A 144,179-nucleotide genomic window follows, 5' to 3' on the forward strand; every position below is an offset into this window, starting at 1 on the left:
AAAACAGACAGCAAAAATCTGCACATAATGGAGCTGGAGTTCTAATTTGGAGTTTTAATCACTGTCTGTCATGACCATTTAAAAGTTGGCTATAAATACAGCGAAAGCCTGTTAAGTCCTTAAAGTAATAATTATCACGTTTCATTTAAGTATGTTTCGACAAAAAAAGTCTCGTCTATTTAGATTGCAGAGTTTTGACAATGACAATATAATTGATCAATTTTCTGCCAGAAGCAGGGAACGGAATTCCTAATTATTTTATTTCATATATATATATATATATATATATATATACATATATATATATATATATATATACATATATACATATATATATATATATATATATATATATATATATATATATATATATATATATATATATATATATATATATATATATATATATATATATACACACATACATACACACACACACACAAGCTCTATGGCAAAAGGCAAATAGATTGGAAATCTTATGCAAAGGTAAAAGCACAGGATTATTATATGTCCTTGAATTACCTGTACTCAACTACTTTCATAGACAATCTGGTAATACATGAAAATATGCAATTACCAGGAATTGAAATCAGAACTCGATTCTAATATTCCAGTGGATGCTTTGCAGGTATGGGATCCATTATCCAGGAACCCATTATCCAGAGTTCCAAATGACAGAACGGCTGCCTCCCATAAATTCCATTTTTTCCATATAATCCAACTTTTTAAAAATGATTTCCTTTTCTCTATATTAATTGTACAGTACCATGTTCCAAACTAAGATATAATTAATCCGTATTGGAAGCATAATCAGCCTATTGGGTTTACTTAGAGGCAGATTTATCAAAGACCGAGGTGAATTTTCGAATGAAAAAAAAAAATTACTTATTTGAAAAAAATTAGAATATCGAAATTTATCATGTATTGTCTCTTTAAAAATTCGTCTTCGACCATTCACCATCTAAAACCTGCCGAATTGCTGTTTTAGCCTATGGGGGACCTCCTAGAACCTGTTTGGTGGAAAAAAAAATTAAGTTTATTAGAGCACAAGTCACATGGTTAAGGGCACCTGGGAAACGGATATGTCTAGCCCCAATGCAGATTTGAAAATGATATAAAATGTGCTTGTTCTTTTGAAAAACAGTGCACTATGTTTTCCAGTAACAGAACCCCTTTAAATATTTTTCTGTTATAGAAAAATTAAGGGATGACCTGTGCCCCATTAGTTTAAGGTTATTATGGGATGTCCTGTCCCCTAGTTGATAAAGGGGGAAGGACTACCATTGTGCTAGGCTCTTGGCACAGGGAGGGAAGGGAGCACTGGGGGTCCAGAGGCAAAGAAGGCCTTATTTCTGGATTTAGTCAGGGTACCAGAACTCTATAAGTGAGGACTGGAGATTTTTAGTTAGGCTCAGTTGTAAACAAGAGGTGTAATGTAAGACGAGTAAGAGCAGTTCCAAGACCCAGTTTAGAAGTATTGGACCACAGTGGAACAGGACCCAGTTTCACGCCCTCTTCCCTGGATGGTATTCACTGGGGGCACCCCAGCATCTGGAATGGTTCAACCAAGAACCTCTTTTGATGTTCTACATCCTTTGAGTTGTCAGTTCTGCTCTTGAAATATTACACTATCAGCTGCATAAAGACTTCCAAATTTAACACCCATCATTGTTCTGATGCTGCTATTCAATAAATCACCTGTTCACATTACTCGTGTCCCACTGACTTTGTTCTACCTGAGAGCTCAACTACAACTCCCTTCCTCTGCCACTTAGATATGCCCAGTCTAAGTAGCAGAGCCTCATGTAGCATCATACTCTGCTGGAAGTTGCCCATCACCACTGTGCTTAATGGTATGTACAGTAACGAAAATCAGTTACAGCCCAGCAGTCAAAGTACTTTTACATAACCCATTATCCAGAAAGTTCCAATTTATGTGAAGGCCATCTCCCATAGACTCCAATAAACCAAATTTTTAAACATTATTTCCTTTATCCCCCAGAAATAATAAAACAGTACAGGTATGGGATCTGTTATCTGGAAATCTTCTATCCAGAAAGCTCAGAATTACGGAAAGGTTAAACTACGATATAATTCCTCCTTATTGGAGGCAAAAATAGCCTATTGAGTTTATTTAATATTTACATGATTTTCTAGTAAATGTATGGTAGGAAGATCCAAATTATCGAAAGATCCGTTATCTAGAAGACCAAAATCTGAATTTATCTCATTATTTTTGGAAAGCCACTCTGTCAAAATCCACAGACCTTTCCCCCACATTTATCATTAAATTCTAGTGTGAGAAAAGTCTTGATAAGATCGTAAAAAAAAAGTCTGCATCTGAGCCTTTTTCAGATATGACGCCCAAATACTGCGACTTTTTCAGATTTGACGCTCGAATACTGAGATTGTTTAAGATATGAATAGCCTGAATACTGCGACTTTTTCAGATATTACGCCTGAATACTGCGACTTTTTCAGATTTGACACCTTTATACTGCGACTTTTTCAGATTTGATGCCCGAATACCGCAGCTTTTTCAGAAACCGAGCACAGATCAGGATATCTTTGAGACATCGTTCATTGACTTCTACATGACCTCGGCAGGTCTGAGATGGAGTACTTTTTTATTTGGATTTTTAACACCATCGGGGTTTAATAAATCTGAAAAACCTTTTCTACGAAAAAATGGTGGTTTCCCAACCAGAAAATAAAAAAATCGGACTTTGATAAATAACTAGGGATGCACCAAACCCTGGATTCGGCCTTTTTCAGCAGGATTCGGCCGAATCCTTATTCCAGGCTGAACCTGAATTTGCATATGCTAATTAGGGGCGGGAGGGAAATCACGTGACTTTTTGTCACAAAACAAGGGAGTAAAGAATGTTTTCCCCTTCCCACCCCTAATTTGCATATGCAAATTAGGATTCCACAGAATTTTTCGCAAATTATTTGGGGGTCTGGCTGAATCCAAAATAGTGGATTTGGTGCATCCCTATAAATTACATATGGCGATCCAAATTACTAAAAGATCCAGGCAACTCCAGAGCAGGTCCGGACTGAGTATTAAAATAGGCCCTGGCATTTCAGGTACAAAGGGGCCCAATCAACCCACACATAAGCCCAAACAGCCCCCACCAGCCCACTAAATACTGACTTTCTATGGCACCTTATAGCAGCCCCTGTGGCATTTGCCAGAACCCACAGATTGCCAGTCCGGACCTGCTCCAGAGCATTCTAGATAACAGGTCCCATACCTGTACATAGTGAATAAAGTACCCCCTCTTGTAAAATATAAGGATATTATAAGTTACTGAGGAGTTTCATGACCATATAAATGTACGAGGCCGAAGGTCATGGAACTCTGAGGTAACTTTTAATATCCTCATATTTTACAACTGGGGGTACTTTATTTATTATAATACACAAGTTTCAGTGAGTCATGTGAAAGAAATGACATCAGAACTCACCGTTTACAACTGATGACATCAGAACTCACCGTTTCTAAGGATATAATGTACAAGATATTCACGGCTTTTGTGTATTATGTAACATTATATATATATATATATATATATTAGCTTTATTTTTATGAGCCGTATCCAGCTGTGTGTATAGGCTGTAAAGCTGGGCATGTGCTATAGAATTACAATCCAATATGGTAGTAGGGCTCAGAAGCTGCCATGCAGCAAGCAATCACTTACACAGAAAGCCATAGGGTATAATCATGTTATATGAAACACATGACCCATTTCCTATAGCCTGAGCCCCTACTGCTGCCACTTACAGACTGAAAGCAGCACCGGGATATATATAACATGTTTATAGCGCTCCCCAATCCTACCTGTAACCTGCAGCCTCAATGTGACCAGGTCTGACACAGGAGGCCGATATAAAACAGGGCCAATGAGAGCGCTAACCAATGAGAAAGCTCATCGTTGGACCAATCATACGCCGGAAAGCGTTGCGAGCTTCTCCAGAATTGGTTAATGACCCGGTTTGAAAGGCGAATCCCGTGCTGAATTGGGAGCTCCGCGCGGCTGTGACTGACTCCGTGTGCCACTTGTACAGCGCGGGAGAGATGGGCAGCGCACTGATATCTCAATAGGGGGGATTCGTCTCTTTTCCAACAATCTGCTCCCCCCTCCTCTGTGATTTTAACCTCTCCCTGAATAATGAAAGGGCTGCTGTGAGCGCGTTTATCCGGAGTGCAGAGGGGTGATCGAGCAGCAGTTTTTTGAGGGGCTGCCACCCATCTGCTGAGCCATTTCTTCTCTCCTTGAGCCCTGCCTGATCTTGTAAGCCGGGGACCCTTTGTAATAGCACAGCTCTCTGACTCCATGGCTCAGGCGGAGGTACAGTATGTGCTACAGTATGTGCTACAGTATGTGCTTACACTCCTTACAGTGGGCTGCTGACACTTTGCAGAGGCTTTAGAGGGGCTGCTGGGAAATGAAGTTCAGTAGCAGCTACAAGAAATGCAGGTAGGACTCTAGTTATTAATATAATTCGTGTACCTGTGTGTATTATCTGTCACTGTGTGTCTGGGTATAAATGAACAAATGTACCACACACACAGGTCTTGGCAATGAAAGTGTTTTTATTGAGAATTCATGTTTCTGTCAGATGCTGCCGGATAAAGTGAACTACTGAAAACTGGACAGTGATCTAAATGTAGAGCAAGTCAGAGTTTTCTTAATATAGGATCTTAATTATAGATATCACGTGTCAGTAGATACACACACACTATATTTATATATTTGTTTTTTGTGTGTGTATATATATATATATATATATATATATATATATATATATATATATATATATATATATATATATATATATATATATATATATATATATATATATATATATATATATATTCGGGATGCACCAAATCCACTATTTTGGATTTGGCCAAACCCCTGAATCTTTCGAGAAAGATTCGGCCGAATACCGAACCCAATCCAAATTAGGAGTGGGAAGGGGAAAACATTTTTTACTAGGGTTGCACCGAATCTACTATTTTGGATTTGGCTGAACCCCCGAATCTTTTGTGAAAGATTCGGCCGAATACCCAGCCACATCCTAATTTGTATATGCAAATTAGGGGCGGGAAGGAGAAAACATGCTTTTTCTATGGATGCACTGAAAACACTATTTTGGATGTGGCCAAACCCCTGGATCTTTCGCAAATGATTTGGCCGAATACCAAACTGAAACATTTTTTACTAGGGATGCTCCGAATCCACTATTTTGGATTTGGCCGAACCCCTGATTCTTTTTCGAAAGATTCGGCCGAATACCGAACCGAATCCAAATTAGGGGTGGGAAGGAGAAAACATGCTTTTTCTATGGATGCACTGAAAACACTATTTTGGATTTGGCCGAACCCCTGAATCTTTCGCAAATGATTTGGCCGAATACCAAACAAACCAAATCCTAATTTGCATATGCAAATTAGGGGTGTGAAGGGGAAACCATTTTTTACTAGGGATGCACCTAATCCACTATTTTGGATTTGGCTGAACCCCGAATCTTTCGCCTGTTGAGAGATAAGGCAACTTTCCAAAGTACAATTACAGATTCCAAACCCAATCCAAATTAGGGGTGGGCAGGGGAAAACATTTTTTCTAGGGATACACCGAATCCACTATTTTGGATCTGGCCGAACCCCCGAATCTTTTGTGAATGATTGGCCATAATTTTTGGATTTGGCCGAATACCGAACCGAAACTTAATTTGCATATGCAAATTAGGGGTATGAAGAAGAACACACTTTTAACTTCCTTGTTTTGTGACCAGAAGTCACAGGATTTCCCTCCCCGTCCCTAATTTGCATATGCAAATTAGAATATGTGTGCGGCCGAATCAGAATCCTGCTGAAAAAGGCCGAATCCTGAACCGAATCCTGGATTAGTATAGAATAATCTATAATAATCTATTTCTATAATTAGTATATAAATTGTTCTTTGATTTGTGAACATGCTATAAAAGATTGGGGAACTTCATCGCTTTTCTTAATGGAGCATGAGACCAGGATGAAATTCCCCCGTGTGGGTTTAGCTGCTCAGGGCACTCTAGCGTGAGAAAGGTTTGGGCACTGGCAGACGTCTGTCTCTCCCATGACCTGCTTCTTACACTCCTCACACTCCTCGACTCTGCTCTATTTCATTTTTTTCACCCTGATCGTTTAATAAAATCCCATATCTGCTATAAATAGATGTATAATTGGGATGCAAAACCTCTGGCTCCCGTGATCAGTTTGGCTTCCAGTAAGTATTGGTTTGTATCACATGCCAATTAAGCTTGATTTTGTGAACAGGTAAATGTTGGGATTTCAATGAAAAAAAAAACCCAAATTTATATTTATATTATATTGTAGGTCAGGTTTTTTAGACAGTTTTGCGTTACTTTTTTTTGTAACATTAGTGTGACCAAGTAAAGAGTGTCTGGGATCCTTATGTTTTTGCACAAAGGATGCTTAATTTGTTAGTGGTAGCATTGTATCTCCGGTACTTCTACTGCTTAATTAGTGTACAAGAAATACAAGAAAGGCAGCATACTTGCTTACTCTCACACTTCATGGGCAAGAGATGGGAGTTTGAGTAAGGGATGAGGAGAGGTTTCCCTGGCACAGAGTAGTGAAGAAGTGAGAATTACCTGGAGAACCATTGGAAATGCTACTTTAGACTTTACACTTTACTTTTGTGTTTCCAGTTCATGTCTTAGTGAAAGAAATAACTGCTTGTTATGTGTACCCAGTGAGACGGTCACTTCACTAAACAGTCACTTTGTACCATGGTGATTGGTGGTCTATCTTTGTAAGTATTACCTATCAAAGGTTATGTGATTTTTCTTATTTTACCTGCTTTAACCCTACAATTTAAATCTGAATGAATGCGGCATCAAAACGAACTTGACATCCAAACATTCGTTGCTCAAAGAATAAAATCTGAACGTCTATGGTCATCTTAAGGCTCAGAAATCCTTTCTACTTGTTTCCCTTTAACTACCTGCAGCTGGAGCTAGCTTAAAGGTGAAGTAAACCCAACAACATTTTGCCTGTTGAAAGATAATGCATCTTTCCAAAGTACAATTACAGATTTGTTCAAATATTTTTAGTGCCTTTCTGCACTGGCAGTTCTATCCCTGAACTCTGCTTCTTCATGGGTCTGTTAATCAGATGGCTGCTGCTACATAGTCCCCAAAGTCAGAACCAGCAGAGCAGGCTATAGAAAGGGATGGACAGATTCTTCTTTCAAGAACAGTTACAGAACTGTTTAAAAAAAACTTGTAATTAATGTATATAGGGATTACGCTATTTCATTTGGCAAAATTATGTTTTAGGGTTTGCATTTCATTTAAGTTTAGATTTCCACTAAGCAGAGTCCCTTATTCGAATTGTTAAACTACAATTCTCAGAATTCTCTGTAAGCTAAGAGCGAGAGAGAGAGGGGCAAGGCATTTGGTTTTAAAGGAGAAGGAAAGCTATTGAAGCAGTTTATTGCCAAACGATTAGCCACAATAGTGCAAACTATGACACTATAATTATTCTGCAGAATGCTTTACCATACCTGAGTAAACAGCTCTAGAAACTCTGTTTGTTTAGGATAGTAGCTGCCATATTAGCTTGGTGTGACATCACTCCCTGCCTGAGTCTCTCCCTGATCACTTATAGCTCTGTGCTCAGATTACAGCAGGGAGGGAGAGAGGAGCAAACTGAGCATGCTCAAGCCCTAGCCAAGGAGGTTTATGCTGAAAACAGGAAGTCTGATACAGAAGCCCATGTGTACACAAAAAGGCTGTTTAAGGAATAGTGGGAGTCAGCACCAGCCGGAGAGCTGCAAAAGGCACATCCCTGCTTATCAGATTAAGGCAGTTTGGTTGGTGATAACACTTTAGCAAGTGCAAGTCCCCTGTTTGACCAATTTTGTGTAATGAAGTAATAAAAACATTTATCTCCAGCCTCCCGCTTTGCTTTAATGTGTATCATGAAAGCGACAAATTTCCTGCCCAGTGGGGCTCTGTTTGCTACAATGCAGTATAGAGAGGCAGGTCAGTAGAATGGGACACATTCTGTACAGAGAATGAACACATTACAACTCATTTGCTGCTCAGAGACGCTTTCTGAATTTGTTTACCTTTAAAACAACAAATGAAAACATTCACTTAGGGCTGTGACACGCAAGGGCCATTCACTTTAAGGGCTATTCCACACGGGGAGATAGCCTTGCGTTTGCGGTCGCGGCGACAAAGCGCCGCGCCAGTCGCCGCGACCGGCGCAGGCGACAGTTTTGTATGGGCGCCTATGTAAAAACGCCTGTGCTAACCACACGAGGCGATGCGCTTTTCAACAGTCGCCTGAAAATGCCTCGCCAGGCTTTTTCAGGCGACTGTTGAAAAGCGCATCGCCTCGTGTGGTTAGCACAGGCGTTTTTACATAGGCGCCCATACAAGACTGGCGCGGCGCTTTGTCGCCGCAAACGCAGGGCTATCTCCCCGTGTGGACTAGCCCTTAATGTATGCCTGTGACTGTGTCGGCATTTGCGAGTTTTGGGAGTTGTAGTTCGACCTGCAGGTTGCACTTATTTGCTTTATCTTGTATTTGGGAAAGATGTAATAAGGATGTGGGCACTTAAGGAATCCAGCTGCTGATTAAGTGCCCTTCAGCGCGACACGCATAAGGTTCTTAAAAGCCTTTTCACTTTATTTACTTGGCTTTTGTGAATTTCTTGATCGCTTACCTCCTTGTTGCTACTTCTATGGCATTACACCCCCTGTGGGTCTGGGGCTGGTGCACCTGGACCCATCTTAGTGACTTTGAGCACTTTGAATACTTTCCTATGCACTTTCTGTGGATATACTTAAAGGGGTTGTTCACCTTTCAGATAACTTTTAATATCATGTAGAGTGTAATATTCTGAGACAATTTTTTATTATTTAAGGTTTTTGAGTTATTTCACTTTTTATTCAGCAGCTCTTTGATTTGCATTTTAAGCAATCTGGTTGCTAGGGTGCAAATTCCCCTAGCAACCATGCATTGATTTGAATAATAGACTGGAATATGAATAGGAGAAGGGCTGAATAGAAAGTTGTGGAATACGAAGTAACAATAACAATACATTTGTAGCCTTAGAGAGCATTTGCTTTTTAGAAGGGAGTCAGCGACGCCCATTTGAAAGCTGCAAAGAGTCAGAAGAAAAAGTCAAATTACTATAAAACTATAAAAAATAATTAATGAAAACAAATTTAAAAGTTGCTTAGAATTGGCCATTCAATAACATACTAAAAGTTACCATAAAGGTGACCCACCCCTTTAAGTAATTGCCCCCCCCTTCAATATGGCGGCAGACCTTCTGTCTATCTACCTTGGGCCACTTATTATTTGATTTTGGCCCTGTTTAGGTATACAGGAACAAATATGAAGATTATAGTGAGGCATTTTGCTAGCTCTGCTATTGGTCTATGGCACATGTGGCCAATAGCAAGTGCCAGCATGAGCAGCTGTAAGACTGTCAAGTACAGAGAAGCTGTTAAATCTGTGGAGCTACAGATTGAGCCCAGCCTGTTCCCTGCCAAGCTGCTAGAGACTCAGAAGGAGAAACTAGTGAGATTTATCCTGCTGCAGAGCTGCCTATAATCTCCAGTGTGATTGCCTCTGAGAGCACCCCAGTGAGTGAGCCACCCAAGGGAGAATACTGGCTTGGATACAAGCGTGGGGCCCCAAAGTGAAGACAAGTCTTGTGTATTTACCTGCTACGTGAGAGCGGCTGCTAAATTCCAAAGGGAGAGGTACTTTTGGGAAATGGTAGCTCTACCTAGGGAATAAGAGCTCTGGGGAAGAGACATTTCATTTGAACTGTGTGGTTATTAACCCCTTCCGGAGGATTGGGACTTTGATATTAAAAAGGACTGTGTTGGAGCAACAGTTAAGTATCTAATAGTGATTTAGGTAGTGTCCCACGTGTCCCCAGTGTAGGAGTGCATGGTGTATTAGTTTGCCCAAGTTTTACTGCAGTTTATATAAAGTTTATACTTGTTTCATTTGCAAACTGTGTGCGTTTTATTATTCCTAGTGGAATCCCTCTGAGGTGTGTTCCCTAGGTGAAAGCACTGCGCTGTAATTCCCAGTTCACTGTACTTTTCATATGCAAAAGGGATTCAGGGCCCCTGGATTGCCAAGGCTAAATTGCTATTTAAAGAGATAGTAACCAAATTAGGGTTATATTTGTATCAATATATCTTGGTACACCGTCCTGTTCTACTGAGATGCACGTTATGTTGTCAATTTATAAATGCATAACCACTAATAGTTACCTAGTAATACCTGCGGATGTGATATAACATTATACTGGTTCAGGCAGAATAACCAATATCCCATAAATCCTTATTTTCCCTATTCCTGACCTATTCCTTGCCCTTGGTCAATTCGCCTCCATGTCACTAACCCTGGTTTTTATTGTTGATGACTTGACAAAAAATTATTTAAATGGTCAATAAAAGTTAAGTTTTATCTTATTTCTATATGAGACGTTGGATGTAACTGATGGGAGGGTGCAGTAATATGGGTCAGTTCTTTTTCTCCTATTTTCACAAATAATTGCTTACTTGACCCTGCACACCATTCACTGTTCTCAGTTACGGATGGGAGGTGCTCCCCAACACTCTAATCATTTTGCTGAAAAATGGTAACCTGGTAATGATTGGTTTCTATGGGTTACTGCCCATGTGCATATTTGCCCAGTGCTCTTAAATGAGCCCAGATTGTGTTATAATTCTTTAGCGGAAGAAGGTGTGGTCTAGTAGCCTAGGGGGGAGTGGTATAAACAGACATAATCAGGCTATAATGGAACTTTCCAGGGCAGTGAAATGTTTGTATGTTTTCACTTAGCCTGTACAAAGAGATCCCATAAAACCATGCCTTAATATTCCTTCCCCTGTACTAAGCATAATTCTGCATGGGTAATGAAGAATATAGTGGCCCTTTAATAATAAAAGATTATTGTGATTTATATATTTCCAGGTTTAGTGTGTGTATGTATGTATGTATGTATGTATATATATATATATATATATATATATATATATATATATATATATATATATATATATATATATATATATATATATATATATATATATATATATAGAGTGAGTAACTTTGTTAGCAAAGCATAAAAGAATACATTCTAAATATTATCACTGAAGAATTGGCATTGATTTATATTTGATGAAATATCTGTAGGCAACAAATGTACTATGGCTGGGATATTAAAAAATAACTTTGATTTAGAACATTTGTATCTTACAAAAGATCCCTGGGTTGTATTAATGTGAGGCTCACAAGATGGAGACATTATTAATGCTTCTATCACTTTTGGTAAGGCGCTGACTTTATATTGAGCTGATTTATTTGGTTTGGGAAGATATTGCAATGGGAACGTTATATTTGTTATAGGTGTTTGTTTAAAGGGATTATATAGAATTATGCTGGATATGTGTCCTGCCCAGGTTATTTAATACAACAAGAGTGAGATATTTATTTTCATTTATAATCACTGCAAACGAATCTCGCTTTTTATGGAGGATTATTGTTCTCTGTAAACCTAGCTGTGCCATATGTGCTACCTGTGCTCTCAGGTGTCATAAACACAGGGGAGTAAAGTGTAATGGATTAATTAATCCCCATTCTTAATTGTGCAGTATAGGGTCTAGATGTTACTGTGCACATTACAATAAAGACCAGCTACTGGCATTAAACTCTATGAACCTAATCTGCTGACATTTCCTCAAGTGTTTGATTCCTTGCTTGTGATAGAGTCCAGCACTGCAGGGTGGGTTACCTGCAGAAAAGTGGTAATTGTTGGATGTAGGTCTCAATTAAAGCTCATTTCACTCCTTCCCCCCCTATTTTTGTTCTGATTTTGCTCCCCACCCTCTATTTAGCTGTCGCTTCAGGTTTGCAGCAATAGCACCCCTGGTTTCATGATGGACAGCAGGTAGCTAGTTGGGTTATGGACAAGGCAGTTGCAGGTTGGATTGGGAAGTCAATCCAGGCAAGTAAAAAAGGAAAATCCAGGTGGTGGTTATTGATCTCGGTGTCACAAACTGGGCCTGTGCAGGACTATATTTGTTACACCATATATACAGTAATGCACCACATCTCTAGTTACATAGTTAGATCGGTTTGAAAAAATATCAAAGTCCATCAAGTTCAACCCCTCCAAATGAAACCCAGCATCCATACACGCACTGACCCCTCCATACACTGACATAAATTATATATACCCATATCTATACTAACTATAGAGTTTAGTATCACAGTAGCCTTGGATATTATTCTTGTCCAAGAAATCATCCAAGCCATTCCTAAAGGCATTAACTGAATCAGCCATCACAACATCACTGTCCTCACACCTAAGTTGCTTCAAATTAAATTTCTTTTCTTCTAGTCTGAAGGGGTGGTCTCTGGTACGGTGATCCACTTTATTCGGAATATGTATGTGTATTACACGTATAATCCGAACATGATCTAGAGGGCTTCCATTTTCTCATATCTATCTCATATCTCAAGTGTTTGCTGCTATAAAATAGGCAGCACTGTCCAATTTGCTGTTCAACTTACTCACATTCACAAACTAAATTTGAGATTTCAAAAACCCATGGGGCCTAAGGGAGGAACTCCATGGGCGATTTTGGTGCGATCCGACACGCTGTGCAAAAACGCAGGCGTCAAGTTGAACGCAACAGAAATAAGGTAAGAGATGAAAATGTCGGATGAAGTCGCAGTGATCATCCGACGCGACACATCGTCTGCATCCGACAGTCGTGTTGTGTCGGATGAACGATGCAACATCATCCCACGTTCCTGTTGCTTACCTTATTTCCGTCACATCTGACTTGACGCCGATGCCTAAGAGCCACCAAAAACACTTGAAAGGCTGAATGTGTCCCCTGCAAGCAAACCCCCTGTCCCCCATTGCGCTATTCAGGTACACATCTCTCAGATGGATAATGAAAACAACTTGTCCACCTGTGGAATATTCTGTGCATGGGTCGTTGAAGCAATCTCAATCCTGGGACCAGCTGGTTGTTTTGTAAGCTTTCTGAGAACGTTTATTAAAGTACAAAACAATTTTGAGTCTATTTGATGGTGGCAGCAGTGAAGTTGTCAGAAACTGGCCCAGGTCCAATGTTCGCTGATTGAGAAACACCTCGCTATTTTCATTTTGTCTGTTATATTCATGCTGAATGCCACTGTGATTAGCTCTGGAGCTGGAGACTTTCTTCTCACTTTCTCAGTTGCCAGTTTTTGCTTCCCTTGGCCCCTCTTAAAAATGCATTTTAGCTACAAGAGTGTTTGTGATGTATTTCCAAAGCAACACAGACACACATACCTACATGAGGAAAAGAATCTATTATCCAACATACCCTTTGAATAAATCAATCTATCCATCTCTATCTATGGTTTCATTTATATGTGTAGGTGGGTCCTGCTGTCTTGCAGACTTGGACTGAGCTCATCAAAGACCTCATACATATAAATAGAAAATGTACCCAAGATATGATGTTTCCAGTTTATAGTGTCTATTGAGAATCCGTAAACGTTGGCCTTGGCCAGAAAATACCTGCCACTTCTGCATTAGAACAGCATCCCCATGAGTTAGGGCCAACTTTTTAGTCATTACTTTTGGGATCATCCTTGAGGTAGCCAAGTTCTGGTATGACAATTTGACAACCTTGATGTAACCATGGCATAAACTTCACAATCAAACCATGGCCGCACTGTGACAACTGTGACAAATCAAAAAGCAGACTGCACATAGTAGGGTTTAAAATATTGTGTCCAGTGGATTTGACCAATTAATGATTTGAAGTTCTTGGTTGTCTCATTTTTCAGTTGCAAAGCAAATTAATTTGTACAAAAGTGTGGCCTTGCTGATCAATATCTTAACGGGGCTCATTCAGATACTGATGAAGCTGGTGGGCAGATTCCATCAACTGTCAACCATATCCATTTATCGATGAGGACCTTGTGTCAGACAGCTGATGTTCCAAGGTCCAACCATTTGGATGGTCCAGCTTTATTGGCAGCTTTCTACAAACGCTTACAAGGCAATTTCAATCAGAATGTGAAATGGGGAGCCACTAATGTGTTCAGGGTCGGATTGGGGTGGTGGGACACCAGAAATAAACCTGGTGGGCCTCGCTGACCCAGACCTGAGTCCCCACCCTTCTCTGACGATGGGTTCATTGGGGAGGGGCTGGCGACGGGGTCCCTAGGCGAGGTGTGGACCTCAGACTGACCCTGGGTGTGTTTGATGCTTTTTAAAAATGTATTTATAAATAAATTAAACAAATGCCTTGATTTTTGGAAGATAGACATATATAACTTAGAGGTTTGGTCTAGAATATGCAAACATATAAAGTTGTCTTTAATCAATAACGCCAAAGTCTGTCTTGAGTAAAGCTGCCTACACATGGGCCTTGGCTCCTCTAGACCAAGTCTAAGCACCGGTATCCTATCCACTTGCTTGACTGATATCTGGTCGAAAATCAGCCAGATCTGAGCACCAATGTGGCCCTCTCCCAGCAGATTCGCATGGATCCCCTTTATGATTCTGACGCTGGTCTGGAGCCAAATGATCGGATCAGCCAGTTTTGTTCCATCACCTGGGCGGCTTAATTGGATAGAGATCCGTTCATTTTGAGTTGCCAAAAAAGCCGATATATCGGTGTATGGCCGTTTAGCAGAGTGTCCATCTTTATTACGTATAAGCATCAGCTGTCGTGTAAACCACTGCAGACATGAATATTATCCAGCAGCAAGGTTGGCTAACACTGATGTGTTTAAAAGCTTGACTGCTGCTCTCATTTTATTGTGTTAAATCGCTAGCAGAGAACATTTGACAGAGGTCGAAATCAGAACACAGGATGTTCCAACTGGTTGATTAAATTGCCATCGTATATTTTCTGTGATATATCCAATATAGCATCATATAGCATCATTAAAACCGCTATGCAAAGTTATGATTTTAATTCAGTACTGAGCTTTTATAAGAGGCATTAATGTTAATGTGGAGTGTTTTTCTTTTGGTGCTGCAGTATTTTGCGTTTTTTTTTTAAAAGTATATCCCATCTAAGGCATAGTACAGGTATGGGATCTGTTATCCGGAAACCCATTATCCAGAAAGCTCCACCCTCATAGACTCCATTTTATCCAAATAATCCAAATTTTTAAAAATCATTTCCTTTTTCTCTGTAATAATAAAACAGTAGCTTGTACTTGATAAAAACTAAGATATATATATATATATATACCCTCCTCAGGTGGCAGCAGGTTACCAAGGGATGCAAAAAGCTGCTCCTGGTAACTGCAGGGGCCAAAATTGTGATTTTTAAATTGGAATTTCGACACTTCTAATGCTCTGCACTGGCAGTGAGCCCCCGTCTCCACTCCAACACTGTAAAGTTAATCGTGGAGGAAGTGCGTCATCGCTGCGGTTGCCTCAGGCAGGGTCCAGAATACCCCTGATGACATGATATTACTTTTGCACAAACAAATCTTAAAGGGGAACTCCACAAAAACATAAATTAAGCTTTTTGAAAAGTAAACATAATTTCAAGCTACTTTGCAATATACATCAATTAAAAAATATGCAGACATTTCATGTTTTTTAATGGTTTCTGACAGTTCCCTATGTCTAGCCCCCTGCTCTGCTACTGATCTGTCTGACTACTTTGCTGAGCTGGCTGACTACTGTTACTTTGTATCAACAGCCAGCAGTGTGCATTCCCTGCACACGTTATTTCAATAAGGAACGGAACACCCCAGTGCAATGCATTGTGGGTTATGTAGTTCCTGCATGCTGTCTGTAAGCTGTGGAGAAGTTGTTACAATTTGTGACATCAGTGTTTAGTCCCTCCTTCCCTGCCAGGATTTCAAATGATGCAGAAATGTTACTGTTCCTTTAATTGTAAATAGGCGGTAACTAGCATGAGAATGTAGATATATCTTATGAACTGCGGAGCTCTATTTGGACCATTTCGGCAGTTTCCCCTAGGCGACCTGATCGGCCATTTTGCCCTATTATATATACGCACCCTTGTGATGTGCAGACCCTAACCCGCCCTCCGTGAACCTGTGCCTGCCTGTGACTTCCAGGTTCCTTTTATAGGCCCGCGCAGACCTTCCCTGCCGATGACATCACAAAAAGGGGCGGGGCGTAAGGCGCGTGTCTATAAAAAAAGGAAGCTGGCAGTGCAAGGTGGAGGGCCGGGAGAGCAGGAAGAAGAGCTTAACCGGAGGTGTGAGGTCGGCCCGAACCCGCCCGACCCGTGGGTATCAGGCCAGCCCGCACATCACTAGCACACGCACATGAAAATTCGCCAGCGATGGCTTCGCAGGCAGTGCAACACTTTGCCAGGAGTTGTTATATTGCCCTACACATGAGCCCAGTGTATATTTCATGTGCCATATGTTAAAAAATGTAGGGGGGAAGCCGGTTACCCCAAAAAAATTTTACGCTCTTTTGCAGCCTATCACCCTGAAAAAATGAAAAGACGCCAGCGTTTTTTTGGGGAATTAGAACATTTTTCAACTAAATTTTGAGGAACTCCTATCTACTCTATTGCTCTTCACCTGGTCTGAGGTGACTAAGGCAAGTCTGACGCAAGAGTTAATGTTCAGTAAAATCCGCATCTTAGTGAATTTGCACAGAGCACAACTTCGCCTTTCGATTGAGTGCGAATGAGCGCCAGCGTCAGTCTCCTCCGCTAGTGAAGTTACGCCTGTGCCCGTTAGTAAATTGGCAAAGTACCGAAATGACGTCACGCTGGCGTATTTTCGCCAACGTTTTATCACTTCACCCTTTAATAAATTTGCCCCATGGATTGGAATACATTTCCATTTAGCCAGGAATATTTTTTGCCTTTGGTCCCCCTTTAAATCCCCAGTTGCATTTCTGCTAAGATTACTTTTTTTTTTTTTTTTTTTAAATAGAACTACTGGCTTGTACTTGTACTATTGTCTCATAGGACATGGAACCTTTTGAACAGTTCCTAAACCCAATCAGAAAAAAAAATCATAGCATAACCTTTGCATGGGCGGTGAGAGTATTAGAAGACATTTTTACTTCCTGAGACACCACATTAACAAAAGCCTGCGTGCCTTGCGTTGTCTCCTGTGCGCTTCTAGGGCACTTACAAGTTCAGAATTTGACATGTTCACTCGAGAATGAAGCAGGGAAAAGCCTTATTATTTTCATACTCTGCTGCGCTCTCACGCTATCTCTAACATCCCGGCTCTACAGTGAAACCTAGTAGTAACATACACAGCAAAAAAAAGGGCCGGTCTCCGTTTTATATAATATGTCTGGCATGAAATAGATTTTCTTTTGTGTGTATGTGAGAGCTTACAAATCATAGCCTAAGGGTATACATGTTTCTTGTGTTGCCCTTGTCGCATAATGTATCACAAGTCAAATTCTTGTGTGTGTGTGTTTTTTTTATATACACAGTGGATTGTTTAATATAGATTTTTTTTTTTTAAAGAGAAATCATGCAACATGCTCTACACATTTCCCCTTTATTGTAGATGGAAGCTAAAAGCAATACACTAAGGAATATTCGTGCTTCTCGGCTATAATGAAGCAGATTCCTTTAATCGAGTCAAAACCCATGGGGATACATGAACGTCTAACAAAGCAATTTTTTTGGGAGGGGTGTTGTGGGATGGTTTCCTGTTAGAGCTGCTATACATAAATGCTGTATACCCATTTCATGTGATGGTTGGGACGTAGGACAAGGGTTGTCACCTCACCCCTTTAAAACCGAACAGATATGGAATCCATGGCCTGCATAAGCAATTCATTTAGATGCATGGCTGCACATAAAACAGTTCAGTTTGCATCATTCATCTAAATGAATTGCTAATTAGCCATGCAGGCTGTGGATTCCATATGTGTTCGTGTTTAAAGGGATAAAGGTGGCCATAGAAGAATAGATCCGCTCGTTTGGCGACATCGCCAAACGAGCCAATCTTTCCCCGATATGCCACTAACGGGCATGCCTATATCGGGGGTAATTTAGGGCTGCAAGACCAAGACTGTGCACATGCTCAGTGTGGTCTGGGCTGCTTAGGGATCATCATAAATTATCAAAACAGAACAAGACAAATAATATCTTCCAGAAGCCGAGACTGATTAATAATCAGAATATACAGACTGCACTGGGTCATGTGTTGTCATGTAATCTAATGTGGATTTTATAGTTTTTGTATTGTTTAATACAAACTTTCTCCAACTCTGTAGAACCAGTGGCTGCAGCAAAATAATCCTCCAAATAGAATCCCAGTTTATCTGTTTAAATCTGGCTCCATGATCTTTGTCTCTGCATCTGGAGTTGGAAACAGATTAGGGAATGTAAAGGCAAAAATAAAATCCAATACAAATCTCTACACATTCTCCGACTGCTCTACAGGGAAACAAACAAAGCTGCTTAAGTTCTGCATGGCTGGGAAGTAAGACGGGGGCTCCCCCTGCTGTTCATAAGTATGATTGTTTCCCTGCAGAGCAGTTAGAAATCATCTTATAATTCCTCACCACAGCAGTAAATGAAGGGCGCATTTTACTGCATACAGTCAGGTTTCTTATAAAAACGGTTCATATTTTTTAATTTAAGTATATTGGAGATAAGTTATTTTTCATTAAAGAAAGTAAAAATGGGATTTTATTTTTTTGCCTTTACATGCCCTTTAAAGTTATTATTTACTTGCTCTTGTTAAGATAGAAAGCTGCGTGTAATGTAGAAAATGGGCATAATATATATAATAAAAAGCCACCCATGCAAAGGATAGGTCTAGGCAGAGTGGCGTAACTAACCTGGCAGATCAGTAATTCAGGGGCAGACTCTGAACTGTTACAATTTTGCAACATTTAGTTGATACATTTCTCAGGAGCTTCTCTGGAGTATTAGCAACTATTGTATCAATTCCAACAGCTGCCTTCAATGAAACTCAGGGATTCTGCTCAATAGGGACAAACGCAAGAAATGTATCAACTAAATGTATCAATTTAGAACAGTTTACAGGGTCGGCGACCCCCTCTCCCAGAGCTGCTTTAGAAGATGAAGAATGACACTTATATTAGAAAAACGGTGACACATAGGAAATACAAAGTAATTGGAAAAAGTTGTTATTTCTGTGATCTATCTGAAAACTAGTTGTTTGAAGGTGAACAACCCCTTTAACGGGTTTCCGGATAACAGATCCGATACCTGTCCTTCAATTATTCCTGGGGCCCTGATAAGAATTATAGACTATAGTGTATTGTCTGAAAAGCATCCGTTCTGCATGCGAGCATAAAGGAACTTCAGCATGTATACAGTATCTTTTATCATCCCAATTTGCAAATCACGGCTGAATGGCTGAATACAAGAAAGGAACATTGCCACCATTTAAAGTGATCTGCAATATTATCCTTGCCATTGAAGCACATAATCCATCAATCTTCAGTTTAATTGCATTAATATGCCACAGTGATGTTTCTGAGGGACCGGGATTGGGCTTTTACTGCTCCGTTACATTTTGCATTTGCTCCTGATTGGAGAAAAGCACAGACATATAATTGCTTCTATTGTATTCTATAATGAAACCTTAAATAAGTGACGAGTTGTTTAAGAATAAAAGAAGCTCAAGGTAGCCAGCCACTATCTTATTCATCAGGATATTTTTGACTTAACGATATAATTACTCCTATGTGTAAACAGTTGGAGGCACATTTATCAAGGGTCGAATTTCGAATTCATGTGAGTTTTTTTTTTTTTTAAATTCCCATAAATTTGAAATTCGACTCGATATTTATGAATAAAATCAAATTTTCTCAGCTTGGACGAATTGAATTGACCCGAAAACTCAATTTAAATTTCATTTGAATTAGAAAAACTGAATTCAAATTTAAAAAACTCTCTTCGTTTTTTTTTCTCCGAAAAAACTCAGGAAGGCTGCAAACCATCACCAAACTGATCCCTGGACCTCTCCCGTTGACTTATACAGTAATTCGGCAGGTTTTAGGTAGCGAATAGTTGAATTTGAGTTCTTAAAGGGCCAAAGTATGATAAATCTCGAATTAAAACGCGATTCAATAATTTCAATTTGAGAGTTTTGACCAAAAAAAAAGCTATTTGCAAATTGAAATTCGAATTTTTACTTCCACCCTTAATAAATCTGCCCCTTGGTGTTCATTTAAAACATTTGGCGGGAGTGAGAATTTAGGGCTTAAAGAGGTTGTTCCACTTAGAATTAACTTAAAGTATGATGTAGATTGTAGAGAGTGAAATTTTGAGAAAATTTGCAGTTGATCTTTTTGTTCAGCATCTCTCCAGTTTGGATTTTAATTTGCTGCCTGGTTGCTAGGGTCCAGATTACTCTAGCGACAAGGCATAAATAAGATGTTGGAATATAAATAGAAATCGGCCTGGATATAGATATAAAGATAAGGAATAGAAAGAAATATTAACAGGCAGTGACCACTGTTTGAAAGCAAGAGTCAGAAGAAGACATCAAATGATTTGTAAACAATAAAAACTAAAAACAAAGACTAATTGACCATTGTTAAATCTTGGCTGTTATATAACATTCTTATAGATAACTTAAAGGTGAACCACCCCTTTAATATACTTGGTCAGGTGGAAGGACAGTTTGGGGAGGGGCAGAATGGACAGCTAATTGCAGTTTTTTGGCAAGTTATTGATGGTAAATTTGTAATACAGCGGATCAAGTACAATGTACTGTTTTATTATTACAGAGAAAAAGGAAATCATTTTTAAAAACGTAGATTATTTGGATAAATTTGAGTCTATGACGGGCATTATGTAATTCTGAGCTTTCTGGATTACGGGTTTCTGGATATCGGATCCCATACCTGTATTGGCATACTGAATTTGTCCTCCGTCTTTAATACTACTAGATAATAATTGTCTACTTAAAGGAACAGTGACACCAAAAAATGAACACGTTTTAAAGTAATTAACATATACTGTGTGTTTGTTTAGCAAAACTGCTATAATTTATATAAACAAGCGGCTATTATAAAACATTAGACAAAAAAAATTTTTTTTACTGCCCTATTACAACACATGGCCATGTCCTCTTAGGCCTCAAAGCTATACACCACCAGGCCCTTCTAGTATGTAGCAATCATGCTGAACATTGTGACGCTTACATTATTTATAGTTCATTTCAAAACACATTTAATGGTAAAGGCTTTATTTAGCTTGACCCACTTTCACTTTTAGTTGTCCTGAAACAACTGCTAATTTTATATTGCTTTGTTATCCTGCATTCGTCAAAGTGATCATATATAATACAAATAGGGGGTTATTTACTAAACTCTGAATGCAAACATCACAAAAAAGTCGTGATTTTTTTTAAATAAAATCGGCCCCTGAGGATGGAAAAGTCCAAATCAGAAAATCCGGTATCTCAGACCTGTCGAGGTTGCATATTAGTCAATGGGAGAAGTCTCAATGATTTTTTGATGTGCGCTGGGTTTCGTGCAATAATACCTCTTTAGTTTTCGGGAAAAAATTTGAGTTTTCGGATGAAAAATCTGAGTTTTCGGATGAAAAATCTGAAAAAATCGTGAAAATCAGATGAAAAATTTAAAAAAAAAACGTGAAAATATGATTTTTTTTGCCCGCAAAGCAAATTTTCGGGAAAATGTAATAATAAATAAGCGTAAAAAATCCTAGTGGATTTGATCGGAGTTTGTAACAGAAAATAGAAGACAGTTGCCTGATGATAGACAATTTCTAGTAGACATTTCTGCAATGTTCCATTGAATGGGAAGGGTCGAGTAACGTTCTTTTCAGCTAACAAACCATGTGTACCCCCACAATAAAACAACACCTTTTGCCATCATCTGCTTCTAGGCTTTGGCCTGAATTCAAAGATTTATGGATTTCCTGCTTAATTAAACCTGCTCCAGGCCTTGGTTTTTTTTTTTTTTGTTTTTTTTTTATAGAAGATACCATATGAGTCATTAATCATCCCCTTATAATAAAAATGGTATCCTTTCTGCTTCCAGTTGGGTATGTAATTTGCATATACTATTTACATACAGTATTAATAGTAGCTACACTGGAAATATTACACATACAAATCACCATCTGCTTGTAGCACAAATATGTCACTTTGCTATTAGTGGCCACAATTCTTTCTTTTACCTGTTGTCAACATAATTCCTTCCCAAAGGCATTGCTAGTGTATTTTGTACACAAACAAAATAATTTTTATGTATATTTTAAGAGAGTTCTATGAATAGTATTTTCAAAATAGTGTAATTTCTTGGGCTATACTGCCAATTAGTAGTTAAGGGTGTCCAGCTAGTGGAGTGAGCATGGGTAACATGGGCTACACCCAGGGCAGAGCCTTCGCCAAATGGAAGCTTCCCCTTTAAGATGTTGTAAAACTACAACCCACAGGCTAATAAGTGCAAAAGTAGATAAATTGGAGGTTCTTGGATAGTAAAAACAGGTGAAAAAATTTATTATGCCAGAGGCAAATGACATCAGGTTAACTCACAAATACTTTTAGGATACAGCAGATGGAACCACAGTGGACAGAGTGGCCCACACAGTCAGATCAGAGCATAAAGTATCAGCAGACAGGGGTAATAACTTCTCCTTTAACCGACGTTGCCAGTGAGGGGATCGGGATCAATCAGGTAGGGTACAGGCAGTTCTTTGCTAACCTAGATGCCTATCAACTGAGTTCCCTGCTCTAAAGGAAAACAGGCCTTGTGGGAAGCTACTCCCTTCTACAAATCCTTGTTGGAGCGACAACTGCTCTTACTGCTAAACCTCTCTGTCTCACTCTCCTAGAAAGTCTATTACAGGAGCTTACTATGCTAGCTGTTCCTCGTTCACGGGTTGCCTGGTCCCGACTTAGATCTCCAAAGGTACAGGTCCCTTTGGGGTAAATGGCTTTACTGGGCCTATGGTGATCCCAGGCTCAATGGGCATCACCTAGAAGCAACAGGATCAGGAGCCAAAGAGGAAAAGGCCACTCCCTACACAGCACTCTATAGCAGTGTGGCAGGGGAGTGTCATTACACTCTTTGTCCAATAGATGTAGTTGTCACATAAGAAATGTTACAAATACATATGGGTCGAAGTGAAAATTCGAATTTTCTATTTTTTTTTTGTCAAAACTCTCAAATTCGAATTGTGAATTATCCAAACTTGATTCTAGTTTTATATTGAATTAGAATTTCGAGATTTACCATACTCTGGCCCTTCGCCACCAAAAACTTGCCGAATTACTGTATACGTCAATGGGAGAGGTCCAGGGATCAAAATGGTGATGTTTGCAGCCTTCCTGACATTCAAGTTTTTTTCAGTGAAACACTCGATTCGAGTTTTTTTAAATTCAAATCGAGTTTTTAAAATTCAAATCGAATTCGATTCGAGTTTTCGGGTCGCTTCAATACGTCTGAGTTTAAAAATTCGATTTTATTAATAAATTTTGATTGGGCGAATTTCGAATTTAAAAAAACTCTGAATTCTCTCTGAAACAATGAATTCGAAATTCATCCCTTGATAAATGTGCCTCCAAAGGTGGACGTGCACCATAAAATAAGTCCCCGAGCATTAATTGTTTCCGTGATTGGCAGCTTTACATGACTGTGGGTCCCCAAGCATAAAATTGTCCAGTGACCCGCTTCATAAATGAAATAGAGCAAGGAAAGGCTATATTTACTGTATATGTACTTTACTGTTTAAACAGCATAACAAGAATAATAGACCTTCCCCGGTGATATGGATTGCGAAAACCAAATTAGTATAAGATCATTGCTGTAATAAAATGAGGTTATGCATTTTCAGCTTTCTCCATTTTCTATTTCAGGTGATAATAAACTAGTAGCTTGGGCATCCTGATATCAGAACAAATAAAAATGATTACATAGAATTCAGATGCAAATGTACCTTGCCGTAATAACACCGCAGAAAACTCCTGTCAGTGCCCAGCTTGAGAACTCTTTCTAATCGTTGCACTACACAAATCACTATTAAGTTGGTTAAAATGGGATGTTAAAGAAAATTCTATTTCTGGCAGAATTCAAATATTTAGCATACAATGCATGTTCATGGAAATAGTTCAATGAAAATAAAAAGTAAGCTTGGACATTTATTCTTGCATCTTCATATCCCTAAATTCAATACAACTGACTTAGCTTTAGAGCTATATAGAGCTTATGTAGATAATTCCAATTAATATTTTATGTATATATATATATATATATATATATATATATATATATATATATATATATATATATACACAGTGTATAATCTGGGGTTTTGTATCTTTCCATAATTTGGATCTTCATACCTTAAAGGGGTTATTCATCAAAGTCTGAACGTATTTCAATACTTTCTGCTAAAAACTCCGATCAAATCTGTTTTTTTACACTTATTTATTACGACATTTTCCAGAGAATTTGCTTTGCGTAAAAAAAACAGATTTTCATGTTTTTTTTGGATTTTTCATCTGATTTTCATGATTTTTTCGGTTTTTTCGATGAATTGCACGAAACCCAGCGCACATTAAAAAATCATTCGGATTTCTCCCATTGACTTATATGCAACCTTGTCAGGTCTGAGATGCCGGATTTTCTCATTTGGAATTTTCCATCTTCTGGGTTTAATAATTCAGAAAAATTCAGTCGATTTTATAAAAAAAAGTCGATGAATTGCACGAAACCAGTGCACATTAAAAAATGATTTGAATTTCTCCCATTGACTTATATGCAACCTCGACAGGTCTGAGATGCCCGATTTTAATAATTCAGAAAAATTCATGATTTTTTTTAAAAGTCCGATTCACAATTTTTAAGAGGTTTAAAAAAAAAAGTAAATGTACAATGTACTAAAATTGTCATCCTCTCATCAGTTAGAGGATCACAAATTTTTCATGATTTTTGCATTCGGAGATTAGTAAATAACCCCCTTAGTCTACTAGAAAGTCATGTAGACGTTAAAGAATGAATTAATTAGTTTGGTTTATAAGGAACTGTTTTTATTACAGTCAAAAAAAAAATTGGTTTATTTGATCCTTCTGGAGCTTTCTGGATAATGGGTTCCCGGAAAACGGATCCCGTGAATGTATTGGACCTGTTATCCAGAATACTTGGGCCCTCAGGTAAACACAAATATTTATTTCCACAAATATGTATTCATTATATCTGCATTTGGTACATACAAGATACTTTTTTATTACAGTGAAAAGGAAATCATTTTTAAAAATGGGATTTAAGACGTGAGCGCCAGGTGAGCCATCCTAGAGCGATAGCCATAAGTGAAGAGCTCTGTGCTGATTGGCCGAAGGCAGCCCTATACAGGGATCTTTTACATCCAACACCCTAACTTGTGCTTCAAATTAACTCACTAGATACAGAACTTGGGGGGACAGAGAGGATGAATGCGTCTTACTTCTTTCTGTAAATGAGCCCTCGTGTGCCTAAATTCTTAAATCCTGAGACCTGCCATACCTTTCACCTACATTTTGCATAGGTGTTAAGGCATATTCATTTTTAAATTGTATATATAAAATGCAATCTAAATAGAAATACATTTTTCATATATATTTTTTTTAAAAAGAAAATCATAGACAGAACTTTTTGAAACAGTGACAATAATCGGCACAGAGACAGTAAACCTGAAAACGCCAATAAAATAAGTGTACATGTAGTTGTATATTGAAGGTGAAAGAATAGTGCTGCTCAGTATGTGTCTGAATATAGCTGGGTATGATCCTAATATAGTTCCCTGCAGCTTTGCCTGAGCTTGACATGTCTTGGCTGACGGCAGGCTTTGAATACACTTAAGGCATAGCTAGTCTGCACCATAACTGCCTGAATTTACACTATAGCTCTTTTAGCAGCAACAATTTACCAAAAAGCATATTTTTTAAAAAGGTAGTTAGGGTACCCCCCCGGTATATGGTCTACTGTTCAGTTTGGTCCAAATGTACTCATAAAAACCAAGATGTTATTTCTATGTTTGGATAAAGTACAAGCTTACAGTTTTATTATTACAGAGAAACAGAAAATATTTTTTTAAGCATTTGAATTATTTGATTAAAGGGACAGTAACTCTAAAAAGTGTTATAAAAGAAATACAATATAATGTAATGTAGTGCCGTGCACTGGCAAAACTGGTGCGTTTTGTTCAGAAAAACAACTATATATATATATATATATATATATATATATATATATATATATATATATATATATATCTATATATATCTATATATACAAGCTGCTGTGTAGCCATGGAGGCAGCCATTCAAGCACAGGATACAGAGGAGATAACAGATACATTCTGAAGAATCCCATTGTATGCTACAAAGTTTATTTATCTGCTGTGTATCCTGTGCATTTTCTCCTTCTTCAGCTTTGAATGGCTGCCCCCATGGCTACACAGCAGCTTGTTTATGTAAACTATAGTTGTGTTTCTAAAGCAAACTCACCAATTTTATCAGTGCAGCACAACTGTATATTATAATTTCATTAGTTTTGGACACTTTCATTTTTAGGTGTTACTGTTCCTTTAAATGAAGCCTATGGGAAATTGCCATCCCGTAATCCTGAGCTTTCTGGATAACGTATTCCTTACTTATCATTGTGATCCCTTACTTGTCATTGTGATAACTCATTATATGCACTATTTTATTGTGTACAATTTATGTTGTCCTACTTGGCCTTTAGACTGGCTCCCCCTCCTACAATTTGTTAGGAATGGCCCACAATTTTGGACTCCATGCCTTAAAGGAGAACTAAACCCTAAAAATGAATATGGGTAAAAATGCCATGTTTTATATAGTGAACTTATTGCACCAGCCTAAAGTTTCAGCTTGTCAATAGCAGCAATGATCCAGGACTTCAAACTTGTCACAGGGGGTCACCATCTTGGAAAGTGTCTGTGACACTCACATGCTCAGTGGGCTCTGAGCAGCTGTTGAGAAGCTAAGCTTAGGGCTCGTCACTAATTATCCAGCAGAAAATGAGGTTGTTCTGTAATATAAACTGATGCTACAGGGCTGATTATTAAATTCTGATGCTAATAGCACTGGTTTCTGTGCTGCCATGTAGTTATTATCTGTATTAATTATTATTCGGCTTTATATTGTGACATTTCTATTCTGTGTGTACTGTATATTGTGAGTGAGCTACTGGGGCATCTTTGGAGACAGAGATCTTTGCTGCGAAAGGGCTGTGGTTGCCTTGGGCTGGTACAGAAGCACAAAACATATTGTACAACATTTCTAGCCTACTTCTTTAGTTAAGCTTTAGTTCTCCTTTAAAAGGTCTAGCTGATTATTGTTGAACACCCCACAATAAGGAGAGGAACTCGAATAATAATTGCAATGGTTAATTGGTCTGTGTGCTAAATTGTTCATGGCAATGAATCATCTGCCAGTGACATAATTATGAATTGATGGCTCAAGGCTATATGACCTTGCAAATATTTGCCATATCAGTGCACTGACAATTATTAATGTCTCCAACAACGTGCATAGAATCTCTTAAGCCAATTGTCACACTATTGAACATGTTCTGCCAGATACGCGATAGTGTGATATCCTCCAAAAATATCCTCTAAAAATGGACAGCAAAGTATTTAGAAAAATACTTAGAAACCCAATTAAATCTGACGATTTTCAGTGACACTGGAATCTGATGCTGACATACCTCCCAACTGTCCCGTTTTTAGAGGAACAGTCCCTCTTTTGACACCTCAACCCGCAGTCCCTCGTTTTTACTGGAAAGACCGTTTTTCTCTGCACTGAACAGCCAGAAAAAGAAACAATGTCTCTAACTTAATTGACTTTTGTCAGAGAGCCTAGAACAGCCACAGCAGCAGATAAGAAACTTTTGTATCTATTTCGAGATAAACAAATAAGTAATTGTAACAATATAAGATAACAGGTCTCTTGGGTCAGTTAGTTAGACTCACAGCTTAAAGGGCAATTCACTTTCATTAGCAAAACTATAAAACTGAAAAAAAAAAAACAGAAAAATGTTCAAACTTTCATAACCTGCCAAATTTTGTAAAATGAACATGGTAATTAGGGGGTGTGGCCACAAAATGGGCGTGGTCAAAAAATGTGTCCCTCTTTTTACTCCCAAAATGTTGGGCGGTATGTGCTGAATATCTGCTAATCTACATACATTTCCTATGTTTTCTTTCCTTCTGTTTTATTCCCCTCTGCTGCTAAAAGATTTCACTTGCTGAGGGTTTGTTCCATTTCTCGTCTTCTCGTCTGTCTCATATTTCCAGACAGTACTGCCACAAGCTTTCTGTATGTACCTAATTCTTTAGGATGTAAGGTTGGCCTCTTTTAATGTAATATTTCATATTGATATAATTTACTTTTTTTCTTATTTGAGTGGCAAACTGATTTCCTTTATTTAGCTGAGCAGGTAATGTAACTTTCTTCTGTCCCCCTTCTTCTCATCACACTGTTCTTCATTAGCACCTCTACCAACACTGAAACACAATTACTTTAATGCATCAGTCCATCGTTTCAGTAAAGAATGCAAAGTCATTCTTTTGGAGAACAAAACTTTCTGTTTGTGCTTGTATAATTTATATACATGATTAAGACTGTATGGGACCACAGGAATTATTGTTAATAGAATACTATACAGATATAGGAGCTGGTATACAAAATGCTTGGGACCTCTGGATATTTTGAATAAGGGATTTTTCCACATTTAGGATCTCACTTCCTTAAGTCTGCTTAAAAACGTGCACTTTCTCATATTGGAAATTCAAAATGTCTCCATATGTTACAAAATGTACTTGATCTTAACACATTCATTGTGATATATGAGTTTGTTCATCAATGACATTTGTTCATCAATAGATTGATGGATTGTTGGTGACAATTACTGTGATTATAAGTCCCATATTATTAGAGCTGCTGTCCCGGCACCATTTTTCCGATCTGAGTGCTGTAATTTTATGAATTACTGTTAAACTGTGGTTGTCTTAAAAGTCAATATTCGTTCCATTTGCAGCTGCTTGTGCATTTTTTTTTCCTTGGTTACTTAAGAAACCACTGAAAAACAGCACTTGACAAATTAAATTTCAAATGTCTCTGCTAAACTTGTCTATTTTGCTTCCATAGTCTGTCAGTCACCAAATAATGACAGCATATGGGATATACTTACATCATTATTTCCTAATGATCCCTGACAAAAATAAATATGTATGCAACTTAACTGCTTTTCTCTCTTTTCCCTAAAAACACAGGCTGTATAGTGAGAAGAACATGAAACCTCTGTCATAATATATAAATCTTGCAACTTCTCGCTAGAGACTTATTCATTCTGTACTGATTTCTGATACCAGCCCTCCACTTAACAGGGGGGGGATTAAAATCACAAATTTGACAATTTTAAAAAACATTAGTGCCTTTTGTGTAACATTGACAGGTGTTATAACATTGACATCACGTAATACATATCACATTATTTTATTTTAACTTTCTAAGCTGCATGGTGATTGGTGCTTTCTGACTTTAGGGCTGTGAGTAATGGTGGATTACATTATAGAATTTGGATATTAGAAGACTTACTGTATGTTCTAGCTTTGGGCATGTCTGAGTCCTAACCATAGTAATAGGATCTTATTCTGCTAGAACATAAAGTAGGTTGAACAGAATTCTCTGTGTGGCCTTGCTGACTATGCAATAGTATAACCTGGATCTGGCCATGTTAAGTCTTGGGCTGGACAGCCTGATCTTTGGACAGGACTCTCCGAGATTGATGTGTCAAGTGGGCACTCATCAAGTCATAGCCCTACCCCCATGATGTCACTGCCCCACCCCAGGAGTCAGGCCCGGACTGGCAATCTGTGGGTTCTGGCAAATGTCAGAGGGGCTGCCATAAGATGCCATAGAAAGTCGCTATTTAGTGGGCTGGTGAGGAGCCTCTCTGTACTTGAAATGCCAGGGCCTGTTTTGACTCCCAGTCCAGACCTGCCAGGAGTTAGTGGCCGGAAAAAGGTGGCAACATATGCCCATGTTGTGCATGGGTTTGGATGAATCCAATCGGTTCTTATATTGTTTTTAACTGAAAACAAATCATTGACAAGCATTTATTTGTCAGATCTGTTCAGTAACCTCCCAAAGTTTCCAACAAGGTCCTTTAAATAAGTGCACAGGCCTTTAAATTAGTGCATGTTGATGTCCATAATTAGGGATGATTCTCCAGAAATTTCATTATAATTCATTCTACCTTTACTTAGACCTGCCTTTTCTACCAAGTGAGCCTCATAATCAATGTCTTAAAGCAGTTTGTTTTACACGGAAGAAGAAGAGCAAGGCTTTCACAGCTGGTCCTCAGGACATAATATGGAACTAGGTATGAAAAGAAAAAAAAAAGTTTATTCAGTGGATATTGTAAATGTGTCCTTAGGTTGAACAGCTCTAAAGGGTCTTTATTCTGCACTTCTTGATGGGCAAATACACTTATGGCTTTTATGCCATGCTTCCACTTTGCACTTTGACAAATGGCGATGTGCATAATGGAAGAATAAAATGCGTGATGGTGGTTTTTTTTTTTTGGAGGGGGCATATATTCAAATTAAACTTTTTTTAACCTAGCTACAGACTCCCCTACACTCCCTTACATAGGAAGAGATTTCACCCAAGGAAGGGTTCTCATCAGATCAGTACAGCAAACAACTCACTTGTCTCCAAAGGTATGGCACCATAGGCTAAAAAAAAAAATCCCAACAGCTGCACCAATCCCGTCTGACACACTGCTGGGGCTTCATAAATAACACTGCACTGTGGTTGGCAGTGGCATCTTTCGCCACAGACTCTTTTCTTAAAACCATCACCGATAATGTGCAGTTGAAGTTGCTCTGGACCTGGCTTGAACTAGTGTGAATGATGGCAGTCAATCCCACAAACAGACCGCCGAGGTCTGACATGTTTCGTATCTATGCACTTCCTCAGAGGTCTCTGAGGAAGTACGTAGACACGAAACGCGTCAGACCTCGGACACTTTTACATATATCTAATGTTCAAATAAAGCTTATACCTTTTTAACTGCAACTCTCGACTTCGGCGGTCCGGAGTGCGCAAAAAGATTGACAGCTGTGGCTGTCGTGATTCTCTTGGCGACGGACTCGGGGTGGCTGCACCCGGGTCAAAACATCGATTTGGTAAGAGATTTATCCTCTGTGAGTCATTATTGAAGTGGAGGCTGATTTATCTTTTAAGCGCAGGGTTCGGGGTTTGATGCACCCAAGCCAATAGAAGTAATTGGTGAGCTGTTAACTAGCCTATCGCTACCAAAGGGTGTTATTAGACTTTTCATACAGAAAAATATTCCCCGCTTAAAAGCACTTATAGCGCTGATGTTATTGTATAATGTAATTCGCTAGTGTGAATGATAGCTTCACAAGAAAATTAAGCTGAATTGTACTGCATTTTGGAAACCGGTAGGATAAATGGGGGGCGCACAGATGCGATTCGGGAGGTGTAAAGTACAAAGGCCAATCTAGAGCTACTATATTTATAATTTTCCTTTAAGATTTCTCTACATTTCAGAAATTAATTGGGGTAGTTCACATTTACACAAATTGTCAAATAAAAATGTTCATATGATTTCAAATGTATCTTATATTTTATGTTCTCATCTGTCATGTTGCCTAATAAAAGCTCATCAAGCCTGCTGGATTTATTTATTCTTGTGGGCAAGTTGAGAAAGGGGAGGGAATGCTCCACTAAATAACTCCAATAATGAAGATATTGTGTCCAATAGGAATAATCCTTTTATCACTACATAATTCACCTTCTTGTTATCTAGATCAGGACAGTTCATTGTGTTGTTAATGTTATTCGTATCTAGGATTACAGGGTCCAGCTCATAGAATAATAGTCGTGTACTTCTTTTGGTCATGATCCCACCTCATTGTCAAAAGGAGGTGGTGTGGTTCTCAATTAAATATGTATTTTACAGACTTGAATATATTAATATAGTTTCAAGGAGCATTTGTTTCCTAAATATTCTATCAAAATTGCCTCTTTTTATTAAAGGCCTTTGCGTAAGGTTAATAATGCATGGATATATACTTGGAAATTTCTTTTTTTACATGCATTTCAGTAGCAAATATACAGAGTATGGTTTATGATATTTACATAATGCTCTGCATTTTCTGTATCTATTGTGGAGGTAATTTGATTTGAGCTTAATGGAAATTCCGGTAGATTGAGAAAATGAATGTAACTTAATTTTTTTACTGCTTAAAATAATATACCTTGACCTTCGGTGAAATCCTGTGAGCCATATGGATAAATGTGCTGGATGTGTTGGATTTGGCAGAGACTGTGGCTCACTACATAAATAAATCAGTTTCCCACCTGTATTCTGCTATATCCACCACCTGCTACAGAAAGCCGAGAATCGTACTGTGCATTTTTGTATGGAAATATTGCGATATTAACAAAAAATTAGGTGTATGCACACTGCAGTTTCACTAATCTAAGAGTTATATGAATGCATGTAAGCTCTGGTGAATGGAATGAAATCCCTTCTTGTAGATGGTTATTGGTTTGGTCTTTATCTGATTAGAAAGTCCACTAGAATGTTGGGTTCTGGTTGGACACTTTACAACTTCTCATCTCTTCCATACCCTGTAATGCATTTAGCTCGGTTACTGCAGTTACAAATTTTGAAGGAGCCCATGTTCTATAAAGCTGTCATTTAGGGCAGAGACACACGCTCATATTCGAGGAGATTAGTCACCCGGCGACAAATCTCCTTTTCTACGGGGCGACTAATCTTCCCGAGCTGCCTTCTTGCCGTCTAGAATGTAAATCGCCGGCAGGGTGGCACTCTGAGCACTTGTTTTCCGAAGTCGCCCTAAGTTGCCTCAGGAGGAAATTTCAAGTGGCTTCAGAAAACGAATTGCTCCAAGTGCCATACTGCCGGCAATTTACATTCTAGCCGGCAGGGCAGGCAGTTCGGGGAGATTAGTCGCCCTGAAGAAGAGGAGATTTGTTGCTGGGCGACTAATCTCCCTGAATTTGAGCGTGTGTCTCTGCCCTTACAGTGAGCTTTGGTACTAATCTCCCCGAGCTGCCTTCCCGCCGTCTAGAATGTAAATTGCTGTCATTTAGGGCAGAGACACGCTCAGATTCGGGGAGATTAGTCGCCCGGCCTCAAATCTCCTTTTCTACGGGGTGACTAATCAAACTGAGCTACCTTCTTGCCCTCTAGAATGTAAATTGCCAGCAGGATGGCACTCGGAGCCCTTGTTTTCCAAAGTCGCCCTAAGTTGCCTCACAAGGAAACTTTCGGCGGCTTTGGAAAACAAATTGCTCCAAGTGCCATACCGCCGGCAATTTACATTCTAGCCGGCAGGGGATGCAGGTCGGGGAGATTAGTCGCCCTGAAGAAGAGGAGATTTATCGCTGGGCGACTAATCTCCCCAAATCTGAGCGTATGTCTCTGCCCTTACAGTGATCTTTGGTACTAATCTCCCCGAGCTGCCTTCCCGCCGTCTAGAATGTAAATTGCTGTCATTTAGGCAGAGACACGCTCAGATTCGGGGAGATTAGTTGCCCAGTGCCAAATCTCCTTTTCTACGGGGCGAGCTGCTTCTTGCCGTCTAGAATGTAAATCACGAGCAGGATGGTACTCAGAGCACTTGTTTTCCGAATTCGCCCTAAGTTGCCTCACAGAGAAAACTTCGGGCGGCTTCGGAAAACGTATTGCTCCAAGTGCCATACTGCCGGCAATTTACATTTTAGCCGGCAGGGAAGGCAGTTCGGGGAGATTAGTCGCCCTGAAGAAGAGGAGATTTATCGCTGGACAACTAATCTACCCGAATCTGAGCGTGTGTCTCTGCCCTTACAGTAAGCTTTGTACAAGTGCTAGAGCACAAAGGGGTGCAAAATCCTGCCACTAAGTGTGCATTCAAAGAAACACCTGCACCCAAGGTCTTGCTTCTCTTTGTAACTGACCCTGGACTGAAAATTGGGGGCAGGTGAGCACATTTTTTAAATTTTTATTATTAATTTATGAAACTAGAGCTCACAAAAGAAACAATATGCACCACTCTCAATTCACTTATTAGTAATCTTTATTCTTAATTTAAGTTTTAGCTGTTAAAAATCCTATAGAAGTGAATGGAGAGCATAGAAATTTCCATGTGAAATTTATATATTTTCAATGTCTGTTCTCCCGGCTTGGCTGATAAATCGGGGAGTTGAGGCTTGTGATGGCCAGAAGGCCATGACTTTGACGTCCCTCTGCTTTTATATCATTTTTTAATTTGATTGCAATCCTTTTATCTCTGCTCTCAGGTAATGTATGTGACGCTGAGTAAATGTTACAGCAGCATCTTTCAAAAGACGGACCGTATCTAATGGCGTTTGATCGAGTATTAAGCGTGCCTTTATTTATGTGGCTTTATTCCATGGCGGTAAAAGAGCAAGGAGAAATAAAATACATTTAATCTGATATGAAACACCTTGTGGTTCAGAGTAAACAAAGTCAGTAACTCTTTTGCTATAGGTGACTTACTAAACTCTGTTGGAAAGAGGTGCTATAACACAATAATATGTAAATATATGCGTATTTCAAGAATTTGTATAGTATACCTTAATTAATGACTTCAAGTTTATAGAAATCTTCCCAAAACTGGACTTTTTTTTGGGTTTTTTTGCGACTCCTTAGCTTTCCTAATTATGCATCTCCTTAAAGGAACAGTAACACTAAAGAATGAAAGTGTTATGAAGGAATGACAATTATTGATGCACCGAATCCATTATTTTGGATTCAAAGTGGAAAAAGGAGAAACGGCACAGGATACACAGCAGATAACAGATAATCTCTGTAGTATACAATCTTCTGAATTTATATGTTTTCTACGGTGTATCCTGTGCTTGAATGGCTGCCTCCATGTTTACACAGAAGCTTGTTTATATAAACTATAGTTGTGTTTCTGAACAAACACACCAGTTGTAGCAGCGCAGGGCAACATCACATTTTACTGTCATTCCTTTAAAACACTTTCATTGTTTGGTGTTACTGTTCCTTCACATGCAAAAAGTGATTTATTGAGTCTAAAAGGATACTATAAGAGTAGGTTCTTTTATTGTATACTTTTGGCTAAATAAATTGCTTTGTATAGTTAACAAACCTTGCAGTGTGCTACTAGAATTTGTATCTAATCCAAAAACAGCCAAAGAGGAATCATTCTGACTGAAATACATGGGTAAAAGTAGAACTGTTATCACAGTATTAGGTTTGAGTCCTGCATCGGGTCGGGTACCCGCGGAATACCTGCAAAGTGGTCGTGTTTCGGACAAAAAGTCCCCGATTACTTGGACGTGCGAGCAGTCTACGGGCAACCCAGCTGGGTACCCAGCAAAGGTGCGGGCTTGATCCCTTCCACTTACCCTTGATCTTCCAGGTTTTTTTGGGAAGATTCAGCACAGGAGTGACATCACTTCCGGTCAAATGTGATGTCACTTCCGGTTTCGCATGTCCCCCAGGTCGGAAGATCAGTTGGCCTATTGCGGGTCATGTCGGTTAGCGGGAACATGTTGGTACGGGTTTGTTATGGGTTTCCAAAAATCGACCCCGCGCGGGACTCATATTGGGTAAACAACATACTGCAGTTCACTCTGGGCCCCATTGCAGTATTAAAATTATAAGCTTGTATTCACTTTTTGGATCCTATTTTAACACTGAAATAGAAAAGCTATAATTCTTGGTGTTGCTTGTCTTTAAAGAAATAGATAAATATATATATATATATTAAAAAAAAAATGGAACCATTTATTTTCTATTGAATTACAAGACAGTGACATTGCATTTTTGCTTTTATCATGGGCTTACCTAGCAATATCCTTTGATTTTATGGCCCAGCTCATGCCACAAGATGGCATTAATCACATTGCTGAGCAGTAAGTGCCATTTTGCCTTCTCATTGATCTATTATATGAATAATGTATAAATACCAAGAAATTAAACTAAAACTATTGCACAGTACCCATCATTGCATTATGTATTATTATTTAATATCCGATTAGCAAATGTGAGAAATGTGCCTTTTTGTTTCATGTTTCCTTTTCACATTTGCACATGGCGATATAAAAAAAAATAACTGTCCTAATGTTTTGCATTCCAAGGGGCCCAGGCCATGCAGGGGGCCACAGTGTGTTGTGGAATGCTTAGGGCCACAGTATATCATGAACTGATGGGGGCTACTGCGTCTGTCTTCTGGTGCACTTTGTACATTTTATTCAGCCATTCCAAACATGGAGAAGGGTGTATTTTTGTAAAATGGTCATGGCATTTGGGAGTGACTAAAATGTTTACGCAGCAGATTATCGTAGTCTTTTTTTCTATTTTTGAAGTGTTGGTTCCCATGCATCTACCAGCCAACCCGTGTTTCATTTGCCATTTAAGGGGAGCCCTATTTTTGTCCACGGTGGGGGGCAACTCTAGTTATGCCTCTGTAATGTTGATCACCGTTCAGGAAACTAGGCCCCAATTACTTAGGAGTGCATGCTTCTTGTCAACCATTGGCGCTTAGGAGATTGGACATGGCAGCCACCAACCCTGCTATACCACTCTGCATTGCCAGTCCAGATATGGGGCACGGGGCTAGCTGATGGGGGGGGAACATTAGATGAAGTTGAGGAGGTGGAACGGTGTCCTTTGCGAGAGGAGAGGTGCTTAAAAAAATTATAAAGGGGTGTTTTATTCTGCTTAAAAAATGCATGCATAGGGGCCCTTACAAATGGCCGTTTTTACCTGCGCTCCCCGTCGTTGCACTTTCTTCCGTTCAGCCGCAGGGGAACGCAGGAATACTGTACTCACACAGATGCATGTAAGCGCCAAACGCAGGTTGGGACGCATCATGTTGCATTTCACTTGCGTTCGGCACATACATGCTTCTGTGTGAGTACAGCCCCCTTAAAAATAGTGCAGGTACAAACGCCCATGTGTAAGGGCCCTTAAAGCCATTGATCCAAACGCATGCCTCCCAACTGTCCTGTTTTGAGCGGGACAGACCCGCTTTTGACAGCTCAACCCGCTGTCACGGATTTGTACTGATAAGTCCCGGGTTTCTCTTTGATCTGCTGCACTGAACAGTCAGAAACAGATACAAAGTTTCTAACTAAATTGCGTCTTGGCAGTCAGCCCAGAATAGATACTAGACATACTTTTGTGACAGTTTGATAAGATAAGAAGTCAGACTCACAGCTTAAAGGGCAATTCACCTTCATTTGCAAAACTGAAATAACGTATAAAAAAACGTTGTTTGTTTTTACACACATTTTACAACATGGTTTTTGGCAATTAGTAAATTTATTAATGTCCACTTTAACTCGTGGCTTCTCATGGCTTCTCTGTTGTATGATAAATGTATTCTACAGGTTTTATATAAATATTACAGCGGTGAATATTGCATTCCAACCTCCTGTTAATGAGCCTCAAAGTGCCCAGTGTTATTGCATCCTCTTTTGTATAATTTCCTTACTCACACGCGCATACAAAGGATTCTGCAATCAATTTAGCAATAATAAATGATAGCAAACCTTTTCACTGCAGATGGAAAGTGATTAACACATTATTTATTATTGTATATAAATAACTTGCTTATGGGGTGGGGGCTTATATGTTTTGAACCAAAGAATCTTGTTTTAGAATTTCAGGCCTTAACACGTTGTTCTCTGGTCCCACACAACGTAAACCAGAGAGAAGCTCATAAGATTTAACATCAGGAAAGTGCTAACATTAGAGTCCATTTATCACGATAATGGTTCTTAATAACACTTTCATAAGGGACTGAGATGTTATGACATGTAATAATAAACCTCTCAGCAGTGAAAAATCCCTGTGGGTCCCACACACTTTTATTACCATGCTGAGCAATAAAGATGTTTATCCTTATCAGCATCATTAACTTGGAAAGTCTCAGAGATTGTCTTTGCATATCCTATTTGGTGCCTTTCTCTGGTGTGGGTCATCTTCAATCCATATTAAAGGAGAACTAATCCCATTGTAGAATGCACCTACTTTAGTTAAGTTGTATAGACATATTTAAATCTGCAGAAAAGTCAAAAATAGTACGAGGGCTCCTTTTTTAACACAGTAGATGCTATTCTGCACAGGTGCAACCAAACGTTAGTTGTAATCAGATTTTAAATGAAAGCAACGATGTGATTGGTTGCTGTAATTAATTGTGCTGTTACAATTTAGAACTTGTCTGTTATCTGGAAACCAGTTATCCAGAAAGCTCCGAATTACAAGAAGGCCGTCTTCCACAGGCTCCATTTTAATCAAATAAATCACATTTTTAAAAAGCTTTTCCGTTTTCTCTGTCATAATAAAACAGTAGCTTGTATTCCATCCTAACTGGAATATAAATAATCCTTATTGGAGGCAAAACCAGCCTATTGTGTGTAATTAATGTTTAAATGATTTTTAGTAGGCTTAATGTATGGAGATCCAAATAACAAAAAGACCCCTTATCCGGAAAACCGCAGGTACCGAGCATTCTGGATAACCGGTCCCATACTCGTAAAGTAATTTAACAGAGCTATATTTCCTTTATTGGTATAGGATTTATTATCTGGAGTATAGATATTACATATAAGAGAACTTTTCATAATTTGTCTCCATTGTTTGTCTGCTAAAAAAATTAAATATTAAAACCAATAGGTTGCCACCAATATAGATTAATGCAGCTTAGTTACCATCAAGTTCCAAGTACTTTTTATTTTTTGGTTACAGAGAAAAAATAAATCATTTTAACTTACTTGGAAAAATGTACTTAACATGGACTCTATGGGGCACATTTACTATTGGTCGAATATCGAGGGTTCGACTCTCGAAGTTAAATCCTTTGACTTCGAATATCGAAGTCGAAGGATTTAGCGAAATTCCTTCGATCGAATGATTCGAAGGATTTTAATCCATCGATCGAACGATTTTCCTTCGATCGCAAATTGCCTAGAAAGCCTATGGGGACCTTCCCCATAGGCTAGCATTGGTGCTCGGTAGGTTTTAGGTGGCAAAGTAGTTGGTCGAAGTTTTTTTTAAAGAGACAGTACTTTGACTATCGAATAGTCGGAACGATTTTAGTTCGAAACGTTCGTTTCGAAGTCGAAGGTCGAAGTAGCCAAAAAAATACTTTTTTATTCTAATCCTTCACTCGAGCTAAGTAAATGTGCCCCTATGGGACTATAGGTAAATGGGTTTCCAGATAAGGGTTTCCAGATAAGGGTTTACATACCAATATCTTGACACTTTGGGGGTTATTTATCAAAGTCCAAATTTATCTCAATATTTTCTGCTACAAACTCCGATCAAATCCGTTCAGGGTTTTTTACACTTATTTATTATTTCATTTGACCGAAAATTTCCTTTGCGTTGCAAAAAAATCAAATTTTAACCTTTTTTCGGATTTTTCACCTGATTTTCTAGTTTTTTTGGCATTTTTGCAGGAAACCTCGGGTTATGCACTAAACCGAGCGCACCTCAAAAAATCATTGGGACTTATATGCAACCTCGACAAGTCTGAGATGCCGAATTTTCAGATTCTGACTTTTCCATCCTCAAGGTTAAATAAATTCCAAATAATTTGTGATTTTTTAAAATAACCCCCATAGAGTAGATTGTTTGACATTAAAGCTCCTTTAGGCTTCATCTGGGATAGAGATCCATATTCTTTATTAAGTTGCAGCCACACCTTTCATACCATGTCCTGCATGGATAATTAGCAATTAATTGAAATTCATGCAGCAGATTGTACGTATTTCTGTGCCAGTGTGCAGATTTTAATTAAAATAATTGCTGTTTAGCTATTCAAGCCATGGGTTCACGTGTCATGTTTTAAAGAGGTGCAGAAATTGAGGGGCAGTTGAAAGACACTTGATGATCTGAATTTGGATTATACAATATTGGTTTTGGCAGTAAGGTGGGAATATATTAAAGGGGTAGTTAAATTTTTACAAAACTTAGAATTTTTTAGGTTATATTACAAATCATAATTTTTCTATTCTGTTTTCTATTTTTCTATTTAGGTTTTTAAAATACATTGTTATTTTGAACCCTCTGATATAAGCTCTATTAAGATATGTCACTAACATTTTTAACTGTTTAAACTCAGTACATTCATTTGTTACGAAAAATTGAATATACTGTTGGTTTCGAAGTCATTAATATAAGCTGTAAAAGTTATTCATGGACCGCTTAGGATGGAACGATTCATTTTAAAGAATTTTTTTTTACAGTCTGAAAATGCTGATTACATTTGGCTTGCGTGTGAGTCAAATGAGGTCTGGATATTTGGGTGAAAATTAGAACAGATAATGTACAGGAACAAGACTGGTACAAGTTACTTCTTTGCAAAGGTTTGGAAAAACACGGTGCTCCAGGATAAATTGTGAATGGCTCACCAAATAGTAAATGTTGTCCGGGTGCTCCAGCAGCAGACCCCCAGCTTTAGGGAGCGGTATGGCAAAGAATATGTAGAAGAGACAGGGCCGACCGGCACTCAGACGGATCCACAGGACCAGAGAAAATTGGTTGAAAAAAATATTTTTAGTTTAAAAAATGTATATTTGCATCTCCATCCTCCCTACGCGTTTCGCACCCAATCAGGGCACTTAGTCATGGGCTCTCACTTCTTAACAGTGGTGGAGAATGCAGGCATCTCTAGACTATCTTGTAGCTAACAATTTATTTTTCATTCATTGCAGAGTCTACATTGAAAGGGTTCTGGAAAAATTATAGCACAAGGCTTTCCTCTGATATTATCTTAACAGGACTTTCATTTCTTCCTGATATATGTTTTTCTTCATCTGTGTTTTGTCAGCATGACACTACTAGTTGCAAGAACAAAAGCGTGTGTACATGCTGTGTGGAGATCAGACTAATATACATGTAAGTTGAATATAGCTGAATGTCACTTCTGATTCTTCATAAGAGCTATGTGTGTATTTTAAAAAACATAATCTTATCACATGAATAAGGTGAGAGAATGCAAGCATCCCGCTACCCCTTGTAACTGACAATTTATTTTTCACTGCAAATCCTACATTGAAAGGGTTCTGGTAAAATGATGGCACTTGGCTTCCCCCTAGTATTATCTTAACAGGGCTTTCATTTCTTCCTGATATATGTTTTACTTCACTGCATGTATGACCCTTATACTAGCTGCAAGAACAAAAACGTATGCACATGTTATGGTGAGATAAGGTTATACAAGTTATTGTGTTTCTACATCTGAACTTGTCCGCTTGTCTGATTCTGCATAAATGATCCACACGTGTTATAAATAAACCTTATCTTCTCAGATGATTAAGACTATTTGGTGAGTTTCCTTGACAGTTGGTGGAGAATGCGGGCAAACATCTGAATAACTTTTGCAGCTATTTTTTTTTTCCTTTTTTACCATAGATCCTACATTGAAAGGGTACTGGAACAATTATAGAATGCTGCTTCTTCTTGATATTTTCTTGACAGAGCTTTAATTTCTTCCTAATATATGTTCTTCATCTGTGTTTTCTCGGCATGATGTACTTTTGTGACGTCATCGGTGGGCGGGTCGGCGCGGGTCTATAAAAGGCACCCGGAAGTCAGATGCGGGCTGATGGAAGACGGGTTACGGTAGGGTTCAGGTCGGGAAAACTAGACCCGCACATCACTTATGTTTAATTTTTTTTTTTACCAACAATGCACTATTGTACCCATAATTGTGGGTGCATGCCAAGTTGCAACTTGCACAATTGCACTTCCATTTTTATGCATGTTGAACTAGAATTTTTAGTATGGGGGTTCCATCACTTGCAGAGCATGCATTCCAAATGGCGCTTGCATCCAGTTCACACGGCACAAGTCTGGTGCATCTATTGATAACATCAATTGTGGGAATTGTGGCAGAGTATTCTTTTTTTTTTTTTATAACTTGTTTTTATTTGAGGTGATAAAGCAAAATCACAAGATATATTCTGACATGTTTTCACGGAGCAGAGATTGTAGTGATTATGATATCAAACATAAACATTTCAATAACAATTTAAACATTCAGCTCAGTTACGATGAAAAGCAGGGGGGGGATGTAGATCCTTTGAGGGGTGAGTTAGATAAGAGGTCAGCAATCTGTTAGTTTGATGACTTCTGGGAGGTGCAGTGTCGGATTGGTGGCAGAGTATTCTTAAAAATTCCTATAGTGAGCCATCTTAGCTGTCTAACCATCATACATCTGTATGAGCTTTTGATTTAAACGAGAAACAAACCCGTAACCTCAAAAACCCTACCTTTTGTAGTCCCCCCCACCCTCCTCCCCCCAGCCTAGGTGGTACCCGGGGCAAATGCCCCTAATTTTTTCTTACCCCTCGGTGCAGATTCTGTCCCCCGCAGATCACGTCAGCCATCTTCTTTTCTTCGTTAAATTTCGGAAGCAGACCTTCGTTTTCGGCGCATGCGCAGTTGGGAGTAATTTTCCCAAACAACTGCACATGCACCGAAAGTCATGAAAATTTCAAGGTTACCAGGCGAGTAAAGGGTCTTATTTTGACATAAGGTGCTACATAGTATATCGTCTTTTTCATTTATTCTTATTAGCATTTTGGGAAGCTTAGAGTGACTTACAGTAAGTACTGATTGTCATCAGTGTGGATGTTCACCTGCAACTGCTATCCATCTTACAGCAGAAGCAGGAAAAGAATAGCGTAGTTTATAATTGCAATATGGCACCTTCAGAACTCATTAACAAAATTGAATTGTTCTTTTAAAATCCATAGTGGGTTGCAAAAATTATTGCATTCATACAAATGAGTTGTGGAATATGTCGTATGGATGTTTTGTGACGCGTTGGCTATACAGAATCTACTGGGAAGCATTTTTTGGGCCGTTCTCTGGCTTTGTAAACTATTATCAATCTGTTGTGGTTTTGGAAAGGTTTAAATGGACTTCAGTTTGGGACTTCAGGTTTTTGTTTTGAAATTTCTTTTATTATTTGAAGTTGGTTTCTCGTTTTGCTCAGAAATATACATGCAGATGTATATCTTTCAACAAATAGAATTTTTAATTAATCAGACTTTTTGAAGCCGCCCTTGTAAATATTAACATACATTTGAAAATGTGAGATCCAGAAAAGATTTATTTCACTAATTGCGCACCTGAATCTTTGGCCTTGAGCTCCCTTCCCCGCCGGTTCCTCAGAACTTAAACAAACATTTTTAAATGCCTGGAACACATAATGCAGCAGATTTATGTATTCAAAATTCGAAAATACTTTTACATTTTTTTCTGTGCCAAATCTGCTACCTAATGAAAAGATCAAGGAAACTTGAGCTGCCAGTGGTGGAAACAGCCAGACAGTTTGTGTTTATGTAAAATTAGAATGAGCATCAAGAATTCTTGCATATCTTTGAAGTTAAGCGTGAGGGTCACTGAAAAGATAGTTATTTGTGAAACCAGGTTATGTATTAGAGGAAATTCTACATCGTAAATTGAAAAGGAACTCTGTTTCATGACATTTTATGATGAATATTTTAATGAATATTGTGTGAGAGATGGTAAAGGCCACCAGGTCAGCAGAGGTATCAACCACTCAGGGGTAATTCACAACCAAGCATGCCCTTAAAATCATTATGCCCTTTTGCACCCAATCCATGCCATCACCTCTGCCCAATGCTGGTTTATACATCTGGAAGACTCTCAAAACTATGGTACGGTTGACCGATCTCTGGCAAAATGTGCATGTATGAGTGTTCTTCTTCATATATATCAGATGAACTTCCTAACACACATGGGGTGTTGAGGGTAGGCTATCTTTTCCATCTTATAAAAATATTTTGCTGGTTTTGATTCCTAAAATCTGCTGTTGAAGCTAAAATGTTCTTGAGAATATCCTCTGTGCCCTGTTGGTTCATTTTCACATCTGTTATGATATTCTCTCTAATTAAGCCAGGAACAAGCTGCTTAGGCTAAATATTTCAATAAACCTTTCATAAAAAAAGAAGGAAAAATGAATATCAATCGTGCCACCACAGGTCCTCCAATTAAAAAGAGACAGCTCAATACTTTGACTTTTTGATTCTAAGACTTGTGAAGTTATGCATTCTCTCTGTTCAGTTAGAGCCTCTGTGCTATATTAAGCGAACATTGCGCACAATGAAAATCAAGTACTTTATGTAAAACATTATGGTACAACTATACCTTATAGTTACATACAGAATAAGTACTTCTATGCATAACAGTATTTTGGACATAATGTAGCTTGATGTAAAAGACAGTATAATAATGCATGCTTTAAGAAAAGTTTTTTTTTTTTAATGTCAAACAGGTCTGTAACACTTTAAAATAGGAAATTCCACTTTAGGCTTTCTCATACTAAACACTATGGGGCACATTAACTTAGTTCGAGTGAAGGAACAGAAGAAAAAAACCTTCGAATTTCAAATGTTTTTTTTGGCTACTTCGAACATCGAATTGGCTACTTCGACCTTCGACTACGACTTCGAATTGAACGATTCGAACTAAAAATCGTTCCACTATGCGACCATTCGATAGTCAAAGTACTGTCTCTTTAAAAAAAACTTTGGCCCCCTACTTCGGCAAGTAAAACCTACCGAGGTGCAATGTTAGCACCCCATAGGCTTTCTAACAATTTTCGAAGAAAAATAGTTTGATTGATAGATTAAAACCGGATTAAAACCGAACGAATTGCAGTAAATCCTTCTACTTCGATATTCGAAGTCGAAGGATTTTACTTCGACAGTCGAATATCGAGGGTTAATTAACCCTCGATATTCGACCCTAGGTAAATGTGCCCCTATGTCTATGTCGGCTCTAACCCTTCTAGGTTTCAACGGAAAAACTTTAATCTCAGTCACTGTGGATGAATTAAATTGGATGAGTTTGTAGAGTGTGCAACATCAAATTAAAAGGTACCACAAATAACCAATGTGGATAAACTCACCAAGCAGAAACGGTGGTCCAGGTGCACTATCCCCAGACCTTCAGCTCAGGGAGTGGAAAACTCTTATCTATGCAAGCAAAGACAGACTTCCTGGCATTCTAGGAGATCCACATGGGCACAAATATAAAAATACATTTTACTGAAACAAAATTAAAATATCTCCAATGGTTTTACGTGTTTCGTGCCCCGTAGGCACTTGGTTATGGACCCGTGACTTAAACCATGACTAAGTGCATAAAACACGTCGGTCCATTGGAGAGGTTTATATTTTAATTTTTGTTTCAATAAATTTTGTAGAGACAAAACATGAGAGATTATATTTTTACTATAGCACAATGAAGTAAGGATCACAGTCTTCTATAGAGCAGAGAGGCCTTTAGACTTTTTTTTGTGTCCGAACTCCTCATTGGGGTCCATCATTTTGTTACCCCCTTCCTTGGCAAAAAACAAAGTCACAGTTATGAAAATATGGTGATCCTGGTCTTCTGTTGTTTAAGGGGTATTGATTACAGTTAGTATTCATCTTTGAATTTTAACCTAGCTAGTCTTTTGGTTAAAAGGGATACTGTCATGTGAAAAGTTAATAGTGCTGCTCCAGCAGAATTCTGCACTGAAATCCATTTCTCAAAAGAGCAAACAGATTTTTTTATATTCAATTTTAAAATCTGACATGGGGCTAGACATATTGTCAATTTCCCAGATTCCCCAAGTCATGTGACTTGTGCTCTGATGAACTTCAATCACTCTTTACTGCTGTACTGCAAGTTGGAGTGATATCACCCCCTCCCTTTTCCCCCCAGCAGCCAAACAAAAGAACAATGGGAAGGTAACCAGCTCCCTAACACAAGATAACAGCTGCCTGGTAGATCTAAGAACAGCACTCAATAGTAAAAACCCATGTCTCACTGACACACATTCAGTTACATTGAGAAGGAAAAACAGCAGCCTGCCAGAACGCATTTCTCTCTTAAAGTGCAGGCACAAGTCACATGACCAGGGGCAGCTGGGAAATTGACAAAATGTCTAGCCCCATGTCAGATTTCAAAATTGAATATAAAAAAAATCTGTTTGCTCTTTTGAGAAATGGATTTCAGTGCAGAATTCTTCTGGAGTAGCACTATTAACTGATGCGTTTTGAAAAAAAAACATGTTTTCCGATGACAGGATCCCTTTAAGATTCATAGGTCTATAGTAATTGGGAAACAAACCTGGTTAGGATGAGAAGGGCTAAAAGGAGTCAAAAAGCCCTTCATTAGCAATTTACATGCAAAATGAAGCCTTATGAAATCAGAAGGTATTTACTTGTCTCATGCCAAACACACAACATTGCCTAGATAGCAAAATAAGAGTTTTGATTTTCCCATAAGATATTATGGGCAGAAACATGCAAATCACTCCTTTATGTCCCTTTGGCCAACTATGCATCCAGAACTGCTGGTTTATAGCACAGATACAGCCTAATGATTCAGAGCCAAATATCCAAACTTGCATATAGTCTGTTTCAATCTTGTTAGATCTCATCAGTGCAAGATATTGGAACATGGTTTCTGAGGGGTAGGACTTGGAGAGTAGTGAAATGGGAAACCGAATCAGGTTAGGGTGATAAGGGCTAAAAGGAGTCAAAAAGCCCTTCACTAGCAATTTACATACAAAGTGAAGCCTTCTCAAATCAGAAGGTATTTACCTGTCTCATGCCATACACACAGCACTGCCTGGATAACAAAATAAGAGTTTTGATTCTCCCATAAGGCATCATGGGCGGAGACATGCAAATCACTCATTTAGGCTGTATTTGTGCTATAAACCAGTGGTTCTGAATGCATAGTTGGCCAAAGGGACATTAAGGAGTGATTTGCATGTCTCCGCCCATGATACTTTATGGGAGAATCAAAACTCTTATTTTGCTATCTAGGCAGTACTGTGTGTATGGCATGAGATAAGTAAATACCTTCTGATTTCAGAAGGCTTCACTTTACTTTGTAGGTCTATAGTAGACGTTTGATTTTACTCAACTATGTCTATTTACTGAGCACAAAGGTTGAAAACAATCTTCAACACGTTCTGACTTGAGCATTATGATTCCCCTCCCCAAAAGTAATAGATTTAAGCTTAGAGTATGGCTTAAAAAATGTTTTAATAATATTAAACTTCTCTGTAAACTTTACCACAATGAGGCCACTCATCTTACACGTTCTTGCTTAATCTTGCTTCACTTCCCATATCCCCGGCTGCTTGGCTGTGGGGGGTAATCTTCTCTCCACTACTCCTTTCCTCTTCTTTCTTTTTCCTGCCACCAGCCGGAGCTTTACCAAGGCAATCAATGGCATTGCACTGCTCTCTCCAGCACCCTTTTCGTGTTTGGTTTGAGCACCCTGGATGGGGTCCTAGTCCCTTTGGCTGGAATCGCAGGCCATGACACGTCCTGGGGGAAGCTTCGGCACAACCCAGGGTAGACGGGACTCCCCCTAGCTTCGGCGAAGGGGAGTCCAAACGACCCAGATCCCCTTCGGGGATGGTGGGCTCTCCCTAGCTCCGAAGGGGGACCCACCTGCTCAAGCTGTCCGCGGCCTGTGCCTGGGACACTTGGGCAACGGAGCCCATGCCTTCGGGTAGGACTCGGAAGGATGATTCAATATCATCTTGTATAAACAAAGTTGGTGATGGTAAAAAGAGAAACTGCAATCTAATTAAGAACACCTTAAAGAGACAAACTGAGTGCCTACTGAATAGCTAGCTTCTTGCAGAGTATAATCAACCACCTGCTGGTTTATCAGATGGTGTCAATACAGAATTCCACTGGTGCTGAATTTCTCTTGTTTACACTATCAAAAACCAATATTAAGATTTATACAGCCCCGTCCCTCATAGACCTGAAGGTGAGGCCTGTTTAAGATGATTCTGAGCCATCATTCAGGTTAGAAATGTGGTGGATTGGTGCAGTCTGGACATTAATTAACTGACTGGATCATGCAAGTATCACCCAATGTATTGCTTTCTTAGAGGATGTATCCTTAACCTTAATAAACACCCTCTATAAACATCTTTAAGTAGATCAGAAAAATTTAATAAAAGATGAGAAAATCACAATTGAGTGCTGAAAATTGTCGGCTTTCACATTGACAAACACAAACGATTGTATGTTACGTTACTGAGCACAGGGTTTGATTTGAATAGAAGAGAGATTGAATAGAAAGATAAATGAAAAGGCAAAATAAAAAAAGCAGCCCTAACTGAATAAACCTGCTGATCAATGACTCCGGCATCCACCTTCTAAATATAAGAGAAACAAAAGCAAGCAATTGAAATGCAACAAAGCTTAAGGAAAACAAAAATTAAAAACCAATGATATAATATCTAGACTCTAGATGAACTTTCCCTTGAAGGCTGCCATTTAAACGTGAAATAAATGATGCACTCCCTATATCACAAACAAGCCAGTATACAAAATGTTTTTTCTAATACAGCTGTAATGCAAGTAAATAGCAGCATAGCCAAAAACAGATCCTTGTGATAAATCCCTAATTAGAAATATTTTGGGCTTAGTCAGAGCAGATCGGTGCTCACATCTGCGGAGATGTCAATGCCAGAATTTCTTTTTGTCATCCTATGATCATTAATCCTCTCAGAAAGATGATTTAGATATCATTAAAGTACTGAAGTCACGAGGAGCTTTGTAATGACAAGGTCACTGGAGAATGATTTGAAAAGGTTTGGCAGACTCCTGCAAATAAATATATTTTCCAAAAGGATGATATTGATAGGGTGCAGCTATCCTGTTTCATATGTACAGGGCTGGATATGATAACACCACTTGCAGAGATGATCAGTCCTCATTTGGTAACTGGGCTAAGGGCAAAGCGCAATAAATTGACTGAAATACCCAGAACTTTGGTATAATAGCAGCATAAAACCTAAACCACTTGTAATTGGGTAAGTTTGTGTCTCTTTAATCACAGATGTCATGCAGGAAGAATGTTGGTATTGTTTAAACGGACCGTACACGGACCAATAATGGCTGCGGATCAACTTATAAAATAGGATTGCTGCCAGTGCAGTTTTTCAAGGGGCTGCCCTTGTTAACAACTTGTCTATGATATGAAAATCGGACAGAAATTCACCTGATTGCACCCCAGTGAAATCTTTAACTTTTTGTCGCCGGGTGACTAATCTCCCCAAATCTGACAGTGTGTCTCTGCCCTTAAAGGGATCCTGTCATCGGAAAACATGTTTTTTTTCAAAATGCATCAGTTAATAGTGCTACTCCAGCAGAATTCTGCACTGAAATCCATTTCTCAAAAGAGCAAACAGATTTTTTTATATTCAGTTTTGAAATCTGACACGGGACTAGACATTTTGTCAATTTCCCAGCTGCTCCTGGTCATGTGACTTGTGCCTGCACTTTAGGACAGAACTGCTTTCTGGCAGGCTGCTGTTTTTCCTTCTCAATGTAACTGAATGTGTCTCAGTGGGACATGGGTTTTTACTATTGAGCGTTGTTCTTAGATCTACCAGGCAGCTGTTATCTTGTGTTAGGGAGCTGTTATCTGGTTACCTTCCCATTGTTCTTTTGTTTGGCTGCTGGAGGGGAAAAGGGAGGGGGGTGATATCACTCAAACTTGCAGTACAGCAGTAAAGAGTGATTGATGTTTATAAGAGCACAAGTCACATGACTTGGGGCAGCTGGGAAATTGACAATATGTCTAGTCCCATGTCAGATTTCAAAATTGAATATAAAAAAAATCTGTTTGCTCTTTTGAGAAATGGATTTCAGTGCAGAATTCTCATGGAGCAGCACTATTAACTGATTCAAATGTTTTTCCCATGACAGTATCCCTTTAATGTCATTGCAACCACCTCTAACGTCATTGGCCCGCCTCATTTTCCTGGTTTTTACCAATAGCAACTGTGGCACCCCTATTATCAAGCCATTCTTGGGATGACCTGCCTGATCGTAGTGCATGTGATAGGGATATTAGAATATGAATTATACAAGGCCTGGCATTCATGTATACAAATAAGATAAAGTGATAAAGAATATGTTGACCATTGGCTCAGTGAAGGCAACCTCAGGCCCCATGTTCTTTATTCTTAAAACTGGAGCTGGACGCATTAAATAAATATTTTCTAGCACCAATCACCTAAACAGTACGGAATACCAGGAAGCCAAATCTGCAGTCCTTTTCATATGTTAAATAACAGCAAGATGCCTGCTGTAACCACAGAAATGTACAAATCCTCATAGATATGTAAGTCGTTTTTTGGTGCTCTTGGTGAGCCAAAACAGTAAGATTTATGCAAGGTTTATGTCCCCTTTAAATAAACTCTGCAGTCATGCATTCACTGGAACAGAGAGGGTTGGTGTTTTAGTTAGAAGTGGCTGTAGCCTTCCATCATCCTCTGTGGAACCTCTGTGTAATTAAAATACACATTATACGGTATTGTTTTCTCTGAACACAGCTACATGAAAAGAAATCAGCTTGTAACTGGAAATTAGAATGTTCTCATTACTGAACGATGAGTTCCAGTGTAAGAAAATGAACATAGAAGTTCCAAGAAGAAAAAATAAGCATAAAGAGAAGCAGAATGGTCTATAAAAAAGGGATCAAGTTGGGCTTTGGTCATGGTCTTCTTAAAGGATCCAAATTCAAAGTCTTAATGGGAAAGTGCAAAAAACCTACATAAGGGGGCAAGAGAATCACGCTGTGACAGCCATATAAATTCATTATCAATCAGATGCACAAATAGTCCAAATCGCCCCAAATCATGAGAGAAACACAGACGAGGCTCAGTGTGCCTGGGCACAAGATTCCTAATTCAAAAGTGCATATCATACCACTTTCATCACTCAGGGACTTGTCAAGAGTTTTTACATTGCCAAAGAGGCACAAGTGGAAAAAAAAAATCTATAGTGCAAATTATCTATTATTATTAGATCAAGAGAACAGATGGCTGGAAAGGAAAGAACACATAACAAGCCAAGAGTGAGATTCCAGAACTCCAGGAGTAAAGCTTCCAGCTGCAGTAATAATCCACCTTGAAAGTAGGGACCGGTATACTAGCAGTACTAGTAATGGATCTCTGATCCAGAAAGCTCTGCATTATGGGTATGTTATTTCCAACATAGTTGATTTAAAGCTATTTTGAAACGAAAGCAATTCCACCTAACACGGGGATATTTGGGAGCTAAATGCAGGGTGTTGTCATGGCTATTGAATAGGGATGCAGCAAATCCAGGCTTCAGTTCGAGATTCTGCCTTTTTCAGCAGGATTTAGATTCAGACAAATTTAAGTGCCTGGTCTAACTGAATCTGAATCCTTAAAATCACACAACACACAAGGAATTGACATTTTTGACATTTTTTTTTTAACTCTTTATTTAACATAAAGTTTACAGTCACGACGTAACAAAATCTGCACAATGTTATCACAAACCTCAGATCAGCACATATTACGCATTGTACAAAAAAATGAAAGAAGGGGAAGAGCATGGCATCTACAATAGAAAAGAGAAGTCATACGCTTCCCAGGTTTACCTATACCCAATGAAGGGAAAGCCCTTCCGATTTATTGCTTACAATATCAGCGTTCCATAAATGTAAACAGAAAGAAAAAAGGGAACAAAAAGAGCAGACAGAAGAAGGGGAAGGGTAGGGAGGGAAAAAGAAAGGGAAAAAAAAAAAAAAAAAAAAAAAGGAAACAACACTAAAGCATCAAAACTGTCCGAGCTCGGGGGAAATCAAGGAAATATGAGGATCCCAGTCTGGGAGTAAGTTAGCATGGTGTCGGGGGGTGTAAAGCGACCCAAGGAGACCAAACTTTCTCGTAACTCGGTAAACGAGAAGTGTGTAAGGCAGCCATGTATTCCATTCTTCGGATGTCCTGGATAGCTGTGTTTAGCTCAGTCACTGAGGGGGGCTGTGGCTTCTTCCAGTTGCGAGCTATGACCCGTCTAGAAGCCGTCAAAATCAAAGTGGCTAGCCTTTGGTTATGCTTCTTAAGCCCTGGGAGTGGAGACCCGAGCAGAAAAGGGAGTGGGTGTCGCTGTACAGCAGTCCCAAACAGTGAGGCCAACATGTCCCACACCTCCTGCCAATAATGTGCCAGGAGAGGACACGTCCAAAAAACATGGTAGAGAGTCCCCACATCACCACATTGCCTCCAGCACTCTGAGGACACCGACGGGTACAATGAGTGGAGCTTGGCCGGCGTCAAATACCATTGCATTAAAATCTTATAATTTGTTTCTTTGTGGGTCACACATATCGAAGCCCTTTTGAGGTTCTCCCAAATCCGAGACCATTGCGGGAGGGGTATCTCTTCCCCTAGCGCCTGTTCCCAGGCCAACATATATCTATGTTTCATGAAAGAGGGCTCAGTGTAGGTGTTAAGTACGCCATAGATGTCAGATATAAGCCCCCTTCTGGATCCCCTAGTTGCCATAATCGTTTCCATAGGGCTGAGTACTGAAGGGGCCTGAGAGCCCACCACTGCCAGGGCAAAATGCTTGATTTGAATGAACTGATAGAACAACGAGTTATTGAGCTCGTACTTGGCTTGAAGCTCCTGAAATGAATACAGTTTACGAGTAAGTGGATGATAAAGATCTTTAAGCTGCAGTAGGCCGGCTTGTCTCCAGGGCTGTGCGAAAGAGTCCTTGAGGCCAGGAGGAAAGTAAGGGTTGCCCCAGAGGGGGCTTAGCCTGTATGGTTCTGGGGATATACTGAACTGTACCTTAGCATAGTTCCACAGTGACACAGTCAATTTCACTGAGTTCAGTACACAGTCCTTGAGTTTCAGCAATTTTTTCGGATCCCATAAAAAGGAGGAGATGGCAAAAGGAGAAACAGTATCATTTTCCAAAGACACCCATTTCCCACAGTGTGTCCTGGCCGACCATGCCACTGCCTGTCTCAGGTGTGCAGCCAGATAGTACCTAGTAATATCTGGAGCCCCCAGGCCCCCCCACTCCCTCGGGGATGTAAGTACCCTCTTAGAGATTCTGTGGGATTTAGCCGCCCATATGAATTTAACTAGTTTAGCCTGAATCTGTCTCAAAATTGTAAATGGGACTCGGACAGGTAGGGTCTCGAAATGATAAAGCAGTCTGGGAAGGGTCACCATTTTTACTGTGGCAATCCTGCCCAGCCAGGATAGCGAGTGGGGGAATTGACATTTTTTAACCACTTGTGGTTCTCTTTACTCCTTTCTAGCCCTAAATTGCATATGCAGATCAGGCTGGCACATGCAAATTTGGGTCCAAATTCAGTTCGGGATTCTTTCACAAAGAATTTCGGGATTTGGCTGAATCCCAAAATAGAGAATTCAGTGCATCCCTACTTGAATGTGACCAAAACGGGTCATTATCCAGTGCTTATAGCCTCCTCCTATTGTTTATTGTTGGATTATTAAGCCATATCTCTGTGTTCTTGCTTCCTTGTTTGTGCCTCAGCCTTGTTTCCATGCCTGCCCTTTCCTGGTTTTGACTTCTGGCCTACGACATGGACTTACTCTTGTTTACCTCCAGCCCCAAACTCTGGCCTGTTTTTCGTGGACTTGTTGACTCCTGCCCCTGCCTGATTCCGGATGTGTCTTACAGCTTTGTTGCCTGCCCTGAACTTTAGCCCAATTGCAGATCTGTATCAGCTTGCTGCCTGCCTTTTAGCCTGATTATGGATCTGTGTTTCATTTTGCTGCTTGCCCCAAACTCTCTGGCATGTTTTTCTGGACTTGTTGGTTCCTGCTCCCTGCCCAATTACAGATGTGTATCACAGCTTGATGCCTGCCCTGAAATTTAGCCCAATTATGTATGTCTCACCTTGCTGCCTGTCCTGACCATATGGATGTGCATTTCAGTCTACCATGTAATCACCTGTTCGTCTTTATTTTATCATCTCATTAAATCATGTATTGATCACCGTTACTTTAATCCATGGCTTCTTACACCTATGGCCATGCTTGACGCGCCTTGATATCATTGCCCACCCCTGGCATCACAACCCCATCCTAAATAGTATTGGCATAAAGATCTTTCCAAGAAAGATTTTTGGTTTCAAGACACACATGTAGAGCTGAATCGACAGATATACAGTTAGAAACAGTAGAATTCTACCTGTATCTGAAGATTCAGCACTAACAATGCCCAATGTTTGGGTGCCTTTGAAGGCATCCGATCCAAATTTTCCATCCCGATCGAGGAGCCGACCAATATCTTCTACCGATACGATATTATCTGTGCGTCTATGGCCACCTTAACCCTAAACCTCACAGTTCTGTCCCCAACATCACTACCCCCCACCCCTGACATAAGGTTTTGCTATCAGCAAAGGTGGAATTCCTAAATATTCCCGTGTCTGTTCAATCCAAATGAGTGGGAAATGGGCATTATACACATTCATAATCGTAGTGCCCTATGTGCCAGTGTCATGCAGAAAACAGAAATGTATTGTTTGCCTGTGCAGCTTTTTTCATTTTGTTGACCTTGTAGAACAATAGAACAACCATAAAACTTATGTCAGGTAACTTGGCAAAGGTACTTTATGTAGATAAAAAAGTTTTGAAAATGAATGATTTCATTCAGCACAAAGAAATATCTCGGGTTCATATTAGGTTGTTTGGCCTCCTACAATAGAAAAGGCTTTAATAATAAATTTCTACTGTTTCGTGATAAATTTAGCACAAACCCATTGACTGTATTGAAAAAAGCCAGAGATGGTTTATTCGCATATAAAGCATTAATGAGATGAAACAGTTAGATCTGCGTTTGAAGGTTACTTGGTAATAAAAAATAATTGAATTTAAGAGGGTGCACTTTGCTAGACTTTTGTCATTGCGCAGTCACACGCCGGAGTCAGAATTCTGTTTGCATCTAAAGTTTATGGACTACCATTGCGGTGATCCACTGCCAAAGCCCCAGCTTTAATGCGTTATACAGCAGCAAAAAAAGTATCAAAGCATAATGTACAATGAAAAACCTTTATTTCCAAATGAGTTTTAGAACTGGCATAATTATTACCCCTCTTAGTAATAGCATTTGCCAAGCAGCCAAAAATACGCCTCTGAGGGAATAATTAAGTGTAAAACCAAGTTTATTTTGTGAATATTAAAGTGATATTCTTTCTCAGGTCAATTTCTTCAAATAAAAGTAACCATTATCCATAAAACTGTTATTCAGAAAGCTCTGATGTACAGGAGACCATCTACCATAGACTCCATTTTAAACAATAATCCTAATTTTTAACAATGATATCAAGTACCGTGTACTTGATCCAAACTGAGATATAATAATTCCTTATTGCTGGAAAAACAAACTTTTTGGGTTAATTTAATGTTTTTATGATTATTACATAGACTCAAGGTATGGAGATCCAAATTATGGGAAGGTAGAGTCCTGCGCGAAACCAATTTCAAAGATCTGAACCAGCATATTTAGCCACTTTGATTCGCTACCCGACCTGGACCCGCAAATGCCTTATCCCCGACCTGCAACCCGCCGACCACCATCAAACAGGAAGTGATGGTGCTGCAAACCAGAAGTGACATCATCAAAAGTTGGCAGGGACAGCAACAAGTTTCGTATAATATAGACAATATTACATAAGATAAGACAATTTGATGAGACCCGCAACCCGACCCGTGACCCGCAGACCCGCATGTATACCCGCACCTGAAAATCCTCCTCTCATTCTGCAGGGTGCCCGCCTTTTTTTGGAGGTACCCGACTCGTGGCAGGACTCTATGGGAAGTTCCCTTATCTGTGAACTCCCAGGACCCAAGCATTCTAGATAACCAGTCCCATGCTGATAGTATTATACAGAGTTATCACTTTATATAATATTTTATTATAATGACCGGAGAGTTAAAGTTGGATCTTCATACCTTAAGTCTCCTAGAAAATCATGTAAACATTAAATACACCTGATAGGCTGGTTCTTCTTCCAATAAGGATTAATTATATCTTAGTTTGGATCAAGTGGAGTTTATGGGAGACAGCCTCTCTATAATTTGGAGCTTTCCAGATAATGGGTTTCTGGATAACAGATCCCATACCTGTATCAGTTCTTGCTTTGCAGACCATAATACTTTAAATTGCTCTCCAACTTATTTTCTTTTCACTATTTACTATACTACTTTTTCTCATGCATATTCCTTTAATCGAGTTTAAGGAGCAATGACCATACGGTAAATTGGGCTAGTGAATACAAACTGGGAAACTAGGAATGATAGAAATGGGGAGCAGAAAACTGTTGGACTCATTTGCGAATGCAGTCGCAACTGCAGTCGGGCAAAAATGCATGCAAATGCATGCAGTTTCATACAGTGTTTATAAAGGAGCAGCACCACATGTTCTTCCTCTTTGGACTTCCACTTCAGGTGAGAGTGGGTGTTGCTTAAAGCCTGGGACTTGGGCCTCAGTAATGGAAATGCCTCAGAGGTAGTGAGGCCCTTTGTGAAGTCAGGGATCGGGGACTCCGCAAATGAGGTGTTAGCTCATGTGATTGCTCTAGGAGTGTGAGTCAGTTGAAGTTGCACTAGATAGAGCAGTCCTGAGCTCCAACATAGGAGTGGCAGATCGGAGGTCTCTCCCATGCTATATTGCCTGTTGTATAAGGATCCCAGTGAATAGGGAATCGGGATAGAGAATTCTTTGGGGGTGATCTAAGTCACTAGGGGGTCACAGTGGTGAAGTAACACTGCTATCAAGTCTGTCCTCAGGGGACTATTAGGATCTACATTTGATGTTGTCTGTACCACTTGCCTCAGATAAATAGTGTTATGTGAGTAAACCCTGTGGATATAAAGAACCCCTGGTAAAGCCCTCCGGCTTTATTGTATGTAACTGCAGAACACCCTCACCATCTTCTTCCCTCTTACCAAAAGCACATTTGAATGAGCATGTCCGGTGTGACTTGTGTTCTACCTGTACTAGTTGGGGAAGGCATTATTTAAGCCATTCTAGAGGTTACATAGGCTTATGCCTATTTGTGCCAAGCGTTTTTGCGCACTTAAAATGCGTGATATATTTTTGTATGACTTTACAACCACAGTCATAACTTAATTGCACAAAGATGGCTGTTACTTTTGTGCATTGATGCCATTCATTATAGGGATTAGACCCTCCTTGCACTTCCCTATATAAGCCTTCATACTGGTGGTTGGTAATACTATGGTTCCCACTGCAGGTTGTGTCCATATGCATTTGATGCACTATATGTTTGTAAAGGAGCCATTACGTTTTATCTGGAATACTTGCGACCTTAGGTTTTTCTCTGATAAGAGGTGTTTCTGTAATGTGGATCACAATGCCATAAGTCTGCTAAAACCCAACAGAATTGTTTTGGCACTTTATTCAGAATCGTTTTTTTCATTATTACATACAAAAGGAATTGATACAAAATTAAAGGAACTGTAACACCAAAAAATGAAAGTGTTTTAAAGTAATGAAAAAATCATGTAGTATTGTCCTGCACTGGTAAAACTGATCTGTTTGCTTCAGAAACACTACTATAGTTCATATAAAAAGCTGCTGTGTAGCAATGGCAGAAATTGAAAAAAGGCTATATGGCACAGGTTAAATAGTGGATAACAGATAACAGCATTATGTTCTCCTTTGAATGGCTGCACCATTTCCTACATAGCAGCTTATTTATATAAACAATAGTAGTGTTTCTGAAGCAAACACATCTGTTTGACCAGTGCAGGGCAAAACTGCATTATATTTGTATCACTTTAAAACACTTTAATTTTCTGATGTTACTGTTCCTTTAAATAATAACTTAAAATGGACTGGATGGGAGATGGCATCCGGGAGCTTTCTGGATATTGGGTTTCCAGATAAGAGACCCCAGGTAGGGGATCCATTATCCAGAAACCTATTATCCAGAATGCTCTGAATTACGGAAAAGACATCTCCCATAGACTCCGTTATAATCAAATAATCCAGATTTTTAAAATGATTTCCTTTTTTTCTGTAATAATAAAACAGTAGCTTGTACTTGATCCCAACTAAGATATAATTAATCTTTATTGGAACAAAACCAGCCTATTAGGTTTATTTAATGTTTACATGATTTTCTAATAGACTTAAGGTATGACGATCCAAATTATGGAACGATCTGTAATCTGGAAAAGCCCAGGTCCCAACCATACCTGTACTCAAATAGATACAATACATTACCTTTCCATGTCATTAAATGCTGCAAGTCCTCGGCATCAATCTATTCTCTGAGGACGGAGAAATATATGAAGGTGAGAGCTCGGAAATAAGCCAAAAGTTTAGCAGCATGAGGGCCACTGACACCTGGGCCCACCGGGAGTTTTCCCGACACTGAGTGTTTCTGTATCAATTAAATACAAAGTGCTACTGAGTCATTTATGTGAGAATGTAAATAAAAATGTTCAGGGTGCTGTTGTACAGCTGTTGTTAAAGGACAAGGAAAGTTAAACTAAAGAGTAGCTAGAAATGTTGTACGCTATGTTTTGGGCTTCTGTACCAGCCCAAGGCAACCACAGTCCTTTAGCAGTAAAGATCTGTCTCCAGTAAAAGATAAAGATAAAGCAGTAAAGATGCCCCAGTAGCTCCCCATGTTCTTTTCTGCTGATTCACTGCACATGCTCTGTGCTGCTGTCACTTACTGAGCTTAGGGACCCACTCACAATATACAGTACACATAGAATAGAAATGTCACAATATAAGGCTGATTAGTAATTAATACAGATAATTACTACACGGCAGCACAGAAACCAGTGCAATTAGCATCAGAATTTAATAATCAGCCCTGTAGCATCAGCTTATATTACAGGGGAACCTCATTTTCTGCTGGATAATTAGTGACGAGCCCTAAGCTTAGCTTCTCAATAGCTGCTCAGAGCCCACTGAGCATGTGAGTGTCACAGACACTGTCCAAGATGGTGACCCCCTGTGACAAGTTTGAAGTCCTGGATCATTGCTGCTATTGACAAGCTGAAACTTTAGGCTGGTGCAATAAGTTCAGTATATAAAATATGGCATTTTTACCCATATTCATTTTTAGGGTTTCCTTCTCCTTTAAATGACAGCTCCCATCATCCTGGATCCTCTCCAGGTAAGAGCCATGGCCCACCGCCGGGAAACCCCCCTTCCAGAATTTCTTACAACTGCCCTCCCTACATGCCGCTGAAAATATTTCCCTGCCCTGCCTCTGGCAATATGGTTTATTGGAGCTCTGGAAAGAGTGTGCTGGCCAGGTGAAATTGCACGCCATTGGGGGCAACCATGAATACAGCATTTCCTGCATTCTTCAGCAATGTATTCATGAGAGGCATTTCGGCATATCCCTCCTCCTGTCCCATCACTTGTGGAGCCTTCAGAGATGTTTGGGAGCACTGACAGGCGTGCTATAGAATTTTCTATCTGGTGCATGGTGCTGAGAGAAGCCAAACCCCTGAACTCAAAGGAGAATTCAACCCTTAACTAAAAACAACCCTACCCCTAACCTTGACAGTCAATACGATAGGTTTTTACGTTCTGCAGCAACTTGTTCAATTAGAAAAACCCAAAAGAAGTCTTGAAAATATGAGTGAGCATTAAGTTTAATGAAAAAAGTGGTGCAGCAGCATTTTGGTACATAGGGGAGGGGGACTAGGCAGTACAAAGACTAAAATGGGTGGAAGAAAGTGAAAGGTCTATAGAGAAGTAGCTCCTGAGTCAGGAGATAAAGAGGCAGCAGATGGGATTTTTGCAGATGACTTACGGGAACAGTAAAGGCAAAGCAGTTTGATTGACCCTAAAGTGGCTAAACATATGATGGTTTTACTGCAGACTCAGGTTTCATTTAATGAAATGCAAATGAAGAGCCATAGAGCTTGGATTTCTGCCTCCATGCACTTTGCTTATTGATCATATAATGCTTATGGATAGAGATTGTGCAAGTAAAAGCCTGTTATTGTTAGGCTCCCTTTTTGAACACCTTCGTTGTCATTGGAACTTTGAAAGCCATCATTTTTGCTAAATTCTCTTCTCATTACTTAAGGTAAACTTTGTTTATTTAGAAATGTAATTTTATCAACTTTTCTTGCTAGTACAGTTTCCTATGATTTGCTTAAGATAGTGAGTGCCCAGCTCTAGCCAATCAAGCTCGAGATAGCATCTTAAAAGGGGTTGTTCTCCTTTAAATTAACATTTAGTATGAAGTAGAGAGTGATATTCTGAGACCATTTGCAATTGGTTTTTATTGTTTGTTATTTGTGGTTTTTGAACTATTTAGCTTTTTATTCAGCTTGCAATTTTTAGCTGGTTGTGAGGGTCCAAATTACCCTAGCAACCATGCATTGATTTGAATAAGAGACTGGAATATAAATAGGAGAGGGCCTGAATAGAAGGAGGAGTAATAAAAAGGAGTAATAACAACAAAAGGGGAAGCCTTACAGAGCATTTGTTTTTATATGGGGTCATGGACCCCTATTTGAAAGCTGGAAAGAGTCAGAAGTAAACGGCAAATAATTAAAAAAAAATATAAAAAAAGGAATGAAGACCAATTGAAAAGATACTTCGAATTGGCCATTCTATAACATACTAAAAGGTAACTTAAAGGTAAACCACCCCTTTAAAGCAATATTGCTCTAAGTCCTCAAAGGCACCTTATACCTTGTCCTTAAAGGAGAAGGAAACTACGGAGGTATTTAATTGCCAATAGATTAGCTGCAATAGTGCAAGCTAGAATGCTATATTTATTCTGTATAATGTTTTACCATACCTGAGTAAAAAGCTCTAGAAACTCTGTTTGTTTAGAATAGGAGCTGCAGTATTAACTTGGTGTGACATCACTTCCTGCCTGAGTCTCTCCCTGCTCTGGGCTCAGATTACAGTAGAGAAGGGAGGGGGAGGGGAAGAGGAGCAAACTGAGCATGCTCTTGCCCAGGGCAATAAGGTTTAAGATGAAGGCAGGAAGTCTGATACAGAAGCCCATGAGTACACAATAGAAGGAAAGAAATGCAGTGTTTCTTTTGACAGGGGACTCAGAGCAGCATTACTTTGAGGGTTTACTGGTATATTTAGAGGACCTTTCTGATAAGGCTTACTTAGTTTTAACCTTTCCTTCTCCTTTAAGTTGTTGTTGAGAGCATTTGAATCCTTTTTAGTCTTTAACTATTCATTGCAATATTCTAGTAGTTGCTTTTTGTATGTAATCTGTATGGTTGATGGATACACCTGGTACCAAACCTGGTGAGGTTGAGAAGGATTGAAATGAGCCAAAAAGCCCTTCACAAGCAATTACATACAAAGTGAAGCCTTGTGAAATCAGAAGGTATTTACTTGGCTCATGCCATATACACACAGCACTGCCTAGATGCCTAAATAAGAGTTTTGATTCTCCCATAGGGCATCATGGGCGGAGACATGTAAATCTCTCCTTTATGTCCCTTTGGCCAACTATGCATCCAGAACTGCTGGTTTATAGCACAGATACAGCCTAATGGTACATAGCCATATATCCAAACGTAGCCTATGGCTTCGAGAGGGTAGGATGTATTGAAACAGACTGCAAGTTTGGATATTTGGCTCTGAACCATTAGGCTGTATCTGTGCTATAAACCAGCGGTTCTGGATGCATAGGGGCAAATGTACTTATCTCCGAAAATCTGCCAGCGTTGGCTTTGCAAACATCGCAGCACTTCGCCAGGCGTAAATTCGCCTGGACAACGCTAATTCACGAAGATCCGAAGTTGCGCACAGGGTACCGAAACGCTTGCGTGCAGTTAAAGTACAATGGACGTATATGCTGTTGCAAATACATTACACTACACAAGGCCAGGGAACCTTAATAAAATAAAATAGAGTTGTTATATTGCCCTACACATGTGCCCACTGTATACTTTATGTCCCTATGTACGTAAATGTAAGGGGGAAGCCGGTTACTCTAAAAAAAAAACACACACTTTTTGCAGGCTATCACCCTGAAAAAAGGAAAAGACGCCAGCGTTTTTTGAGACTTAGAAAATTTTTCAACAAATTTCAAGTAAGTCCTATCTACTCCTTTGCACTTCGCCTGGTCTGCAATAGAGGTAACGGTCAGTAAAATCTAAAACTTGATGAATTTGCGTAGTAACGTTCTTTCGCCAGAACGTAAATTCGCCTGGTGTTAGAGTGCGAAGTTTAGTGAATTTGCATAGTAACACTCTTTTGCCACAGCGAAAATTGAGCCAGAGTCTATCTCCTTCGCTAGCGAAATTACGACAGCGTCCATTAGTAAATTGCAGAAATGACGTCACGCCGCCGAATTTTTGCCAATGTTAGCAATTTCGCCCTTTAATAAATTTCCCCCATAGTTGGCCAAAGGGATGTAAGAGTGATTTGCATGTCTCCGCCCACGATGCCTTATGGGAGAATCAAAACTCTTATTTTGGTATCTGGGCAGTGCTGTGTGTATGGCATAAGACAAGTAAATACCTTCTGATTTCACTTTGCATGTAAATTGCTAGTGAAGGGCTTTTTGGCTCCTTTCAGCCCTTCTCACCCTAACCAGGTTCTGTTTCCCATTTCTCGACTCTCCAAGTCCTACCTCTCAGAAGCCATGTTCCAATATCTTGCACTGATGAGATCTAACAATATTGAAACAGTCTGTCTGTAAGTTTGGATATATGGTTCTGAACCATTAGGCTATATCTGTCCTATAAACCAGTGGTTCAGGTTGCATGTTTGGCCAAAGGGGTATTAAAGATAAATTTGTATGTTTCTACCTTATGGGAGAATTAAAACTCTTATTTTGTTATCTAGGCAATGCTGTATGTATGGCATGAAACAAGTAACTAGAGACGAAAAATTCACCAGACACTCAACAGCAAGTGAAGCGGGGCGGACCCCTGCGTGTTTATTCAAGTCTTGTGATGTAACGTTTCGGGGGCGGCCCCGGCCCCTTCGTCAGACATGCAAAGTAGCGTGCACTCACAACATAAATACCCTCATAATTACATACACTTATCACCTGATGGCAAATTCAATTCCCGATACAAAACCCAACATATTTGTCAAAACATAGCTTTACTAATACCCCTTTGTATACTATAGCATATAGACCCATGTTATACCTAAAAGTCATTCATAAAAACATTGTGAATAAAACCATTTATGAAACAAAATGTGAATAAAAGTTCTGAATAAAATGTCCAGCGTTTTTCTTCTTGTCCTTTAATGCTTAGATCAATCTGTTAATGCAAGATACATATTTCCTAAAAACCAGTGATACTAAAGTTAAAAACATTTGCACATATCAAAACTAGTACGAAATTTACAAGCAGCAAAAACTACTAAAGAAAAAAAGACTACTTTACCCTAGGTGAAAGCTTTCCCTGGTCTTAATCAGGTTCACTGAAACAATCTGGAGGAGATAAAAGAGACATAGTAACTACAAAGAATTAAGCATAGGAACAAAAATTGATACAAACTGACATTACAGGTAACAGTTCAAATTGAACTCCTCATTTAACCCTCGTGGCTGTTTTGTCTGTAGCAGCCATATCCAGAAGCACTCCCTCTGTAATAACCTTTTTTTTACTTCTTTTTGGTTGTTGCCATGTACTTTTTCTAAGATTTGCCATCTCAATTGAAAATGTCGTGCCAGTGTAGTTTCCTTTCTTTTTTTGTCTGGCCCCCCTCTTTCTTCCTCTTTGGGTGGTACATAGTTACGGATAACTGATTTGTGCTCATATAAACGTACTTTTATACTTCTGCCTGTCTGTCCTATGAATTCCAACCCACAAGGGCATTTAATACAGTATATTGGAGAGGTGCCGACCTCTTTTCCGGACACCACGCTATTTGACTGGAAAGGCTGGGGATTCAGGAATCCTTTTACCTTCTGATTTCAGAAGGCTTCACTTTGCGTGGTAGTGGGAGATACATCCTTCCTCTGAACAATGCCAGATCACTCGCGAAATTGCTTTTATTCTATGCCAAGAACCTACTGATAATCAAGTGGATGGCAACTCAACTACCCACTGTCATAAAACTTTCCCATTGATCAGACTGACTTATGAAGCCTGGGGCTGTCCAGCAAAGTTTGAAAAGGTTGGGGCCCACTGGCTGAAAGTCAGCCCTGAAACCCAATCTGATTAGCCCACAACGACACATAGTAATTTAATTAATTGCCACCTGAATGATACGCTCACACACCTCTGATCTCATTCACCAGCTACTTGCTATTTATTTTACCTATATGCACCTGTATAATGTACCAGGCATGATATTGTTTGCTGCATAAATAAAATACGATGCTTATAATACAGTAGGTCCATCAATGAAAAGCTAAAAGTTAACTGAGAGGTGAACGTTAGAGGTTTGCTTTCAAAATTATTTTGGGGCACTGCCAGCATGTGTAAGGGGGTTCTCTCTATTATACATCATTTTAATTGTCCTTAGTTATCTGATAAAGAGACCCAAGTATTAGTTGTTCCATCTGATTTCAGCATCTCGCACAGGGAGTGCGTTGCTTTGTTATTGCCCGTGTATCATTTTGCCAGACTTTGACCAAACCGTTAAAAGGGACGTAATGCACGCGGCACTAGGGAATAATGATTTTGGATGATAAAATGCAGGGTAAGCGTCTTCAGACAGTGTCCATTACCGGATGATAATTGCCAACAGCAGAGGTAATTTCTCCTTGAATGAAAAATCAATTATATGTTTGTGAATAATATAATTTATTGTTTTGTGGTTAGAAATAGTTCATCTGATGCAGAGCGAGTGCCTTCTGGCTTCTGGCTGTGAGTAATTGCAATGTTCTTGACTGGTCAGGCTCAGAAACCATACACATTGTTATGGTATTACAGAGAAAATAAACTGCATAAATGAGCTGAAAATGTCACAATCGCCTTGTTTCTGTGTAGAAACTTGTCATTTTTAAACTGGTAAAACTGAAATTTGAAGGCAAAAAAACCCCAGTAATGTTCCTTAGCCTATGCTCTGTATTAGGGTTCTGTATTAGCCCCAACTTTGGCTCCCTTGCCAACATTGTGGTGAAACATGCACCTGGCACCCCAATCAATCCTGTGCTACTGGTGTCAGGCAGTTGGTGGTGGCACTTTTGAGGGGTAAATCCTTCTCAGCACAGGGCATCAAGAGCTCACAGTGGGTAGCTGAATGCTACAGAATAGGTGAAGAATGGGGAGGAGTGATGCTGGATAAGTCTAGATTATAAATTGTTTACATTGTTCTGGTACTTCCAAAAGTAGACTGGTTCAGGACTAATTTTGGAATGCCCCATGTGTGGCTATGGGATGGTTCTTGTCTTTGGATAATATGGTGCTCTCCCGTTTACAGATGGATAATAGAGTTGTCAGCGGGCTCAGGAGGATGGTGAAAAGGTTATAAAAGATGTGAATCATCAAAATTTTTAGTAATCTAAATTATTTGTTTTGCTGTATTTATGTTTTGCTGTATTTATGTAATGCAGACAGAGCTGGGTTAGGAAGCTTTGGCACCTACTATGTGGTCCCATGGAACCATTACCCCTTGTCTGGTAATGTTAGTGACCGACACATGAATCGTAAGGATGGAAAGACAAAGGAGCTGCTCTACTGTGGTTACTGGCTTTACTGCTGTGCTCTGCCAACCCAAATCCACTCAGCCCACTTCAACCCTCTTCTGTGCTTGCTGCTTATTCTACCCACACCCTAGGGGTCATTCAGACTCAACCAAAATACTTATTCAGTCTCTTATCTCATCTCCCGCCTTGATTGTTGCAACCTAGTCCTCACCAGTATTCCAACAAGTCACCTTTCACAACTCCAGTCTGTTCTAAATGCTGCTGCTAGACTTATTCATCTGTCTCAGCCGCTCCCATGTGCATGTCCCTTCATTGGCTCCCAATCTCCTCTAGAATCAAATTCAAACTACTCACACTTTCATGCAAGGCCCTTAACAGTGAAGCCCCTCCCTATATTTCATCTCTGATCTCCAAATACTCTTCTTCAAGCAACCTTCGCTCTGCTTCTGACCTTCTGTTTCTGAGTGTAAGGTAATCAGGGTCTGACTGGGCCGGCGGGAAACTGGGAAAAAACCTGGTGGGCCTGACCGGCCAGGCACGCACCCTGCTGCCTTGCAAGAAATTTGGGTGCACTAAGTAAAAGGTACAGCGCGTGAAGGGGGTGCGGTGTTTGCAGATGGTGGCAGGATTGAGCTACCCGCTGCCTGCCAGGAACTTAAATACATGACTCCACCTCCAGTCACTGCCATAAAGTCAAAGTTTCAGCTGGGATGGGGAGGGGGGTGTTGTTTTGAAATTTGCTTCTGGGTAGGGCAGCCCCAGACCGACACTGAGGGTATCTGTACATATCACAGTGGTGACAAACTGATTGCATTAATCAAATACATTCTGTGCAGCCCTTCCAGTTGTATTTTCTAGTACCCTTTATTCTTTACACAATCATGTAACCTTATGGTACATTTTGAATACAAAATCCATTTTATTTTTTTTCTGTTCCTGTCCCTTTAAATAAAAAAGGGAAAGCGACTATATATGTTACAAACCATTTCTGTGGCTCTGCAGAGCTGAGATCTGATGACTTGGAACATTACCTGCTTGCTAACCAGCCTCAGTAGAAAAGATCTAATTAGAACAGCTTGTGTGGCGATTGGACCTTTATTTATTTGCTCTGCAGCCGTGAATGTTGTGCATTCGTAACACTGCCATTGCTTGGCGCCGCTGATTTATGTTATTAGGCAGAATACAGTGTATGTGCGTGGGCTTTAGAGCTAAGAAATGACTTAGTAGGGTTTGTTTTTAAAACAAGATGTGATATTGTGACATTGTATACTTTGTTTGTGTTCTTTTAGAATAATTAATTAGCACCTATTATGCACACAGACGTCGTTTGCAGTCACAAACCCACATTTCCAGGTTAATTTCCCCAATTAATGGTTTCTTTTTTCAGTTACATGAAAATTAACCTTTCCGGGGGAAAAAAAACCATGTTGGTGTCCTTGATCCTTGACAGAAAGTGCATTTCCCAAACAGCCATGAAACAATCTGTGCACGTGGAACACTGAACAATAGGCTGTGCCTCCCCCTCACAAGGCCCACCATGCCAGCGGGTACAGATTCATTAGTAGATTTCAGCTGTGCCACTTACTGTCATTTTGTTGTTGGAAGGATCACAGAGAAAAGAAATGCATTGAGACATTTGTAGACCAGAAGAGAAGGTTTGTTCTGTAGCTCCCTGGCTGCCAATACTCAGTTGGCATCTTCTCATTACTGAAGGTCATGACCACAACTTGTCTCTGGAGTGCAGAGACCTGAGGCTAGTTTCTTAAAAAGAGCATAACACACATTAGACAGCACTCTATCCAAAATGGTTGGGTGTAAGGGCAATTAAGTGTCTGCCCTATTTCCAATATGTCCTTAAAGAGCAGAATTCATTAGTGATGTGCAGTAGAGTCCTGCGCAAAACCAATTTCTAAGACCTGCGAACTGCGACCCGCATATTTACCCATATATTTACCCATTTTGATCTGCTACGCAGACCCGCAACTGCCTTATCTGCAACCCGACCCACAACCCGCCGACCACCATCAAACAGGAAGTGATGGTGGGAAAGTTTTGTAAAACTTTAAAAGGAGTAAAATATAGACAATATTACATAAGATAAGTAATTTAGATGAGACCCACAACCCGATCCGCGGATATACCCGCACCTTAAAATCCTCCCCTCATTCGGCAGGGTGCCCTTTTTTTTGCGGGTACCCAATCCGCTGCAGGACTCTATTGTGTGGGTCGAGAAAACTCAACCTGCACCTGCCCAACCCGCGCACGCCTGCACCTGACTTCCACCCTCCATTTATAGACCCATGCTGCTGATGACATCACAAAAGGGGCAGGGCAGGTGCGTGCCTATAAAACCGGAAGCTGGCAGTGTAAGTTTGCAAACAGCACAGCAAGGCCAACCTGAACCCGCAGGTCCTGCAGGTATCGGGTCAGCCCACACATTACTAAAATACAGCTTTGCCTTTGGCTCAAGTGCTTGTACCACTTAGCCCTTGTGTCCCAGGAATCTGTAAATTACCCCTATAGATTAGTGACATGCGGGGACCGCAGGTTGATCAATGTTTCACTAATGTTAAAATGATTTTCAAGTAGACTTAAGTTATGGAGATCCAAATTATGGAAAGACCCCAGGTTCCCAGGTCCCGAGTATTCTGGATAACCGATCCCATACCTGTATCTGTTTGCAATCAGTCTTGATATTCACCACCACAACAAGCAGGCAGCAGCCATTTTGTGGACACTGTTATTAAGACAAGCATTGTAACTCCTCAAAATCTTGTTTATGTACCAGAATGGGGAGCCTGATGCCCATGCCTTTGCACAATTATAGATTGCTGCACAATTCTAGACTGTGAACAGAGAGGGGCAATGTGGAGAGTGCAGGAACATGTAGGAAATGGATATTTCAGTAACATTCAGATGTAGGATATACAGTTATAACAAGTATGTATGTATGGACTTTTACTATACAGCTTTTTATGTCTGGGTGACAGGTCCGCTTTAAATAGAAAGCTGGAAAGAGGTAGTAGGTGAGCTACTCCTTTAGTATATTATTTTAGGAGTACTTCTATTAAGTATATTAATAACTTCTCTAAATTTATTTCAATAAATTAAGGGTTCTCCTCGATCTTAGCCACACCCCCTTTTTACCCAGACCATGCCTGGTCCATACAGAGACACTCCCAAATCCCGCCCAGGCCGCGCCCCCAGACCAAACTTCCTGTCTGTATCAGAGGATCTATGGTTCTCAGTGGGGGCAGCTAAGGGGTAAGAAATTCTGACAGAACGTGACTGGGCTGTGAATTCAAGTGAAAGAGTGGGATGGGGTGACTCCCTAAAAATGAGGATGAGCTTATGCTCCTGTGCTTGCCAATATTGCATTGAAATCCGATTTATGGTTATTGGACTACAGTTCCCATGATTCTTTAACCCTAATTATATACTTGAGAATGCAAGGGAATGTTTTAACGCAGTAACGCTATTAGGGGAGATTATTGGGTCAATAAGGAAGATATAGGAAGGTAAAATAAAATTATTATTATTATTATTATTATTATAAAAAGCAAGATCATGCTAGAATGTAAACATTTAGCTACTTAATGTTTATGGCGCAATAATGGTCAGCAATGTACCGCTAATTCACCTTAGAATTTAGATTGTAGCATAATGAAAAAACACAGCATTGCAATTAAGGGGAAGCATTCCACATAACTAACTGTAACTGAACTTTAATTAATTTTTTACTGTTATACATCCCCAGGTGAACATTTTCTCATGGTGGATAACAAAGATCTTACCAAGAAATGCAATTTCCGAAAATTCCCATGGCGCTAATTAGGATGAATTGAAATCCAGAAGCAGAGGATGCTGGAGAGCGGTTCTAAAGAACTAGGCAACCTCTGGACTCGCTGAGACAATATACACACACACATTTCAATTACAAAAAATGCAAATGGACTTTTATGCAGGGCTTATTTCATTGTGTTTTAATGTCGGAAACGAAAGGTTCGCGGTTGCTATTCCTGTTAAAATGCTTGACACGTTCTTTTTCCTTCTAAGGTGGGCAATTAACAGGAACGGTAATGCAATCATGAAGTTCATTGACAGGCAACCAATTAGACCAGCCTGATTCAGGTTTAGAAACCAGCTGCTGTAAGTGTAAAGCCAGCTTAAGTCATTGAGCCACAGACCTTGTGCATGGTAGAGAAGGATCTTTTACTTTGCTCCTTGTATGCAACTAAAACCACAAAAACCTAGTAGCTAATCATATGTTAAAGGAAAGGTAGAATAACTGGGGATGCTTAATTATTCCCCCCCCCCCCGGTTATTATAGTATCTTACTTCCAGTCTTTAGCCAGCACTCCTTTTTCCAAAGAAACTCTGGCTCAGGGCACTTTTACCAATATTTTCCGCCATATTGTTCTGCTGTCCTGTGCTTTCCCTGCCCTCCACTGTTGCAAGCAAATGGTGCAGTACAGAACTTTTTTTTACTGATTTCTGTACTGTGCATGCACCCAGCTTCATAAATGACACAGGATTAAACCTGCAGGCCATGCTCACATGGGCCAGTGTATTTTTGAAGAAGAGGGACACTGGATAGAAAGCAAGCAGCTAGAATCACTGGAAGGCGCCCAGTGATTCTACATTACCTACTTCTTCTTAAAGATAGGCAACATAGGATTGTGGAAATAGTATCCCAGGGTAGCAAGTAACTGACTAGAATTACTGGGAACCCACATATATACCCATGTTGTATTGAAGTGTGTGCTGCTGCCAATGTACAGATATTTTTGGCTAGGGACAACTCCCAGCAAGGTATATATAACCTGCGGCTCTTCTTACGCAGGTGGATACTTGCTATACCGCTGGAAGGGAGATTCATCACTTTGGGTATAGGTCAACCAGCAGATGTTGTTAATGATTTGAGTGTCAGGACTCTCTTCACAACGAACGAGCTTCTTTATTAAACCCTTCTTCTGGAGATAGCAGCATTTGCTCATATGACACAATATCACAATATGGAACAATTTGATTAGTCAGTAGTAACTCACACAGTTGGACTCACATTTGGTTATCTGATCAGAGCTTAACCACTTCCCTGCACTGGCGGTATTAGTTGGGTACTAACTAACCCAACTAACCTCCTGTTGGAGCCTCTGGCTGGTCATAACTCTGTCTTTCACTCCTAGGTGTATCCACTAGTGATGTGCGGGCCGGCACGATACCCACAGGTCGGACGGGTACGGGAGGATCTCGCACCTCCAGTTGCGGGTGGAAACCTTGCACTGTCGGACTTCCGGCTTCCTATTTTATAGACACGCGCCTTATTGCCCGTCCCTTTTTTGTGACATCATCGGCGGGGAGAAAGTCGCGGGTGGAGGGAGGGCGGGTTAGTGTCAGGTACAGGTTGGGTAAAACCCGACCTGCACATCACTAGTACCCACTTCCCCACCAGGTGGGATCCAATGAAAGAGCCCCAAGCACATACATAACAATGCCATCTACTGGGCAATTCCTGAATTATTATCAACTTACTCTGACCCAGGAAAAGGAAATACTCAATGGCTTACCAAGGACCACATTAGATAGAGGAGGGGACTGACTGCATAAGGGACTGTTAAATTCTTTGGGTCCCTATACGAGAAAGAGGCCTGGCAGGGAACTGTAAATGCCATTGATATGGGAATATGACATATAAAAAGAGCATTGATGAAGGAAAAGAGAGATTCCGCACAATGGACCATCGGTTAAAAGTAGAAATCTTTATTAGGCCATGTTAAAATACACACTGCATCTCCTGCTTGACGCGTTTCGGGCTCAGCTGCCCTTAAAGGATAACTAAACCTTTAAAATAAGTGGATGTAAAATTGATGAGGGGGCTATTTTAAGCACTTTTGTCATTTACATTCATTATTTATTTTTCTTTAATTCCAAGATATTAAGGGATACATGTGCTGTTAATATGAATGAATTGTGTTACAACAGCGCCACCTGCTGGTCAGTTTCCCACCAGTCTGACCAGCAAGTAGTCAAGGAAGTTGTCAGGAGAAAGAAAGAGGCTGATGTTCTTCTGCTTAGGAATAAAATTAGAAACCTTTCTCACATCTTTCCTAAGCAGAAGAACATCAGAGCAGCCTCTTTCTTTCTCCTGACAACTTCCTTGACTACTTGCTGGTCAGACTGGTGGGAAACTGACCAGCAGGTGGCGCTGTTGGAACAAAATTCATTTCATATTAACAATACATGTATCCCTTAATATCTTGAAAACAAAGAAAAATAAATAATGAATGTACACTGCAAAAGTGCTTAGAATAGCACCCTCGTAAATTTTACAATCACTTATTTTAAAGGTTTACTTATCCTTTAATCATAAGCTTATGAGGGCTTTAAAGGGCCAGTAACAGCTTTCCTAACCACCTTTCCATTTACTTAACATACTCCAGTATCTGCATTGAGATGGAATAGACTTTGCCACTTTTTTAAATTAAGATTAAAAGTTTCCGACATGTTTATATCCTCTCTAATCCAAGGATGCATGCTGCTATACTTCACTTCCTGTCCTTTGTGTCACGTGATCGGAAGTGGCATCCAAGACCATTGTCCGTGAATAGTGGTCTAGCTCCACTGGCTTCTCGCTCAGTTTCTTGGCTGCTTTTGAGAAGGACAGATGTTCTTCTGGCTTCTTCCAAAATCCAACTGTTACTGTTCATTTAAAACCATGTTAAGTTAAAATTTGTAGTGTACTCTTATTTACAATCTTATATATTTGTTGCAGTCCAACTTAAAGTGCAAATGGGGTTATAATGAGGTAATCACATATAGTGGAATGAATAATAAAGCAGCGTTCTATAAATATGTAACCCAAAGCTAAACATAAAGGGTAGCTTAAGCTAAAAATCTCAAAGTTTTGACATTCTCTTCCATAACGGTTGACTTACTAGACATATTTAAGGCTTGATTTTGAGACGTTGGCACTGAGCCAATAGATTTATATTAATAAGACGTCCAACATAATTTATACTTTTTAATTATGAGCAATTTGTTTCCCTTGTAGGTGAAGGAGGAACTAAAGTCATGTTGGAGGAGATTAAAAAAAAATAATAAAGCACATGACAAATATCTTCAACTCGTGAAAAAGTTCCGGATGTTAACCTTGCTAGCCAGTATCTTTTCGCCTTTATCTTAAGCTCTTTTCTCCTTCATCTTAAGCTCTTCAGGCACAGCAGCAGGTTAAGTCCCGTCACCATCCACAGTATATCATTTATTAGAGGAGCTGAGCAAACCATATTGAATGGATCAGTGATTCAGCCAAAAAAGACAACCTCTCCAAAAGGAGCTATTCAGCAAGAACCTGCTGTTTAATGTTATTAGAGTTATTAGTTTGGGGCATTGTGTAATGAGAGAATTGCTTTACATAAACGTAAAGGGGTAGTTCACCTTAGAATGAACTTTGAGTATGATGAAGCCATCATTTACAAGAAAATTGGATACGGTGGTCTTTGTTCAAGACACCTTTAGGGTTAGGATTTAATGCTATACCTGCTTATACATGAAACTGGAAAGGATTTATCATTCCATTTCATCCCACTTCTGGATATCTTTTATTTATTTTATACATTTATTTGTTTATAAATCTATCCAGTCTCCAATAATGTGATGGTCTTTTACTTCTTCATGTGGAATTCTTATCTCAGCTTCTCAAATGTAAGACCTCTAAAGGCTACACTGTTGTAAAACCATTGAACTGAGCCATCACAACAGAATAAGGGGATTGACGTTGATGCAAACATTGTTGAACAATTCTCTGCATTGAAAACGTATTAGACCATTTCTTATTACCATTACCCTTTTGGTCCTCACTTTATTTATAATGAGCATTGCATTAACCCCAGACATGCCACCAAGATCATTGCAGAAAATGCAGATCAGTACATTAACCTCGGATATGCCAATAAGATCACTGTAGAAAATGCATAATAAGCATTGAGTTAAGCCCACAAATAACATTGCACAAAAATAGAATACTGTTTAAGTGTTGGATATCATTCAGGATTGGGCCAGGGAGGTGACCTATTTCTGTACTTACGATATGACAAGGATTTTTGTATCCACTGGAAAAAAAAGAAGTAACTAGTCTTTTTATTCCTAATCCCGTTCAAAGAAGGCGAAACTTAGTTATCCATTCATTTATTAGGCACCAAATTCTTGTAAATGAAGGGAAATGGACAAAGGAATTGTGCAACAATGAGAAATAAAAGCATGAAAGGTTACCAATTTTTATCTATTATAAAACAACTTTATTAAAAGCAATGGATATATTTTCATAAACTCAGACTATGAATTTTGGAGCAGATAGATTTCAGAACGATCTTTTGCCAGTGAATGCCCTAATAAAATATTGAAACGTGCATTACATTTACTTTAGATGGTTTTAAGAGCATCTGAGTTGCAGTAAATGTAATGGCAAGTTAACAAAAAATGGCATCGTAGAGTTCAGCGTCTCGTGATATAGTCTGTTCTTGCTTTTTTCCACTCCAAGAGTTATGAGCACTTCATACCATCTGCATCATTTATATCTACATGTTTCAGCTTCCTTTTCCCGTCACAAATGCCTCTACTAGAACATAAACTGGTATTGAGCGCCAGACAGTCCTAATGGGGGAAGTGGAAGAGAGTCCATGTGCATTTAAATTAACAGAAATTTAATAGGAAATATTATTTAGTAATAACTATTAGAACACTTCAACAAGAAATAAGATCCTAAATTCCATTGTATTCACAATAAACATTTCTGGATGACCGAGGAATACTTGTTTCACCCTTAAAGGAGAAGGAAAGCCCCAAGATTGTCAACAGATTAGCCTCAATAGTGCAAGCTAGAACGCTATATTTATTCTGCAGAATGCTTTACCATACCTGAGTAAACCGCTCTAGACACTGTCTCTGTTTGTTTAGGATAGAAGCTGCCATATAAACTTGGTGTGACATCACTTCCTGCCTGAGTCTCTCCCTGCTCACTTTCAGCTCTGAGCTCAGATTACAGCAGGGATGAGAGGAGGGAGGGGGAGAGGAGCACACCGAGCATGCTCAAGCCCTGCCCTGGAGGTTTACGCTGAAAACAGGAAGTCTGATACAAATGCCCAAGAGTACACAATAAAAGGAAATAAATGCTGTGTTTCTTTTGACAGAGGACTCAGAGCAGCATTACTTTTAGGGTTTACTGGTGTATTTATATAGACCTTTCTGATAAAGCTTACTTAATTTTAGCCTTTCCTTCTCCTTCAAAAGAATGATAACATGTGGTCATATTTATGGAAGGTTGAATGAATAGTTCACTGGTGAGGAACACATACGTACAAGTGAAGAGAATAGTGGGAGATTTATGCCCAGTATGCAATTTTGGCTGTAAATATTTGCAAGAATGCAACATTATTCCAATAATTGATCCTTGTGTGTCAAAATATGCGGTAGCAAATTAGATTTTAGCTTTTTTTAGGGTCCAGATTATGGTGCTTGGCATTAAAATGACATTAGGGTGTGTTTCTGTTGTCACAAGTCTGTTGCACCTACTGACGCAAACCACAAAGGGAACAATGGAATTACCACCACATATAGGGAGCACAATTGGGAATAGGAAGGACAGATGCAGTTTATGGGACCTGTTATGCAGAGCGCTTGGGACCTGAGGTTTTCCAGATAACAGATCCGTTATTTGGATCTTCATACCTTAGGTCTACTACAAAGTAGGGATGCACCGAATCCACTATTTTGGATTCAGCCAAACCCCCGAATCCTTCGTGAAAGATTCGCCCGAATACCGAACCGAATCCGAACCCTAATTTGCGTATGCAAATTAGGGGTGGGAAAGGGAAAACATTTTTACTTCCTTGTTTTGTGACAAAAAGTCACGCTATTTCCCTCCCCGCCCCTAATTTGCATATGCAAATTAGGATTCGGATTTGGTTCAGCCAGGCAGAAGGATTCGGCCGAATCCGAATCCTGCTGAAAAAGGCCGAATCCTGGCTGAATCCCGAACCGAATCCTGGATTCGGTGCATCCCTACTACAAAGTCATTCAAATATTAAATAAAACAAATAGGCTGGTTTTGTTTCCAATGAGGAATAATTATATCTTAGTTTGGCTCAAGTACAAGCTACTACTATATTATTACAGAAAAAAGGGATATAATTTTAGCAAATTTGGATTTTTTGATTATAATGGTGTTTATGGGAGACGGCCGTTCCATAATTTGGAAGCTTTCAGGATAATGGGTTTCCAGATAACAGATATCATACCTGTACTCCTTTTAACGATTTGTTTATTCAAGAAAAGTGACGCAATGTTCAAAACTTCAATACTTTCTGTCTTTATAAAGACGGACAACAACTTTTCATATCATGGAGAGTTCTATTTATAACCCGGATCAACTGGCTTATAACAAGCCCACTGAATGGCTACCTGGCGTCTTACAAAATGTGTTTGGGCCCATTTACTATAATCAGGAATTCAAATTGTTGTGCATGTGGGTTGTATTGTTTTTGTTATTTGTGTGTAGTGTTGAGATACAAAGGGAATATTAGGGTACCCCTTTGGACTATTTTGTTTTTTCTACTTCAAATGACTCAACCATACTCTCTTTTATCATTGTGCTGTCAGATCTAAATAACTATAAGAGAAAATAATTAAGACTTTATCAAAAAGATTTTATATGTCATTAACTCATTCATTTTTGATGTGTTTTAGTTGCCTAAGAGGAAGGATGGATGCTGTGGTGCTTGCCATGGAAGTGCAAGGAGCTTGTTTAGTACCCTTAGTGAATAGTGGCAATAAGCAGAACATTTGCAAAAATTTCCATGTCTGGATAAAAAGATCATAATTGGCCATTTCAAACTGTAGTGACCAGTGCCTACTGTTGGGTTAAGTGCTAGACCATTGAACCACAGGAACTGATAAGGCACACTAGCCGCCCAATGAAATCTAATCATTTAGGCTTTAGATCAGCCTATCAGAGCAAGGCCCCTTTTGACTACGTGTGGAGACACACGAAACACGTTGGGTGTTATCTGATGTGAAATAAAGACTTTTTTTGAACTTACGCTGCGTCTGAGAAGTTGCTGGAGTGCGTGTCTATGGTGGAGTTGTCGAGTGAAGTATTTCCCCCTAAGCTACGGGTTCGGGGCGCAGCACCCGGGCCTCAAACGACAAGCGGTGAGTGCTTCTGATCGTTTAAAGATTGTACCTGATTGAGCGACGAGTTCGGGGCAGTAGCACCCGAACCACAGCGCCTGCTTGGTGAGCGCTTTAAAAATAGCTGAAATGATAAACATGTGTTTTAGCAACCTAGCCGCCAATCAATTCATTGAATAAGCTTGTAGCACCTGTAGATTGTTGGCATGAGTACCCTTTTGGGTTTTCTCAAATTACAAAACCTTTTGTAAAAAATAAAACGAATGTAGGCTGAAGAAGGGGAATTTTGTAGCTATAATATTTCATGAATTCCATCCAATCAAAATTAAGTGATGGACCTTATTACAGTTGAACAATTTACTTAAACTTTTAATAGAATATTGTTATGTAAAAATATAAAATTTGTAGTTGCATTCTGTTTTGCTTCTCTTGCGGTCAGTACTTGTTTCACCTATTTGCTAAATATTTTTCTGTCGTTGAGCACTGCGTTTCTTTCTGTCAGAGGCTGCTCCGCCTTCCAATTACACTTGCATTTGGCGTTTTGCAATAGGGTATAATAGTCTCCATTTATCTGCATTAACCACGTTTTTTCTTCTGTGTGCCTGAAAACCCGAGTGATTTGAATTCAGCTGGATTTGACATCCCTATTATTTGCTGTTTCTCCAAAATTACTATAATCTGCAAACTTTTATTATGCTGGTTATTTATAAAAATGATAAAGGTCTATAAGAGATCATGGGGGTGCCCTGTTTGAAAGCAATTTCTCAGGCATTATTTAGCAGAGCTTTTTATTTAGCAGAACTTACAGTCTATTCTTATGCTTTTACTGATCAGAGTTTATCTGTTTTTAATGCCTTTGTGAATTATAGAAAACATATACCTTTGAAGAGCACTTTGGTCTAAATGTTGAAAGGAAAGCATCATCAAAGTATTAATTGCTTGTGTTTGCTTTTAAAAATGCTCAGATTTTGAGCTTTTGCATGAAAAAATGTAAAGCTATGTTTTTCATATGGGCCATGGACATCTAGCTCTGTCTATCCAGATTACAGAGTTGGTCGTTCCCATTTTTCCCCAAATATCACTACAGGTATGGAACCCCAGAATGCTCGGGACCTGGGGTTTTCCAGATAACAGATCTTTCAGTTGTTTGGATCTTTATACCTTGAGTCTACCAGAAAGTCATTCAAATATGAAATAAACCCAATAGGCTGGTTTTGCTTCTAATAAGGATTAATTATATCTTAGTTTGGCTCCGGTACAAGGTACTGCTTTATCATTAAAGAGGATTGGAAGATCATTTTTATTTGATTATAATGGCGTCTATGGGACGGAGCTTTCTGGATAATGTGTTTCCGGATAACTGATCCCATACCTGTACTCCTTTTAACGATTTATTTATTCAAGAAAAGTGAGGCAATGTTCAAAATGTTAATGCTTTCTGTCTTTATAAAGACAGGTAAATATTTTCATGTCATTTAGAGTTTGATTTATGAGCCTGATCAACTGGTTTATAACGTAACAAGCCTACTGAATGGCTATCTGGCTTCTTAAAAAACTGTGTTTTAGTCCCATTTTTGGGCCATTTTAAGATCTTAATGTAGCCACTGAAACATGTTATTTTTCACGTAAATGGCAACTCGATTATTATAATCAAGAACCCAAATTGTAGTGCATGTGGGTTGTTTTTGTTTTTATTATTTGAGTGTAGTGTTGAGATAAATTAAAGAATATTAGGGTTTTGTTTCTTCTACTTCAGATGACTCAACCATACTATTTGGCAGTTGGATTTCCAAATTGTTTACTTTTGTATCATTGTGCTGTCAGGTATAAATGAAGAAAGATCTAAATAACTATAAGAGAAAATAATTAAAACTTTATCAAAAAGATTTAATATTGACATTAACTCATTCATTTTTGTTGTGTTTTGTTTGCCTTTAATATTGACTTTATATTAGTCCTTTAAGTGCAGACGTATACAGGAGACCCACTATTATCCCCCCCCAATAAAAAATCACGGTTGACGCTGTGGAAGCTGCTTACTCAGCTGCTTATTCACGTCGCTGCTTGAGCGTGGATTGCACATAAGTGTTTAGTGATACTATACAGAAATGCTAGGGGAATATTTGGGCACAAGTACCTTAATAGTGTCAATACGTGCTTAGTTGTGCACCCATTTTAGGTGCACTTTGGTGCACTTGCATTTGTAAATGAGACCTATGGCTTTGTAGGACACATTTGCAGCTTTAAACAACCTTATCCATTACTGTGACCATCTTTCATGGCATAAAGCTGATTTTCTGCAGTAGCACATTAACTGCCGGCTTTTTGGACTTCTGAGAAATGAATGGACTAATCTGCCTGACATTATTTGAATTGCTCCGTAATGAAAAACGTCGACAGTAACTCAAAGTAAGTATCCAGAAATGGTCCCATCACAGGATTCCTAGTAACACAATTTGAAGGTGGAAAAATGCATAAAACCATCAAGTTCAACCTTTGTTAAATCTGTCTGTGTTTGTTGAGGAGAAGACAAACAAAGCTCTGCAACAAAGCTGTTAAGTGGACCTCTTGGGGCATGAAAATGTTTCTAACACCAAATGGCAACCTGATTATTCATTGGATAAATCACTCAAACTTAATAATCACTGCCCCGAATTCCATTTCATGCTTGGAAGACATCCAATTAGTTTTGAAACTAAAATACCAAATGACTCATTGTCTTCAAATACAAAGCTAGCACTGTCATTTTATACTCACCTTCAAAATCCAGTTTAGGTGTAGGCCATCCCTTCCTGCTTGGGACAGATAGGGAAGACATGGTGTGGTGTAAACATAGGAAGATGCACAATGATTGGCTACATGATCAGGTAACTTAGTGTAGTCATACCCCATAGGTCACACCTCCACAATTATACACAGTGCTTCCCAAGAAAATAATACTGATAGTCTTTTTGTAGTGTTTCCTGGACAGGGACAATATTCACAATTACAAAAAAAAAAAGGTAAAATAATCTTAAAGAACCTTTCCAACACTGTAATCAGATACTTGTGTAGAGATGAACTGAAATCCTGAGTCTTTGGGGCTTTGACACATTAGGCCTATGATTTCATGGAAAGTGATGTGAGAAGCTCCTGTTCTCAGCATTTCATTTTGTTGGATAGCGACCCATGGTAAATCACAGCCAATGAACAATAACCGTGTTTATCAGCCTTACCACAGACCATCATAATATTAATCTTGCCATATACACCTAAGTCCATATATTTTGTTTCCTTCAGGAATGTACAAGAACACGAGGGTGCATACAGTATATATGCAATAAAAGCTTGCATTAGGCATTATGTCTTTATATTCCTCAACATTGTCTGCTAAACCTTATATTTCTTACCTCTAGGCAATAATTAATGTCCTCTCACTATCTTCATGGAGATGACTGTGGAATTTACTTTGTATGACATCCTATAACCACATATTCCTGCTTGGCTTATATGCCTTAAAACCAGGAGACCCTTCAGAAAGTTTGTCATGTTAATCTTGAATATTTAAGGAACTTTGTTGATGGTCAACTGTTTTGTAACACATAAGTGGTAATTCTGCCAAAGAACACAAATAAGTACATATTTAAGGTCTGCATTTGTAACTAATGTATTTTAATAAATGTACCTTCTCAATTTAGTATTTTATGAATGTCTAGGACATATGGATGCCTTCATCATAAAGTCAAATACAAAAGTCCTCTGCACTCAACCCATTATCAATATATTTAAGACAGAGACATTTTGTGCATACTGCTACTAAAAAATGCCTTACCCTCTAAACAAAACAGGGATTGTTTGTCCATATATTGCAATATATTTAAGCTGGCCAACTACGTCAAAGTCATCCCATATCTGGCCAGTCCTATGCTCAATTTTATCTGATTCATTAAGAATTCTATTGCTTCAATATACTATATGTACATTTACTATATGTATTTTGTGGTCACAGCCTCATTGCACCCCCCACCTAATGGTTTTAAAAAATAGTGGTGAGCAAAACTTTCCCTTGTTTGCCTTCATCATAAAGACACCTGGGGATACTTTGAGGGCAGAGACACGCTCTGCGATTCGGGGAGATTAGTCAAATCTCTTCTTCGGGGTGACTAATCTCCCCAAACTGCCTCCCCGCCAGCTAGAATGTAAATCGGGCACTCAGATCGCTTTGTTTACTGATGTTGCCCAAAGTTGCTTAACTAGGAATTCTAGCCACCAGGGGAGGCAGTTCCGGGAGATAAGTCGCCCTGCAGAAGAGGAGATTTGTCGCTGGGTGACTAATCTCCCCAAATCGCATAGTGTGTATCTGACCTTACTGTTCTAAAGCCAGGCAGGTGGATTAGTCAGCTTTCACTGATAACACCTGACTTCCTTGGAGCAAATAACCTTCTAAATCAAACAGGTTTACAGATTTAGTAATAAGAGGAAATTGGCTGACAAGTGACTGCATCAAGGGCATCCAGTTATTGAGAGTTGTTGAAAGAGAAGAACAAAGGAAGGGCTGATTTACTAATGGAGGAGTGAAGTACAAAAAAGGACACCCAAAGCAAGAGCGCTGAAGAACGCAAGGTGCAAGAAAGCTTGTGTCATTACAAGAGTGCATGTGGCTGGGCAAATTACATGCCTGAATAGGTTGGGCTTTAGAAGGGATATGAAGGAGCATGAGCAATGTGACCTGTGCCATATTTAGGTCATAAGGCCTGTTTTCTGAAACAATGCATGACATTCATTATTGATGAGGTGGACTTTTGGGCAGGAAATCATAGCGATCAAATTAAGTTTTATTCAGACGGTGCACTTTATACATTTCCTCCAAATTTTTTATTTTTTTATTTTTTTGTAATGCTTCCTTTATAGTCTAGGGGAGCCATTTTTGACTGACAGGAGCTACTCAAAAAGCAGAAAAGTACAATAGCTAAAAGGTCATGAAAAATAGTTCAACTCCTTATAAAAATACAGTGGAGAGAATTAATGTTTTAGAAGAACAGTTCTGATTTCATTACCTGTTCTCTGACTAACCCTTCAACATAAAAATATGAATTTTAAGGTTTCCTTTACCTTCCAGAACATACCTTTATATTCTGTTTCAGTTCAATTTGTAGATGCTTTCTCCTGCAATTGAAATGAAACCTTTTGACTGAAGATAAGCATCACACTGAATAACCGCTTCCTCTGATATGCAATATCTGTATCTATATCCATCACGATCTGCACATAAAAATGTTTAACTTATGGGACAATGCACAAAGTTTGCACCATGTCTAGATACCCATACTAACTATCAGATTTTGCCATTAAGGTGTTGGAGGTCTCTCCATTATAAAAAGATACAGCAGAGGTGGAGCTCTTAAAGACCAACTGGTCCCAAGAAAATGCCACCAGGCTGAAAGAAGGCAGTCTATAAATTATGACCTGAAGTAACTTACTAGGGCGACTATATGAGTTTTACAGTGACGTGACTGTGGTGGCTTGGTCAGGGGTTTCGGAGATGCACCTTAAGCAATTCCCTTGTGGTGTCTGTCTTAGGCAATTATAAATCTAGTAGATAGAAAAAGATCTATATAGGAAATCCGTAAACTGATCATGGGAGAACCCTACTTACCTAGTTGACTAACATCATTAAAGAAACAGAACCTGTAAATAAGTTTGCAGTAGAAGTCATGCTCAATTTATAGATAGTTCATACACTTTCAAAAGGCAAAAATCGGGAAAGACTTACTGTTTAGCACTTACTCATAGCCTATGAGTAAGTGCCCACCTCTGGCACGAAACGCACCAGGCTACAGTATGTCCTAATAAAGTTTTTTTTCATCTTTATAATATTTGGGCTCCGTCTTCACTAAACAGTAAGGGGCAGATTTACATAGGGTCGAATATCGAGGGTTAATTAACCCTCGATATTCGACCATCGAAGTTAAATCCTTCGACTTCGAATATCGAAGTCGAAGGATTTAGCGCAAATAGTTTGATCGAATGAAAAATTGTTAGATTCGAAGGATTTTAATCTATCGATCGAACGATTTTTCTTCGACCTTCGACCTAAAAAAGCTACCAAAGCCTATGGGGACCTTCCCCATAGGCTAACATTGACTTCGGTAGCTTTTAGGTGGCGAACTAGGGGGTCTGAGTTTTTTCTTAAAGAGACAGTACTTCGACTATCGAATGGTCGAATAGTCGAACGGTTTTTAGTTCGAATCGTTCGATTCGAAAGTCAAAGGTCGAAGAAGCCCATTCGATGGTCGAAGTAGCCAAAAAAAACATTCTAAATTCCAAGTATATTTCCTCTATTCCTTCACTCGAGCTAAGTAAATGGGCCCCTAAGTTTTTTCTATTTTTGCCTTTTAAAATTATTATATATGTACAACCCTTGGACTGGGGGTACTGTGGGATATGACTACTGTGTATAATTTTTTATCCCTTGAATAAGACATCTGTGACTTTAATTGGACTTTGAATTACAGTTAGAAAAGTGGAGGCATACACCACAGCAAAAGTTCATACACTTTCCCCAACAAAACAGTTAAGGACTGCTTTTAAAAAAAACAAAACATGTTGATCTAGAAACCTTATTTATGGCAAGATTAAGATTCCTATATTTAGATCAGTATGCTTGGATATAAAACGTGATAAAAAGGCTCAACTGCAAGTGAGGTAGCTCACAGTTGTTGAGCAAATTAATTTAAGGTGAAAACACACAGAACTACTAGTAGCAGCTACTTGCCATGGCTACAAAATCGACAATAGTGGTAATTGGCTTTGGTAAGAAACTACAGTATTGTGTAGCCACAAAGTAGCTGCTACTAGTAACTCAGTGTGTCTTTACCCTAAAAATACTCATATCCAAACACATTCCTTTTACTTTGTTTAGTTGTACTTGGCACCAGTGTGTCCTTCCCCTCTACTGAAACAAGAGCAAGAGTGCCTATAGACTAGGGATGCACCGAATCCAGGATTCGGCCTTTTCAGCATGATTGGGATAAATCCTTCTGCCTGGCCGAACGGAATCCTAATTTGCATATGCAGGTAGGGAAATCACTTGACTATTTGTCACAAAACAAGGAAGTAAAAATTTTCCGCTTCCTACCCCTAATTTACTTATGTAAAGAAGGATTTGGTTTCGTTGGTTCGGCCGAATCCAAAATAGTGGATTTGGTGCATCCCTACTATAGATACAAGGGAACCCTTGAGCTACCGCTGCCTAGAAGTGTAAGTAAATTTCAGATCCCCTCATCAGGCTGTGCCAATAGGCCAAAGAGACTTACACCTGAAGAAAAACACACATTTTGATAACGTGCATCAGAAATGACTGAAATGAATCCCTGACAATTTTAAGCCTGATTCATGCAAACTGCTCTCATGTTGACACAACAAAATGATGTGTTAGAACAGTCAGATACTGTATACCACATATTGAATACAAATGGGGAAAAAAGAATTGGACCATGAATTGTTAGATCCAAAAGTATTGGTAATGTCTTAGCTAGCCGTAACTTGTTAGTGATCAGTACAATTTATAGCTCCTCCCAAGGACCAAACATGGAGTAGCTTCCATTTCCCTGTTTTCCCTCAAGAAATCCCAAAAATAGAGGAAAAAATATGATTTTTCATGATTAGAGCGATAGTCAAAAAATAAGTTCACTAGCAATGGAGACTCCCGCTTGTAAAGGCGCTGTACTGGAAATCCACTAAAGGACATGGACTCCTTCCAAAAATCGGCTTTATTGTGCACACACAGTGGTACGATGTAAAGTGCAGTGGGTGCCCTGGACTTACGCGTTTCTTGCCGCAAATCTCGGCACTTCCTCAGAGTCTGAGGAGTCTGTGTCCTTTAGTGTATTTCCAGTACAGCCCCTTTACAAGCGGGAGTCTCCATTGCTAAGGAATCATACCGGCGAAGAGGTGCTGGCGTCTCGCATGAGGCAGCGACTGGATGGACGCAGCGATTGGGTGAGCTCTGATGCGGCCCACATAATTTTTCATTATCGCTAACAAAAAGTAAGTTCAGCCTAAGCTCTGTCCATTGAATACCAAAAAAATGGGTATAATACTACTCCTTTAACCAAATGTAAAGCCTTCACAATTGATGATAGCAACTCATTAAAAGACTGAACAAGAAAGATTGCTTCTCACAGTATCTTTATTTCAATGTTCTGTCCGATTCAAACTACAAAAAATCAAGCAGGCTGAGAGATATCAGTATTTCTAGGCTTATTAATTTATAAACTCAGTCAATGGAACAGATTTTGCCATTATAACTAGTAGCACTCGTCTCTCCAGATGGCTTTGAATTGGCGATTCAGTGTCTGACAATCTGTGATCGTGAACTCGGGCTTGTTCTGAAAATGTTTTGGTTTGTCAAATGTATTGAACAAACTGTGATCGCAATCTCGGCGAGTAAGCATCTGCTGCAGAAACTCTTCTTAGAAATAATTATTTCAATCTCATTTAAGGAAGTGATTAAAGGACAAAATCTCTAAGAGAGACATAAGGTAAAAAAAAAAGTGAAATAGAAACACATTCACTAGCCTTATACAATAGTTATAGGAATCATTTATACTTTACTCATCATACCTATTACAGGTATAAGACCTGTTATCAAGATTGCTTGGGACCTGGGGTTTCCTTTCAGTAATTTCGATCTTCATACCTTAAGTCTAGTAGAAAATCATTAAAACATTAAATATATTTAAATATTTTGTTTTGCTTCCAATAAGGATTAATTATATCTTATGTTGGTACAAGGTACTTTTATTATTACAAAGAAAAATGAAATCATTTTTAAAAATGTGGATTTTCTGGATAAAATGGGGTCTATGGGAGATGGCCTTTCCCTAATTCGAAGCTTTCTGGATAAAGAGTTTCCGGATAACAAATCCCATGCCTATAATAGCCCAGATTAAATTAAATGAGAACATATTTCATGGTTGATCATATGAAAACTCTGTTAAAGTCTTTGTGAAAAACAGTTTTTCTCATTGAGTTGAATTGCGCGCCATCTGTTGATGACCAAATACACATATCTATTACCCAAAAAAACAACCCTTAAACACATAGAGTAGGTCTCATATGGTCATAAATGCTAAACCATCTCCAAGTAAAGGATGAAAGCAGGGGTTCTGAGAGAGAAGAATTGTAAAAAAGGTCTGTGGTTCTGTTACTTGGAATTCTATGTTCCCTCCACTAGGTGATCTCTTAAAAGATCCATACAGTCTATTTTTTTTAAAAAGATATGAATGCAAGATTTAGTTCTGTTATTTTCAAAAATTACATCTCCATAACAAAACTCCCAGAATTTTGTACATATGTCGGACTTAGGCCAAACATTATTGTGGTCAGGGCATAGTACAGTATAGTGGCATGTTCTGGATATAACTGTGTATGATTAGTGTAAGTTAAATCATCCAACTCATCCAGAGGAACGTGACAAAGCCCCATCCTAAACCATCATCAATCTGCCTGGTTTCAAGAGAACCAGTGGACCAGTCCCTGGATGAACTCCCTTTCTCCCTCTTTATGCATATTAAGATAAAACCTCCTTACATTTTTTTTAAGTATACAGTATAGCCAAGTGTCTACTTGAGAATAAGAAGTCAGAAATGTTCTAATTGGTCCCCTTAGTGATGTGTGGGCCGGCGCGGGTCACTGTCAAATGCCGACTTCCGGGTTCATCCTTTATAGATGCGCCTGCTTGCCCCGCCCCTTTTGTGATGTCATCAGTGGGTGTATAAAAGCAAACCGGAAGCGCGGATGCGGTTGGGGGAAATCCCGACCCGCACATCACAAGTCAGTCCCCTTGTGTAGGTATAAAGCTCCTATTCTCCAGTGTCAACAACCGAAACTTGTCCAGACTCTATAACCGAGACCTTCCATGCCCTCAATCAGCATAGTTGACATTTTTTGGATGCTGAAAATTTTTTTCAGATGATTACTGGTGAAAAAATCAGAAAACATCTAAGTCGGAATTGATTAAAAAGGATCAGCAGAGCTCCACTGACTTCTATTGGACCTCGCCAACTTTTACTTGACACATTTTTGTATGGGAGGTTTTCATGGTTTTTACATTTAAATATAGAATGTTTTAGAATTGTAGAGACATTTTAGATATGTGTGAGAAAATAGAAATCGGGATGTTCGTAAATAGGCACCTTTGTGTTAGTTGTTCCCAGGATGATCAGGGATGATCCACTTACTTGTATTCTTTGCAATTCCTTGTATCGAGTAATGAAGGGAGTGGAGAATATATACAGGATATTCATATAATGTAGAATATAAATACATATACATACAGTATAAAGAAAACGGTTTAGTTTTAAACAAGTCAGCCTCATTCGAATGTAGCAGAGAAAGGAACTGTCGACCGAAATCGATGGCAATCTGTCCTGTACAATTAAAGTTGTCAGAGAAAATAGAGGCAATCAATACTATTTATTTGCTTCTCGCCTTGCGTTGCTGTCTAAAGTGAATGCATCTATCACATTTGCTTTAGTAATAAACTACACGCGACGCACTAAATAAATCTGAAGAGTCTTGTTCTAATTATTTAAGGACTTGAAGCGTTCTGTATAGCAGATATTCATATAAATAATCTTTTTACTTAAAGGACCATTATACTTTCAAATTGTCCCTACAGTATTGTACTAACAATGGGAACAATACTTATGGTAAGATACTTTTATACTATCTTCATTTATTTATATAGCGCCAGCAAGTTACAGAGAGCTTTATATATAATTTATCTAGTATAGGTCAATCTAAAACTATGACCTGGATGAATGAAAATCTTCATAGTCATATTTATATATAATTATAACAAACTGGCCTAAAGTAATTTAACAAATGGTTACAGAATAAAAAAGGAGTCTTGTTCAAAGAGCTTACAATTTGAAGGGCGAAGGAACAGTTAAACACAAAGATACTGATTCTTTATAGTCATGGGATCCATTATCTGGAAACCTGTTATCCAGAAAGCTCCAAATTATGGAAAGGCCATCTCCCAAAGACTCCATTATAATCAGCTCCACCCTCATAGACTCCATTTTATCCAAATAATCCAAATTTTTAAAAATGATTATTTTTCTCTGTAATAATAAAACAGTACCTTGTACTTGATCCCAACTAAGATATAAATAATCCTTATTGGAAGCAAAACCAGCCTATTGGGTTTATTTAATGTTACATGATTTTCTAGTAGACTTAAGGGATGAAGATCCAAACTATGGAAAGATTCGTTTATCTGGAAAACTACAGGTCCCATGAATTCCGGATAACAGGTCCCATATCATTAATAAATTGACTGCTGATCAATCATTGGGCACTGAATATGTTTTTTTAAGTAGGTGGGTTTTTAGGGAGCATTTGGAGGAAAGGAAAAGTCTGATTGAGTTTCAGAGATAGAGAGAATCCTCAGAAAAGCAGGAATGGGATAAGTGGAGAATATAGGTGAATGGTTAGAAGCAGAGTGTAGGTTTAATGAAGACGTGCATTTTGAGTTAACAGTTGGAAGGACCTTGAATAATAGGGGGGGGGGTTTGTAAAACTTGCTTTTTTCTCATTATTAAAAATTTTTTACCAAACTCCCAACCACAATTTGGCTTAATTTACTAAAAATCAGAAAAATTGTGCAGGAATACGTGTGGGAAATCTCTAGACAAAATCGTGCAAAAATCGTGTTGCCTTTCAGAATTGTCATCTGACAAATTCAAAAAACTCTTCCAACTGTTAAAGGTTCTGCCATTGACTTTTACATGATCTGGACAGACTTTTAGCTTGAGTATTTTCAGATTTATAGCAGCTTTGGAGCATAATAAATTTCATAAAATTTGAGGGTTTTTTTCTCTATAAAATTTTTAATTTTCCCCTTAAAAAATTGTCCAGAAAAATTCAAGGCTTAATAAAAAGACCCCATAATGTTAGTTCTTTGGATTTAATTTGTGAACATGTGCATTATATCATTCTGTTTTCTGTGCATTAATATGGAGCACAACATATCACATTTTGACTATAAGAATAAAATGACAGGTTAAATATATCTAAATATTTGTTACATTTTATAAAACCTTTTAAAAGAGAATGTTTAATACATGCACTTAAAATGCCTGAGGCGTGCAGCAGGATGTGCTAATGTACTGAGCTGAATAACCTTAAACAGATGGAGAGGACAAAAGGGATCCAAAACATGATGCGTGTGCAACTGTCATCTGAAAACTAAGGAGGGGGGGAGCAAAATGCAGAGATTACAGCATGGTTTCATATTATATGAATTCTTCTGTATTCTTTTCTGAGTGCTGGACTTTCTTTGAAGTTGATAAAGTGATAGATATAGAAAGATAGAGAGTGATAGATGGATGCTGTTTAATGTAACTATATGCATACGATTTTAGTTGCTATTATCAGGAACCATATGGCAACCTCCCAGTTAAAGATACAGTATATCAAAATATTGAGATAGATGATAGAGAGATGATGGAGTTCAAAGGTTGAATTTTAGAATAATGTGAATTTTTTTAAAAACTCTAATAAATTCGATTTTATCCACAATTCGATTGAATAGTCCCGACCCGAAAATTAGAATCAAATTCTAAATCTTGAATATTGCGTGTCAACATTTTTTTCTCCTGTTGGAGTCTATGGGTGTAATTTTTGCAGCGAAACTTGACGAAAAATTCAGCTCATCACTACTATTGACATCTTCAATAGTTCAAGGGACCTCTGCCATTGACTTCTACGTGAACTCGGCAGGTTTTAGGTGGCGAATATTCAAATAATCGATTTAAAACTGGAAATACAGCAATGAACAAGACAATAACACTGTTCCACATAGGTTACCATGTTCTAAACCTGTGGGCCATTACTTTTATATTAGCACAAGATGACCACACTTAGGGGCATTTGAAAAACCGAAATTAAGTCGAAGTTTTTTTTGCCGAATAGGTCCGTATACAGCCAAATTCGAATTGTACGAATCAAAGTAATATCAAATTCAATCGAATTTGAATCAAAGTTTTTCCCCAAAAAACTTTGATTTTTCAAAGTCCACCAAATGACTATAAAATAGGTTCTAGGAGGTCCCCCATAGGCTAAATGGTGAATGGTTGAAGTCAAACTTTTAAAGAGACTGTACATGATAAATTTCGATATTCAAATTCATCTTGAATTTGGACTATTCCCTAGTCGAAGTACACAAAAAAATAGCTCGAAATTTCACCTCGACCTTTGATAAATCTACCCCATACATTGATGGCGCAAATGAACTGATGAGACTTCTCACCATTGTAATTACAAGGTCAGATGACTGCACAAAAGTGAAGAATTGTGACGTTATGGGTTACCATCAGTGAGAACAGGCAACTGGGGTGAAAGATGACCCATTTTAATTAAGCCTTGCCTTACCTTACCAAGGCTTACATTACCTTACTAAAAGTGGGTCATCTTTCACCCCAATTGTTTTGAATGATGTTAGGATTGCATTAGAGCCCAACTTGCAAAATCAAGTGGTCCCACCAGTGTCGGACTTGGTTGTCAGAGGCCCAACAGAAAACCTTAGACCATAGGACCACTTTCCAAACTATTATACCTCCTCTCTTCACTCAATCTCCTAATGCTGCCCCTTTTCTGTACATATTATACACTAGTCTTCCATTATTAAGCCTCTAAGAAATAGAGAATGACCATGAAATAGGCCAAATGGTTAGAAGCAAAAGGGAACATTGATACCTGGGCCCACCGGGAGTTTTCCTGGTATCCTGGTGGACCACTCCAACACTGGGTCCCACAATACACCAATGATCATACCATTCCTAGACATAAATTACATTGTAGTTGTGCACGTGTATCTAGCATAAGAATAAAGGCTAGATCACATATATGCACTCAGTATAACTATGTTCAACTATAAATATATTATCAATGAAAATAAAAACGGGCAGCGTTGTAAAAAGTCTGTGCTAAAAAATCACTTGGTCCCATAAAATAGTAATGCTTGGATGGTATAATATAAGAACAGCTTCATAAATAACCTTCATCAATGTGCAGAATGCTTCCTGTAGCTCAGCTTTGTTGTAAAGTGTAACGTCTTACAGATCAGAGATAAAAATCCAGATTGCAGATGCAGGTCGGCAGATGTACGCCCGAGGTCCTGTGAGTTTAATGATGAGAGAAATGCAAAGTACAATATAACTTAAGAGTAAATGCTTTCCCCTTTTATCCTAGCAAAGCAAGTTCACTATGCAAAAGAACTAATGTCCAACCTGTAGGCCCTCTCTTAAAAGACAGATTTGTTTGATCCCAGGCGGCATGCTGGGAAATGATCCATGCCTGACGATTGCCAGTGCAAAACACTCATGTGCCTATGATTACGTATCTTTTGATACGAAACGCGTTAGGACGCTACTTTTAACATGAAGAAATAAAATTACTCTTTTACCTCAACTATCAAGGCTGCAGGAGTGCGTGCATTCTCTTGTCTGAAGATTTTATTCGCCCAAGCTACGGGTTCGGGGCACAGCACCCGGGCCATCAGATAGACGCGGTGAGTGCCAAGCTAAAGCTGAGTTCATTTTGATTTGGATAAGAACTGTTTGATTGCAAGTGAAAGGCCTGGGGTTTGGACACCCAGGCCATCCCGTTCCATGCGGTAAGGATTACCGTGTGGCTGCTAGTTACCTCAATCGTTTTTAAAAGAGCGTTATGCTTGATTTGCTTAAATTGTTTAAATTGGTTTAAGCGATTGGGGTTAACTTGCATATATATATCCATCTTCAAGTTTGTCCACCTGAGATTAGTAGCCAGCGATCTTTTTCTTGTTTGTTTTCAAGAAAATCAAATTGAAAGACATTTAAAGGTTGATAAAAAAATATAATAAATTAAGGACTAAAAAAAAACAACATTTATGTCAAAATGCATTTAAATTTTTGTACACTACGGCACACAATCTGATCCCCAGGTGTGGAATCTTTTATCCACAAACCAGATATCCAGAAATATTTTCATTTACTGTGAGTGTAAGGGGGGTATTTATCAAGGGTAGAATTGTGAGGGGTTAAAACCCTCGGAATTCGACCATCAAATTGAAATCCCTCGACTTCGAACATCGAAGTCGAGGGATTTTTAGCATATTCGATCGAACGAACAAACGAATAGAAATCATTCGATTGAACGATGAAATCGTTCGATTCGAACGATTTCTATTTTCCATAGGGCATTCCTAAGAAAATCCGTGAGGAACCCATTTGCAGACATATTGCCAATACAATATTAGAAATTCTATGTACTGTAGCTTGCTTCACAAGTCACATGACCAGGGGCAAAATGTCTAGCCCCATCCCATGTCAGATTTCAAAATTGAATATTAAAAAAATCTGTTTGCTCTTTTGAGAAATGGATTTCAGTGCAGAATTCTGCAGGAGTAGCACTATTAACTGATTCATTTTGAAAAAAAACAAGTTTTCCGATGACAGTATCCCTTTTTAAGTTACAGGAAAGAAGTTAATTCTATGGTATATCATGTATTTAAAGTCGAGTGTGCATCTGTTATTTATTTTTGTTAATGTTGCTAATTTTAATCTTTTTTATCAGTATTTTCTGCAGTGATATTAATCCAGCAACAATCATCAGCTTTTTGATAACCTGTAAGAAAAAAGAAATTGCACTGTTGTGAAAATAACCCTGATTACTGATATTTTCTTTAGCACAATGCACCTAGCAACTATCTCACTAGAAATAAGGAGAATGTGGCATCTCCCACCAGACATGATCATAATACAGATTTGCATGAAAGGTGTTTATAGAAAGCAATTGAATGCAGTAATGAGCAATGTGCCGTAAATACACTGTGATGTTCAACCTGCTAAGAAGAAATTGATGTACATCTATGTAATTGATGTATACAGCACCACTTCTCTACCTAGCCCCTTAGAGTGCTTTTTTATTTATTTCAAGCACATATTAAAGGAGTATCAGAATACATATGTAGATGCCATTGTATTTACAGTAAAATTAAACATGTGCACGGGGCACATTTACTTAGCTCGAGTGAAGGAATAGAAGAAAAAATACTTAGAATTTCGAATGTTTTTTGGCTACTTCGACTATCGAATTGGCTACTTCGACCTTCGACTACGACTTTGAATCGAACGATTCAATCTAAAAATCGTTCGACCATTCAATAGTCGAAGTACTGTCTCTTTAAAAAAAACTTCAACCCCCTACTTCGCCACCTAAAATCTACCAAACATCAATGTTAGCCTATGGGGAAGGTCCCCATAAGCTTCCTAACAATTTTCTGATCGAAGGAAAATCGTTAGAATCGGAAATGCAGTAAATCCTTCGACTTCGATATTTGAAGACAAAGAATTTTAATTCGATCCTAAGGCTCCAATCTATTGTAAATAAAGAACTGTGCCAATTGAGTTCAATTTAAATTCAGTAAAGCTCAGCAACTTGCATTAGCAGAATGCCTGATCTTTCAAATGATCTAGAAAATGAATTTTCTAATTTGAGTTTTTTGAACACTTATCAGTTATCAAAGTTCAAATACTAAGGGGGTTATTTATCAAGCTCCGAATATCCAAACCTCGAATAATTCGTAGTTTTCGGAGCAAAAAAACTAAGAATTTGTCGAGATTTATTAAAGTCCAATGATCTAAAAACTCAGAATCCGAAACCCCGGCATCTAAAAGCTCTCGAGGTCCCGTAGAAGTCAATGGGGAAGGTTCCATTGTCTGCGCTGATGTCCGTACCGATATTCGATGATTTCGGGGTTGCGGCACAAAAAACTGAGTTTTCCGAAGTTTGCCCGACCCTATTTTTTCAGGCTTTTTTCTTCATAAATAAGGTCCTTTCGGGAATTCGGAGTTGCTCAAAGTTGGAAATACTGAGATAAATTCTGACCTTAATAAATAACCCCCTTATTTGCAGTTTTATTTTTTTTTGGTGCTAAAACTCATGAATTTAAATTAGGGTTTCCAAAACTCAAATCTTTGATATTTATTGAGTGCCAAAATTTTGAAAACCCTAAATGTAATACTTTGGCATCTAAAAGCTGGTAAAAGTTTCCAATTTGATTTTTTTTTTCAGCGTTTATAGACCCATTGAAAATTATGAGTAGAATCTGAATTTGATCTCAGTTTCGCAGTTTTTAGATTTTAATTAATAAATAAGCAAACAGAGTTTGGTAACATTTTAAGTATATACCTAAATCAGCTTCCCCATCATAAATAAAGAAACAAGATTAAAAAAAATCATATTCCATTCATTTTTAAATTTGTCTTTATATAAAAGGTTTTATTTGCCAATGCTTGAAATCATGTTTTTGCGCGAAACTCCTGAATTCGAATTATGCTTTCAAAGACTGAAAAAGCTGCTGAGTTCATGTAAAAGTAGTTTGTTTATTCATAGTAGAAACTAATGATGGGCGAATCTGACCCCTTTTGCTTCACCCAATATTTGTGTAAAATTTGCCAAATGCATTGAAATCTATGGGTGACAATTTTCTTTTTTTGACCATTGGAGTTTAGGGGGCAAATTCACCAAGGGTCGAATATCGAGGGTTAATTAACCCTCGATATTCGACTGGGAATTAAAATCCTTCGACTTCGAATATAGAAGTCGAAGGATTTTAGCCCAAAAACTGCGATAGAACGATCAAAGGCATAATCGTTCGATCGAACGATTTGAGGGTTTTTAATCCAACGATCGAAGGATTATCCTTCGACCAAAAAAACTCCAAAAAAAACAAGTCTATGGGGACCTTCCCCATAGGCTAACATTGGGTTCGGTAGGTTTTAGATGGCGAACTAGGGGGTCGAAGTTTTTTCTTAAAGAGACAGTACTTTGACTATTGAATGGTCGAATAGTCAAATGATTTTTAGTTTGAATCCTTCGAGTCGTAGTCACAGATCGAAGTAGCCCATTCGATGGTCGAAGTAGCCCAAAAAACACTTCGAAATTCGAAGTTTTTTTTACTTCGAATCCTTCACTCGAGCTTGGTGAATTGGCCCCTAGGGGTGTCTTTTTTTGCTGTAAACCTGAATCACTAGTAGAAACCCCTCCAACATTACACAAAAATTATAATTTTAATAAATAGGCTTTAAATGTAGTATCTACACAACAACAGTTAACAGGTACAAAAGTAACAAAAAGTTATTTGTCTGTGGTTTGTAAACAAATATTTTTATTTGATGCAGTCAGTTACTAGACCTGGAACAAACCCCGTTTTATAAATATTACCCATTACTGGCTAGTAGAAGCCGGAATTAGGTGAATTTAAGTAGTTGGGTCTCATTTGAGCATCAGTTATTGTAAATTTTGGAGGTAACTTTTGGCAGCCTGGCAAGAGCAGTATGATCCAGCAAGGAGTGCAAAGACAACCCTGGCTGCTAGGATACAGATCAAGCCATTATGGGTTTTCACATGTAGACCATGGAGTACCACAAGAAGATAACAACAATTATGAGAACAACGGCACAGCCATAAGAGAATCAAGAAAAGAAGATGCTATCTTCTCTAAGTTTCTTTTGAGATCTAGGACCAGATACAATTCAGTAAGATAAAGGGTTATTGTGTGAAAAGTCATGGGTGAGATTCATAGAGAATACGTTATTGAAGTCTATGGGAAAAAACTGGAACTGAATGTCATTGAATCTCGTCCATGAGTTTTCACGTTATAAACTATGAGAGAACTTTCTCACTGAATTGAATATGGCCCGATATGTGCAAATTTATGTGTCACCAAGAGTTGTTGTGATGTTACATGGAACCAGAAAAGGGGAAGGCCTTTAATTTGTGTTTTTGGATGTTCTACAATATATATAGATAATGCTAATAAGATTAACACATATTAAACAGGATTTCAGGTCTGTAGTCATAAGTATTATGTAGTATGTTTGGGTGCATGTTGGTGTAGAGAGAGAGAGATTCTCCAAATTTAAAAGCAAATATTTTATCCTCTGAACCTTAAGCCCTCCAATCTCAGTTGAGCAGAGCATGGTTTTCAGGATATCCTTACATGAGCACCTGTGGATTTGGCCTGTTTTTAATTAACTTAAATAAAATTATGGTTTTAAAATAACCTGTTCAAAGGTTCCCAGTGTGCACTCATTCTCCCTTGGAAAACTATTGATATTTTCTATTTGAGTAGTACCTGGGTATTTTGCTTTGTTCAGTGGTGTGCGGAAAATCCAAAGTATTTGATATATATATATAGAGAGAGAGAGAGAGAGAGAGAGAGAGAGAGAGAGAGAGAGAGAGATTCTCCAAATTTAAAAGCAAATATTTTATCCTCTGAACCGTAAGCCCTCCAATCTCAGTTGAGCAGAGCATGGTTTTCAGGATATCCTCACATGAGCACCCGTGGATTTGTCAAACTCAGATTTGCTGAACGATCCACTTCAACTACAGTAAAAGGATAATATTGATGCTTGAGGGCATAATACAATTTTGTGGGAAACAAAAACTGCATAAATAAGAACAAAAAATGCACTTAAAAATGGTTATTACAGAATCTTAATTGCCTATACTGCCTTTTGTAAGAACTGCCTCTTTTTTTGGTTCTAAAAAATATATTTGTTTAGTGAGATGATTTCTCATTTGCACCATGCATCATAAATTGCAATGCATGGTCTCTCCAAAACCCTATAATAAATGACTTGTTACATTCCTATACTTATGCACTAAGATTATTTCAGTTCTACAACTAAACCCCTATCTTTTTTACAGAATTACATTTAAACACTTTCTTTCTTTCCTAGCCCCTTTTTTTCTATTGTGGAAGCTATTTTTGTCTCTATGTGTGTTTGTATGGAGGGCAGCTGGGGGGGGTTATATGTGCTTGTCACCTAGCTGCCTGTCTGTGCCTTGTCAGGCAGAATTTAGCAAAATAATAGCTGTCCGCCTTTTCCTTTCTTTGCTGTCAGATAGCCTGCACATAGTGCACCCATGAAAATGAGGTCACAAGACATCACCTATTTAAGAACCTGGTGTACAAAAAGTCATTGTAAATGTCAAATTCTGGATTACTGAGCACTCCAGCATGTCAGCAAGGGGTGAAATAATTATTTTGAAGTCCATTAGTTGCTTATTTTATGAGAAAGTCATGACGTACACATATGCTTGCATTCACTTCCTACTGCTTTTAACTGATACCACATCATGTTAGCAAGATTTTTCTATCCAGAATAAAGTCATTTGACTAGTACAATTCACCCATCCTTATGGGCTTATTTATCAAAAATAGAATTTGTGAGGTTTTAGAGTATTTTGTACTCCGAATAAAATCACAATTTAAAGAAACTTGAATGTTTGCCAAGTTAATAAAATCACAATAGAAGAAACTCAATTGAATACAATTGTGGAAAAAACATGAATACCTCAAAAATTTGTACGTTTTATAAGTTCAAAAAACTCAAATTTGTGAGTCTACAAGCTCAAAAGTATATAAACTCGCAAGCTTTTAGATGCTTTTGAAATTAGTTAGTTTTTGTGCAAAAATAATTGAATAGTGGCAAAAATGTCGAATTTGAACATTGTTAAATCACCCCCTTAAAGTTATCCCATATTTTGAGCAGTGGTTGGTACTAAAAGCAGCAGATTTGGGGTGGGTGATTTGTAATTTCTGCTTTTGATTTTTTATTGATATAGTAATTTGCTCTGGTGGATTGTTCACCTGTTTGGAATATGTCATGACTTTTCATTCTTTTGTAAGTGGTGAATTTCCAGAATTTTATATCAAATGCCCCACTTGCCACATCCCACATTTGTGACAATTACACATTGAGGCTTATTTATCAAAGGACGGATTTTTAGAGGTTTTTGAAACCACAACTAAACACACAAACTCTAAAACCCACAGTTGTCATTTAATTTATTAAAAGATCTGAATTTAAAAACTACGAACAAAAGAAAACACTGAACAATGTGGTTAAAGATACTACAACCTCTAAAAATCGGAGTTTTTTGGATAATTCCAAACGAAGACAAAATCCAAAAACCTAAAAGGCTTTCCACCAAGTGAAAGAGGCCTAGAACCTGTCAGCCTTTATCTGAAAACAAACATTGGATAACTCCCTGTTCTGTGCAGACTTTGTAGGATTAGCAAAATGACACTGTTCGAGCATGGCGGACATTGTTATGCTCTCAAGTTATTCTTTACTATTCAGTCCTCGGTTCTAAGTGATCGGCCAACCATACTGAGACATGTAGATGATGAGCAAATATCCTATTATTGCCTACACTTCCAATCCCCGGAGTGCACCTCCTGTGTAATGAGTCAGTTGACATCTGCATGATCTCTAATAGTTGACTTTTAAAGCTAGGAGATGAAAGGAGAAAGTTGTCCAAAGTCATATTAGAATATCCTTGCCTTTCTAATATATACACTATGGGGTTCTATTTATCATACACCGATGATGTTTCCCATAGCAGCCAATCAGCAATTAGATCTCAACAGTCACCTACAAGTTAGAAAACAAAAGCACTTTGGTTTGGTTTTGGTTCCACCGGTGATGTTTTTCTTCACTGTTTTACACCCCATAATAAATAGGCTCCTAAATCCACAGCAGCCTTTTCCTTTTTGGTTTCCGCTCCTGGACTGTTTTCCCATAGGAAAAACAAAAACCCAGAAACTACATTCTATGATCTATAGTACTTAATGGTTAAGTAGGTCATTATAAGAAAAGGCATTGTGGTATTCTGGAGCCTTCGGATCATATATCCAATATGATGTTTTTAAGAGGATGTATAGTCAGTATGTCGCAATTAATATAAATATGTTATATCATTGGAGGTAACATACCGAACTTTAGAAACAATAATAGCAAGCCATAAGTGAAAAGAGTACTATTTAACACAATGGACAAAAGCCAGTCACTTTCATCACCCTGTCCAAAACTATAGTAGATACAGTAAATCTGATGACCACACACCTTATTTTACAGGTTCTGCTTTGCTATCCTTAGGGCAGAGACACACGCTCAGATTCGTGGAAATTAGTCGCCCAGCGACAAATCTCCTCTTCTTCGGGTGGCGACTAATCTCCCTGAACTGCCTCCCGCCGGCTAGAATGTAAATCGCCGGCAGGATGGCCACCAGTGCACTACGTTTTCCAAAGTTGCTCCACAAGGAACCTCGGGCCTATGTTTTTTTAAATGCCCCTAGGAAATAAAATTATTTTTTCAGCAACAACATGCTAGCTATATATATATATATATATATATATATATATATATATATATATATATATATATATATATATATATATATATATATATATATATATATATTTAAGAGAATCATGGTGGTAAAAACATTTTACCCCTCAGCTAGGAAGTGATGTCTTTCTTGTACATTGTAGGTGAAACATCTGTAAATTGTATTTGTTTGAAGGGTTCCATTTTTAATGAATGCAGTTTTACTATTTAAGAAGACTTAAAATAAATTCCCATCTGTTTTAGTGTCAACTCTAACAAGCTTTAAAGGCTGTTGGTTGTTGCATTTAACATGAATATATTTCATCTTTCCAAGTGATAAAGATTTCCAGTGAATGTACATTATTTATTTTTAAACAAAAAAGTGAGAATGCAGGTTTAATGTAGGGGATTTAACATAATTACTAGGGCATAGTTTGTCCCAGTTCAGTATCTTTTAACCAAGATTTTACAATTAAATTAAATTTGGTTGGTTTTGGTCACTGAGGTAGGTGAAAATTGCTATAAAACTCATATTCGTCTATAATTTTTTTTTACTTATGTGATATTTTTTGTCTTCTTCCCAGATGAATCTGAAAAGAGTTTCTAACCACCCGGCCTTACCATCTCCGACTTCAAGATTAATACTTCACAAATGGTTGTTAGCCCAGTCTAGCTGTATTTTGAACTGATCTCTTCACTTTCCTCTACATGGCCATTCTACTGGTTTCCGCTCTACTTCTACTGACTCCGAGTCAGGTTGCTCCTGATGATCATCTGCTGAAGAATGCTTCAAATGTGGATGTTCTCAAGTTTGAAGTAGGAGTACTCAGCAATACAAGTGAGCATTATTCAACACAAGTCCAGCCACCTGGTACAAGTCATCATATACCTCAAACAATAATTGTAGGAGTCCGCAAGGGTGGCACCAGAGCACTGCTGGAGATGCTTGACATCCATCCTAATATTGTGGTAGCAGCGACAGAAGTACATTTTTTTGACTGGGATGAGAATTACGTCAAAGGGATAGAATGGTACCGAAACCTGATGCCTTTCTCCTATGAAAATCAAATTACCATTGAAAAGACACCAGGTTACTTTACCTCTCTACATGCACCTGAACGGATTCATAATATGAATAGTTCGATTAAACTGCTTATTATCTTGAGAGACCCCACTGAGAGGGTTATATCTGATTATACCCAAGTATACTATAACAGACTAGAAAATCGTAAATCTGTGCAACGTTTTGAGGACATCGTTATTAAAAATGGTGCACTCAATACCAAATATAAAGCCATCCAAAGGAGCTTGTATGATATGCACATGGAAAGATGGCTGAAATATTTCAATCTGGATCAGATTCATATTGTCGATGGTAACACTTTAATAAAACGACCGCTGAAGGAATTACAGAAGGTCGAGAGATTTCTAAATCTCCCACCAAAAATTGTATCTTCAAACTTCTACTTCAATCAGACCAAGGGGTTTTACTGTATTAGAAGTGACGGTAGAGAAAGATGCCTACATGAGTCTAAGGGTCGCCCTCATCCTGTAGTGAACAGAACGGTTCTAGAACAACTTTATTCTTACTTCAGAGAACATAATAGAAATTTTTATAAAATGGTTAATCAGTCTTTTGACTGGCACTGATGCAACTGTGACTTCAAGTAAACAGAAGAAAAGTAAGCTGGGATGTACAGCTACTAGATGGTCAGTGGCGGAACTACCAGGGGAGCAGGGGGTGCGAGCGGGCCAGGGCCCGCACCCCCTCAGGGCCCCCCAGCAGTCCGTTCGCCATTGAAAACTCGGCCAAATGCGGCCGTAAGGAGGGAGGCGGGGCCGGCTGCTCGTCACGCACCAGGGCCCGCCCCCCTCAACGAACGCTACTGTAGATGGTTATACAATTAATTTATAAATACTTGAAGAAATGCACTTATTAGTCTACACAATTTTATGAAGTTCTTTCTTAAGTTATAAGGCCATAAAATGGAAAGTCTATTCTGATATTTGCACAAGTTGAAACAATTTGTAAAAAAAACTAAATTGAAGGGAAAGGATGCCACAAAATAAGTTGAACTTAAGCAGATTCAGCAAATATTTATCCTCGTGCCACCAACTAATTAAACCAAAAGAAACCTGAAGTTAGATTTATTGTTCTAACAACAAGGTATTAAACTCCCAGATTAATGGATACGGAGAAGCCAAATTTTTGAAATGTGTAGATTTTAGCTGAACCATCTAATTTTGCTAAGTACTGCTTTTATAACTGATAACCAGAAACCTTATTCAGACATTTTTTGATTACACAATAAAAGGAATGTAAGCCACCAGTGTCTTATTTATAGTAACTTGATTTCCCCCATCTTCTATGAAGATGCTTCTAATTAGCTTACAGTTGTAGTCTTGTTAAAGTTGCCAGTGGCCACAAACATTCTTCTCACATCTACTGTAGTTTTTCTCATGTATAATTCTGTTTACAAGACAGAAAACAGGGCATGGCCTAACAGTCCAGGACCAGTAGGCTGTAAAATGTAACTTTCTGTAGTAAGGAAAACTCACAAAGCCTAGGTATTGTCACCAATAAAAAAGATTTGAAATATAAACCTTCAAAGTATCCTAAGGCTGAAATGCGTAACCCTATGAAGACTCCAAAAACTGTTAAGAAACTTACCCCTGTGGCTGTGAGAATGTGCTCAGTGGGATTAATACTTGCTGTCTTTATCTTTACTGAGGGAACATCTGATGAAAGATATTGAACTGAGCTGGCTCTAAATTAGTTGAACTCTTTGTAAAACAGCATTGTTCTCCTTGAAGGGACCAAGAGTGCATTGCAACGGAGAAGACAGAAACCACTATAAGCCTGGACATACATGCAGTTTTACCAGGCAGAAACACAATGCAGGATTTAAAAAAGCCTACGGCAGCGTAAATACGCTAACCTAGTGATTGAACCCGCTTAGCGTATTTATGCGGCAGTCGGCTTTTTTAAAAAAACGCATGTGTGTCCATGCTCTAAGAGGTCCACTTTTTCATTAATATTTCATTAAGTAAAGTACCTTAAAACACCTAGGGGGTTATTTACTAAACTCCGAATGCAAAAATCATGAAAAATTTGGCATTTTCTTTTATAAAATCGGACTTTTAAAAAAATCACGAATTTTTCGGAATTTATTAAACCCGAGGATGGAAAAGTCAGAATCTGAAAATCCGGAATCTCAGACCTGTCGAGGTTGCATTTAAGTCAATGGGAGAAGTCCCAATGATTTTTTTGATGTGCGCTGGGTTTCGTGCAATACCCCGGAGTTTTCGGGTGAAAATTCGGAATACGAAAAAACACAAAAATCAAAGCAAATTTTCGGGAAAATGTAATAATAAATAAGCATAAAAATCCTGATCGGATTTTAATCGGAGTTTGTAGCAGAAAATATTGAGATAAATTCGGACTTTGATAAATATCCCCCTTAAAGTGCAAAAATAAACAAATAATACACAAACGGCCACTGTGCCCTTTCTTGCTTATTTTACCAATGAACTGCAGTATATTCAAAGTACTTAACTTAACTTTTTAACTGGCTTATGTTGAGGCATTCATTTCCTTTATAAAATATTCCAGTGTAAATATATACAGTACACCTGTTAGTGCAATATTCTTATTGGTATATAGGTTCTCCCATTGGTATTTTTATACATGTATATGAGAAACAGATATGCGTTGTGTAGTAGACCTAGCTCTTGAACTGTTGATAACCGACTTATCTTTGCTAAAGTCACAGTGAAGATTAAGGTTTCTTATATCAAATATGTTGTGAGTCAATGTAAAGTAGATACTTTTGTATAATTGCTAATGATCTATATTCTGTCATTGTATTCAAAAAAGCACTCGTTTTAGCTACCCGCTCAAATAGGAATAAATGTTTTAAGTACAGGTATTCTGATTGATACAATGTAAAACAGTTTTTGTAAATAAAGCCAGATGGTGAAAGCTTTTGATGGGGTTTCCACTGTCAGACTTCAGTAAGTTGGTTAAGATGCAAAAGTCATTTACAGTTATCCTAAATGTCAGGTTTTTGCTGTTCCAAGACTCGAAAACAAGAGGAAAACCATGAAAAAGTTATGAAATGATGAAGTCCGTTATAAGGATCCTTTCTCGTCTTCAAGAAAACATTCCATTTCAACTTAATCTAAAAACATCACTTTTGAAAAAACAAATTATGGAAAACAGTTTGTGCTGTAGCTAATTATAACACTGTCACCAAACACCCTCTTTAAGAGTAGAATGTATTCAATATATCCTCGGAGAGGTGATGGCAAAATACATCTCTCACAATCCCCTACATCATCTATAGTGGGATCAGAATTCCCCACATTGATCCCTTTTGTCTTTCATACATTTATTTGAAGAAATACATACAGTACAAATGTAAAATGTTTCTATCTAGCGGATGATCTCTCACTAACAATTTAGGCCTGAAGCTTCATATAATTAATGGTGCTGACACTGAAATACAAAAGGGCACATTCTCCTATACTATACAGAATTCTACTGTATCGGTGTCAGACTGATAATTATACAGTATTGGTGTCAGACTAAGAAACAACTGATTTATTTTACTCACCCTTTTCACTTGTCTTTATAAGTGTGTATAACCGAAAAAATGTTTTTGCTTTCCTGTTTGACCATATGTCCAAACTAACCACAGGATAGAGGGGTGTAATGTTCACGTTATCCGGAACCTTGAACGATGTTGGGTAGACCCAAATGCACAGGGAATCCCTGTGGATTCCGGTGTTCATGACGCCCTTTTGGGGCTCCGGACTTTCTTCTGCAGAACCCAACAAGGAGTAAGTGTGTATACTAGTAACAAGTCCGTAAGCGAGGTACCGGCAAGGATTAGGCAAAACGTAGTCGAAGAACAGGCAAAAGGGTCTAGTTTAAATTGGACCCTTACAACCAGGTAGCTGTGCAAATTCCAAACTGGAGTGTTGCGGATTAAAAAATCAAATCATTCTTAAAGCACCAAAATAAAAAATGAATGTCAGGTGCAAACTGTCTTAGAATATCACTGTCTGCATCCGCAGGCGGAAGAGCTCAACCGAACATGCCCACGACCCGCAAGTGGTGTGCCGAGGTCAGCCAAACCTGCCCGACCCACATATCACTACACCTCACCATTTTGTTTGTGTCTGTGATGACCAGTGCACTTTTTTTAGAAACATATTGAAAGCATTTTAAGTCTATGCACATTGCTTACAACCAATCGTGAATCTAACTAAACATCACCAGTGACTCACCTGCAGCTGCCTGCTACTCCAGTGCTTAAAGCTAAGAGAGAGCAATAGGTTATATATGGTGCAGTATTTTAATGATATCACGCACTTTAGGAGCCTAAAAAAGGGGGAGACATTTTGTGCAAAGAGAGGAGCCAATAGAACCTGGGAATTTATCCCCATAATCCAAATGAGACAAAAGTCAATTATAATTAATTGAGAAGATGCCAGTCCTCTTTCCCAGGAGAGAAATTGGCAAGCACCCAATAGTGAGAGGAATGTATTTATTTTTGTATTGCATTTACAGAACATCAACATGAGTGTAGGCACTTTAGTTCCACTGTGGTCTGGGTCTGTGTGTGCAGAGATGAAATCCAAAGCCAGTGTTCTTCACAGCCACGATGAATCCAGTGTTGGACTGGGATGCCAGGGGCCCACCAGAAGACCTTAGGCTAAGGGCCCACTTTCCAAACTATTATACCTCCTCTCCTCACTCAACCTCTTTGTTCCCGTAAAGAAATAGGGAATGACCATGAAATAGGCCAAATGGTGAGAAGCAAGAGGCCCACTGACACCTGGGCCCACCGGGAGTTTTCTTGGTATCCTGGTGGGCCAGTCCGACACTGGATGAATCCCTCATAATTAAAGTATATATCTCCTTTACATTGCTGTATAGTGAAAGCATTAAACATATTTATAAGGAGGAGCAAATCTTGTGCAAATTGATTGCATAATAATGTTTGTCTAAAAGAAGCAACTTCCTCGTAAATCAGTAGGATTTTTCACCTAAATTAAAAGATATAACATGCAATTACTTTGCCTCAAAATGACTCCATCTTCAATAGTATGCCTGTCGACCTCATATAGTATAATAGTTTCTTGTGCCTGTTGATTGAATTTGATCAAAATTTGGGTATTCAGTATTGTACTTTTATATTCTTTATATTTTACACAGTTACATAGTTTAATCAGGTTGAAAAAAGACCAGAGTCCATCAAGGTCAACCCCTCCAAATGGACCACAGTGCACATATATACACATACTAAAAATTATCCAAGGGCCTTTTAAAGGCATTAACAGAAACAGCATCACAACATCACCCGGCAGTGCATTCCACAACCTCACTGTCCTGACTGTGAAGAACCACCTACGTTGCTCCAAATTAAATGTTTGTTACTTCTATCTTAAGGGGTCACCTCTGGTGCAGTTATGCTTTTTATGGGAGAAAAGTTCCCCTGCTTTCTGTCCAAAATATCTAATGTACTTGTAAAGAGTAATCGTATAACCTCACAAGCGTCTTTTTTTTTTTTTTTCCAGACAAAACAACCCCAACCTTGACAGCCTTTAGTTGCACTTAGTCTCTGCACTCTCTCCAGCTCATTTATATCCCTCTTAAGGACTGGAGTCCAAAACTGCACTGCATTCTCTAGATGAGGCCTCACCAGGGACCTATAAAGAGACATAATTATGTTTTCATCCCTTGAGTTAATGCCCTTTTTTATGCAAGACAGAACTTTATTTGCTTTAGTAGCCACAGAATGACACTGCTCAGAATTAGACAACTTGTTATCTACAAAGACCCCAAGATCCTTCTCATTTAAGGAAACTCCCAACACACTGCCATTTAGTGTATAACTTGCATTTATATTATTTTGCCTAACCTGCATTTATCAACATTGAACCTCATTTTCCAGTTTGCTGCCTATTTCCCCAGTTTTGTGAAATCACTCTGCCAAGTGGCAGCATCCTGCCACATCCTAGTTTATGCGCAATTTAATACTATCATAAAACCTCCAGGGTCATTTATAAACACCTTTAAAAGCAAACCCTGAGGTACTCCACTAACAACACTGGTCTAAAAAATGTTCCATTTCAGCCAGTTCTCTATCCAAGTACAAATACAACATTGTAATATTGTAGTACAGGTATAGGATCTATTATTCGGAAACCCATTATCCAGAAAGCTCCAAATTATGGAAAGGCCGTCTCCCATATACTCCATTTTATTAACATAATCCAAATTTTGAAAAAGTATTTCATTTTTTCTCTGTAATAATAAAACAGTAGCTTGTATTTGATCCAAACTAAGATATAATTAATCCTTGTTGGAAACATGATTTTATATTAGACTTAGGGGCAAATTTACTAAAGGGCGAAGTGGCTACCGCTAGCGAAAATTCGCCAGCTTGACGTCATTTTGCCACCTACTCTACTCTAGCGCTACTTTGCACCCTTATGGCAGGCGATGCTGCGCTGTAGGGATGTAACTACGCTAACTCACTAAGTTGCTGATTTTCGTGAACGTTACGTCTTACGCCAGACTTTACTTCGCCACCTCAGACCAGGCGAAGTGCAATAGAGTAGATAGGGATGGTCCAAAAAAAGTTGAAATTTTTTCTAAGTCCCAAAAAACGCTGGTGTCTTTTACTTTTTATAGGGTGATAGGCTAAAAAACATCGAATTTTTTTTTTAGGGTACTGTGGTGTGGGCCCTTTAACAGAGGTTGCTGAAGCTTGCTTGGCAATGAAAAAGGTAGCTTTATTTCTTTAAAGCAGCAGGAAAAGTATTACACAGCTCAATTTCAGCATGGCATCAGAACAGCAGAGCAGTTTCTCTAGGTCTTTCCTTTAAGAGAGCCAACATCAGACAGAGAGACTCTTGCTGACTGGGAGCGGCCTTTTATACCCAAGGCTCCCAGAATGCTTTGTGGTTCTGTGACATCATACATCTCACATTAAACAAAATGTTACATTTTAACAATAATTGCAATTTCCACAGATACATTTACATATTAGTCTTCATGGATTACAACATAAAAAAGGTAAAAAGAAACTCACATTTAAACAAAGTTTGAATTCCAAGCTGTGAAATGTCTGTGCACAGCTGACAACAATCAGGCTACACCCATGTGTTTCACCAAACCCTGTGCAGACTAATCAACTTGGGAAACTCAGGTAAGTATTTTAAACTTTAAATGTTAAAGTTTGAACTCATATATAAAGGGTATATTTTAGTGGCAAGTTGCTTTTCTAAGAGGAAAAACTAATGTTTAAGTGTTGTAACTTTATAGAGCTGCAAATAGACTGCTTTCACATGGCTTTTTTAACCCTGTTGTTGCCATGTTGAACACAGGAGAAAAAATATGTTTCAAGGCTGAGAATGGTGTAGGACAGACACAAGAAGTAATGAAAGACAGATTAAGAAAGAGAGTTTGCGCTGGCCAGCAGAGGTAGAAAAGACAGAGAAGAAAGAAAGTAAGAAAGTACTGTCCTCCACACATATCTCAACAACAAAAAAAAAGAAAAATTTATTTGTGACATAACTCTGTCACAGGTACCCTCCTTCCCCCCTACATTTGATAACATATGGCACCTAAACTATACTGTGGGCTCATGTGTAGGGCATTAAAAAACATTTGTTAAGGTAGTGTTATGTATTTGCTGCTGCATATACGGCCATTGTACTTTAACTGCACGCCGTATGCAAATTTGCCATCTCTAGCGTAACTTCAAACCGCTGATCATAACATCGCTAGTGCAACTGCGCAACTTTGGATCTTCGTGATTTTGCACAAATTTACGCCTGGCGATGTGCGTAAAGTGCAGCGAAGTCAATGCTGGCGCAACTTCGGAGGTAAGAAAATTTGCCCCTTAAGGTATTACGTAAAGATCCACTATCCGGAAAGCCCCAGGTCCCAAGCATTCTGGGTAAAAGGTACCATACCTGTATTGAACTCCATATTCAGTCACTTTTCTCTTCCATTGCTTCTAAGAATAGTCTTTTGGGTTACGATTTCATTGATGTATATACTGTACCCTCATCATGGTTTTATTTTAATGTTTTTACCATCAAAATAAGAATATCCTTTAGCAAAACAGATGGATGTGGGGGTTAAAAAAAATATTGAACGATCATTGTCTTCATGTATTATTTTATTGAACTTCCTGAAAAGATTGGATTCACCTTCACGTTCCATTTATCATCAAAAAAATGATCTGCTTGCCAACTTTGAGGATGAACCATTGTTAGACTGCAAATCCTTGAAATAATATACAGCCTTTTCTGCAGATGAAAGCGTGAGAATTGGCCCTGGCAACTCTTGAAAGTTGACTCTTGTAAATATCGTAATATGGAGCATTATTCTTAATGTCCTGATGCAATAATGGAAACGTACGCAGTGTAATCCTTTCTACAAAAACTTCATAAAATCTTCCATTCTTTTAATAGTATGGCTGTTCCGGCGTATTGTGTGTTACATCGTATTTGTATTACCTTGTTTAGCTTTATATAAGCCTGTGACTAATGGCTTTAATAGAAAACTGACACAGATAATTACAGCAATCCACATTATACAATGCCGCTTGAAGGAAAATCTATTCATTTGGATACATTACTCTAACAATGCTAAATGCTCTATGGTGTCGCCGGTGAAATGCATCTTCCTTTTATCTCCATCTGTACCCGGGATTGTGTTGCCAAAGATTAAATACATAAAGCGAGACACAATCATTTGAAGATGCTATTAATAATATATAAAAATACATTATCATACAAAGCGATCGATCAATTATTTAAATGAAGAGCTAGCAGAATAATTGGGTTATCAAAATCTGTTTTATTTTAAATTCAAACCAGAGAAGAGCACATTACTGCCAAGAAAGTATTCAGAGATCCGTTTGTGTTCAAAGAAAATAACTAATTTGGTTCAAGTGTGCTCCAAAAGCGGTCCAGGCTCCTTGCAGCCCCGGGTGCAAGCTGTACCCCCTGCCAGGGCAAACTCGCATAAATCCAATGAACAAGGCTTGACAAAAGGCCTGCGTAGCCCGAAACGTTGCCTAAGGCGTTTTGAGTAAAGTTTTTCACTTTTGCCAATAATACCGGAGTGCTGCTGTTTTTTTATTGGATTTATGCAAAGAAAATAACTAAATCCTTTTGACTAATGGCTTTCATAGGAAACTGGTATATATATATATATATATACATATATAACTAAAGTAAGTCTAGAGGAATGTTTGTACACAAAGAGAGTTCAAATGGAAGAAGCCTTAACTGTCCTTACCACCAAACCAGAAAACTTTTAGGGGGTTATCAAAGTCAGAATTTATCTCAATATTTTCTGCTACAAAATCAGATTTTCACGTTTTTTCCGATTTTTTTCTCTGATTTTCAAATTTTTTCCGGATTTTTCACCCAAAAACTTTTTGTCCGAAAACTTTGGGGTATTGCACGAAACTAGCGCAGATCAAAAAATCATTGGGACTTCTCCCATTGACTTATATTCAACCTCGACAGGTCTGAGATGCCGGATTTTCAGATTCAGACTTTTCCATCCTCGGGTTTAATAAATTCCAAAAAATTTTGATTTTTTTTTTTTAATTTTTTGTGATTTTTGCATTCAAAAATAACCCCCTTAAAGTGATACTGACACGTTCCTAAAAAAAATAATAGCAATGTGTCCGTATCAGAGAGGTGCTGCACCCTAAATATTTACCTCCAAAAGCCGCCCCCAGTCCCAGAACCTTCTTGAAGCCAACCTTCCAACACTTATGATGGTTCTTCTGCAGTTGTTTCAGTAAAGCTAGGCTGGGGTGATCCTTCCATAGGCTAATTACAAATGAAAACAGGACTTCAGCCTATAGAAGGACCATGCTGCCCCCAGCCCAGCGTCACTGAAACAACCACAGATGAACCATTAGCATTTTCGGAGGGTCGTCTTCACAAACGTTCACGGGGCTGGGGGCAGCTTTGGGGGGCTTTAAGCAATTATTAAAAAAGCAAGATGGAATTCAACTGACAGTAAGGAGTTTCTCATGGGCCCTACCTCTTGCCTGTGAAACATGGGAGATTACATGCGATACAACTACTGTACCACGATTTGTAGGGATTATATTGCATTGTTCCATGGAGGGTAGGCCAACATAGTCCTCTATGTTTCATTTGAAACAACATAGGTGGTTCTTCACAGTGAGATTGTGGAATGCACTGCCGGATGATGTTTTCTTGAAAAAGCACAATATCCAAGGCTATAGCGATATTAAAGTCTACAATTAATATAGATATTGGTACTGAATGCATCGTTTATATAAATGCATGGAGGGGTCGGTGTGAATGTAGTATGGACCCTGGGTTTCATTTGGAGGGGTTGAACTTCATGGACTTTGGTCAACCCAACTGAACTATGGTCCACCCTGTGGGAGCTTTAAGACCATATTTCATCCTAATAGGCATTGTTTAGAGGTTTTCAGCGGCTACTGACAAGACTGCTTTGTAAGGTTTTTTTTTGTTCAGTTAGGAGAACATTTTCATTCATCAATAACAACATTCTTATTCAACGCTGCTTTTATACATTTCCCACTATAGCCCTGTCAATTATAAGCTGAAATGCATAAAAGCCTTGCTAACAAAGGGTGTTGGAGCTGCCATCACCTTCATTGCACATTTCTAAGCTCACATTCCTGCTAATTGCTCTGTATTCTTTCCTATTCATTAACTATAGGCATGTGTAGATGTATGGAAGCATGGGAACTTTGAGAATTTCACACGGGCATATAAAAAAATGCATTACATGAAATCTTTTTGTCCCCATAAAGGTTTTTTTCACTATGAACTCTCTCTCTTTATCACCCTTTCCATGTTTTCAAGTATAATATACATGTATTTACATGGTAAGCCATAGAAATAAATATGGCTTTGTATAATCAAGCAATTGAAATGTATTTATGAGTGGACCTTAAGGAGAGCTTTGCCCAAGCTTGCATAACTTGAAAAACACTTCAAAATCTGATCACAGCTGATTACTTGTTCATGTGGTGTTCACATTATGTTTGTAATAGAGGGTGAAAGGAAAATGAATAGATACATTCAAAATAACTTACATGTGAAGTCTACTCTTTGGCCTTCTTACTGCTCTTGAACACCAAACCCATAAAGTATCAGTTGAACCTAACCCTTCCTCTTGCACCTTCATTTCCGGAATTGAATTCATAAGAAAACTAATAAATGGAAAACACAACATTGTTATCTGAATATCACAAATCCATGTAGAATTATGTTTCAGTCATTGACTCCTCTTTTAAGGCAAACCAAACCCTTTTTATTGAAATCCCCTACCCTACATAGACCCCCCTTCCTGCTTTACCCATCCTAGGTGTTACCCTGGGTAAATGCCTCTAACTCTTTACTTACCCCTTGTTGCAGATTCAGGGCATCAGAGTTCACGGGCGCCATCTTCTTCTCTTTTGTAATCTTTGGGAAGAGAGCAGCACATATGCAGTTAGCGCAATATTCCTCGCCCGAATAACTGTGCATGTGCTGAAAGCCACGGAAATTGCCAAAGTGCCAGAAGAAGATGGCGCCCTTGAACTTCGATACCCTGAATCTGCAAAGAGAGGTAAGTAAAGACTTAAGGGCAATTACAGTGGATTACACCTAGGTTGGGGGAGTAGGGGGTTTATTAATAAGGGTTTGGTTCTCCTTTAAGATTACAAATGAGACAAGCAAGGCATATAGAAAATCCTAATACACCATTCATGGCATCTCCTCAAAGTCCTAATCCGGTAAGAGTTTCTATGGTTAATCCATCCATGTGTACTATGTCATCATGGTCAAGCAGCAGAGAAAAAGGGTGTGGAACCTCATAAGATAATAGTGGTAATATCAGCTGTGACAGTGCTATTCAACTAAAGGACCATGGGGCTGAGTTTGGTCCTACAAAAGTATTTTATGGTCCAAAGACTTCTTTTTATGACATCATAAATTTAATATAAAATGGCCAACAAATACCTGGCAAAATGGATCTTTGGCCTCCAAAATGGACAAAGTTTGTGGCCAAAAGTAATTCATTCTAAAACAGTTTTCTCTGAATGAAGTTTCCTGTATCTAGCAAACATGCTCTCTTGTGTTGATGTACATTTAGGAATATTTGCTGGCAAGTGTTTAATAAATATGCATGATGAGGAAGCAAGGTGCCAAGGTGCCAGACACAAGCTTATGGTGCCTAAATTGCTGTTTTACAAATCATAGATACATTTTTGTATATGCAATGCCTGTGTAAACTGATAAATATGGCTTGTCACCTGCTAAATCTGAGCAGCACATTGTGGCTGTTTGACAAATTTATGGTACAACAATCCAAGTCTAGGGGTTATTTACTAAACTCCGAAATTTCTCATATTTTATTAAAAAAAACCACAACCAAACTCCCATGCCCGATTTAACCTTATTTATTTAAAAAAAAAAAAACCTTGAATTAACAGGTTTGGGGGGAAAAAGGATAATTTTGAGCAAAAACCTGAATCTTCAGACTTTTTCCCTGATTATTTTGGGTTGTTGCCCTTAAACCCAAATTTTTCAGGTTTTTGAGTTAAACTCAGCTCAAATCACGATATCTTCAAATTGAGATTGGTGCCTCTCCCATTGACTTATAAAGGACCTTGCCAGGTCTGAGATGGCGCATTCTCAGATTGGGGCTTTTTGCAGCATTAAGGTATAATAAATCTCGAGAAAAAAAAGATTTTGCCCCAAAAAATTGGAGGTTTAGTAAATAACCCCTTAATGCAGGGGTCCCCAACCTTTTTTTTACCTGTGAGCCACATTCTAAAATAAAAAGAGTTGGCGAGCAACACAGTTATGCAAAAAGTTCCTGGGGTGCCAAATAAGGGCTGTGATTGGCTATATGGTATCTCATATGTGGACTGGCAGACTACAGGAGGCTCTATTTGGCAGTACACCTGGTTTTTATGAAACCAAAAGTTGACTCCAAGCCTGGTATTCAAAAATAAGCACCTGCTTTGAGGCCACTGGGAGCAACATCCAAGGGGTTGGGGAGCAACATGTTGCTCGCGAGCTATTGGTTGGGGATCACTGCCTTAATGTAACACATGAAGATGCCCATTGTCATTAGGTACTGTGCTGCCTAGCTGTTACTCTCTTGATGATGCCACAAATGACTGGATCATTGGCATATGTTTTAGATATGTATGGGTTTTTTTTATTCTGCCATACTGTTCATTCTTACATATAACCAGTAGATGTCAGATATATCACAGCAGTAGTTTTTCTGATATTCTTTATCACAGAATTAGCACATTTGAGAAGATCTATATTAAAATTATACAGTGGGGGGTTTATTTATAACTGTTACTATCAATTTATACAGGATTTGTTAGGAGCATAGTTTTTAAGATATGAGAGTGAGAGTTTACAATTTAAGAAATATGTCCCTAAAATATCACATTTTTGTCTGTTGAACTGTGGCAAGCTCTTTAAAGACAATGGGGCAAATTCACAAATTTTTGCCAGAGATTGCTTCGCCACACTTTACGCTACTTTGCCAGGTGCAAATTCTGATTTGCATCTCAGCAGCTGAACGCTGGCGAATTTTAGCGTCACTTCGGCAGTGCGAGAATTTCATAGCAAACTTTCGCTAGCGTTCAGTTCTGCCTAGTGAAACTTTGTTAGTACTCTTAAGCTTAGGTCAATTTGAATAGGGCGGGTACAGTAAAGTCGTATGGACATCTATACAGGATGTGATGTCACTGACATAAGATCGAGGAAGATGTAGCTTAATTTTATCAGTTCGCCTGGTTTGAGGAAGCGAGGTAAACTCTGGCGAAAGAGGTAATGTTAAGTAAAATTCGCATCTTAGTGAATCTGCAGAGTAATGACATTCAACAGAGCGAAAAGTTGCCTGGGTTTTGGTGTTACTTTTCCTTTAATTTGAGGCCTACCCTTTTTATGACAATATTTTATTCTAGTTCTACCATATGGATGCGTGGGTCAACAAAACAACGGGTCCGGGTTGTGGATTGCAGGATGCGGGTACGGGACGGATATGGGTTCCAAAAAATAGACCCGCGCAGGACTCTATCTCCAGGTCAATAAAGAAGTTAAAAAGTAAAGTTCCACGAACAGGCCCCTGTGATACTCCATACCAGCTCAATTAGAAAATATTAATTTACCACTACTCTTTGTAGCCTGTCTCTCTGTAACCATTTCTCTATCTAGGTACAAATAATGTCCCCTCACAAGTGCCTTTTCCCTGGAAAAAACAACCCCAACTTCACAGTTTTTCCTTATAGCTTAATTGTTCCATTCCCCTTACCAGTCTAGTTGCACATCTTTGCACTCCCTCCAGTTCATTAATATCCTGGGGCCTAAAACTGCACTGTTTTCATCCTTCGAGTCAATGCTTATTGTTATGTACATTATTCTAGGGCTGGCACCTTTGCTGGTGGCAAAATCCAGACAAAGGGTGGATCGAACATGACCCATTTTATAAAAAGGTAGGCTTTAGATACTGCTTTTTTTTACAGGGTCCTGCTAGAAGTGTAATATTTGTAGTTCTTTTTTTTTCTATGAAGGCCATGTAATAATTTTGGTCTCTTACTCTTGTACCCATTGTAGCCATGAAATGATCCCCAATGAAACATCAAATCATTACACTCTTCTCTACATTTGTAGGCATCACAATAATTAAGAAACTCTAAAAGGTTTAATGGGATTATTTATAATTGAGATATGATAAAATGAGAGTAATTTCTCTCACCTGCTGCAAAGCTATACATAATGCACAGTGCTAACTGCGTAGTGTAATTAATTATATTTAATTAGAAAGCAGGTGAAAGTGAGATAAAAATGGAACAAAGTGCGAAAGTAAATGTAATCAAATGTAATAAAATCTGTATTATTTTCTCATTCGGATAAGTAAGCGTTTAAGTAAAATATACATGCATACATAGGGGCATATTTATCAAGGGTCGAATTTCGAATTGAAAAAACGTCGAAATTCAAAAAGACCAACCGAAATTAAGTCGAAGGGTTTTTTTTGGTCGAATAGGTCAGTTTTCAATCGAATAGGTCCGTATTCGAGCGAATTCGAATCGTACCATTCAAAGGAATAGCGCATTCGAGTGAATTCGATTTTAAGGGGCATATTTATCAAGGGTTGAATTTGGAATTGAAAAGACCACTAACACTTTGGGGGTTATTTATCAAAGTCCGAATTTATCGAAATTTTTTCTGCTACAAACTCCGATTTGGTTTTTTCGCTTATCTATTATTAAATTTTCCTGAAAATTCGTGAAAATCTGATTTTTCACAAATTTTTCGGATTTTTTCATCCGATTTTCACGAATTTCATGATCTCCTGAAAATTCCGAAAACTTCGGGGTATTGCACGAAACGCAGCGCACATCAAAAAAATCATTGGGACTTCTCCCATTGACTTACCAAAGTTATATGCAACTTTGACAGGTCTGAGATTCCGGATTTTCAGATTCAGACTTTTCCATTCTCAGGGTTTAATAAATTCTAAAAAAATCGTGATTTTTTAAAAGTCTGATTTTATAACAAAAAAATCATGAATTTTTCGTGATTTTTGCATTCGGAGTTTAGTAAATAACCCCCTAAATACCTTTAGACACACTGCACGGTATGACTTACAAAATCTATGTAATCCTTGCTACACACCCTGAATGATAATATTCTGTTTCCAAGAAAAAAGTTAAACAATTGCATGAATTGTTGTATGAGGTCAGATGTTATGAATTTTTAAAAACCAACTAATCTGAGAGAAAAGCCAGAGAAATTCTTATAATATAGTTTAATGTTTAACATGATTTATGCTTTGACATTACTTAAGTCTGGTGACCATTTTTCATTCTTTCCTTTTTTTTTATCCCCCCTCCCAAACAATTGATGGGACTGACCTTAATGATTATAGTTTTTGAATACTGAATACTCAGTTTGTACCTCATGTGTCTGCTTGAACTTGATATATAATGATTTTGTCCTTCAACCATTTCCATTAAATCAGGAAAAGGTTTTATTCAATAACCCGTTCATCTGCACTCAACTGTATCAATATAGTGAACTGTAAAAAATGCATTGCAGTAAATTTAAGCTGACCAACTATGGCAGTCATCACTGGTCTATCCGGTTCTATAATACAGGGATAACATCAAAGAAGCTGAGCTAGATATTTGATTTTTGTGGTTTCTAATAAATAAGGTAATGATTTGGGCAAACTAGTTGGTGTCACGATCGGCACCCTAACTCCAGAACAAGTGCTAGGCTCCCTGGTCTCGGCTCCACTTCGCCTTTCACTTCGGGAGGAGCCCTTCGCTAATTGGATGCCGCCAGGTCTTAATAGGAGAGGAGCCAAGCAAGAGTTCTGGGCAAGCAAAGGGGCACGATTGTTTACCAAGTATTTTAGAAGGAAGGCCACAAAACACAGGAGGAACCAACCGGAATAACGTGGTCAGACAGGCCGGGTCGGTCCAGGCAGAGTTCAAGCAAGGTCAGACAGGCTAGGATCAGGATTGGAGAGTTCAGAATAATCAGGCAGGGGTCAAGACCAGTATAAACAGCAGGATTCATGAGGAATATGCACCCAGGAACTAACAAAGTAGGCCTAACAACTGGCAGCTACAGAAAATCTGAAATCCCGTTAAATTTGTTCGAATTTCACGCCAAAGCGCTGTGACGTCATCACACCGGTGCATAAACCCGTAAGTGTGCGGCCGCGCGCACCATAGAGACACCAGCGCTGAAGAGACAAGAAACCATGCGGAGGGCTTCCCCACCGGCCACTAGACCACCAGGGTGAGTGGTCCTTACAGTTGGAAGGACAATTTAGGGGGTTATTGATTAAAGTCTGAATACTGGAAACTCAAACAAAATCGAGTTTATGTACGCTACAATCCGATCTTTTTAGCGGAAAAAAAAAATCACATTTTTCAAGATTTATTATACCCTGAGGATGCAAAAAGTCAGAATCTGAAAATTCGTCCTCTCAGACCTGCCAAGGTTACATATAAGTCAATGGGAGAGATCCCTATCCTATTTGGAAGTTTCTGTGGTCTGCGCTGGAATAAGCCCGAATATCCGACTATTTTGGGCTTTTCGGTAAAAACATAAAAAAATGTCTGGCTTTTTGGGAAAAACCCAAAAAATCTAGCAGTTTGGGAAAAAAATCCACAATAAATCGTATGATTCTAGTTTTTCACTTGGTGTTATTGAGTTTTTCCTGATTAAATCGAGTTTTTTAAATCGAGGATTCTAGTTTGGTCAGACTTTTTTAAATTAAATAATTGGATTTTGATAAATTACCCCTTACGCCTCTATATACAGGTATAAGAAACCCAATATCCATATGGGAAACCCAATATCCTTATCCAACCCATATACATAGCTCTTTCTCCCATAGAGTTGATTTTAACAAATATTTCTAGTTTTTTTTAAATGATTTCCTTTTTCTCTGTAATAATAAAACAGAACAATGTTCTTAATGATACAGTAACAAAGCTGCATAAGCCATATAGGTGGCAAAACATTCCTATTGGGCTTATTTAAGGGTTAAATATTATTGATTGATGGAAATACACATTATGGAAAGATCCCACATCCAGAAATTCCCAGGTCCCAAGCATTCTGGATAATAGATCCCTTGCCTGTACACACACACAAAATCACAATCAAATGAATGTGAGTGTGGAACGGACCAGAAGAGGAATACATTTCATGTATGTATGTAACTATAATCCATGCCAAAAGGAGAAACAATTCCTGCTTTATATAAAAACATGGCATTTAATTGTCATGAAAAGTGACTTGATATCCTTTAATATATAAATAAGGGTGAGTGCAGAATATCCCTTTTTAAAAAATGGAATTATGAAGTTTCACTATCGTTGCACCTTGGCTTTATAATAAAAAGATTTTGGAGTGAGCGCAAGTTTCCCTTTGCCGAAACATGTTTTATATATATACTCCAGTCTGTACTGGATTTCTTTTTTAAATGATTTACAGTACAGATTACATTACTTTGTAAAAGACTTGGCATTATAAATGTACAGACACAATCAGAAATCATCAAAGTTTTGATGGGGTAGGGTAAAAAAATCTCATCAGATCGCGGCCGCATCTTTTCATTTATGTGATCCGACCGCCCGTTTGGCCTCCATTCTGATCAGCCCGAAATCTCCCACTTTAATGTGGGCATATCGGGGAGATATCCGCTCGTTGGCAACATCTATCTATTTACTCCATTTTTATTTTTACCCTGAACAATTCCTTTAATCCCTTGCGCTGACAAACTATTATTAAGTGAAAGTAAAGCAGAATAATTTACTTCTGGGCGAAATTACAGCCCCTGTCCTTAAAACCTGTTGACCAAGACAGCACCTACCCATGTCAATCATCATGGTGTCATGACATAAGAAGGGAGAGTATTTTAATATTCAAGACCATTAGATTAATTCCCAAGTGAATTATTTACACAAACCACTGAAATTCATAAAATCTCCAGACTTTCATCTCTCTCTGTGTAAAGCATGAGACAAACTTCCTTCTTACAAAATAGTATTCACATTCTGCCGTATTCCTCTAAATCAGGTCACTTGAAAAGTGATGGAAAACGAGAAAAAATCCAAATAAAAATGAACATTCTAATCATATTCGATGTTATTATATGAAAGGACACCTTGCCTTGAGTTTAAATATTACAGGAAACAATGCACCTTTATGGGTATATTTTAACACTCTTCTATTCTGTGATTACGCAAATCAATCAAAATACAATGTTCATTTATTCTTATATACTTCATAATCATTTAATTTTAAAAGGATCATGTTGCCGTTGAATATGTTTCATATACTTTTTGTTTTGGTTTCATTCAGAGTCAAATAAGACTGAGGCATCGTCTGCAAACCAGAGCATTTTTAAAAGTTTTCAAGAGATTTTCCCAGAATGCCATGGAGTTGTTGTTCCCTGCAGCGGTCGTAACTAGGACACTTTGCTTGTAGGTATCACACAGGAGATTTGCACTATCCCAGGAAATCCCAGTCTTACTAGTTGTCAACTTCATACAGATGAAACAGGCTTGGAACAGGCAGCCTCAATCTTTCTGAAATGAATGATGAGCCTTTTGTATAAAGAAGATAATAGTACCTTGAGTTTGTGTTTTTGGGTCTTCATCCCACAGTGTTCTCCAAACCAGGGCTGGATATTTCTGAGCCCTGCCAGATTTATAATAAAATAATGAGAAATGATTTATAAACCCAAAATGCACCTGTCAGATTCCAGTAGTAATGACTACAATAACAATTGACATCAGATTGTGAGAAAACTGTGGAAACAAACTGAAGCTGTATTTTTTCAGTTAAAGGGATACTGTCATGGGAAAAACATTTTTTTTTTTCAAAATAAATCAGATAATAGTGCTGCTCCAGCAGAATTCTGCACTGAAATCCATTTCTCAAAAGAGCAAACAGATTTTTTTATATTCAATTTTGAAATCTGACATGGGGCTAGACATTTTGTCAATTTCCCAGCTGCCCCAAGTCATGTGACTTGTGCTCTGATAAACTTCAATCACTTTTTACTGCTGCACTGCAAATTGGAGTGATATCACCCCCTCCCTTTTCCCCCCCAGCAGCCAAACAAAGGAACAATGGGAAGGTAACCAGATAACAGCTCCCTAACACAAGATAACAGCTGCCTGGTAGATCTAAGAACAACACTCAATAGTAATAACCCATGTCCCACTGAGACACATTCAGTTACATTGAGAAGGAAAAACAGCAGCCTGCCAGAAAGCATTTCTCTCCTAAAGTGCAGGCACAAGTCACATGACTGGGGGCAGCTGGGAAATTGACAAAATGTCTAGCCCCATGTCAGATTTCAAAATTGAATATAAAAAAATCTGTTTGCTCTTTTGAGAAATGGATTTCAGTGCAGAATTCTGCTGGAGTAGCACTATTAACTGATACGTTTTGAAAAAAACATGTTTTCCCATGACAGGATCCCTTTTCAGAACAGGAGCAGCCGGATGCCCCCTTTAAAGCTCTTCTCCTTAATTTCGAATATTTTTCTTCTCATGACTCAGAATAAATACCAGATTTGGCAAAGGGTATACAAAAGAAAAACTAGGAGGTGGTGTCTCATTAAAGCCCTGCACTACAATTGACAACTGATGATTGTATTCACCATCTCTGATTTGTTTCACTTGTTCAATAACCATCCCCTTTATGTCTCACACAGCTACAGTACAATACGTAATACAGCTACAACTAGGATTCTAATCCAGTGACAGCATATTTGATTTACAATTTCAATTCAAGACTGATGTGCTTGACACAGAGCTACCTATATTCAGAGAGCCTCATCCATTAGTTATATCTCCTGCCACATCAAGATACAGATTGTGAAGCACGGATTCTCTTACTCTTACAGCTAAAGGAAATATCTAGTGAAAAGGCATATTTTTTATAGAAACAATTCATCAGGCCTTGAAAGTTTCTCTCTTTAGGGTAGGGGCACACTGGGCGATTCAGGGAGATTTAGTCGCCTGGCGACTATTGGCCTCGTCTTTAAAGTGACAATCTCCCGAACGCCTTCCCTCTGTCTTGCGCCGGCTAAAATGAAAAATCGCCTGCGCGAAAGCACACGTGGCGCTTCGTGTTCTGAAGTCGCCCAAAGTTTCCTCGTGAGGCGACTTCGGAAAAAGAAGCGCCACGTGCTTTAGGCATTTTAGCTGGCGCAAGACAGAGGGAAGGCGTTCAGAGAGATTGGTCGCCACAAAGACGAGGCGATTAGTCTCCCCGAATCGCCCAGTGTGCCCCTACCCTAAAGAGAGAAACTTTCAAGGCCCTACCCATAGGGTCATGCAATCATCCCATTGATTGGAATACAGTGCATCAGTAGCGTCACTAGAGGGGGACGGGCCCTGGTCCGTGACGCACAGCCGGGCCCTGCCCCCTCCATACGGCCGCATTTGTCAGTGGCGCGTGAGCTGCCGGGGGGCCCTGAGGCGGTGCGGTCCCTGGCCTTCTAAATTTACACCGATTTTGATTGAATTGTTAATGAGGCTCGTGATTATAGGTTTTGGGCAACTTCTGTTTTATGTTATTGTTCCAGTTAAATGGAAATAGACTGACAAATAGTAAACACTGTTCTTTAACTTGTGTTCTAAATGAATATATTTACTGCCAGAGAAACCGTTCTCTTTATTTGCATCCCCTGGCCCCATTCTGTCAACCTATCACAGAGATTGCTGGATGCGCACAGATTTATTCTGGCAATGCTTGGGACCTCTAATTCCAGCTGTCTGTTTCGACATAATAATAATAGCTGGTACCTTTAAATATTGTACTATTTTATTAGGTTAGCTTAAACACAATTGTGAGAGAACATGTAATAATGTCTTTTAATCTGATTACTACAAATGTTATTAATATACTGGTTCTTTAATTACCTAAGGCAAAACAAATTAAAAAAAAAATAATGCACTACAATATTTTTATGATAGGAACCACACAACATAATTTTTCATGACAATCTCAAACAGGTATGAGATCCTGTTATCTGGATCCTGTTAGCCTACGGCGCCAAGTCAAAGTACAATGGATGTATGTGTAGCAGCAAATACATTACACTACACAAGCTCAGGGAACCTTAAAGTGATCCTGTCATTGGAAAACATGTTTTTTTCAAAACGCATCAGTTAATAGTGCTACTCCAGCAGAATTCTGCACTGAAATCCATTTCTCAAAAGAGCAAACTGATTTTTTTATATTCAATTTTGAAATCTGACATGGGGCTAGACATTTTGTCAATTTCCCAGCTGCCCCTGGTCATGTGACTTGTGCCTGCACTTTAGGAGAGAAATGCTTTCTGGCAGGCTGCTGTTTTTCCTTCTCAATGTAACTGAATGTGTCTCAGTGGGACATGGGTTTTTACTATTGAGTGTTGTTCTTAGATCTACCAGGCAGCTGTTATCTTGTGTTAGGGAGCTGTTATCTGGTTACCTTCCCATTGTTCTTTTGTTTGGCTGCTGGGGGGAAAAAGGGAGGGGGTGATATCACTCCAACTTGCAGTACAGCAGTAAAGAGTGATTGAAGTTTATCAGAGCACAAGTCACATGACTTGGGGCAGCTGGGAAATTGACAAAATGTCTAGCCCCATGTCAGATTTCAAAATTGAATATAAAAAAATCTGTTTGCTCTTTTGAGAAATGGATTTCAGTGCAGAATTCTGCTGGACCAACTCTATTAACTGATTCATTGTGAAAAAAAATGTTTTCCCCATGACAGTATCCCTTTAATAAAATAAAATAAAATTGTTATATTGCCCTACACATAAGCCCAGTGTATAGTTTAAGTGCCAAAAATGGAGGGGGGAAGGAGGGTACACCAAAAAAATGTACAATCTTTTTCAGCCTATCATCCTTAAAAAAGTAAAAGTCACCAGCGTTTTTTGGAAATTTCAACTTTTTTTTAAGCAAGTCCGATCTACTCTATTGCACTGGTCTGAGGTGGCGAAGTAAAGTCTGGCGCAAGAGGTAACGTTCACGAAAATCCGCAACTTAGTGAATTAGCATAGTTACGTCCCTTCACCAGAGCACAACTTCGTCTGGTGTAAGGGTGCGAAGTAGCGCTAGAGTAGGTCCACTTCAATAGCGAATTTCCGCCAGCACCCGTTAGTAAATCGGCGAAGTGTCAAAATGAAGTTTCCGCTAGCGTTAGCTACTTCGCCCTTTAGTAAATTTGCCCCATGTATAAAGTTCAAGATACAGATCGTAACATGGTGTTTCACTTGCTGTGTAATTCCAACAGATGGATAATAGAGGGGGTGAGTGTATAACGGAGGAATAGATTGCCTGTTTTCCTTTCACTATCTGATTGTTTGATTTATCGTATGTGTGCACATTTCTACCTTACTTATTGATGTTTGCAACTTTGTTTTTTCATGTCAGGAATATATTGTCTAATTTACTCTGGGATTGCCTTAAGTCTTAGTATGTGGCCTTTGTATTTCAGGACTCAGGGCTTTGTACCTCAAGAATAATTATCTGTCGCCTTCATCTCTGAACCGAATATCTAGCTACATAACAGCCTCTAAACTTTTATCCTTTATAATATTATTCTGTGTTTTCCTTTTTGCCCACTATCCTTACAGCACATCACATTTTCCCTTTGATCACGCGGCTTTATGAAACCCAATGCGTAAGCCCTTGAAGCTCAGTGCCAAACGCAATGATTCCGACTTTAAAAATGATGCTTTTCAAAATCTAAAACTGAGGCAAAAGGAAGCAGATGTCCTTTCCAAAACACACAACGGGAGAGGAATAAAACAGTGACGTTCGTCTCAGTGGAAATAACCATGTTTATTAAAGTTAACAAATTGCCCTTTGAAGGGATGGAGTGCTGAAAATAATGTGTCCGTGTAAGGCTACCTGGTATATTTCTGTAATTTGCAGCAGAATACAAGACAGCAACTTAAACAGAATAATCGGCTATAGGCAGCCTCTGTGAAAAAAGCAAGAAAAGATGAGAGTTTACTTTGTCCATAATGACAGCTCAGCCTCTTACAAAGTCTTGAACACTGGCTTGAGTTGTGGCCATTGCTTAAAAACTTTTCAATCGTGCCAACAAGTCAGTTGTGCAGCGGCCGTCTTTCATCTGCCCCTGTTCCAAATCACCGTACAAACAATAATCTGACCAGTAAATGAATTATCAAGTGAGGTTCATTTCTTATTACAGAAACAACAAAAAAAACCAAGCAAATCCATCAAGACTAAGGAAGTGGTTTTCTAAATGAGCATTGCTGTAGTTCAGAGCTTTCTGGATAACTGATTTCTGTATAATAGATCCCATAAATGTAATTAAAGGATTGGGCTTACTCATCAGGCAGAATATAGATAAGAGATAGGGTTGCCACCAGTGTGGTTTTTAAATGGACATCAAAACTTTCTGTCCTGTTCTACAACATTGAGAAAACTGGATGGAAATTCAGCCAGTTGTGTCTAAGTGATGCGATATCCCCACCCTGACGTCATTAGTCCACCTACATTGTCCTTCCTGCCTCTTGTGTCATCACTGCTCCACCCCCAATGCTAACTGTCACACCCCCTTTGTTTGGGTTTAGCCGCCGGCAAAGGTGGCAATCCTAGTTCAGGTAGGGTTGCCTCCTTCTTTACTGCTGAACTCTGGGTGGGGGGGGCCTGATGTTTGGGGAGAGGATGTAATGGAGGTGGGCCCGTGACGTGATGGGGGCGTGCTATGGCATCAGGCGGCTGGGCTATGATGTGGCACCACTTGAATCCTAGGAAATCCTGCCTATTTTCCTTATTTGGAAAACCGACCAGGCAGCTTTGACCTGGGCAGCCCTATGATTAATTGCGTTCCCGAAACGCGTAAGGAGATGTTGTTACCCACTATGACACAATAAATCATACCTCTTCATATTTATCCGGAGTGCTGCCTGGAATATTTTTCTTGGATCAAGAGATGTTGTGTGCATGTGTTGTGCAAAAGTTGACAGATCTGCATTAGGTAACAATGTGTTGATGAGAGGCAGACGGGGCAGGTAGATATCGGGAAAAAACATGGTGGGCCCTGCCAGCCTAGACCCGCTCCACAGAGTCTCGCTTTCCCTTCCTCCGCTTCTGACCTCTGCCCGATCGCACGTGTGAAGTAGGTATGCACCGGCGAGGGGGATGGGAGAGGGTGGTGAGGGTTTGTTGCTACTGGTGAGGAGGGTTCACTGTAACTGCGGAGGGGGCCCTGTTGTGGCAGCCCGGTGGGCTCTGATCCCCCCAGTTTGACCCTGCTCCTGTTTTCATACTTGCACACCATTCAGATACAAAAATTAAGTGATGCTGGCCTTGAACCCTGCCCAGGCAACCGGTGATAAGGACAGGGCTGCCATAGGTACAGAGTGGCAAGGCCTCAGATCAAGTCCTTGAATAAATAACAAGGGGCTCCTCCACTGAAAATGGCTTTCTATTTGTAAACCAAGAAGGGTTTTTAACAGTTTTTTACTTTTACTATTAGACATTCCATAGGTCTCCAAGGTCTCCATCACATCACAAGTGAGCAAGGAGTGTATCTGAATGAATGAAAGAGACAGGCATTGCATTGATATATTGATGGCTGTTCTCAATGCAAAGGGGCTACATTTCCATTATTCTCTTGTTTGGGAAGTGACAGGTAGACAATATCCATATTTATCATTTGTATTTTCTTTGTTTAATATTTTTTATGATCTCCCAAATGTCAGTTTTGTTTTTAAACAACTGTCTTAAAGAATTGGAAAAGTCCTTGGCTTTCTTTTTCCTACCATTTGAATAAATTCAATATATTATGCATACTGGATTATCTTATTTTACTTTCAAAAGAACCCTTTTTTTGTAGTATTTTAAAATGGTTTAGCCTTAAAGAACAATGGAAGCATCAACACAGCATACGCCATTTCAATAAAGAAAATGCCTGAATGTACGGGTTTCTTGGAAGCTGGGAAATTGTATGCTAATATAAACACTGCTCCAGAATTGAAAGGTTCTGATTATAAATTCCAGGTATTAGCTCAGCTACACATTCTCCCAATTTGATATTTCTTACGTTTAGTTTTGATATTAAAGGGCAACGCCCTGAAGGTTTGGCTGAATTTGTGAGCAGGTTGGGAACTCAAACCCTCAAGTGATGTGATTCAATGGTTCATTTATTAGGAAACACAGTTGGCTGAATTAATGGCTGATAACTGATATATATCTGTGTTCATAAAATATAGAGACCCTGAAGCAGTAGTGATGCTTTACTGTTGTAGAATGAGCCAGGTGTGTGCTTTAGACCAGTGCTGCCCAACTTCTGTGGTACCAAGGGCCAGAATTTTTCTGGCCTACATGGCGGAGGGCCGCTAATTGAAGCCAGTGTTGGCCACTCCCTGTTTTTAAACCACACCCACAGGGCTGGAACTATGGGTAGGCAGAGTAGACATGTGCTTAGGGTGCAAAACTGGGGGGGACGCCAGGCACGTACCTTCTCTGTCTCCTACCCCATGTCCAGTCCCCTCATTCCCTGTCTTCATGCACTTCCACGCATGCACACACTGAGCCAGCGCCGCAGCTGGCCAGGTTGCCTAGGGGCCTGGCCGGTGTGGCCCGGCTCTGCACACCCATGTTACCAAAAGACCATGTCCACATTAATGGTGTATTATTTTAGTCAAATTGGAGATAGAAACCAGTAAACATTAATTGTAAGCATGCCGGAGCCCTCTAGTGACCAAACAGAGGTATAACCATATACTCAACAAATTCTCCAAGGCATGCTAATAAGTAAAAAATAAGTAAAAAATATACTTTATATACATCAGTTATTAAAATACATAGAAAATAACCCCTCTAGCGCCGAACGCGTTTCATGCTTACCCAGCACTTAGTCATAGGCAGTATCTAGATTCTGCCTATGACTAAGTGCTGGGTAAGCATGAAACGCGTTAGACACATTAATGGTGGTAACACACCAAAAAACCAAATGGTGCTCACTACAGGGATATCACTTATCACTCATATGTGAGAAAAGTTGTCATATTAAGACATACCCTTAAATCCATATGCCTCCTCCTCCCCTGTAGATAACATAGCACCCCCCAGCACATAATTAAACACTTTAGCGACCCTAACAGTAATTTTTAAATGCTAACAAACCCCCAAAACAAATACCAGGATTATGTTCCGCAGGCAGAGTATGGCACACCTAAGGAGCATAGGGAAGGCAGAATAGAGCAGGAGACAGGGAAACCTATCAGGACCACTATAGGGTGTACTACATATAGTGACACAGTGCTGGTGTCCCTTCAGCAGTTTGGATGAAGTGTGAACAGGTGAACAATGTGGGCAGTTTCAGTCTGTGTCTCAGGTGTGAACAGTACAGGGCTTTAGGGTGTGAACAAAAGAGGTGTCACAAGTGTGAACAATGGTGGGGGATCACATGTGGGAACAATACGGGGATAACAGTCTGAATTTGAGGTTTAAACAATGCAGGGGCCAGTTCATTTTTGTAGTGATACCTTTTAAAATTTACACATCGTAAACAGACAGACTTTCATAAGGGGGGCCACACAAGGGGGGGTTGTGGCCGGCACCAGTTGGACAGCCGAGCTTCAGACTTTTAACTTGGAAGGGCATTTATCTGGTATAAAACATACTAACATGCCACTAGAACAGCCTGGTATCTGGGTGGGAGAAAAAAGCAGGCACTGGCGCAATAAGGAAAATGTTTTCATCTTAAAGCCTATTAGGTGTTACTTCTAGGATTGCCACCTTTTGCCCAATCTGACTCCAGGCAGGGGGCGGGGATGTGACATAGGGGCGGAGCCATGACATGTTGGGAGGAGGGTTGTGATGTCAGGGCTATGATGTGGTGATTGCCAATTGCCCTATTGCCCGTCAGTCATAGGAAATCCTGCCCAAGTTTTCCTAATTTGGAAAACCGGGCAGGCAGTTTTGACCCGGCCAGCCCTTCAAAAAGCCAGGCTGTCTGGGTCAAAACCGAACAGGTGGCAACTCTAGTTACTTCTCTGCCAGGGCTCTTCAGTCAGTGAAAAGGTGCCGAAACCTGCCAGTGACAAGTGGATTCCATTTATTGTGCATTTAGTCACTTGTCTGCCAGCTGAGAAACACCATATTCCCCTATGTGCAAGGGCTTTTTAAGATAAATACAGCCAGCTCTGATTTCAGGTGCAGGTATGGGATCTGTTATCCAGAATGCTAGGGGACCTGGGGCTTTCTGGATAATGGATCTTTCCATAATTTGGATCTTCATACCTTAATCATACTAGAAAATCATTTAAACAAAAAATAAATCAAATAGGCTCCAATAAAGATTAATTATATATAAGTTTGGATCAAGTACAAGGTACTGTTCTATTATTACAGAGAAAAGGGAAATATATTTTTTAAAACTTGGATTATTTCGATAAAATGGAGTCTATGGGAGATGATCTTTCCGTAATTCGGAGCTTCCTGGATAACGGGTTTCCGGATAACGGGTCCCATACCTGTATAACGAATATGACCAAAGAGCAGGCAGGATGATATCCGGATTGGGGGAGATTGCATTTTGATGAAGTCAGGGACGGGGTTTTGCCGTTTATAGGCAAAAAATTTGGCAAAAGTGACTGGAGTTTGCAGTGTCTGGGCTTTAGAGCAGTGACATCCAGGTGAGTGGGTTTGAACCAAACGACCCAATGGGAAAGTGAGCTGTCTGATTCAGAACCAGACAGGATCCAAAAAATCCTAGCAACCATGCATTGATCTAAATGAGAGACTGGAATATGAATAGGAGGTGACCTGAATAGAAAAATGAGTAATAAAAAGTAGCACTAACAATATATTTGTAGCCTTTCAGGGCATTTGTTGTTAAATGAGGTCAGTGAACCCCATTTGAAAGCTAGACAGAGTCAGAAGAAGAAGGCAAATAATTCAAAAACGATAAAAATTAAACAGTGAACACCAATTGAAAAGTTTCTTAGAATTAGCCCTTCTATAACCTACTAAAAGTTATCTTAAAGGTGAACCACCCCTTTAAGGGGTGTACAATTGTGCCCTTAAGTGCCCTTGCACTTTAATCTGTGATCTGTGTAAATGACCTTGAATATTTCTTGAAAGGGGTAGTTCACCTTTAGGTTTACTCTTAGGGGGTTATTTATCAATGTCCAAATTTAGCTCAATATTTTCTGCTAAAAACTCTGATCAAATTCGCTCAGGTTTTGTAACGCTTATTTATTATTAAATTTTCCTGAAAATTTGCTTTGTAGGAAAAAAAAAACAGATTTTCACAATTTTTTCAGATATTTCCATCTGATTTTAAAGATTTTTTTCGAAAACTTCGGGGTATTGCACGAAACCCAGCGCACATCAAAAAATCATTGGGACTTCTCCCATTGACTAATATGCAACCTCGACAGGTCTGAGATGCAGGATTTTCAGATTTGGACATTTCCATCCTCGGGGTGTAATAAATTCTGAAAAATGTTTGATTTTTTTTAAGGGGCCTACAGTATTTATCAAGGATCGAATTTTGAATTGAAAAAACTTTGAAATTCAAAAAGACCAACTGAAATTAAAGGTTTTTGGTCAAATAGGTCAGTTTTCAATCGAATAGGTCCGTATTCAGCCGAATTCCATTAGTACGAATCAAGGAATAGTGCATTAGATTCAAAGTTTTTCCCAAAAAAAAAACCTTAGATTTTTCAAAGTCCACCAATTGACTCCAAATAGGTTCTAGGAGGTCCCCCATAGGCTAAAACAGCAATTCGGCAGGTTTTAGATGGCGAATGGTCGAAGGTGAATTTTTAAAGAGATAGTAAATGATAAATTTCGATATTCGAATTTTCGAATTTTTTTCAAATTCAAATTGAATTTGGACTATTCCCTAGTCAAAGTACACAAAAAATAGCTTGAAATTCGATTTTTTTTTTCAAAATTTCACCTCGGCCTTTGATAAATCTGCCCCTAAAAGTCTGGTTTTTTTTAAAGCCTTTATTGAACACACGGCTTTTGATCTGTGACAATTACAATGTTTCAGGCCTGCTCCCAGCAGTTGGCCTTCATTTTACCTTTTTTTTTTTTATATAGTTTTTGAATTATTTTCCTTCATCTTCTGACCCTTTCTAGCTTTCAAATGCTTTTCCCTGACCCCATCGAGAAAGACTACAAAGTTATAGTTATTGCTACTTCTTATTACTCTTCTTTTTATTCATGCCTTCTCCTATTCATAGTTCAGTCTCTTATTCATATTAATGCATGGTTGCTATGGTAATTTGGACCCTAGCTACCAGATTGCTGAAATTGGAAACTGGAGAGCTGCTGATTAAAAATCTAAAAAAAACTCATAAGCCACACATAATAAAAAATGAAAACCAATTGCAAATTGTCTGAGAATGTCACTCTCTACATCATACTAAAAGTTAATTCAAAGGTAAACAACCCCTTTAATTATGCATCACTTGTGTTGCTGGACTACAGTTACGGACAGTCAAGAAGTATTTGGGTTAGCCAAAAAGGCACCTTTTATTTATATTCATTGCTGATTCATTCTCAATAATAGTGATGGGCAAATTTATTCGCCAGGCTCGAATTCGCGGCGAATTCCTGCGTTTCGTCGCTGGCGAATAAATTAGTGAAAAAAAAAATCGCCAGTGAAAATTCTGTCAAAAAAACAGACGCCGGTGAAAAGTGAAAATTTGCCAAAAAATTCCCGAATTTCCCGCAAAATTCGCAAAACGGCAAAAAAATTCATGAAACTGCTCCGGCGTCTCATTTTTGACAGATGCCAGCGTCAAAAACGAGACGCCAGCTTCGGTTTGCAATGTTTTTGCTGTTTCGCGAATTTCGGAGGAAATTCGCTCATTTTTTGGCAAAACGAAACACCCTAAATTCGCCCATCACAATAACACAGATAAGGTTATTTTTATTATGACATGAAATTTTTATCTTGAAATGTAGCGTACTTGTACATCTGGAGGAATCATTGCTAGATAGCTGTTTATTTAATGAAAAAAGATGCCAATCTGCTTTAATTGTGGCCTTGAATATGAAGAGTAAAGCTCTGCTGTCAGAAGGGATGCGGCTTCTGGGTTTGACTTGATTTTTATACAGAGGCTAAAATATATTTGCATCACTTGCATGAGATTCCCTTTTTATGCATAAAATTGTAATAAATTATCTTGACATGAGTAATGTTGCTCAGGCTGTTAACAGTCCCAGAACCTTTTCATCAAAGCTTGCCCTAAATGAACCCTTCTAATTTATAGTCAAAACCTTGCATTGCTCTGCATTTCAATGTACTATCTATTTATGTGCTTGTCCATTAGAGAATTCCTGTGTTTATAATTGGCAACAAGTGATCGTGATATGAAAAGAGAGTTATTTGCGCATATGAATTATCTGCTTACAGACTGATGGAAGTTATTGGACTAATCGTCCCACAGTCCATTGTACAATATCAGATATCATATAGTGACTCATACATAGTAAGTACGGCCCACTTCCTCGTACCATACACTGGCAGATATCTATAGTACTGGAATATCTGTTGAGACTGGCAGGCCGTAGGGTGGCCACCTGTCATCCTAATTAGAAAATCCAGACAGGGCTTTATAATGAATGATGTCACGATTGGCATGTCATAATCATGCCCCCGATGTCATGGGCACACCCTCACCTTCTGATGTCATCTACCCACCCCTGATGTCACCTGACATCATCGGACCTGACATCATCGGACCTGTCCTGCAACTCCACAGAAGATGGTGTAACAACTTGGTTGGAATTGAACCAAGGACCTGGTGTTTCTGTCCATTACCGCTGAACAATGTGAGCAGACAGCTAAGGCCCTGCTTCACTCCTATTGCTTTCCATGTAGTTGCAAGTAGGCTTCGCTTGTTTCACCTGTTGCTAATCTGGCCACATGTGATCAGTGTTAGCCATTCAGCTGCCTATAAAACCTCCTGCTCTGCACTGACTCATTGCCCAGTGTAGGTCTATTTCCTGATAGTTCCTGGGTGTTATTCTAATTTTCTGTTCCTGACCTTTGTCTGTTTTTGACCTTTGCTGTATCACTGCCTGAACTGACCCATGCCTGATTGACCACTCTTCTGGATCCTGAACTGTGTTACTGTGTTACTGACTGGTCCTGACCCCGCCTGTTTATCCTGACTATGCTCCTGGTTCCTGATTCTGTATTGTCATGTCTGATTAGTACTGTCCCTGCCTGTTCCACGATTACACTCTCTGTCCCCCCCTCCTTCCTGTATTTGTTGCGGTTCCCTTGCCTGCCCAGAACTTCCCTCTTGTTCCTCTCACTTTAAGAACTGGCTTCTCAGTAGCAGAGGGCTCCTTGTGAAGCCAAAAGTGGTTGTTAGAGGCAGAATTGTGAGCCGAGACCAGGACTTTGGGGTTTGTTCTGGGTTTTAGGATATCGTACTTGACAGGTGGCAACTCCAGCAGGCTGTGGCACTCGCAGCCTAAATAACGCCCGTCCCTAAAATATTTGTCACTTAAGTGGTCCAGGCTTGTTAGTAAAGAACCATTTTAATGCCCTAATAGTCTCCTCACCCAATGACAGGGGCGTAACTACAGAGGAAGCAGACCCTACGGCTGCAGGGGGCCCAGGAGGTACAGTGGGCCCATGAGGCCCTAATTAATGAGCAATTTCAACATATATTGGTGATAAAAGGACAACCTCTAGTTATGTTGGGGGCCCTAAAATGAACTTGCTGTGGGGCCCAGTATTATCTAGTTACACCACTGCCCAATGAGATTGTCCAAATTTCCCAACTAATATATCACCAAGCCCCAATCAGATATCGGTCGTAAAAACCAAAGCGTCATTTATAAATGCAGTGCATTGTACAAAGTTCAATGTTCAGACACAAGTTGAGTTTTAGAGACCCACAAGGTGTTAATTAAGTATTTTTATTGAGTTCAGAAAAAGATAAACTTTTGTTAAGTCACCGTGAGCATTGGAGTCAACACAAGAATTTCTTTGCTGCCCTTTCTGATTGATACAAAACATTGTGTGCATCCCTAATTACTGAGAAAAAAAAATCACCTTTGTATTCTCTTCTATTATCTCTCTTTTGGCCCGACTTGAAGCCAGACCAACATGTCATGATTAACGTCTAGTTCAATATTCCCTGCTTAAAAAATCATTGAGTGGGATTTTCGTTTTCTTGCTCTAAGGCTTCTTGAGGGGGAGAAGCTTCCCGGTAATAAAAGAGTGGGCTTCTGTTCTGTACGGGAGCTGTACATGTATTCGTTAAAAGATATGTCAGGAGGGACTCATTAGCAATTGAACACTCACCTCTCATCACCTGGGGCTTTACATTAACCTGGCTGGAAAAACCAAAATGCTATAAAATCTTTAAAGGGGGTGATAATATAGTGAATAAAGTACCCCCTCTTGTAAAATATAAGGATATTATTAGTACCGAGGAGTTTCATGACCATATAAAAACACGAGGCGGAAGGCCGAGTGTTTTTATACAGGTCATGGAACTCCGAGGTAACTTCTAATATCCTCATATTTTGCAACTGGGGGTACTTTATTTATTATAATACACAAATTTTAGTGAGTCATGTGACAGAAATGACATCACTACTCACCGTTTATAACTGATGACATCACTACTCACCGTTTATAAGGATATAATTTACAGGATATTCATGGCTTTTGTGTATTATAAAGCCATTTCCCCAGAATTCTATAACAAACCACGGTGAGTGTTGTTTACTCTCACATCAATTGGAACTATTAACATAAAGTTTGTTTCAAAAGAAAAAAACATGAAATAATTCTGTGTTAGTTATACATATACATGGGTAGATAGATTAGACAAGCAAGCAGCAGAGAGGTGAAAAGATATAGGTATAGATAGATAGATAGATAGATAGATAGATAGATAGATAGATAGAGAGATAGATAGAGAGATATAGATAGAGAGATAGAGAAATGGATAGATAGATAGATAGATAGATAGATAGATAGAGAGAGAGAGAGAGAGAGAGAGAGAGAGAGAGATGGATAGAGAGATGGATAGATAGAGAGATAGAGAGATAGAGAGAGAGAGAGAGAGAGAGAGATGGATAGATAGATAGATAGATAGATAGATAGATAGAGAGATATAGATAGAGAGATAGAGAAATGGATAGATAGATAGATAATAGATGGATAGAGAGAGAGAGAGAGAGAGAGAGAGAGATGGATAGAGAGATGGATAGATAGAGAGATAGAGAGATAGAGAGAGAGAGAGAGAGAGAGAGAGAGAGAGAGAGAGAGAGAGAGAGAGAGAGAGATGGATAGATAGATAGATAGATAGATAAATGATAGATGGATAGATAGATGGTATATACATGAATTGATCGATAGGCTGATAGATGATAGAAACATACATAAACAGATGACAGATACATAGATGAGAGACAGATACATTGATAGATAGACAAACAGAATTATATAGATAGATGGATATAAATCAATAGATAGATTTATATATACATGATCTGATAGATTATCAGATCTAATAAATATATACAAAATGAACAATATAATTCTTTCTGTTCTTGAAGATAAATACAAATGCATAACTCTTTGTGGTATAAGGGACAAATTTGAGCTTCTCCAGTGATGTGGAGAGAGACCGGGTGCATAGTTGATAATGCAGCACCAACATTCTGTACATCTACTGGGCATATTCAGTGGTTTGGTTTAAAGGGTATATTAACCCTCCATAACACTCTCTGGCTGCTCCTAGCTCATCCCTAGGTGCGTAGACATATGATCTTCATTGACCTGGGAAGTGGATAGGCCTATGTTTTTTTAAATGGGAAACCAGTAAATGAAGGAGACGTTCCTTCGTTTTGTTAAAGTATTGAGGTCCAGTAGCCCTAATTATGAGATTCTCTGTAGAAACTTTTAGCTGTAGCTGTATTTTGCTTATCTGTTATAGACATGTATTCTTTTTTTTGAACTCTACATTAATTGTTCTTGCCTATCTTAGGCCCCTGTTCTCTGTTATTTCCCAGCTCAGTGTGACATGCCCATAGGAGGATATAGACCCTTGTAGCTTTGACACTTGGTTCCTTCTGAAGGAGATGTATTAAACAAAGTGCCTGAGGAGCAGGAGAACCAGGGGGACTGTGTGTCAGTGACGGGGTCAAAAAATATATTCCAAATGTATTATTAATGACAGATAACAGGATAATCCTTAGGGGCGACTGATTATAAAGGACTGGCATGTTGGGAGCTCAATGAAGTGGCACAATGAAAATGGAAGAGCTAAAGAAAGATATAGAAATAAATCAACTATACAATATCCACCTACATACTCTGTGACCCTAGAGATATAAATAGATAATCAAGGAATATATCACTCCCCATTATTGGTGTAATATTATTATATACCTAGAACATTATTCCAGAATTCATGGAGCAGCAACATAAATCACTATATTACTGTATTACTATAGTAATAGTACAATTTTACTCTCTATCTTTCACCTGTTTGAGTTCGATTTTACTTTGTTAAAGGACATTGGGTAAATAGTTGCAAATTTTAGAAAGCATTCCCCGGTACTAAGGGAGAAGACACACAGAGCTACTAGTAGCAGCTACTTGTTACAGCTACAAAATAGACAATAGCGATATGTGGATTTGCTAAAACACTAGACCCCATATGTAATACAAGGAACTAAGTTTGCCCAGGAGCAGTAACCCATGGCAACCAATAAGATGCTTGCATTTAAAGGAGAAGGAAACCCTTTCAGTGCAAAACCCCTCCTCCCCATAGGCCCCCGGGCAAATGCCTCTAGGTTACTACTTAGCAATTTAGGGGCATTTGCCCGGGGGGAGGTAGGCCGGGGGGAGGAGGGAGGGGGCCTACGGGGGGAGGGGTTTGTGCTGAAAGGGTTTCCTTCTCTTTTAAACAGGTGACTAGCAAATTCAACCTGCTGATTGGTTGCTATAGGTTATTGCCCCATGGCAAACTTAGTGCTTTTTATGGCATAACCTCATAAGTGTGTTTTAGCAGAGGCAGTTGATCCGTATGTTCCTGCTACCCGACCCAACCCGCAAAAGGCCAACTAACCTTCTGACCCAGGTGACACAAAAAAACGGAAGTGACATCACATTTGACTGGAAGTGACATCACTCTGGCGCCAAATCTTCACAGAAAAATTAAAAAACGAAGAACCACAAGTGAGGGTGGAAGGGATCAAGCCCGCACCTTTGTTGGGTACCCAGCTGGGTTACCAGAATATAAAAAGAGAGGTATTAATGGCGGAGCTCACCCGCACAGAGAGCCTCACCTCGTCCGTTGCAGCTGTTGCGGGAAGTCGGTAACTCCAGTCCGATACTTGGAATGCACAGTATTATTGCCCGCTCACAGCGCTGACTGACTCCACGGGAGGCCAAAGTGATCATTTTTGAAATGCGGCTTTATTGAAACAATAAACAAGTTTGAACTTTGTACAGACAGATAAAATGATGGCACATATCCATTCCCATGTCCTATGTGCAATGCAGCTAATGCTTATGGTAGAATGGCCCTTTAAAATGAAATCAACACCTTCCATAATTCAATGAATTTTAACATCACATTTTATTTCCATATGGCCTCTGAGTTGGTTGATATTATAAAAATATGCATGTATTCCCCCCGCCTGAGAATGTTAGAGTTTAATGAAATAAGCACATTAAATCATTATCAGGGTCCAGGATTCAGACATGAAGCAGTCTCTCTGAATTTACGGCTTTTGGGCCTACTTTAAATAAAAATAATTAACGACAGCGAATCAGAAACACCATTAGCCTCACACTTTGCATTTGGTGGTTTCATTCAGGCTCAGCAAAACGATAGCAATGCAACGAGGATGTTCAAGGAAAAGAATATCTCAGCAATAGCTCAGTAGCACAACAAGGTAAAAATATTTATGAATGATCTCTCAGCTACAGGGCATTCGTGTATTCAGCAGAATATGTTCCAGGCTTCCTCATAGAGGAATGGGCACATTTTACTATAGTCCATTGTTATAATGCTCTTTACCCTGATCAAATACACATGGACATTTCTTTCTCAATAATCTACCTTTAAAGGAGAACTAAACCCTAAAAATGGATGTGGCTAAAAATGCCATGAAGGTATTGTTTCAGCTTGTCAATAGCAGCAATGATCCAGGACTTCAAACTTGTCACAGGGGGTCACCATCTTGGAAAGTGTCTGTGACACTCACATGCTCAGTGGGCTCTGAGCAGCTGTTGAGAAGCTAAGCTTAGGGCTCGTCACTAATTATCCAGCAGAAAATGAGTTTCCCCTGTAATATAAGCTGATGCTACAGGTTTGCTGATTATTCAATTCTGATGCTAATTGCACTGGTTTCTGTGCTGCCATGTAGTAATTATCTGTATTAATTACTAATCAGCCTTATATTGTGACATTTCTATTCTATGTGTACTGTATATTGTGAGTGGGTCCCTAAGCTCAGTAAGTGACAGCAGCACAGAGCATGTGCAGTGAATATAAGAAGATGAGGAGCTACTGGGGCATCTTTGGAGACACAGATCTTTACTGCTAGAGGGCTGTGGTTGCCTTTGGCTGGTACAGAAGCCCAAAACATTTCTGTGGTTTTTATGGGACAGTTGGGAGGTATGGGATATGCTGGTTGGTGCTGGAGATAAGAGAGGCCCACAGCCATTTCCTTCAAGTTTATGGAAGTTCAATACCTGCATCTGACCCAGTGGTTTTCTTGTCTTCCCAAATCTGAACCCAGTTTCCCTTAATCTAAGAACTGGATATGGTGTCCCCATTAAGAGTAGCAGCCCCCAAGTGAGCCTTGTCCTTATGTCTAGACCCTAACATGCAGTTCTAGGGTTTTTCTCTTAAAGGAAAAAAACAACCGTCTTAGCTGTAAATACTTATAGTTATTATCACTGATACTTGCGTGTCCCCCTCGCCAGTCCTCGAACCTTGATGTTCACAAGAAAAAAATGGATTGGTGGTCTTGAACTAGCTGCAATGCTCAGGAGACAGGATTGTAAGCAACATTTACTAACATGGGCCAGTATCTCATTCATTTATTGCTGCTAAGAGATATATATATATATATATATATATATATATATATATATATATATATATATATATATATATATATATATATATATACTCTGATACTCTGTCTTGGGATGTTAAGAGTTTTCCCTGCCATAGGTGACTCCTCTTCTTCAATTATCCTTGTAGGAGTGAGCGTTGTGATGAAAGATAGATGCCTCAGTGTGACAGGTATGAGAAAAGAGAAATGTTCTCTATATATTCTCTCAACTAGGAATGAGCAAACAGGCACACGTATCAAGCTCATTAGAAGGAAACAAGTATTAGAGGAGAATAGTAAACAGCCAATCAGTGGTAGCTCATTAGCTGACAGCCAAGTTGCTCATGGGCTCCCACTTGGGACCACACATTGGAATAACTGGGTTTAGAATAATTAGGAAGAAGGAATATATATATATATATACTTTTTCAATAGATTATAGCACATTTATATGTATTCTTATCTTTCCTGTATTGTAGAAGTTTCTAAGCACCCCCAAATAATTGTAAATACCTTCTTCAACTGTCTAGGAAGTAGATAATGCATACCTCCCCACTGTCCTGTTTTTAGCGGGGCAGTCCCACTTTTGACAGCTCAACCAGCAGTTGTACTGGAAAGTCCTGACTTTCTCTGCACTGAACAGCCAGAAAAAGAAACAAAAACTTAATTGGCTTTTGGCAGAGAGCCCAGAACAGCCACCATGTGCAAATAAGATACATTGTAACAATTTTGAGATAAGCAAATAAATAATTGTAACAATTTAGATAAGGAGTTCCCTTGGGAAAAGTTAGATTTACAGCTTAAAGGGCAATTCACCTTCATTAGCAAAACTGTAATAACTGGAAAAAAAACGCAGAAATATGTTAACATTTTCATAACCTGACACATTTTGTAAAATGAACATGGTAATTAGGGGGTGTGGCCACAAAAATGGGCGTGGTCAAAAAATTTGCCGCAATACGCACACAATTTTGTCCCTCTTTTTCTTTCCAAAATGTTGGGAGGTATGGATAATGAATGTTTGGACACAAAACTGCCAATAGGATATTGCTTTATGTCTTTATAAAGGAAAACATGATGCTAAAAACAGTTGTATTCTGCCTGTGGGGTTCATAAAAGATGCTGAAACTGGAAATTGGAATTGGAAATTGGAAATATCGAGAAGCCAAATAAGTTTAGTATACAAGTAGAGTAAGTGATTCAGGCAGAGCATGAGTCTTAATGTGTTAGCCTTGAAGTACAAGCTTATGTCCGATCTAATTCAGTAATAAAATATACAGTCAGAGGGTTATAGATTTAAAGGTTCATACAAGGGCCAATCCACATGGTACTCCAATTTATCTGCACCAGGCCAAACACATTGATACCATGTGCATCATGTTTAACCACTTTTTTATTATATTCCTCCGATCAATTGGGACGACAGAAACTAGGACACAACATTATCTGTCCCAAAAGGCCCCTGACAGGCCATACATGCTCAGACAGTCAGGCATTATGGTTAAAATTAAATCAAAACATAGACTTGACCAAATCTGGCCAACTTTATATATCCAAAAGGAGGCAGAGCTGATACATTCACTGATACTTATTCCTGCCCATAGAAATTCATTGGCAGAGTGTTTGCACCTTGTTTCTCCACTCACTCGGGGCACCCTCAGAACGAAAGGAAAGTCGTGTACTGCACTGCGCATGCAAACTTTATTTTTTGTATCAATGTCAGTTTCCAGCTCCTTGGGGCAGATTTACTAAAGGGCGAAGTGACTAACGCTGGCGAAAATTGACGTCATTTTGGTACTTCGCCGATTTGCTAACAGTCTCTGGCGTAACTTCGTTAGCAAAGGAGATAGACTCTAGCGGTAATTCGCTCCCTAACGCCAGGTGACTTTGCGCTCTGGCGAATGGACGTAACTTCGAAAATTCGCTAAGATGTGGATTTTACTGAACGTTACCTCTTGCGCCAGACTTGCCTTTGCCAGCTCAGACCAGGCGAAGTGCAATAGAGTAGATAGGAGTTCCTCAAAAAACAGTTGAAAATGTTTCTAAGTTCCAAAAAACGCTAGCGTCTTACAAAAGAGCATACATTTTTTTTGGGGGTAACCGGTTTCTCCCCTACATTTCCTAACATATAAACTATACAGTGGGCTCATGTGTAGGGCAATATAATAACTATTTTCTTTTATTAAGGTTCCCTGGGCTTGTGTAGTGTAATGTATTTGCTGCAACATATACGTCCATTCAACTTTAACTTCCCGCCGTATGCAAATTAGACAATGCTAGCGCAATTTCGCTCTGCTTGCCAAATAAGCGCTAGCGCAACTTCGCCAGCGTTCGGTGCCCTGGACGCAACTTCGTATTTTACTGAATTAACATTGTTCTGTCGAATCTATGCCTGGAGAAGTGTTGCGCTGTAAGCGAAGCCATCGCTGGCGAATTTTCGGAGGTTAGTAAATATGCCCCCTTGTCTTCGCATTCTTAACAGGACTCTCCAGAGGCATCTGCAGAGCATTTGAGTCTGCCCCTGTGTGTTAGTATATTTTATCTCTTACACCGTTTCTATTTACTCCTCATGAAATCTACAGACTACACAATCCCTTCTAAGAAAATGTGTCAATGTCACCCTAAGGGGAGAACCACAGCAAACTGGACTAAAAACTTACATGCACGGGCAACTTCAATTTCAACATATTACTCTGGACAAATAAATCTGAATTTCAGTTTTGTGAACTTACTTGCAACTTCAGTGTATCCTATTTTAACTCTTTTTATTTAATCTTGTAGTTTGTTGTTTAAATTTATACAAAATAATACGGCCATATTTACTTGAATAATGCTGCCATCTAGAGTATAAAAATGAGTATTACTTCATCTTTGTGCAACATGATAGCAAATAGGACAATTCAAGTCTATAAACTGAAAAACTCCAGTTCTGATATTTTTATCAAGTTTCTTATAAAAAGGGTACACGCTCTTTAACTAAAGTATATTGGAGATAGGTTTCTTTTTCATTAAAGAAAGTAAAATTAGGATATATTTTTTTGTCTTTACATCCCCTTTAAAATTCCTTTTGAGTGTTGTTATGTTATGAACTATATGTCATTATGCATAAATAAAAGCCCCTATGGTGCTACTGATTTCAATTGTAGTGTGCACATTTTGCAGCCACAAAGAAACTATAAACTGTAGGAACAGTTCTGCTTCCAAACATTAGGGGGCACAAGAGTGTTAAATACTATTCCCTTTGTACAGAAGGAATTAAAAAAAAACTAGTAAAAAGAGATAACAAGCATGTTATTAAAGCAGCCACGGCTAGCAAGTGTGTATGTGCAGTTGCGAGAGCTTCTTTATAAATTGTTTTGTGTTGATGTTTTAAATGAAACAAGGAAAGCTGACTTTAAGGCAAAAACAGTAATCTTTTTTAAATAAATTGAGAAAATGTAAACATAGTAGAAGCAGCAACAACAACAAAAAAACAACAAAGTATGAAATGAAATAAAGGGATTTGGTAGCTCTAGGGCATGTGTTGTAAAAGTTATTAAAAATCATTGACAAAAGCTGTGACACTAAAAGGGGCACAAATGTTGCACGTATTAATGCCATTGATTAAAAGTAATTTGTGTATAAACATACTCCTTGCACTTTTGTATAGTTGCACTATGCACTTTCTTGCTGAATCGTGTGCAATTGCTCCTGTTGATGCTCTGGAGCTGCCATCACCCTGAATGTGGCAGCAGTTCTAGGGTTCCCAAAATGGGCTGTGTCAATTGGTATAGTAGCCAAAAGAATAAAGTAATACAAACTGTGTTGGCTATTAGGTTGCCCTTTTGTGGGCCGCCAGCCTACAGGGGACTCTGGCAGTACACCTGGTTTTTATACAACCAAAATTTGCCTCCAAGCCAGGAATCGAAAAATAAACACCTGCTTTGAGGCCACTGGGAGCAACATCCAAGGGGTTGGTGAGCAACATGTTTCTCACGAGCCACTGGTTGGGGATCACTGATTTAATCTATCCCCAAAAGTGAGACAGAAAACTCTGCATTGCTGGGGACCAGTAGAAACTAATACTTCCTCAATGAACAAGGTTTAAACAATAATAAAAATAATCTGCTGGGTTTTCTGTAATCAATGTATTTCAATAAACTAATCCTTAGCAACCCCTTGGACATTGCTCCCAGTGGCCTTGAAGTAGATGCTTATTTTTAAATTCCTGGCACACCAGAACCTCCTGTAGGCTTATAGTTCCCACAGGGCTACCAAACAGCTAACCATATTCTTTATTTGGCACCCACAGGAACTTTTTACATGTTTGTGTTGCTCCTCAACTTTTTTTACACATGAATGTTGCTCACAAGTAAAAAAGGTTTGAGACCTCTACTCTAAGGTAAATTGTCATGGAAAGTTGAGGTTGTGGGAAGAATCAGGTAGCAGGGACACAGTTTGGTTTTGGAACAGCTATCACCCTGCCACCCCTTGAGATGAGTTGGTGGGTAGCAAAGTGGGGGTTGCATAGTTGCAGCAGGGGGTGGTCTACTCTTTGTAGTTAGCTGGTAGGAATCTGGAAGGTGGTTGGGTTACAATTAGGACTGTGAATATTGGGGCTTGATTGAAAGATGGTAATCCTCCAAGGAGAAGAGACCCATAGTTGGGTGACCCAATATTATGAAGTTGAATTGTGTTTTACACAATAGTATGTTTGTTAAGTGACCCTTTCATTCCCATCAATGAATTATTTGGTGGCAGGGGTTTAGGCAACAGTGAAACTATGCAGCAGTGGTTGAGGTGGCCAAGGTTGGAGATGCCCACTCCTCCAAGTCCTGTGGAATATGTTGGTGCTGTATAAATAATAGATAATATTAGAATGTTCATGGCTCAAATGATAACATCCAGCTCCAGAAAGGTCCACAGCAAATGTGTGGTATTGCCCCTTGATGTACAACATAAGAGTAAGTTATTCTAAGTAACTGCTTGTTAGAGGAACAATAAGCTATTGGTACATAATAAGCTACTAGCAGATTGATGTCTCCACTGAAGCAGATGGGCAGACTTTTGATTTGGTTCTGCAAGCAAATAGTCACCTTTCCAGAGGAAGCCTTCAGGGGAACCGCACCTACAATGGCTCCTCATTTACATCCTGGAGATCAAAGAGAGCACTTCCTGCATGGAGGGTGCTGAACATACAAGGCAGGCGTGTCACAATATTACACAGAGAAAGGTCTGGCTACGATACTGGAGAAGAAAAGGCTTGCACAGGAAATAGGAATCCCTGGTAGGAATTAAGCACTGAGAAAACACTACATCAATATTCCGGGAAAAACCATATTCAAATGGGAATGGCCTCAGTTTTGTCCTATTTACTTGGATGGAAAACACTTATCAGTGTTCAGTCCAGAGTTGATCTATTGAGTGTTTTGGGGCTGCAAAGATCTGGCACTGGCAGGCTTCTCAATTCTGGTATTTCAGCTAACAGAGAAAGCACTCCGTGTGTTTTCAGCCCAAGTGTAAAGCTGGCCGTACATTAGCTGATAATTTATCCGCTAATATACGGTCAGCTTTACACTTGGGCTGAAAACACATGGAGTCTCTGCTAGCTGAGATAAAAGCTGCCTACTCAGCACCTCCAAACCTAGTTGGCCACTTATGAGCCAAGGTATAAGACCCTCAGTAGGACCTGCCCGACCAATATGGGGTAGGATTGAAAATTCTTTCGGCCATAGGCTGCATAGAGGCATTGATGCAGAAAGGTCCCTTTATGATCCAGTCAATGACCCCAGGCCAACAATCGGATTAGCTTGATTCTGCCTAGCTTGTGGGTGGTCATATCCAGAAGATATCCGCTTGTTTAGAGACCTTGTCAAACAAACAGATTTTGCCCATCTTTCACATTAATTTTCTGAAATTGTGGGGTGCTACACAGGATAGGAAATGGCAGTTGGCAGGCTTATTGCACAATTTCTACCATGTTTGTCCCATGGAAAAGTCCAGGCGCAATGCTGCACGTCTTGAAGTCTCATTCGTTTACTAACTACAGAAGTCTGAATAATGTCTACAATAATTTCTTGGCTTATGTTACATGCTAGTGATTCCGACTTCGACAACAATTTCTTGAGTTATGCGAGTGATAATCACCGCAAAAATGAATTTTTTTCTCTTTGACTTTAGCTGAGCAATTTTCTTCCCTTAGATCAATGATCCCCAACCAGTAGCTCGTGAGCAACATGTTGCTCTCCAACCTCTTGGATTTTGCTCCCAGTAGGTGATTATTTTTGAATTCCTGGCTTGGGACTGCCATGTGCACTGCCAAACAGAGCCTCAATTTAGGTTTGCAATCCACATAGGGGCTACTATATGGCCAATCACAGCCCTTATTTGGCACGCCAAGAACATTTTTCATGCTTGCGTTGCTCCCCAACTCCTTTTACTTCTGTATGTTGCTCACAGATTCAAAAGGTTGGGGATCCCTGCCTTAGATAATTCTCAGTGTTGTGTCACCAACAAGTGAGAAAGTATATACAGTACTACAATTC

General features: G+C 38.9%; 1 protein-coding gene across 1 annotated transcript; it reads left to right on the forward strand.

Moving 5' to 3' along the window:
* The first annotated feature begins 3,868 nt into the window (after positions 1-3,868).
* On the forward strand, positions 3,869-101,559 carry XB5817455.S (provisional ortholog of heparan sulfate-glucosamine 3-sulfotransferase 1 S homeolog). Its single transcript, XM_018227418.2, has 2 exons — positions 3,869-4,484; positions 99,541-101,559. The coding sequence occupies exon 2, from the start codon at positions 99,665-99,667 to the stop codon at positions 100,604-100,606; it is 942 nt and encodes a 313-aa protein (XP_018082907.1). The 5' UTR covers positions 3,869-4,484; positions 99,541-99,664; the 3' UTR covers positions 100,607-101,559.
* The last annotated feature ends 42,620 nt before the right edge of the window (positions 101,560-144,179 follow it).

This window comes from Xenopus laevis, chromosome 7S, assembly GCF_017654675.1.
Source record: "Xenopus laevis strain J_2021 chromosome 7S, Xenopus_laevis_v10.1, whole genome shotgun sequence".
NCBI classification, from domain to species: domain Eukaryota; kingdom Metazoa; phylum Chordata; class Amphibia; order Anura; family Pipidae; genus Xenopus; species Xenopus laevis.

Excerpts from the sequence above, each read along its gene's own strand:
- XB5817455.S (XM_018227418.2), top strand. The coding sequence starts at position 99,665 with ATGGCCATTCTACTGGTTTCCGCTCTACTTCTACTGACTCCGAGTCAG.